This window comes from Phocoena phocoena, chromosome 13, assembly GCF_963924675.1.
Source record: "Phocoena phocoena chromosome 13, mPhoPho1.1, whole genome shotgun sequence".
NCBI classification, from domain to species: domain Eukaryota; kingdom Metazoa; phylum Chordata; class Mammalia; order Artiodactyla; family Phocoenidae; genus Phocoena; species Phocoena phocoena.
This window is the reverse complement of record NC_089231.1, coordinates 14,162,761-14,306,939: the sequence shown is the minus strand read 5'-3', so window position 1 is coordinate 14,306,939 and position 144,179 is coordinate 14,162,761. Positions and strand designations below refer to the sequence as shown.

At 40.1% G+C, this 144,179-nt stretch overlaps 1 protein-coding gene across 1 annotated transcript; it reads left to right on the top strand.

Moving 5' to 3' along the window:
* The first annotated feature begins 64,979 nt into the window (after positions 1–64,979).
* Positions 64,980–125,780, top strand: CDH20 (cadherin 20). Its single transcript, XM_065889972.1, has 11 exons — positions 64,980–65,225; positions 71,725–72,019; positions 72,542–72,661; positions 75,144–75,311; positions 79,803–79,990; positions 95,923–96,176; positions 108,805–108,941; positions 111,147–111,268; positions 115,793–115,910; positions 120,714–120,965; positions 125,090–125,780. Exons 1-11 carry the CDS (start codon positions 64,980–64,982, stop codon positions 125,593–125,595), a joined length of 2,406 nt encoding a protein of 801 aa, XP_065746044.1. The 3' UTR covers positions 125,596–125,780.
* The last annotated feature ends 18,399 nt before the right edge of the window (positions 125,781–144,179 follow it).

Here is a 144,179-nt window from a genome sequence, read left to right as displayed (position 1 = left end):
AAATTTCAAAGGGAACATATAAAACACTTTTCCTGTGTCACAGTTCATTATGCAAACGCTACACATCTTAGTATAATGTGGTATACTTCAGAAAATTAGTTTATCAGAAAACTTGTGCATAATAAAACTAAGTGGATCAAGAGAAACTTAATTTTGATGTAGACATGGCTTTATCTCTCCCTCAGCTCTTTTGCTCCCATGCTTCCTGATCTTAATCAAAATTATCTTTATTTGAATTCTTATAAATGAGTTTTCTTGTGGACTTTATAGCCCCTCTATCAAATTTCAGAAATCAAACTCTAAAGTATTATCAGATAAAGGTGTGAATGGCAATATGGATAATATGGGATGAAATTAAACCAGTGGGAAACCAGACAAGTAAGGAACAGATGCAAAGTTTGGACTCCAGTGGGTCTTGGATATGGAATACTCAAGTGTAAGAAGAGCTCAGAATCTTGCTACATGCAGCTTGACTCAGAAACTGGAGAAGCACAAAAGAAGCTACTCACCAAAATCAATTCATCTCAGTCATATATATATATGTATCCGTCTCCTATGACTCTCACATTGTGCAAAACAATAGCCCCAAAAGAATCATAGCAATTAGGGTACTTAAACATTTGCTAGCTTAATTTGATGTTAATTATAGAAAGATATAGATAGATATTAAGTGAAAATAGTATAATACTGTGTGCTTAAATTGATATGGGCTCCATTGTATAAAAGTGTCAAAATGAAGTGAGTTAGGATTCTATATGCTGTATCTGCTCTCTTATATGCATATTCATATAGTTCAATATCCATATAATAGTAATTCTGTCCTAAAACATGTAGAACACCCCACCCAAAATAAAGGCACGAGTAAGAATGAAACCAGCCACTAATTAAAGCATTCTATTGAAAACAATTTGAGTTTTAATTTGCCAGAGAAGAAGAGGTAAGAAATTTTTTTAATTTTTAACTTGTGGTAAAATATAAATAAATATAATATTGACCATTCTAGCCATTTGTAAATGTACAGTTTGGCAACATTAAGTACATTCACATGGTTGGGCTAACATCACCACCATTCATGTCCAGAATTTTTTCATCTTCCCAAACTGAAATTCCACACTCATTAAACAATAACTATTCATAGTAAAAAATTTTAAATATAGGAAAAATATCAACAAATGTACAAAAACATCATTTAGTAAGTCAAACTTAGATTAAAGAAAATAGATTTCAATGTGATGTTTCCCAAATGTAAAAACTCTTTTGTGATTTTTTTGCTATATTCTAGCACATTTATTAACTAGTATTTTTATTAACTTCATATTTATTACCTGATTAGCTAGCTATTTCTGCTTAACCCCCAGTACACTGGAAAAAACACTCATCACTGTTTATCATCTAAGCCCAATGGACCCTTTTTATTTTTTTAATGTGTTAAAGTCATTTTACAAATAAATTACAGAAGAATAAAGAGAAAATTTTTTAACTATTTAAAATTTCACAAGAATTTAAACATAAAAAACCTCGTTTGATCACGTAAATTTTGATGCGCAAACATCATAAAAGATGAAATAGTACTGTCATACATACTTTTTGTGAGTCTTGTCACAAAATATAGGCATATTGAAGTCCTTCCTAGTTGAACAACAAACTAGATGAGAATGACCTATTTTGTGTCCTTAGAAATAAATTGTTCACTCAATGGTTTTTAAATTTGGGAAAATACAAGCTAGACAGCTCCATCTGAAAACTAATAATCTCAAATTTTGTTTGTATGATCAATTTATGATCTGCCTCTTTGCATTTATCATTTGATTCATCCTATAATTTTGAACCAGTTTCCGCTATTTCTTCCCTTTGCCATTTTGAGCAGCAATGTAAAATTCTGAATTCTCAACCTTTTCAATGAAAACTAAAAGCAGACCACAAAGATGATGTCTTCAGTATTATACCATTCTTGAAATATGATACAATACTTTGGGCAACATAATAAGAAGGCTGAAGAATGATTTATTTTACTATTATATCATTTTCGGAGGACTTCAAATTTAGGGGATTCTATCATTCTTATTGATGAGTAATGATGAGATAATTCCTAAGATGATAAACTAGCACAATGTTCCAAGATATGGAAAGTAATGATAATAATAAGATCACTAAGATCTCATATCTTAGATTTACAGAAGTGTTTAATGGACCCATACAGAAATTGCAAAATTGAATGAGGTTTTTTCCTATTTAAAAGATATGGCAAATTTTCTCTTTGTTCTTTGGAAGACTTTGAAGAAAGAATGAAAGTCATGAAGTACCAATCCTTACAAATAGCTAAACCTGTTCAAAAAATACACTCCAAAACTAAAATTGGATCCAATGGATCCCAATGAAATAGATTACTGTAGAAGTAAACTGTGTATCACTAACATAATTAGAAAACCAATAATATTGATACGTGCTGCATCTGTTAGTACTGTGTTCCTTTATATACCCACTTAAACTAACAGATAAATCTCTCATGAAAAAGCAGTCAAGAGGTAGCTATGGTAGTGCCTTGGTTATCAGAGATCAGTATCCTTCTTATTCTTCTGCTTTGTCTTTCTTAGCATGAGTCCTTTGTTCTCAAGATTGTTTCATGATCTAATTCAACTGCTGTTGCTCCAGCCATCTCATCTATATGAGAAGCAGAAAAGAAGAATGGGGCTGGGGTAGAAAGTGTGCATCTCTCAGATGAATCAGCTCTCCTTAAGCATCCTTCCTGGATGTCACACATGGCATTTCTGCTCATCTCACTAGCCAGAACTAAGACACATGACCACACCTAGCTGCAAGGAAGGCTAGGATTATAGTCTTTCAGCTGGATATATTGCCACTACCAATAACAAAGAGCCTCCTTTAATAAAGAAGAAGGTAGTAATGAAAATAGGGTAGGTAACCAATATTTTGTGCCACAACTACCAAAACCCAGAAGGTAATCACAACCCACACAAGAAAAAATAATATTATAGATAGATAGATAGATATTATTGATAGCTGGAGTCCAAAGCCCAAAAGCTTCTCTCACTTGGTTAAAAAGGGAAAATATCAAGTACTAGAAAAATGTTAGCGATTTTCTCCTTGACTTCAATCAATACTGAAAAGGGCAATAACAATTTCCCACCAATGATTTGATTTAGTGATTCAGTATGATTAATGACACATTTATGTAACACTTAAAATCACCTCCTGAATGACCAGTAGTGTGCCTCCCACACTTTGGAAAAGTAAAAAACTGGTTGCTAGGTCAAGGAATTCTAAATTAGAATTCTGGAATTTATACCTCAACAGGTACTTAGACATTATCTACCCACAGAATCATAAACTCACAAAATTTAAAATTATTTTAGAAGTAATCTTTTCCCATTGAATAGGATGATTATTTTAAAAACATCTTTGGAGGCTAGTTATCTAAAACGCTGTTTCAACTCTTGGAAGGGCTGAACCATTGGAATGAAGATAGAGCCAATAATTGGCAACCAATTCCATTTTAAAATCTTTCTAATCCTAAAAAATGCTTCCTTATACAAAATTAAAATGAGCCTTCTAATATAACTTACCCTGTTTCCTCTCTGGAACTATATAGAAAAAGGAATTTAACCACTTTTCCATGTATAAATCCTCTAAAATTTTATTTATCTACTTTTATTCATTTATAACTTCCACTTATTCTTATTTAAAAGACCACTTGAATACATTTTTATGTAAAAATTAAAATTTATACAAATAAAGAGCCCCTTGACCCTCCCTGAATCCCACAGAGGGAATCATTATTATCAGCTAATTATGAATTATTACAGATCTTTATCTCTTTATGCACATAGGGAAATGTATTGTTTTGTGGGGGTTTCCCATAAACTATAATACACACATATTATATACAACATTTTTTTCACTTAATAAACCTTCATGATATTTTGCATGTCAGAATTTATGGATCTGCCTCCTTAATTTTAACCACTGCATGGTATTTCATTGTTGTGTCAAGGGTATAGCCTGTGATAAATCCTTTTTTGAGGCAATTAACAAAACTGTTAGAGTAAAGAGGCTTGTAAATTTATTTGTATATGTACCTTTGTGCATATGTACTTGTGTACAAAATTTCTCTGAATCATCTACAAATGTGCATTTTTAAAAACTATACATTTTTAAATGTGCATTTTTCAAAAATTGAGCATGCCAAGTTGGCATGCAACATAACTATACCATCTCAGACCCTAACAGATTATGAGAGTCTCCATTTCCTCACATTCTCACCAACACTGGATACGATCAGTATCTGTGCCTTTTCCTGATCCAAAACAACCACTTTTTTTTAAGTCATTTGCAATATTTCTAAAATCTTTTCTTTCCAAGCCTAGCCCTCCAGTTCCTTCAATCCTACCTTTATAGGTTCTGGTTTTTACACCCTTCACTTATCCTAGCTTGCCCCCTGGAGATGCTTCAGTTTATCACATCACTGTAGCTCTTCAAATGTATTTCCAAGAACTGATTATAATGGTATACAACTGTACTTTGACCTGACCTGTATACAAAATAGGACTGTTACCTATCTTCTTTTGAACTGGTAGATCTTAATATTTTGTGAGTCACTGTTCTCATTAAGAATCCAATAAAAGGTATGAACCTTTTCTCCTAAAAAAAAAAAAAAAGGTACACATACATGCAATATGCATACAATGTCAGAGGTTTCATGAAGATCCAAAGTTAACCATTTATTAATGCAGCTCCAAATCACATTTATATTTTAGTAGCCATATCACGTTATTGTTGATTCACATTGAGTTTGCAGTCAACTAAATCTCAAGTCTAATTTACATTATATATTTAACTACTGGAAAATTACATCTTTGTCAGCCTATATTTTTTATACTTTTTGAATTTAAGTGCTGAGCATTTGCATTATTCTTTTAATGTTTCATCTTTTCACTTTCTAGCTGTTCTATCAGCCCACTGAGCTCTTTGTGAACTGTTTTAAGTCTGCTAATTTATGAATGTCTTCATTCATCTCAATGAAAAAGATTTAAGTAGGAGCACAACATGCCATACAGCTTCTCTCCAGAAGTTTTCAGGTTTTTTCAACAAATATTTTTTGAGTGACCACTGTGGTCCAGCCTCTGACGTAACTAAGCTGTGACCTAACACCTACCTGTCTCCCCCGCGAAAGATCCTAGTACAAATTCATCAATGTCTTGCTGAAATCCAGGTATAGTTTATGCATAGTATCACGCAGTCTACCAAATGAGTAACTTTAGGAACTGATATTAGCTAGCATTGCCCTGATTTGTTCGTATATTCTTTCAAAAGATTTTTTGACCATATTCTAGGTGAGAGGTGCTGCCCCTGAGCTGGAATTACAATGGTGCACATGACAAAATGATGCCTCTCCTGCAGAGCTTAGAGTCTGGTGAGGGATCACTGTGCTCATACTGGCTCCAAATCCGCCACACCTCTTCCTGAGTGTTCCAAAGCTTCTATCGAATAATCCATTCTAAAAGTATGCCCACTATGAAAACAATGGGTCAGGGACTTACTTAATCTTTCCAAAAGTAAATAGCTAACTCATGATTAAGTTTGGCATTATTTGATCAACAGTAAGAGTGGTGAGTTACGAAAATGGTGTCTAAAAAAAATTCAAGAATTTTTTTGTAAGTAAATGAAGTGGAAAAGGACAACAGAGGACAGCAAGGAGATTACAACAAACTCAGAACACTGAACAGTAGTGTAATATAATCTATTGAACTTGAAGATAAATTTCATTTAATGAAATTCATTGTATTCTCTCTTATTATCTTTGCAAATTCACTGTCACCAGAGGCACATCCCCTACTTGCATATTCCAAAAAGGAAGTCCAGGATCTAAGTCTCTGAGTCTCTGGCAACCAAGCTTAAAGATTTCACTGTTTAATCATGTAGTCCACATCTATGAAAATGCCCAGCTCTATTCCTAGATTTGTGGGTCTCAAATGTCTCAAAATGTAACTATCATAAGTATTGCTTCTTCAGGAGGGCACATGGTAACACAGAATTAACAATTCCACTGGAAAAGTTGAATTTGGTTTGTTTAGTGTCAATGAGCTTTTTTAAAGCAGTTTTCATCTGAATAGTCACAAATTCCATTTTCAATAAAGTCCATATCATAAAACGAGCTCCTTTTCTAAGCTGCTTTTTAAAAATCTATATAATACCACACTTACTGTGCTTAATATCTAAAATAACAAAAGAAGCATATTGATTGGGGATTAATATGGTTTTAAGACCATGTATTCATGACCTGAATCTGGACGTAAAATAAAAAAAAAAAAAAATTTCATGAAGTGCATTGTTAAATTAACATCAGTAGTTCTTGAGCTCCACGGGATGGAAAAGTGATTCCCTACATAAGCTTAAAGCCATAATTAAACATATATTTCATTTCTCTTTCAAGAATATTCTTTTGAGCACATCTGATAACAGCTGCAGGGAAAGCAATTGGCAGTTTCCAGTCAAAAGGAAAACTACTGGTTCTTTATAAGCTACTTTATGGCTTTTCAAATTCTCTTTTTGTCTCTCCACCTCATGTTCCAGTGCTTGATGTTATTTGTTGAATCAGAAATCAGTGTTTTACTGGAAAAAATGATGTTGCTACAAGTGAAAAAAAATTAAACAGCCAAATTAATGAGAATTTCTTTAATTGCTTTCTAGTTAACCAGGCATTTCTGTTGACCCTTGCTCTGTGTCTTTGAGGAAAGCTGTTATTAGAAGAAAACTACATAGTAATAACTGCAAATTACATTTTTTAAAAACCCAAACTATTTCTATATCTCAGAGAAATATTACTACTCAGCATGGGAGCCAGGATTCTGAAAAAGATCATCACACTGTGAGCTTCTGATTACATGAGCTTTAACAGAAATTATTCATAGACTACACTATAAATAAGAATGAAAATATATATTTGTTAAATGTTATATTTCTATGAATATGTAGTAAATATATAAATACATACATATTTATAAACATATGTCAAATATATGAATATATTTCTAAATATATGTATTTTTACAAATAGCCATATTTCATAGGTATAACTAGTAAGTGTAAAAGGGCCTATAATTCATAAATAAAACTGCCCATGACTCATCTATTTAACATAAACTTACTCTATGAAACACTAGGGAAATATGTTCCAATGACTATATTTTGCTCTTGACTGTTCTTCTGCACAGACAGCAATGTGTTTTTCTATTGTTCTTGCTTACTTAGTGTCCTGAGTCTATAAACATTAACAATTAGCAAAGGAGGAAATATTTTCTGTGAATTTAAAACATTTGCAACTCTTCTTTCCCTTCTAGGCAAGTTAACTTTCTCTGAAGCAGCAGGAGAGAAGAGAGGAAAAAATTAAATTGTTAATTTTGTAACTTAGGGTAAGGCTTGTGAATGAGCAACCAGCTTACCCACTACCTAAAAACACAACTTTATAATTATCAACTGGTTTTATTGCTTCCTGTCCTTTCCCTTTAACCAACATCACAATAAGCATTAGCTGCTACACATAATGGTTACCCACAGCATCCATCCTAAGCAAAATTATGAAACTGACAATCATGTTTTTACTTTAGAAAACATGTGAGTGAGCCAAAGCTTAGTAAGCTAGTCAGCTGTTAAAACTAAATCGTCAAGCATGGAGGAAACGCCATGGCTTTGTCCAATGGGAGAAGTAGGAACTTGGGCAAATCCTGAGCAGGTCAAGAATCACATGAAGAGTGGGCCACGAAAGATGCAGTCAACAGACTCAGGCCAGCACCAAAGAAGTAGAGAATGAGTATTTAGAGCACAGGGAGAATAATTTTTGGAGGGGGCTATATCTCCTTAGTGGCCCCCTTGTCAGCCCTGCCAGGGCAGAATCAATGACAGTGTTAATCATTAGATTCCAGAGCTTCTAAAATATCTCCCATTACTCAACAGTCCCTTTCCCTTTCTCTCTCTCTCCCTCCCCCTCTCTCCTTCCCTCCCGAAAACATCTTCCTGAAAATGCAAGAGAAAACCGAGGATTATGTTTCTGAGAGGAAAGCCAAAATCCTCGAGATGCTCATGTCAGACTGCAGGGTCTGTATTTACAATTTCCTCACCTTTTTTATTCAGATTTGTTCTCAGGCAGAGAAAGATGAACAGAAAGTGGTGGGAAGGTCCAGGAAAGATGCTGTCATTGCCCCATAGAGTAGAAAGTGTACGCCTCTACTCTCAGATAAGAGGAAGCTCGAAGGAAGGAGACAGAGAACAAGGAAGAAGGGGGTGCGGGACAGCTGAGGGGCAGCGGAATGAGGGGCACCCCGTGCCTCCCTCACTGCCCCTCAGGCGGTGCTGAGCAGGTGACCCCAGCAAGGCCTGCCCCGCCCGGAGCATGTTCACCCTGCCACTCACTGCACCGTTCTGTGGCCCAACTTAAAATGGGAATAAAGAGAAACTACTTCCTAGGGTGGCTGTCAGGATCAAATGAGTTAACATACAGAAAGCTCTTAGAAAAGGGCCTGGCACACAGTAAGCCCTCACTAAATCATTCTGTAAGAAACACAGCATGGCATACAAGAGGTCTAAAGACATAAAACTTCGAAAGGGTTTGAAGATGGTTTTTCAAAGCCTGGGCAAAGGAGAGGAATTATATGAGGAAAATGGCATTCTTTATCTTCTCGAAATACAGTATTTTTAATAGACCTAGAAAATGGGCAAGGGAGCAGTTTTTGTTTGTTTGTTTGCTTGTTTTGTTTTTTTGACCAAACATAAGTAAGACTCTCTAACTCCAGTCTCATAAGTAAGTCAGCTCCTTTGTATGGGCAGAGTGTGAGGAGAATTAAAACATCTTGTCCACTGCCTCGCACTGTTCTTTCCATGACAGGCCAATACCACTTGCCCCACAAGGACCGGCTTAATGGCCTGCACCAGCAGCATACTGTGAGATCCACTTTCTTTGCAGGAGAGTCAGCCATCATTTTCATAGGCATCTGCAGTCACTGCTCATCTCTGCTGCGGTGCTCCTGTGACACATCCTCGCTGTTCAGCTAAGCAGCAGTCTTAACGAAAGACTGCCAGGACGTCAGCCAGCCCCGCTGACCTCTGGGATGACTCAAGTAGGGAAAAAGCCCCGAACACAGGAGAGCAATGATTTGGTCTGTGGTCAGTTAGGCAGGGACCTGACGGAACCACAATGATGAAACATGTTTTAAGAATAAACAGTGTGAAACAGGCACAGGCAAATTGGGGGTCAGAGCAGAGTGAGAGGAGAGCATCAAGAATTAGGAGAACAGGGCTTCCCTGGTGGCGCAGTGGTTGAGAGTCCACCTGCTGATGCAGGGGACACGGGTTCGTGCCCTGGTCCGGGAAGATCCCACATGACGTGGAGCGGCTGGGCCCGTGAGCCATGGCCGCTGAGCCTGCGCGTCCGGAGCCTGTGCTCCGCAACGGGAGAGGCCACAACAGGGAGAGGCCCGCGTACCCCGCCCCCCACACACAAAAAAAAAGAATTAGGAGGATAGTATTACTGTTGGTATGAGGAGACTTGGGAAAAAGAGGAAACAGTGAGAAAGAAGAATCTGTTGAGATGTATGGGGATCTAGATCTCTCTGAGTAGCCATGTAACCTCAGGCAACTCTCTTCACTTCTGAGTCTGTTTTTCATCTGTACAAATAATAATGAGTATAACATTTACTATGTGGCAGGCCTTGTTCTAACTACCTTATATGTGTCAACTCATTCTATCATCACAACAATCCGATGAGGTAGGTACTAAAAATTTTGTTATTATCCTGACCCATTCTACAGAAGAGGAAACTGGAGGAACAAAGATTAAGTAATTTGCCCAAAGTCACCCCCCTAGAAAGCAGAGGACCCAGAATTCCCACCCAGGTAGCCTAGCTCCAGGGCCCATGCACTCAAACACTATGCTACACTGCCTCTCTGAAGAGGTAGAGAACTGAACTACAAATGTGTCTCCAACTTTTCTTTGAAATGGACAAAAAGACAGACTTCTTTGTTTCTTTCATTTTCAACCCTTCATAAACCACTACTATTGTAATAGTAAAGTATTAGAAAAATGAGCACAGGATTGGATGTTCTTGCAATGTCAAATTACTATAAAAGTTTCTAAATGCACTCTATTTCTGTACTTTTATCACAGACCAGTTACAAATGGTTCCCAGACAAGCCTCAGTCCATCAACCATGCTACGTGCAGCACTAAACTGATGATCTCTAAATTCCAGCTCCGTGGTTCTAAAGGGCAAATTTTGAAACACTGTCCATGTTTCCCTCTTCTCTACAAAAACTCAATCCCAACAAAGGTTAAAATCAAACCTAAATAAGGCACCTAAAACAGTGCCCACTTTAGGTTAGAATCTTCCCTTCATTGACAAGTATTTGCTGAGTACCCGCTTCATTTCTGGTGTTGTATCAGGTGTCACAGACAGAAAGATAAAGATAGAGCCCCTTCTACAAACTCAGACTCTAGAAGGGAAGACAAAAACTACATTTGGTGCTACAAGATTGCCACAAGTGCTGATGACATTTAAAGCTGTAAGAGCAAAAAGAGGGCTTCCCAGGTGGCACAGTGGTTGAGAGTCCGCCTGCCGATGCAGGGGACGCAGATTCGTGCCCCGGTCCGGGAAGATCCCACATGCCACGAAGCGGCTGGGCCCGTGAGCCATGGCTGCTGAGGCTGCGCTCCGCAACGGGAGAGGCCACAACAGTGAGAGGCCCGCGTACCACAAAAAAAGAGCAAAAAGAAGAGGTGTTCTTTCCTCTCTCACTTCAGCCCCTTTTGAGAAATAAATGGAATGAAAACTGTGATTCCCAAGCCATCCATTCTACCAGCTGAGTATAGGGTGGGGAGGTGTCAGGGTGGCATAAAAATGGAATCTCCAGTCAAGTCACAGCATCAGTTGGGCTTTGGCCTTACCCATGCTACAGCAACCCTGGCCCTCTTCCTCCTTAATATTTCTACCAACGAGGTCTGGGTGCCCGCAAGATGTCTCATGTATACTCCATAACTACTCCCCTTGATGCCCATGGGACATCATGGCTGTTTTCCTCCTACTTTGAGCCGGTTCACTGTGGTGATGTCTTGTCCTATGTATGTAGGTAAGTGATAGCTCAGCCACTGATGGCCACTAGAGTCTCCTGTGCTCAATAAGGAAGGTCCCGCTATCTGGTCAAGTTTTCCATTTCCTATCACCATTGAAGAACTCCATCAATGTCTCCATATCACAACTCTCCTAGAGTTTGTTTGTTGTTCCACTGTGCTTGCCTCATTTCTCTTGTACGGAACTGAAGTCTCAGTTCAGTTCACAGGGTCGGGGTTGAAAGGACACCGATGGACTCTAGGTAGAATCACGCCTCTCAGACACTAGTGCAAGGCTCTCTGAGATGTGCACTTCACCTCTCCCTCTGAGATGAAATCATCCCAGTCCCCTTAGTTCTTTCAAGTAAAATGGACCCACCAGTCCTCAGACAGGCCTGATACAGGCTTAAGCTAGAACACCTGTTCAAGATTATGCCTGCAGCTTGACAATACATCCCCTCTCCTTTCATTTTTAATGATCACCATTTGTCTATACGCCACGGTGATTCCAGGCCTCAATAAGCCTCCACAACACTACACCCAGTAATCTATTTAGTGCAGGCAGCAGTGATCATGTTATACGGGAATCTGGGGGGTGATGGGGCTTTTATCTGAATCTCTGGGCAATGTGGAGGTGTGCAGAGAATCACAAGCCTGTGACTTCTTTGCTATACACAGCAAACAAGGGAACTTTTTGGACAATCATAATGTGCTAGATTTTTAAATGCTAATTCACATATCTTTTGACATTTGTTTCTCCATTATTCTCCTTCCAAACACATACCACTGCACTGGGTGTTGATTCTGGAAGTTTTACAGAATACCTCCTACATCTTAGAGTCATATTTCCTCTCTCAGCTGTTCTAACTTACATAAAACTTGACTTTCAGATAAGATATGTTTTTTGTCTTGCCCTTTCAATTGTATATAACCTCCAAATAATCACCATTATTATGTTTGTCGTTCGAATAAATAGTAAGCCAATTCTATACATCCGGTGACTTCTGCTCTAAAGGGAAATCCCGGTTTTCAAATGCAGCCACACCTTAATTTTTTTTTACCTTTTTTTCCGAATTTGACTTATCTTCTCCAAACCACCTGAAAGAAGCACAGGGCACTCTTCCCTCCTCTTCTCTCCAGCACACCTGTGCGGCCTCTCCTCCCCTGATTCTCTCTAGCACAAAAGAGTTAAACCACCACGGCTATTCTTTCAAAGTCAGCAACGTGCCTATCACATCAAGAGCAGACAGAAGCTCTGGGGAGTTCATTATGAGAAGTAATTCTTCACTAAGCCCTTCTCAAATACACAGTGATGATTTACAATTATTATTTCTTGTTTCAAATTATAGCTACGCTTCTCTCCCTTACTTCAGACTTATGTTCCTTTGTAGTTGATACTTTGAAAAAAAAGACTCTAGAATCATTACACTTCAGCCCCCAAGTTTGTGTCACATATCATATGTGTAACTGTGAGGATGCTGTAACTTCATAGGTGACCCACACTGGTGTGACAGCACAGGGCACCTGGAAGGATTCAATAATGACAGCAGAATTTTTGGCTCCCAATTTTGTCCCCTTATCCTAGGTATCTTTTTTTTTTTTTTTTTTTTTTTTTTGCTTGCTCGTTTTTTAGGAAAATGCCTGAGTTGTTTTTACAGGTTAGTCATACTTACAAGCATAAATTTCACAGTACCTAGATTGTAAACTCTCTGGGAATAGCAGTATTCTTTTTTCTTTTTCTTTCTTTCAAACAGTGATGGGTATAAAAAGAGTTCTCAACAACTACCAGTCAGTTGTTTTCAAGATAAACCATGAACAATTCTCTTGGAAAATGTCAAGAAAACAGGTCTGATAAAGAACTGAATTTGTTGCATTCACCCATTAAATGTTTTGTATCGCCTTTACCATCAGCTACAGGTCCCCAGGCAAGCTTTGATCAGAAGTGTTGCCTCTCACGTGAGTATGGGGTGAAATGAAGGTGACTGAGTCTGAATCTATGAGCTGCCTCCCAGTTCTACTGCTCTCCTCCCCACTAGGGAATCTGCTTCTGCTTTTCTTGCCTTTGTCCCTTTTGATTGGAGACTGGACTATTTGACCCTTTGACCAGTTGATACTTTTAAGGCTTCCAACACATTTTACTTAACTGCCTTCCACAAAGGAAGTGTACCAACACTCCCACCAACAGTGCAAGAGTGCCAATCTTCCAGCATTCTCACCAAAACTGAGCATAAGGCAATGAACGGCAGGTGGTAGAAATTTCTCACTGTTGGAATGAGAGGTTATAGATAAGCAAAGTGAGAAGTTAGACTGAACCATGCAAGAACTGGATGAGAATCAGAGACATAAGAATAGCTCATATTTAGCTTAATACAGACACAGATGGATACAGACAGAGAAATAATTATAGATATATTCATATACACTAATTCATATACACTAATTATATACACTAATTAACATATACATATTAGTGTATATTCATATACACTAATTAACATATACATATATTTTTCCTGGCTCTGTCCCCTGGGAGGGCCAGAAGTAATACCCCAGTAGCATCGAGCACACCTAGGGCCCATATCTTGGTTTCTAATACCATTCTCCAATAAAGTAACCTAAAGTATGAGATAAATATCCATGAGTCCATACTAATAAAAATTAATGATTAAATAAATAATTTAAGAGGGAGAAGAGACAAACCTCCATGCAGAAGAATTCCAAATAATTTATGTAAATACTCCACCCTCAGCATGGTGGAGCGTAACTTCCCATTCCTTAATTGTGGGTTGCATACTAAGTTCCTTTCAAAGAGTACGGAAGGGGGGAAAAGAGTCATTTATAGTGGAGAAGCCTGAAATATTACCTCAGCCAGGTGACCAAGGTTAACATCAACAGTGATAAGCTATGTTGATAGTACGTATCCTGAATATGATGTGAGGAGAATGACACTTTACCTATGCGATATTCTTCCCCCAAAACACATAATCCCTGTCTAACTATGAGGAAAACATTAGACAAATTGACGGATATTCTACAAAATACCTGACCAGTACTTCTTGAAACCCAAGGTCATCAGAAACAATGAAGTCTGAGAAACTAAGGGTACACGACGATTAAACATAATGTGATAGCCTGGATGGAATACAAGGACAGAAAGAGGACATTAGGTAAAAATTAAGAAAAGCCAAATAAAACCTGAACTTTAGTTAATAATAATGTATCAATATTGATTCATTAGTTGTGACAAATGTACCACAGTAATATAACAGGAAACTGAGTACAGGTGAGACCATGCACCTCAGATTGGGACTTAAACCCATGTGGCCGGGACTCGAACCCAGCCAAATCCCACAGTCTTCCAACTGGAATCACACACCTGGTTTCAGGACTTAATGAAGCTCAGGTTCTTGATGTCTCATCGCAGAAAGAATTCAGTGAGAGACAAAGTGATAGGTAAGAAGTGGATTTATTTAGAGAGAAACACACTCCACAGACAGAGTGTGGGCCATCTCAGAAGGTTGTCGGTTTTTATAGGAGTGGGTAATTTCATAGGCTAATTCCAGCTATTTCAGGAAGGGGCAGGGATTTCCAGGAATTGGGCCACCTCCCACTTTTTGATCATTATGGTCAGTCTTGGAACTGTTGTGGTGCCTGTGGGTGTGTCATTTAGCTTGCTGATGTGTTACAGTGAGTGTCTTGAGGCTCAAGGTCTAGTGGAAGTCAACTTGTCCACCATCTCGGACCCATTTGGTTCTAATCCGTTTATGTCATGTCCCCGGGCTATGTCATCCTTTCAAAGGCTGTGCCCTGCCTCCTTCCACGTGTTTCACAGGGTATATGGTAACTCTCTGTAATATTCTTGCAATTTTTCTGTTAACCTAAAACTATTCTAAAATTAAAAGTTTATTACATGTTCTTTTTTAAAAGGCCTAGAAATTGCCTGGCATATATAAGCATTCAACATATGGTAGCTTCATTATTTTTTAAATGATTTTTGCCATTTTGAAAAGTAAAAGGAAACATTTTGTTGGTTTAATTTTAATTTCTTTGATTACTAATGAGGCTGGACTTTTTTTAAAGTTTTTCTTTTCTTTTTATATCCATGTCCTTTATCTGGTTCTGTAGGTTCTTGATTCTGCTGTTTATCTGGATTCTCTAGGGTGATCAAACTTCCCAGTTTATCAGGGACAGTCTTAATATATGTCTGCTGTCCCAGTTAATGATTAACATGATCCCCCTTCATTTAGAAAGATAAATTATATGGTCACCAACTATGTCCTGCTGCTGCCCTCATGTATTTTGTGTGTTCTCCCACATAACTGTACTACCATTCCAGATGCTAATCCTTACTCTGTCTCTTTCCACTGCCAGTGCCCAAAACATACCTTGACAATTAAACAGGGTAAAATTATTTGTAGCTAATAGTCTTCTGCCAAAATAACTCAAAATATTTTGCTAAATGACTATGCTTTGTAGAAGATAAGGTCTTCAATATAAATTACAACTCAGTTCAGTACTACAATACTCAATTTTCCACAGCTGGAAAGAACACAGTGTTCTAAACGTGTAGGAGTCTCTTCCCTAAACCCTTGTGTTCTGAAGGACATTTTCCTCTGCTCCTGTCCTCTGTGCTGGACTGCATTCAGTGCCATCCCCAAGAGGAGGCATGATGGTACAGAGCTGTATACACACACCACCTTACAGCCAACTTAGGAAGACAGCCTTCTTTCTCTCCCTTCCTTCCTCTCTTCCTCCCCCCCTTCCCTCCCCTTTTTCTTCCTTTCTTTTCTTATCTTACTTTCCCTTCATCTTTCCTTTCTCCCTTCACCTCATGCTTTAATATGGAGGTTGTTTATGGTTCAATTTACTTCCCTCCTTTATTTATTATGCAAATAAACTCATTGAGGAAAATTAGAAAATACAGATAAGCCGAAAGAAAAGAATTCCACACCCACAGGTAACAATTATTGACATTTTCATGTATCTTTCCCTATATCTGTTAGGGGCAGTGTACCAATGTACAGAGCACTGTTGGAGTCAAGAGTTTCCTGGCTCTCACACATACTGGCTGTGTGACTGTGAACAAGTTGCTTAACCTTTCTAAGTCTCAGTTTTCACATGTGTAAAATGGGGATAAATGATATATATTGTTAAAATATACCGTATCATTATTTACATTAGGATTAAACAAGATGATATATGTAAATCACTTAGGACAGTGTCAAGAACAGAACAGATGCTCAGTGAATGGTAGGTGTTGCTAATAACACCTATTTTTTCCAACACGAGATCACACCCACATTCTAAATCTGGTACCTGGTGTTTTGTTCAACAAAATACAAAACTCTTTATGATTAAATATAGATCTGCATGGTCATTTTTGATAGTTCTTTGTGTTGCATTTTTATTTTGAAATATAATGATGGAAAGTATATGTTAAAAAATAATTAATGAACATCATATATTACCACTACTTTAGAAACTCCCTGAGGATTATAATTTCCTTCTGAATTATCACCATTCTCACACACAAAAACAGGGCCACTAAAAGTAAAAAGTCTGGGCCAATGATGTCTTTGGTAGCCCCTTGCTCTTATGAGCTCCAGATCCTCAGACCCAGATGCACCATCAGGGCCCGGGACTAAGCAAGAGGCTTAATGAGCTCCAAGGAACAACCCAAGCTAAATATAGTATGGCTCAACAAAGTATGAATTTTGGCTAGTGTTTTTGTAATTGTATTTGAGTCATTGCCTCTTTGGGGGGTTTATTATTCTATTTGGGGGACTGTTGTTTGCTTGTCATTGTTGTTTGTGTTGTTCAAGAGCAAGGATTCAGCTTGTATTGGCTTTCATAGTTGAGAAATAAGAAAGCAGAAAGCATAATTTCTGTTTACTCTTAGAAAACAGAACCTTAGAAACTACTTCAGGGGTAGAATCAATACAACACAAAGAATAAGTATTGAGTTCTCAAGTATTTGACTAGATTTTCCCTGGAGAAAAGTCTGGGAGGGCTAAATCTGGGGGGACACACATAGGCATATGTACTCTTTTAGAGCTCCAATATGATAGCAGTAAGAGCCCTTTGCACTATGACATATGATATATTTCATAAGCAGTCCATATGTTTCTGAATACATTTTCATATAGCATTCTGTAAAAAACAAATAAACATAATGTATACGAATCAATTTAAGGAGGCTTGATGATATATAAATCTTCCTGTCAGTTAACTGGTCCATTTCATCTATTAGAAGTCCCTGACAAGGACAGGTAGTACAGTCCCTGGCATTTCAGGTAATGATAAATACCTGTTGAACTGATTTTGAGGTAAACAGCTATAAAATATGGTATGGAACGCTGAGTTTGGTTTATTGGTTACATGGAGAGTGTCTTCAAAGTATCCTTCAGCTTAAAGCACATTTATTAAGGGCTTACTAAGCATGAGACACTGTAATAAGTGTTTCACACACTGACCTCACTTCTCTGACAGACAGGAAAACTGAGGCCTTCAGAGGTCAATCACCTACCGAGGGCCCACAGAGCTAATAGGAGGCAGAGTGAGATTGACACACGAGCCCCACTTCTCTCCTTTGTGGTACTTGTCCTGGAGCCATCTATGGGCAGTGACACCAGGACCAAGTCCAGGCACCAGAATCAAACCCTCCTGAAGCTCATCAATGATTAAGCTAAGACTGATGAAAAGAATTAATATAACACAAATCAAAGTCATAATGTATGTGGGCATTTTGATCCATAAAGTGAATAGTAATTGAACTTATTCCAATTTTTGTACAATTACGGTTCTTCCAGAATACTTTCTCTCAGGTGTCCGAGATAAGGACTGAGAGAGAAAACACAGTACAGTTCCTATGTTTAGCCTTTTACTGTGATAGTGTCTGAGGACAGGACTCAAAGTCAAAATAATAATATAAAAACAAAGCATTTTCACCATATTCCAGACAACTTTATATGCATTCTCATTATATCTTCACAATTCTTAGAAGTAAGTATTTCTATCCTTTTTCTACAGATCAGAAAATTAAGAAGCTTGCAGGAGAAAGATAGTTATGCAGGCCACCAAGTTGGGTTCACAGCCTGGCACCATCACTTCCTCTCTCTGTGACCTTGAGCAAAGCTGACATTCTGCCCATTATAGTATACTGCCTCCTGTGGTGCCACTATATACTACAAACAGGCCAACCTCAGACAAAACTGTGACACAGGCAGGATGCCCTCAGTACCTCCCGTTATCCCATACCCTGCTCTTTTCCCTCCTTTCAATGCACCCATTTCTCTCAGGTTCCCAAGAGTCTCATCCTGTCCAGATTCTCCTTAGCAAAGAACACACAGTTCAGCCAGGGAAAGCAGGAGGGATGCCGTTACCCGAGAACAAGAAAATAGGTAAAAATATGTTTTTTTAAATATATGTAACAGGTTTATAGAGATATAATTTGCATGTCATATAATTCACCCGTTTAAAGTGGGTAGTCCAACGGTTTTTAACATATTCACAAGAGTAGTGCAACCATCGACACAATCAATTTTAGAACATTTTAAACACTCCCAAAAGAAATCCTGCACACGTTACCCTCTCCATTTCCACATACCTCCTACACCAGCCCTAAGCAACTACTAATCTGCCTTCTGTACTTATAGATTTGCCTATTCTGGAGATTTTAAATAAATGGAATAATATAACATGTGGTGTTTTGTAGCACAGTGTTTTCAAGATTCATCCATGTTGTAGCACATATCAGTACTTCATTCCTTCTTACTACTGAATAACATTCCATTGTATGGATATACCACACTTTGTTCTTCCAGTCATCAGTTGACCAACATTTGGGTTGTTTCCACCTTTTGACTATTATGAATAACACTGTTATGAACATTCATGTAAAAGTTTTTGTGAGGAAATATGTTTTAAATTCTACTGAGAATATGCCTAGTAGTGGAACTGTTGAGTTAAATCTTTTGAGGAAATGACATGCTCTTTCTAAAGAAGCTGTACTATTTTCCATTCCCACCGGCAATGTACGAGGGCTCCAATTTCTCCATATTCTCATCAACACTTGTTATTGTCTGTCTTTTTTTCTAGCCATCCTAGGGAGTGTGAAGTGCAACCTATCTCATTGTGATTTTTATTTGCATGTCCCAATGACTAATGAAGTTCAGTTTTAGACACCCTGAATTTGAGATGCCTGTGAAACATCTAGAAAGCTTCTAAAAATGCAGCTTTAAGTTTAGTAGAAATTCTGAACTGGGGGTAGCTGCTGTATTTACACTTGGAAGTCATCAGTGTAATGAACTAAAAGAAAGCACTTCTACTTGTGGGATTTAGGCACTACAGCATTAAGTGGAAATTATTTGGAACATGGGATTCTCCCAAGAATTACAAATTGCATCACATGAGTAACTACTAACTCTATTCACACCCAAGACTAGCCTTCGCTAAGGAAATTATAATCAGGCTCTTCCTGTTTTGTGTTATGTCTAGGGACTTTCTGATGGTGTGGAGGCTGTATAGCTAGGAATTAAACACCCTGCCTGTGGGTTTAAATCCTGGCTTACATACTACATGCTGCTTGACTTGGGGACATTTTACTTACTCTGTTTCCTTTGCTGTAAATGAAGAGTAAACATGTATATCCACATCCTAAGGTTATTGTGAGGAATATAAAAGAAATAGAATGGGGCCTGGCACATAGTAGGCACTCAATAAATGAAGGCTGAATGACCGATTGAATGAATGAATTCATTCATTAATAGAAATCAATGAATGAACACGTGACTAAAAAGTATCTAGCACAGTGTCCTGCACTCAGTAAGTGTTCAACAGTTACTATTCATACTCAATACATGCAAGCAGTAAAAATTAATGTGCAGCAAGGGCAAACATTCCATTGCTACCAACATCCTCTGAGCAGAACAAAATGTAAATGGTAGATGTCTTCATATGTTCCGCCCCATTGGCAGGTGGCTCCCTGTGGGCCTGTCAGACAGGAAGAATTCATGTCCACAGTCACTCAGTTCTTTCAGCTGAGGAAACATGATTTGTGAGCCGCCGTGCTCATCATCCTCTTCCATCAGGCCATTTATGGCCCTTACAATTCCACTCTTGATGAGAATGCATAAAATATTATTGGCCCTGTGTGCTTACTGTATAATATACGGAACTTACAACAGACATTATTAAATATTGTTAAATAAAGGGCTGAAGAGGCGCACTAAAATGACTGCATGTTGAAAGGATTCGTTAACCCCACTGATGCCATAGCAGGTAACTGTCACATTTCCCTGATTTCTCCTTGCACAAAAATCATTGTTAAATGGTCCAAAGGGGCCATGCAGAAAGGAAGTTCTAGGTTAAGAGCATTGACCTCGGGGTCAGAAGCCTGGGTTCAGATATTGGCTCTGGCATTCACATTACCTGGAGCAAGTCACTGTACTTCTCTGGACATCAGTTTCAACTATAAAATGAGAGTTTGGACAATATAATGTCCAGGTTCCTTCCCAGCTTTGGCATTCTCTGAATCCATAAAAATATTCAGTGTAGAATTTACTTCTACTACTCTTTGTTTCCCCTCAGTGAATTCTCTATTCATTTTATCTGCACAGTGCTTCCAGATTGGGCTGGATGAAACATCAAACACAAAGAATCTCAAGGCAGAATTGCCTAAATTGATTTTATTTGGCTCAGATACCCCAACCAAGTGTAGAAGACTTGGGCAGTAGAGTGAAGTGCTGTGGATGACCACGAATAAATATTTTGAAGCTAGAAAGTGGGATCAATGGTATCTCAACAGGTGTACTTCAGCTCAGAAGACGGGTCACTACTGTTTCTACATTCAAACCCACTTATGTCTCTATTTCCACCCACTCCTTGTGCACTGTTCTCCCGCACTAGCTCTCTACCCTTTATTGCACTTCTGCCTGTTTCTCTTGCTTTCTTTCCCCTCAACTCCTCTGACATTGATTGGTCCCAAGGGACAGAATAGATTTCTTCCCTGGCATCATATGTGATGAAGTGTGTGGACAGGGGCAGGAAAAAGAGAGGGACTGATTCAGAGACGACAGAAGAGGTGGAGAATGGTTCTGGAGAGGGCCCTGACTCTCTCCCAAGCATATGTGCTCCTGCCACAGGTACCCCAACATATTTGACACAGGAAGACGGACAGAGGTCTATCTTTTGGGCAAACCAGCCAAAAACACAGAGTACTTCAGTTTTTTCAATATGTTATTTCAAATCAATTTTTTCTGATAAATGGTTATAGACACTGCATACTGGTATATGTTCATTTTTAACAAAGAAAAATGATTTCTGACTGTCACACTTCCTAAATAATAAAGTGGCAGCATGCAAGGTAAGACCTATCAATGAAAGAAGCAATGGTAACAGTCAACCACAAAAAGCAAAGTCTAGATTCTGAAACTCTCATAGAAGAGTGCAACACGCCATATATAATAGGGTGTTTAGAGCATTTTTCTGTGCAGTCTGTTATATACAAGAGAGAATCCTGCATTTCTATAGTAGCATTCATTTATTCTTGTTTCATTGTTTCAATTCATTTTACAGTTCAATCTAAAAGGCATCTGAATAATTACAGTGCATATTAGCCTGCACCCATATATATGACTTTTTGCTGGCTTCACAATTTCTCAGAGCAGAAGAAAGATATTTTCCTATTTTTACAACACTGTAAACCCAAGGAAACTTAAAAGTGGAGTAGATAAAATTATAAAACCAAGAGAAGGAGAAATATCACATAACCCCCAACTGTACTGAACATAAAGAGAAACTAATAGGTGAGTTTATCAAGAAAAATGAAAATATTTTTCACATATTCCTATTCCAGATAATTTGTTTCCAAAAAAAAAAACAATTCTACAGTCACACTAGTATATTAACTGTCACCTGTCTTTAATAGGTTATTTTAGCTTTTACTGGGGCAAACTCTTTATTGCATTAATGAGTTTCATCAAGTATTTCAGAAAACAGTTTCCCCATTTTGCCTTCTGAATAATTCTCCCTGTGGTCAATTATTGTTCCTAATTCTTCATTTCTTTCCTATAATAAGATTACACATCACTTCCTTTGCCATGTGACTTCACAGAGCCCAGCAGTATCAGTAAACTAAACTGCCACACTGACTTCTGGCTTAGCTATGTGACTTCCTCTACCCAACAGAATGTTAGTGGGCATGATACAAACAAAGACTTTAAATTTGCTTGCATAAGTTGGCTTGACTCTTGTGTTTCTGCAATCTGTCATGAGGGAATCATGTCCTGGATAGCCCCTGATCACAGAATGATAGATACACCAAAGAGTCCTAAACCCTACCATCAGCCTGAAACAGATATGAGGGAAATAAAAAAGAAAAGTAAGTATTGTAAACCACTAAGATTTGGGAGTTGTTCATTATATGGCTTTACTGCAGCCAAAGCTGATTGATACACTCCCTCTGTATCAGTTACCTATTGCTACAGTCATGCTGTGTAACAAAGCAACAAAAAAATATATGACTAACAACCACTCGTTGTTACCAGTAACACTAAAATCATCTGGACAGTTCTGGTCTCAGCTGAGTTTGATGAAACTTACTCATGCCTCTCTGGTCAGCTTCAAGCCAGCTAGGAACGTTTTCTGATCTTGGCTAGACTCTTCAACATATCTGAGAGCTTGGCTGAGACAGATGGGCTTATTCAGCTCTGCCTCACAAGGTCTCTCATCCTCTAAAAGACTAGGCTTGTTCTGAGCACACAAGGTATCCTGAGGCCTAGACTTTGAACTTCTGCTTGAGGCCACTGTCACTTCTGCTGCATTCTACTGACCAAAGCAGGTCACAAGGCAACCCAGATTCAAAGTAGAGGAAGCCGACTCCACCTCTTAAGGAAAGAGCTACAGTCACATTGCAGACAGTATAGATACAGGGAAGGTAGAACTTAAGAAAGAACCAAATTAAAGGCTGGAGCTCATCCAGGAACTGTCTTTTCTTTTTATTAGGTGAACCAAATAAGCAATAAATATAAACTTTGCACACAGAGGTATTCCATATATTGCATTGAAGATGGTGAAACAAAGAAACACTGAACGATTTTTGTGCCCATAAAATACAGTCATGCTGATAGCAATGGGACCTAGTACCTTTGGCAAAGCCACCTTCCTTTAAGCATTTAATAGTACCCAACTTTGATTCCTCATTTATTGTGTGTCCCTTCAACATTCCCATATTCTGTTTATTCTGTAGAATATTTTACATTTTAATGGGACTGCTTTATTGTTCATTTATACACTTATATTCCCAAAGGTATATGATCTAGATTGATTATAATGTGATTTTGAAGTCTTTTACGTACACAACTCCACATTCTCTATTAAGCCATCTCCAATGAGGGTTCCTGTTTGTGTGGAGTTTACAAACTGTACTGTTTTTGTGTTCTCCCATCCACCATGCCTTGCTTAAAATTCTAAACTCAGCTGGCTTTAGATTGAGGAAGAGGTGACTCTCCACCCATTTTTCCTCCCATTCCTCTCATCTCAGGAGCCATAAAATCTTATAATATTTTGTATCAAGTAAACAAATAAAAATGAAGAAAATGCAAACAAAACTCAGGAAGCACCAAGCAAAGTGCTGGTCATGGGGATTTGCCAGGTAGAGCATCTATCTTAGAACATCACAGTGGTTTTCCAGAACTTTACCCATGTCTGGCTAAATAAGGGCTACCCAAAATCAAGTGGTATGCAACACAAATACTCACTGATAATCTTTAATTTTAATTAATATATTTCATAAAGCACAGGAAGATATATTCAAGGCTTTAAACTGATGAAAAAATAGCATCAAGAAATCTGACTGAAACTAGAGACTATTGTGTGCTTTCAGAGACGTCAGATCAAACACGATTTTGTAAAATTTGTAAGGATTAGAGGGAGCAATGAAACGAGAATCTTTGTAATAAGAAGATCGCTGAACCATTAGAAAACCAAAAGGCACTTTCTAAAGCAGCACTTTGATATAACCTCCTCTCTTGAGAAGGTTAGTAGTAATTCATCTCTGAGCAGTTAGCAATGGTACACAGGGCTGGCCTCTGAGACACCCTCTTACCCCTTGCCGATTTGCCCTCAGGTCTGTGTATCTAATGGCTCCCCAGGTTCCAAGAAAAACAGTGCTTAACAGATTGGAACTGTGACTTTGCTGTGCATGAAAGAACATATGCATATCACCTTTTCTCTCCCAATCTCGACACTGAGCAGGCTCAGTGCAATAAATTCTGAGTAATTTTATGATGGAGAGGGTAAAAGAGAAGATGAATGGATGGAAGAATAAAGAAAGGAAGAGGAGGGGCATTCTTAATCACACTCCAACCTAGTTCTTCTCCCTGCCAGGACTGAGCTATAATCATGACTGTTTCAGTGACCCCACCCCATGATTCTTCGGGGTTATGAAATCAAACGCCTCTAGGGAGTGGTAGACAACATAAATACACGAAGTGGGTTAAACGGGCCCACTGGGCTCCTTGAAGGTCCATGCCCTATATAAAAGAGACAGTCACTTCTCAGTTCCATCTGACTGTTGCCATGTAAGAATGTGGAACCCCCAAGACATCTGATGATGAAGGGACACAAAATAAAGGCGTGATTAAGAGGTTTTAGAAATAGGAAATTTTATCTGAAATCTTTCCATTTTAAAAATGTTGAAAACAGTGGCAGGCCAAAGGAAAAAAAATTATATATATATATATATATATATATATATATATATATATATATATATATATCTGCAGGACAGATGTAGCCACTTGGACCCCCAATTTGCAATATTCACTTTAGAACTGTGCTTCTCAAAGTGTGGCTCACAGATTGGCACCTGTTCACAAATTATTTGTTCCAATCTCCAGCAAGATAGGAAGCCAACACTAAACACTGTTTAGTTCAGCTGACATCTTTTCCATAGTGAGATTTTCCTTACAAAAGACACAGGGCACTGATTTATATTCTGGCACAAGTTCCTTACCTCATTGTGGATGAAATTTTGAGGAGCACTACTCTAGAAAGGAACTTTCAGGGGCCCTTCTCATGATGCTATCTCAGAATTGAGAACCAGTACCTTGGCTCCTTGAAGCCCAGTACCCTGTGAGGGATGGGAAGGGGAAAGGAGGTAGAACTCCAGTAGGGTCTGGAAAATTGCTTGCGGAAGGCCCCAGACTAAGCCAGGGCATTAGGACCTGCCTGTACTCCAGTGGCTCCGAGTATACAATATGGGCAAGCAGCCCGTCAGCCATCCAGAACCATTACTCTTTTCCTTCTCCCAGCATGCCCCAAACCTGTGCTCTCCCAGGCACCTAAGAGTTTGGGGCTCATAGTTGGGCAAGATATATTGCATGTTATGGATGTTCTTTCTAGTAGACTTGTTCACTTGTTTATTGTCTATCTCCTCATTACTGCCACCCCCGCCCCAGCCTCACCGTAGATTACAAGCTCCAGAAGGATAGGGTGTCTAGACCAGTGCCTAGTGCATAGCTGATTAACCTGTCTGAGGAAGTTCAGGAGAGATTCAGCCCAAAGGTAGAGGACTAGTGAATGACCTCAAGTCCTGTGCAAGCCTACGTGTGTGGCTAATGTTAGAGCAGAGAACAGAGCTATGACCATGAGTTTGTTGAATGACTGAGATTTAAATCTCCCTCTTCTTTACTAAAATTCCTAAAACTAAGCCTGCTTATCAATCATACTACTTTTCTTTCAGCCTCTTGATCTCCCTTGTTCTCTCATAATTTCAGATCCATTATGTTGGAGTTTTGTGGCCTTTTCTAATATTTAGAAACTGATTATTTTTCCAATCTCCTTAGCCTATTTCCTCCTATTCTCAGTACTAGTAGAAGAAAGGGGTCACTCTAAATGCTTTTTGTAAGTGTTTATTCTACTCTCATCATTCAAAAGTTCCTTCTTTTGAAACATATCAATTATTAATATCAACCTTCCCAAAACTTCATCACCATCTTCTACTAGAACCTTCCTCCAACTGCCTCAAAGGCTTTGATGCTTGGCTCAGAATTTTCTGGTCTGCCCAACTCCTGCCTGTAGCCAAAAAAATTTCAGAGCTATAATAGTCATTATTATATTTATAATTATGATGTTTTCTATTTATTGAGCGCCTACCATGTGCTAGTCACTATGTTGTTTCTAATCTGTCTTATAGACACTGGTTCCAATCTATAACAACCCTACAAGGTAGGTTTCATCCTCCATTTACACAAGAAGGATGCATGATTCAGAGAAGTTATATTACTTGCCCAAAATCATACAGTTAGCAACAGAACCAGAAGGTAAACACAAATATAACTGACTTCAAAGCCCAAGCTCCTTCCAAGCTTCCCTAACAATAACAAGGATGGCTACCATTTTCTGAATGACTATTACATAACAGCCATTGGCTTTATACCAATTATTTCTAAATCACAAAACAACCCTCGAGGTCTAAATCGTTCTCACTTTAAAGATAGGAAAAGTGAGCCTCAGAAACGTTAAGTAACCTATTCCAAGTCACATTGGTGGTCAAAAATTTGAATTCAGATCACTCAAAGTGAAACATCTCTGTTGACTGCCTTGCTAAAACTCTATTCCAGTTTTCTTGCACTGCATATAAACCACCCAGATTTAATGGCATAAAACAATATTAATCATGTATTTTCCTCTCAAATCTGCAAGTTAGGCAGGGCTCAGCAGGGAAGGCTCCTCTCTGCTACATGTGACATCAGCTGGGGTAGTTCAACCAAAGGTTTGAGGATCTGCTTCCCAATGGTTCACTTCCAGGACTGCCAAGTAGGTGCTGGATTTTGACTGGGAGCTCAGCCTGGGCTGAGGGTCATAGGCCTAGTTGCCTCTCCATGTGGATCTCTCCACATGGCCTATGCTTCCTCAAAACATAGTAGCTGTGTTCCAAAGACAGGCATCCCACAAGAGAGCCAGACAGAAGTTGTACCACCTTTGATGACCTAGTCCCAGAAGCCACATAGCATCATTTCACTACATTTTGTTTGTGAGAAGTCACAAAGCCTGGCTCATATTTAAGAGGAAGGGTATTAGACCACATCTCAAGGGAAGAATATCAAATAATCTGCAAAAATGTTAAAAACTACCACACACACTTCTCCCACAATTTCTCACCAGTTTCACCTCCATTCTGCTAACCTACCCATGAAAATAAAAACACGTCAACTTACTCAGTATCACCGAAGAAAATATCAAACGCAAGATTTTGCCTCTCTGGTGCTCACCTTCTTTAACACTGTCCTGCTCTCACCTCTCTCACTACCTTGCTCCTGAACTTGACCTTCTCCATCAAAAACTCTAATCTGGGACTTCCCTGGTGGCACAGTGGTTAAGAATCCGCCTGCCAATGCAGGGGACATGGGTTCGAGCCCTGGTCCAGGAAGATCCCACATGCCGTGGAGCAACTAAGCCCGTGCACCACAACTCCTGAAGCCTGCACTCTAGAGCCCGTGCGCCACAACTACTGAAGCCTGCACGCCTGGAGCCCGTGCTCCACAACAAGAGAAGCCACTGCAATGAGAAGCACGCGCACCGCAATGAAGAGTAGCCCCCGCTCGCCACAACTAGAGAAAGCCCGCACGCAGCAACGAAGACCCAACACAGCCGAAAATAAATAAATAAATAAGTTAAAGGGAAAAAAAACTCTAATCCCTTTCTCCATATTCTTCAAGTCCTTCATCTCTCGGTTTGGGTTCCATGGTCGTATGAATTTCACTGCTGCCTTTTCTAGCACCTTCACACTCTCTTCATTATCTATTCCCTTTTTATCACTTGTAGCCTGTCTTTCCCACAATTCCTCTCAAATTATTTACTCAGAAATTACCAAGTACCTCCTAATCATTACCTATTCTCATTTCTCACTCTCATTTCTGCATGATTATATATGGTTGCCTATTCTGACTTTCTTTAAATTTCTCCCATTTTTATATCCTGGGATATATTTGTTCTTGCCTCAATTCACTTCACCTTAACACAGTAGCCTGAAACAAACTGACAGGAAGCCCAGTCCTAAAAGCAGATCAGAGTGTAAGCTATATGATGAGTGATAGCACAGCAAAGCAAGTTGCCAAATATGTAGACCAAATAATCATGTTATCCCCACAAGGAGCAAGAGATTGAGATAAGAAGTCTCGCAATGGCCAACATTTCTGTCTGCACACCAGTATCCGCCCCAACCACCGGGATCATGATTCACAGGAAAGCATTTTATCTTAGGAAGAATGTGCAGTAGTTCCAAACTTTTCTTGGGCCATGGAAATTTTGAAGTATCTAATGAAAGCTCTAGACCCTCCCTTTGGAATAAAAATGGTTACAGAGAGACACAAATGTTTGAATACGGGGGCTAAGTTGCAGCATATTAGACTTATTGAATTTGAGGTGCCTCAGGGACTCCAAAGTAGAGTTTGCTAGAAGAGAGTTGAACATAAAGTTATTATGCTCAGAAGAGAAATTTAAAATGAACTAGAGATTGTGGAGGCAATACATATAGGTTAGCGAACACCATCGGATGGAGTTTATAGCCCCTAGGATATAAGTATGGTAGACTGCCATATATGTTAAGGGTAGATTCTTGAGAAACCCTGGGAAGTCAAAGAGAAAGTAAAGTACATAAAGAGATTAATGAGGAGCAGCCAGTGAGTCGGAAGGAAAACCTGGATGGTGTGGTTGCATAGACGTCAGAGAATTTCAAGAGGAAAGAAAGGGGTTTGTAACATTTAATAAAATCATTAATTGCTTTTGTATTATGGATTGAGAATACAGCAATGAAAGAAGTGAGCAAAATCCATGGAGTGAAGAGACAATTAGTCATTATGAGTGTGATGAGTTAAACCAACAATTCTCTTTGGAAAGAGAAGTTTAAATCTAAGTTCACGTCGTGACTTCAGTTTACTGTTCTCTGCTTTCCTCCAAAGCCAGTCTGAAGCCATTTTACTGACTCTCTCACATACATGAGTACTCTTTGAGTCCCAATGTGTTCATCCCAGTAACATTCTACCATCTGCACTTATACTTCACTCCTGTCACTGCAACAGATGCCCTGAGCCACCAATTTCTGCCCCTGGAAGCGCTCCTCTCAGCTGTCCTCTGTTATGCTATACTGGACAAGGGCTCAAGGCTGGTTTAAATCCAAGCTCCACCACTTACGAGCTACATAACCCTGGACAAGTACTTCACCACTATGAATTTCAATTTTCTCAACTACAAAATGAAAGTGATGCTACCTCCCTTCTATTGATATTGTGGGGCATTAAATCAGACAACAGTTAAAGCACAGAACACAATGCTTCACCTAATGCTCATTAAATATCAAAAGGAAAAGGAAAAGAAGACTAGATACGTGTTTAGGACAATTCAACCTCCCTTGATTTAGAAGGGAGGCTATAGAAAGCCCAGCCCTCACCCTATGACACCAGTTAAGGGAACAATGGGGAACTGTGTATTTCAGAATAATTGTAAGAACCTCCTCCTCTCTCAAATACAGCAGAGAGGTCAAATAAGAAGCCTGAAGTGTCCGTGGACTGGGCAAGAACACCTTGGGTGAGCTTCAAAAGCCTTTCCAATCGATCAGAGAAGCCAAAGCCAGCCATCACTAGGTTGCAGGGAACGGGAAGTGAGAAAGCGAAAATGACATAAAGTTCCCTTTCGGGAAGTGTGCCTCTGGCAGGAAGTAGAACGAGGCACTATTTAATTATAATTAGCTTGTGCTCCTCTACAATCACCTGAACTTTCCCTGAGTAGAGCTGAATTAGTCTTCTTGGCCTTATTTGAACAAAACCTCATTTATTTTCTCTCAGATATAGAATGTGTTAAGGTTGTTTTAAATATCCATCCTGGGGACTTCCCTGGTGGCGGAGGAAGTAGAACGAGGCACTATTTAATTATAATTAGCTTGTGCTCCTCTACAATCACCTGAACTTTCCTTGAGTAGAGCTGAATTGGTCTTCTTGGCCTTATTTGAACAAAACCTCATTTATTTTCTCTCAGATATAGAATGTGTTACGGTTGTTTTAAATATTCATCCTGGGGACCTCCCTGGTGGCGCAGTGGTTGGGAGTCCACCTGCCGATGCAGGGGACACGGGTTCGAGCCCTGGTCCGGGGGGATCCCACATGCCGCGGAGCAACTGAGCCTGTGTGCCACAACTACTGAGCCTGCGCTCTGGAGCCCGTGAGCCACAGCTACTCAGCCCACATGCCAAACTACTGAAGCCCATGCACCTAGAACCTGTACTCCACAGTGGGAGAGGCCACAGCAATAAGAAGTCTGTGCACCACAGCAAAGAGTGGCCCCTGCTCGCCGCAACCAGAGAAAGCCTGCCCATAGCAACAAAGACCCAATGCAGCCATAAATAAATAAATTTATTTAAAATAATAATAGTAAATAAATAAATATTCATCCTGTTCTAATCACCAGCTTTCTCTCTATCCTGCCAATTTGATGACATTTATGTATCAGGAGGAGTGGCTAAATCTCTTTCTGGGGGTGTTTAAGAAGTGGACAGGGTTTCCCTGGTGGCGCAGTGGTTGAGAGTCCGCCTGCTGATGCAGGGGACACGGGTTCTTGCCCCGGTCCAGGAAGATCCCACATGCCGCGGAGCGGCTGGGCCTGTGAGCCATGGCCACTGAGCCTGCGCGTCCGGAGCCTGTGCTCCACAACGGGAGAGGCCACAGCAGTGGGAGGCCCGCGTACTACCAAAAAAAAAAAAAAAAAAAAAAAGAAGTGGACAGACATTATTCTTGAAAGGATTAAACTTTGGTTTAAACTATATGACCTCTGAAGTCCCTTTCTCAATAGCAGAAGTTAATGCGCTTTGAGTTCCTCTATCTAAAATCAATTCTAAGTGCTCATACCAATCTCTTGACTGAGAAAGGACCCATATGTTCTTGCATACATTCCCTATCTGATATCAGATGTACACTCTGACTCCAGATACTTAGGGAGGCTACTGATGGCTTTCAACTTCATTGCCCCATTTATACTTTGCTTTCAGTGCCAAAGAAGTCAAGAGAACCATATTCACACAGCACTTTCCTCATCAAAGCCAAACATGAGCCTGAACCCCCCTCACACATCTTTAGCACTCAAACCAATAACGACCTCATTTAATTCCAGCACAGAACAATGTCTTTCACTTAAAACTAGTATCTTGTCCACATAAAATTGAAATACAGAATGCAGCCTTCCTGATGATAAGTAGAAAGTATAAAGGTGACTTTTAAGGAGATAAATTTATTCTGTCAGGGAAGGAATAAAAACCTTTTGCTATTCACCTATGACTTGAACACTCCTAAGCAATGAGTTCTTCCCTTATTTGTAACTAAATATGAGGTGTCACTCAGCCTTCCTTTGCTGTCATGTGTTAAATTAAAATATATCATTAACACATACATCATTTCTGACCCTCACATGGTTAATGGCTCTGTACTAGAAGACCAGGCAGTGTGTTGACATCTGATAGGCATGCACACAGAATAATATACTATACAAATGGATAGGTGGTAGGAACGTGGCACTTTAAATTATTTAAAATAGCATAATTGTATCGCCTCCATTTACAGAGAATATCAAGTGAGGCAGTACAAATTATTTTGAGTTAATGGAATAATAAAGAATTACAATGATCCAGTAGAGATGTCTGGAAATAAAATTATATACAAATATTTGTGTTGTTTAATATGACAGTCCAGATTTTGAAATAGGAACATATATTGGATAATTGAACAGAGAAAGGGTATTTTCTTCAATGAATCAAAATCAAGAGTCTTGCATTCAATCTTCTATTATCTAGTTACCAGATATGACATGAGATAAATAAATTACATTGGCTATTCTCTCGAAGAAAAAGTATTCAGGCTGTGTTTTTGTTACATTACTTCCAACGTAGATGCAACTAGCATTTGGTGAATACTTACTAGGTGTGAGTATTTCATTTAAGTATTTAATTTAATCCCCACAACAAACCTTCCAGGTGTATTTTAGCATCATTGTCATCATCATCATCCCATTCTGCAGATAATGAGAATAATCAAAACTTGTTAAATACCAGGCACACATTTTAATTCATTTAATACAATGACTCTATGAGGTAGGTACAACTATTACCATCATCTCCATTATTACCATCATTCCCCCAGACAGAGAAACTAAACGACAGAACATTTAAGTAATTGGCTCAAAGTCACCAGTGAGTAAAGAATACAGTCTATCCTGCCTCTGAGAAAGGACAATGAGGCTCAGAGCGGAAAGTTATCTCAATCAAGGTCACACAGCTAAAGAGAAATGAAACCGAAATTCAAACCTCTCTTTTTTTAACTTTACTTTTAATTATGGGATTTTTCAAATAGATACTCAACTATAAAGAATGGTACTATGAACTCCAAACAAGACTTTTAGTCCAAAGTCTAAAGTCTTTTTTCTAGAACATTTCATTTATGAGATGGATGTATTTATCTGGATGTATTTATCACAACACTTTTTAAAGGAAAGGGTTTCAGTGTTAATTTTTTTTTTTTTTTTTGCGGTACGCGGGCCTCTCACTGTTGTGGCCTCTCCCGTTGCGGAACACAGACTCCAGATGCGCAGGCCCAGCGGCCATGGCCCACGGGCCCAGCCGCTCCGCGGCACGTGGGATCCTCCCGGAGTAGGGCACAAACCCGTGTCCCCTGCATCGGCAGGCGAACTCTCAACCACTGCGCCACCAGGGAAGCCCTACACATTTTTAAAACCTGATGATTTTTGCTCTTAAAATGTACCATGAACATATTTCCAGTACAATGGACACTGATCTATAGCGTCATTCTTTTTTTTTCTTTTAGATTGCTTTTTCCTTTTGTTTATTTAGATTAGTCTATTTCTCTCTATATTTACCTCATGGACTTTTGTCATTATAGCTTCATTCTTTATGTTTATGTTCACTCCATTATATCAATGAACCATCATTTACTTAACCAATCCCTTGTTGATGAACATTTATGTTTTTTCAATGCTTTGTTACCATAAACACATTGTGGCAAATCTCCTATCTTACAGATCTTTATATGCTTGTAAAATTAATTCTTAGAAGTTCCTGTAACATAATAGGTACTCAATAAATGTGTTGAATTAATGGATGAATGAAAAGTGAAATGGCTTGATCAAAGAATTGGTAAATCTTATATTTTGTAATGTATTGCTAAATTGCCCTCCAGAAAGGTAATTAATCCACTTTCTGTTTCTGCATCTTATTTTTAAACTTTGTTTACAGTCTAAATATTTTAGTTTCAAATATTTTACTTTGTGGTCCTGTCTTAGAGACAGTAATATGTAGGATTAAGAGCCCAACAACGTCTGAAAGTCAACTGCCAAATTTTCAGGAATTTTGAGAATCAGTTGTAAAATGTAGCCATTATTTAAAAATTACATAAACTTACAATAAATTATATTTAAAACAAAAGCAATAAATACTCAAAGCACACTAATTCCTAGTTACTTTACTAAATGTTACTATTATCTATGCTTTTGAAGTCAGTTATGACTATCATATGCAGATAGTGGAAATACCATATAGTGGTGTGCTACCCCACATCTCTTCCCAACTCCACATTTAGTTACATTGGTAGCTTAAAATTGGTCATGATAGGAGTATTTACACCATGGAAATCAGCAAGTGCTATAAATCAGGGCTTGATTTAATGATGAAACTGAGTTTTTAGTTTAATAATTTATATGGGGGTGAGAAGAAGTTTAATAAGCCACATATCAGATTTAATGACAATGCATTTATTGAGAAAAGAGCTGACTGAGATGCAATTCCATTTGCCAATTCATGGCTGAATACTGACTACAAATTCAAAATCAGACAAAAAATCAAAAAAAGCATTCTGAAAAAAAAATCAATTGGCTATACAGAATAACATTTATTTACAATAAAGAGTATCATGGATTTTTAGTTTTTAAATTGTATGCTATGCATCCTCTAGATTAGTAAAATATATAATATTTATCTACATATATGTATATATATTTGCATACATTTTTTTCAGAGAGCTGATTGTTAAACATTTAATGGTACACTACTGTTTAGGGTTTGTATTTTGAGAAACATTCTCTTTATAAAAGCTGAAATACCACATGTATTGTATTCTAAGTTCCTGTGTGTAGTCGGCTATTTCTGAAATTTGTGTTCTGTTTCATTGATCTTTCTGTGTTATGGCCTTAGTACCATAAAGATTGAATTATTATAGTTTTAAAATGCATTTAGTATCTAAAAGGGCAAATACTACTCACCTCTTCTCTCACTCCACCCAGCTACACCAGATGAACTTACAAAAATCTCTTTCAACCTCCCTTTCAACCACATGGTATTCCAGTAACATCTCCTCCTTTCATTCAGCTCTTATTTTATATTCATTGTTAGAATCTTATCATTGTCTTCATATTTACACTACACATTTTTAGTCTTCAAAACTCTACATACTTTATATTATTGTTTTTATGTACCTTCTCTATGGGATTTTTTATATATTCTTTTTTTTAAATTATTATTTATCACAGATATTTTACCACTACTTAGAATTATAGCAAAACTCTTCCACCAAAAACCAAGTTAAAAAGAATAGTTGCAAACCATTTCCAACAAGAATGATGGCTAGATCATTGTTCAATATCACAAAAGACAAAGAAGACCCAGGAAACTGTCACAGATTGAAGGAGATTAAAGAGACATGACAATTAAATGCAGTGTGGGATACTGGATTGAATCCTGGAATAGAAGATGGACATTAATGGAAAAATTGGAAAAATCTAAATAAAGTCTGTAGTTTAGTTAATTGAAAAGTATGATTGATGGGTAAAAGTTTTAATGGGACAGTTGGTAAGATAAAGGTTCTGGAGCCATTAATGAAATTATTTTTTGGAGAAGAGGTCAACTCTTCTTTTCAAATATGAATATGCATAGTTAAATCGTCTTGTGATGACATGGTTTTTGAGTAACTTATTCCATGTTTTGAGTGTCTTCAATATGGCTAATAATAAAACCACTGGAAGTTCATATTGTTCTCTTAATAATGTTTTCTGACCACACTGTCATCTTCTAAGAGATTCCACAAGCATACAGTTATTTGCCAAATGTGGGAATGTGAAGATATTATGAGAACGTGAGTTAGACAAGCAAACAAAAAAACATAATTTACCATAAAGAACAACCACCATACAATTCTGTGCTAAATCGCATTGAAAAAATGACTCTTTAATTTTACTTCAAATTAATATTTGTTATATAAATTGAACAGTTAACATTATCTCCATGATGAGCACCCCTTTTAGAAAGAATTTTTAATAAGTTACTGAAAATGTTTTAACAAAGGCATATAAGTTTAAATTCTGCACCCAGCTTCACTATAGAATTTCTCCTACAGAGTTCTAAAAAAATAAACTCCCATGACTCTATCACTTAATAAGCTCACAGACTCGCAACTTACCATTCCACAGTAAGTTGCTAACCTCAATCCTCTAACCTATAGTTTGGGTAGCCCCATTCCTCTTATTTGCTCCTAGGTAGGTATGAGATCCAAGGGGTTACTAAATAATAAATTTTAGCACAGTTGATGGTAACAGGCTCAAATTTTTTCCTTCCTTCTTTCAGGTCATCAAATACAAAACATGACCCGGCCTAGGTATTCTATGTTCTCCACATGGTTTGGTAGACACACGATAAGATCTAGCTATTTGGGTAGGAATTGAGTGCCTTCTAGAGTCAAACCAAACCAACACTGAAAACAGAGGAAGCTGAGGATTCTCCAGCCTCCTTGCCCCTCCCCCTTTTCTGTCCAGTCAGGCCTGGAGACTCCACTGCCATGACAATCCACTGCCATTTCCCGATCAGCGTCACAATGCTGCTGCCCCTCTTCTGTATGATATATCTGATTTTAAAATGCAGATTCTCCAGTGAACAATCTGGGTCCTCAATTGACTCCTTTTACGAGCAAAGGAACTAGACTTCCTTCAAACACTTAAAACACACAGAGCATATCCCAAGTGTTTAAACACAAGTGTCTTTCTGCTCTGCTATTTCCTCTGCCTCTGCATCTACTCCATGACTACTTCTCCTTCCTTCTGTCTGCCTTGTTGTTGGTATGAGACCCTCTCTGTCTGGTGCCTTCTCTCTTCTATAACCTCCTTTGCTCCTCCATCCTCTTTTAGTTTACCCTAAGTGGTTACTATATTGAACCAATATTTACTCTATCTCAGAAGAGGGTTTTCCTTGGTTAAGGAGAATAGTGGAATATTCTAAATACCCATTTCCAAAAAGAAAGCCAAAATACCTTAAATTTTTCATGATTTATTTAGCCCTCAATCACAGTTTATTAGGCCCATTCCTGCACTAGTTGGGGAAGGAGGGTCAGGAAGATAGCCTGTCAAAGAGACATCTTGGAAAGTATCTCTTCTCCCATGAGGCCCATCACATCCCCCTCCCTTTCAGAGCCAGGCAGCTGGGTCCGAGCTCTGCCAGACGATAGGCAAGAAATTGTTCCCCTCAAACCTCTTTGATTCTGCATACATCAATATAGCCTCCCATCAGGCTGAAAGGCTCATAATGTGTGTATCCTGTGATTCCTTTAGGATCTGAACAGAAGCTAAAGGGCCCGTATGCAGTAACTTAACTTGAAGGTAGACTGTGCTTAAGCATCTGAGAGCAGAAGTCAGCCCTGCAATTGTATGTGAATTAATGAATGCAAATTAGCCCAGGATTTGTGTTTGTTGTGTGGGAAGGTGATGACAGAGTAAATCTTCTAAATTTAAGTATATTTTATGTTAATTGCATAAAGTAGCATAGATTTGTTGCTTTAACTCTCATCCGTGGGAAGCTAGAACTGGGCTTGTTGATTTCTTGTATTATCCACTAAAAAGACTGCAGTCCTTGTTTGTATTTACTTGAGAAGCACAGATCTATTTCTGAATAGCTTTACAACTTTAAGTGTTTTAAGAAACTTCTTTTTAATACCATCTAGTTAATTGTACCATGATAGCTCCTAAGTGTAACATTATATCTATCAGTCTTAAGTGCCACTGGGGATATAATAGCTTGGGTCATATTATTATAATCTCTATAATTTAGAGCACTTGGAAACCTGAAAATTAAATATGCCTCAATCTGTTATCATTCTGACTATTACTTACCTTAATGCTAAGTAAATACTAAAGAAACTATCACCTCTGGTAAAATTAAATTCTGAATTCTTTGATGGTAGAATATAGGTTCAATGTAGATACAAATCTTTCCTTGTTTGCCCTCTCTCTACTCCGTTAAAAATGGCTTCTCTGTAATAGCAAGCTTCTGTGTGCACTGATTTTTGAACTCTCAATTAGTGCACTTAGTGGGGAAAGAAATGGAATCAAGGGAAAGGTAAATGGTGAGATTATCTCCATGTGTGGGAGACATTACTCAATGCTAAATCCTATATGCACTCAACATATATCAAGCCCAGAAATGGTTACAGGGGAGAGACTGAGCCAAGAAAGTGAGTCTGAAGCTAGATACTTCCAAAGTGGGCCACCCCTTGCCCCTCTAGATGTGGTTTACCAACTAGCAGCTCTTTACACCAACTAGGAGCTTTTTAGAAATGCAAAAGCTCAGACCCCACCCCAGGCTGACCTAATAAAATCTGCACAGTAACAAGACCCTCAGAGGATTCCTATGCACTTTCAAGTCGGAGACGCCCTGTGTCTATAACTCTCCCAGAGCCTCCACTGGGAAGATGGGAAAGTCCGCCTTGATTAACCTCAGGAATTAAGTAGGAATACTCTAGTCACTCCCCTTAGCAGAGAATGGTGCTATAGAGATAATGGAAAGTAAAAGGTTGTAAGTTTTTAAAAATTCAAATCGACCATTGAGATCTGGTTGTAGGAGAGGCAGAGATAGGGAAGACAGAAAGTGTCACACCCTTAATTCCAACCAACGGTTGAAACAAAAAGCTCTTGTTGGAAATATTTTACCCTCTTCACTGTGTGATGTTATTGGATGTGATTTCCTTTCTTCTAAAGAAGGACACATTGGGGGAAAAATGACCTAAATTCAGTATTCCATCCAGATGCTTTCAATTTGGCAGGCGGGAAGCAAGTTTTACATAGAGACTGAGCTCACTGAAAAGAATTAAGAATTTTGAGCTGGAAATTCCAAAGGCATTTTAAAGTCAAGAAACTGCTCAGGAAAAAATAAATATAAGTGACCTTGATGTAATTCTGCAATAATATTCACATCTCAGAGCCATTTCTGAGGTTCCTCTGGATACATATGTAACCAGTCTTCCTGGCGTTGAGTTCAAAACAACAGACTTTAGGCAAATGACAAGAAGTGGGAGGTGTAGTAGGATCCAAACCACATCCAATTTAAGTGGAGGAGCTAATCACAGAAACCTCATGCAGGACAAGGGAGTCCTAACATAAACGGGCAACTACCACCGCAAAGGCCGCGCATACACGGCTAACGGCGTCTCAGAATCGGCTGCTCTCTTTGCACTTTAACAGTCCTGGACCTCCCGCTCAGGAAAGACATCCATGGGAGTGAATGGCAGGTCCCCCATCCTTTCCTGAAGGTACTTCTCAGGATCAGGCTGACTCTGGTCTCAAAATAAATCTGAGATTTTTGACATCCCTTGACCATATGTTGTATTTATTACATAAGCTGTTTTGCAGTTTCCTTTTTCCTTAGCCAGCTGTGTTTTCCTTATGGTTTTGCCATTTTGTTTTCAATAAGTAGAAATCCTAGACATCAGTAGCTACTAATGTCAAACACTAATTCAATACTTTTTTCATTTATTTTTAAATAATTTACTGATTTAAGATTAAATATATCTTTCAGTATTTTTGAATCAGAATCTTATTTAGACTATCTCAGGTAGTAAGTGCTAATGAATCATATCGCATTGTTATTTATATCTTTTTATAAGATAATATAAAAGCGATTTTGGCATTTTGTGAAAAGGTAAATTTGAACCATAGTATATACAGATTACATAAAAATTATACAAGCGGCCTATACAGGTAGGGGATGTGAATTTAGTATTAATTCAGAAAATGTTTTAGTTTCTTTATAATGACCATTCCATCTCAAACAGGAGTATACAAAACTAGTGAATTCAAAATTGGATCAAAATGATAACTAACTATAGAAAAATAGCTAAGCATGGTATATTAGTTTCCTAGGCTGCCATAACAAAGTACTGTAAACTAGGTGGCTTAGAACAACAAAAATTTATTGTCTTACAGTTCTGGAAACTATAGTCCAAAGTCAGGATTTCGGCAGGGCCATGCTCCCTCCAAGCCTTCAGGGGAGGATCCTTCCTTGCCTTCCAGCTTCTGGCAGCCCCAGGAGCTCCTTGGCTTTGGGGCAGGATCACTCCAACGTCCATCGTCTCTTGACCACCCTCCTACTGCGTCTCTGTCTTCCCCTCTTCTTATTAGGATATCAGTCATACTGGATTAGGACTCACCCTAATGGCCTGATCTTAACTTGATTATATCTGCAAAGACTCTATTTCCAAATAAGGCCACTTTCATAGGTACCAGGGGCTAGGTTTTCAACATATCTTTTTTGGAGGGCACACAATTCAACCTATAACACGTGTCTAGCATTTTCTCAGTGATGGAATATAACCTGTAACATTACCAAAATGATAGTATTATTCTCTCTCTGATACAGAAATTATCATTTCTTTTTACCTGCCTTCTTCACAAAACAAAGGAACAGTTAGAAACCAAGCAACAGTTATTAATGTAAGGTGCCCAACAAGTATTTGATAGAGGTTCTCTTAGAAAAGAGGAAAGGGCATCTAGGGCATGTCAATGATAGTTGCTAATAATAGGACCTAATACCTCAAGATCCTTGAGATTTTCAAGTAAACCATCTACTTGGGTGGCTTATGGTTCAAGAAAACAAAGTAATAAGTTCAAAAGATTCATCCAAGGGAAGAGATAGAAGCCTGCCTAAAATAATTTACTCCATAAATATCATAAGCAACTTAGCATGACAATTCTTTGATACCAGCTGAATGTTTAGAAAACATAATTCACACTAAGTTATGTACCATTCGTGATTTAACATATTGTAGTAAACAACTCTTTTTTTTGTTACAATTCTGTGCCTGTATTTAAATACATCATTTTCTTCCCAGACTTACAACTTTCCCACCTTCTCCTTGGAGTACCACTTCAAGGACCCTTTCCATTGTCTCTTTCCTGTCCTCCTGTCTGGGCTCCTTTTCTCTTCCTCTCAGGCACCCATAGGCACCTTCACGGGCATCCTCAGCACCACTCTCCTGGTTCTTGGCTTCCTCTAACCTCAACCCCGACTCCCCACTCCTATCCTAGTAGCCTCAGTATACACCCATGCTCCTCAAACTTCAGTGTGGGAGCTTGCAAAAATGCAGATTCAATTTAGTACATCTGGGGTGGGGTCTGCAATCCTGCATTTCTAACAAGCCCCTGGGTGATGCCCATGTGCTGTCCATGGACCACACTGCAAGTCTGTACACCCTGACTGACTGTCCTCCAAGGCCTTCACTACAAATAATCCCCAACACCTTCTCCCGTTGGGCCTCCCAAGGTCCCTTACTTCAAAATGATCTCTTACACTACCACCTGTCCATCTTCTCTCATCAGCTCCTGCTTCCTTAGGCATATCTCAGGTAAGCAAATGAATAAAATAACCCTAATAAAGAATAAATGGCTGATACACTCTCCTAACCCACCCTCCCCATCCTCCCAGAGGTTTTCTTTAGTGGTTTGTGTGAATCTCTAAATCAAGCAGTCTTCACTTGAAGTGTAAATATTGGTACATTTTTCTGAGGAGTGGAGTCAAGATTGTTATCAGACTTTCAAAGAATTTCCTAATCCCAAAAGATAAAAAGCCATAGTCTAAATAGTAAAAAGGTCAGGCACTATCAATAAACATGTTTTGAAGGGCATGAGAGGGGTAAAGGCCGAGAGGTCTCCTCTCAAAGCACAAGCCTTGCCTATCTTCCTCTCCCTTTGTGTGGCTGTTCATGAGGGAGGGGGAGGGAGCAGAGCTGGGGCTACAGCAGGGTTCCTACTCATATTCCCTCAAACTAAAGGAGGAGTTGCTTTGGGTTCTGCTTCCTTGTATTCAAACAAACTTCTGATCTGGAAGCTGGATCAGAAGAAGGCTGCCAGGTCAACTCCCAGCCCTTAGTAAAACTTGAAGGTAAGATCAATCAGATACCAAGGGGACAAGCTGTGTCCTCACTGTGTCCAAGTGTGGCTAAGATTCCAGGGCCCAGGAAGTCCACACACCCAAACCTGGGAGAGGGCAAAGGTCCCCAAACCATCAGGAAAATGTGTGCCCCTGCCAAAGAAAAGAGAATCCTGGGTCTTCCAAAGGGCCTGGAAGTGTAACTTCTCCCTCCTTCACCCACATTGGACCCTGGAAATGCCTTGTTTAGCTACACATTAAATGAGGTAACATATGTAAAGCACCCAGCGTGGAGCCCAGCAGATATTAGGGAAACAATAAATATTAGTTCCCTTCCCTATTAAAAGTAACATCAGCTACCCTGTTTATGTGATTTGCTTGCTGTTATTACCATATAGCACAGTAAGAAGTGTGTGTGTAATTAAATATGTACCACTATGGTAATTCTGTTTTTAAATTTTATTGATAACATCATTATACGCTTTATGTAAGCTCAGAGTTTTTCTGCTTATGCAGCATGGTCATTGGTACCTAACTTTCAAAAAAAAAAAATGCAAGAGAACATGTGAGGGAAGAACAGTTTAGGGGTTTAACAAGGTAAAAAAAAAAAAAGCTCACGTTCTGCAGCATGAGCTATCACTTCCCTCATTGTTCATCCTGCTCTAACCCATTGGCACCCCTCAACTCTGATGCTGCTCACCAACCTCCCTCCTCTCACCTCCACACAACACTCCCTCCGTTTTCCCTTGTTAACACTGCTAGCAAAGACCAGGCAATCTCCAGGAATATCCCCTTCCATCTGTTTCTGGAGGCTTTGAACTCACACACTGTTCAACCCAAGCAGTCTAGGTACACCAGCCATGGCAGGGTGTGCTACAGGAGCTGACAGTTGCCTGTCAAAACTATCCTCACCACAGAACCCCTGATCAAAACACTGGCTGGGAATGAATGTGGGCTGTGACTTGATGCCACAAGGGAGCTGAAAGCAACCACACCCATTGATCAATATCTGGGATTAGAAGGAAACATTAGCATCAGGGTGAAAAATAGACCTCTCCAACTTGAAAGCAGATATTAATGAACCAAGCACGGAGCTGAAGTTAAAGTTGAGGTTGTGGTGAAATCAGTTGGAACCCTGTCTTGTTCTGGACATGAAAATTCTTACTAAAAAAAATCTATGGGGCTTCCCTGGTGGCGCAGTGGTTGAGAGTCCGCCTGCCGATGCAGAAGACGCGGGTTCGTGCCCCGGTCTGGGAAGATCCCACATGCCGCGGAGCGGCTGGCCCCGAGAGCCATGACCGCTGAGCCTGCGCATCCGGAGCCTGTGCTCCGCAGCGGGAGAGGCCACAACAGTGAGAGGCCCGCCTACCGCAAAAAAAAAAAAAAAAAAAAAAAAAATCTATGGAGCCATTGAACATATTGGGGAAATCCTCAACGGTATTTATCACTGTATAACAACATCTTGATTTATCACTAACTTCAGGAAATGACAATATCCACAAATGGAATCAATCATTTCAAAATAAGCCTTTTAAGAGCAAACAACTTCAACTCCCAAGTAAATCCTTGAAAATATTTCAAACGTGATCAACACAGAGCTCATTGGAAAGAAACTAGTTGGCCTGGTTGCCCACGAATATCCTCTGATATATTCTTTTTAAGTGAAATTGAAAATAGGGTCAGTGTCAACAGGCACTGGCACTCTTTACTTTCTACATGTGTATTCCTACAGCTACTAAAAAGAACAGCACCACATCTATTAACTCTAGTCATCCTCTGGCCCCCTGGCCTCTGTCAATCATAACTTTGCATCCAGTGATTACAACTGCCATTTCTTACAAAGAATGGTCCCATTGCCATCTTCTAACTGTATGGATCTTTTGCTAGTAACATACGTATTTCCCATCACATTGAAAAAAATAAAACAGAACTGGCAATAAGAATCCTGAAGTTGGTCAGAGTTGCCAGGTTTGCAAAAATAAATTGACATTTGATTTCTAAAACATTTAAAAACTTTCATATTTTGGAAATAAAATGATTCTTAATTTTCAGGATGAATTAATGGTCTGGAATTTTTGTATCAAACCAGGTGAATTTTAATAACTCATTTTAAAAATTAACATTGAAATGAAACAAGAAGGTTGAACAGCATAGCAGACCAAAGCATCCAGAAAACAGAAGTGGATACTTGTGAGGGCAAAGAAAAACTATCCTCATTCTAATTCTACAGAAAACCTTAGGAACCCACTCAGATTCAGGGATCTGCCCTGGGAAGCAGGTGTACTTGTTACCTAAACAATATAAAGCTGAATGAAGCCATATGCCTGAGGAGAAGCAAACAACTTCTTTTCACTGTTTGAAACGCAGTCCATCACTTTTTGAAATAAATACAAATGCAGGATTTACAATAGATAAGTAATTCTGAGCGTGATTCTCTACCACCTTCTTACAAAACAAGAAAGAATTCTACCTTAGTTATCCACAAATGTTCAAAGTTTATTTTCTAACATTTACAATAGACACTTACTATTTCACTTAAATGCTGTTATCACAGAGAACTTCCTTAAAAATTAGTACTCATAAATCTTCCCATGACATGACGTTCCAGTCACAGAACGTTACAGAATATGCAGCTCATGACATTACCGCCATTTCTTCCAAGGCCATTCTTGTTATGACTCTACCTTCTGCAGTTCACCTTATTAATAAAGGTGTCTGAAACAATCTAGGGGTCAGGAGAGAGGAATAACTGTGAAAATCCTGAAACGATTTTTCCCTGAATCCACAACTTGAAGCCAGTCTTCCATGACGTAGATATGACTCCTGCTGGTAAAGTTTTGGTCCAAGGGAACCAAAATTCCCTCAAGCTAGTTTTAAGAAAAAGAGAGAAATCAGTGCAGTTACACTGGTATCTCACAGAATACGAGGGCAGGAAGCTCAGCTTAGTTTCTCGAGGGACAAAGGACAGGAGCTGGGGGGAAGAGCCTCTCTACCCCTGCCCTCCTTAGGTGTCTCTCCATCCGACCTCCTCTGCACTGCCTCTGCAGGACGGAGCACCCCAGCCATCCTTGCACATCCCAAGTCCGCACTGCCAGAAAACAGAACCTGCCTGGCCCAGCCTGACGCAGCTGGCTCCGCCTCTACTCCAGGCAGTGTTGGCCTAAGGGAGAGGCAGAGTCCTCTGTTACAAATAAGGCTGTGGGGACCCATCCTTTGGGGGAGGGGGCATGTCGCAGACAAGACAGAAATATACTGCACAGGTGCCCCAAAACAAGTCTGGGACAGTTTCTAATAATATGCTACATACATAATGGATGAGTCTGCCATTGGGGAGACATGATGCTAAGATATCCCCAGTCATATTTTATCATTAAAATTATTTGCAAATTATTTTATTGGAAAATATGTTTCATATTTTTTTTCTATATTTGGAAAGACTTATGCAGCATAATTTTCCTTCCCCTCCTCTTGAGAATCTGACAATTTCCACATAATCACAATGAAGAAGCATGTTTGCAGCATTTCAGTCCATTTATCCCCCCAGATATGTCAAGAATAGTGTCCTTTTAACAAACCAGGAGGAATTTTACATCCTTTTACTAGCAAGCTTCCATTTCCCACTATCCACCAAACATAGGGTTTGCAACTTCAACATCTTCAGGGAAATCACCACTGCTGGTCAATAGTTGCTGTGAAATCCCAAGCTGCAAAGGTTCATTCCCCCTCAGAAATGAAGGAAAACATCCAAATGATTATGAGAAAAGGCTAACATTACAGTTTACACCATAGGTGTATTGTTTCTTCTACTTTGGGAAAGAATTCAACTTTTAATGAGCACCTATTATGTTCCCCACACTATGCTCTGCCTGCTGTGTACATGAGATGATTTCATCCTTAGAGCAACAATGCAACTCTGTGGATTGGGGAAAAAACTCTCAGAGCCTCAGAGAGATTAAATAATTTGTACCAAAAAAAAAAAAAGGCACAGAAGTAGGATCTAAACCTGATTCTGCTTTGATCCCATGTCCCATGGTGTTCCTCTCACTAGTGTTAATAGCTAGTATTTATGGAGCACCGACAGTGGGCCGAGGCCCAGTTCCCAGCGCTTCATGTATACTGACTATGCAGTACATGTATTAACCAGCTACTATCAGCTCCATTTCCCAGATGTGAAAAGGGAAGCACAAAGAAGTTCAGTTTAAGCCTATAAACAGTAGCGCTAAGTTTAGGACCCAGGCAATCCAGCTGCACGGCAGGTCAGGTTGCCTGCACTTGATTCTGTAGACGGCACAGGGCCTCTTTGGTGACTGCTCTCATTATTGAGTCAATATGCCTCAACTGCAGATATCTGTGAGAGCAGCCATGATTCCATCACAAGGTCAAAGTGAAATCAGGTTAAAATTGCGTAGCTCGTCTTTTCACTACATGTGTGGAGAACGGAAATGATAATCTTGGTAGCCAGGATTCTCAAATCCTTATTTCATCCTAAAAAAGCTCTTCCTCCCTATATCCCCTAAAGATTCAAGACATCAAGATATGCTAAGGATGTTATAAGTGAGGGAAATCTCTTCATATCTAGTGTAGGTCTGTGAGTGTGTTTGGGGAGACGAAGGGCACAATATTAAAGAATAATGGTAGCTCTCTTCTAAGAATCTTCCTTTCCTTTCCTCTCCTTTTAAACATAAGCATATTTAGTCTCTCTCTGCTAGGAGACCTTTAATGGTCTGCATAACTCTAGTATCTTTTTTCCCCTGCTTGCTCCATTAAAAGTCTTCCAATTTCAAACCGCTACAGCACGACTGGCTTAGATAATGTAGTGTCATCCATTCCTCATACATTGTGTCCAGGGGACTCTCCTTACAGTAAGCGTCACTTCAATTGCAGTGAGCTGGCCACAGGCCATGACCTGTGGGGGCCCTTGTGGCCATTTATTGTAAACTACAGCTTGTGGGTGATGCTAATAAAGTTCTTCAAGAAGCCACATTTTCATGACTTCATATTTTGCTGTGTCTCCTTTAAAATTGCTAATAAAAGACGCGTTCTTTATTATGCAGTTCTTCCTCCATTTTCTTCATCCCTTTCTGTTCAGGGGAAACCATTTCCATTCCTCCCACTACAACATATCCCTTCACGTCCACCAACACCCAAACACCTCCCCCCAACAAACTGCAAAAAACCTAATGTGGTAACTGCCTCCAAATTTGGAGCTTTATATGCAACTGTTTATGACATTCACAAAACTGGAAAAGAACTGCAATAGCACTGTGCTTCTGGAAAGATGAAGCCAATCTCAGAATCCAGTTTTCAAAAGGAAATGCCATGTTTGTTTCATGTCAGCCTCTGCTTCAGATCAGAATGAAAAAAAAGGAAAAAAAGCCAAACAAAGCAAAAACCGTTGGTCTGGCTGGTTATTTCCCAGCAAAGCAGAGGGCAGATGGAAAGGCATTCAGTTGGCTGTAGCGCTGTCTCGTCTAACCTCTAGTTGCTTTGGAAGCAGCTGAGCAAAGCTTAACCCCTGCTGAATGAGAATTCACACACACACACACACACACACACACACACACACACACACTTCCAAATGTTTATTTAAATAATATTATTTTGAAAATATAGGCTGGGCTGTCGCATGAACAGGTGGTCTGGCTGCTCTAGCAGTACTGATACACCAGGCCGGCAGCCCAGTTTGTCGAACCATGCCTCCCGACCGCCCTGTAGCGACAACACAGTACACAGCCATGACTGTACATGTAACCCAACACGATCTCTCATTAAGATGGAAGGATTTCTGGAAGTGAGCCTGTGGCATTTTGTAGATTTAGAATTAACCTGTGGAGTGTGAATATATACAAAAGAGAGAAAATCACCTCTGCTATTGCAACTGTTTGCATTTACATATGTACATTATAGTTTCCAGCTGCCTACATGCATGTGGTATTAATGATTAATAAAAACCTATAGTCACATATAGATGTAAATATACAACAAACACAGAGGGGGATCTAGATGCGCTGCCAATGGCATATATGAAATATGTCAAATGACTCACAGAGATTCTGATTTTAAAAAAGTGTGTAGGAAAAAAATGTAATTGATTTTTAAATGGCTTTCTTTCCCCTGTATTCAGCTTTCTTACCAAAGACCATTTTTCTCATTGCTCTCTGGTGAAAACAATTTGAGTATTGCTTCTGCTGGTCTTCACCAGATGCAAAAAGAACACATGTGCCAAACAGTCACATGTATGTGTGCTCACCTCTGCTGGCTGCCTGTGCTGCTGGCTACCTGTGTGTAAGTTCCACTAATCCCCCTGCTAACTGCTGTATATGCAGACAGTGTACACCGGGATCCTCAGGCGTGTGGGGAGAATAAGGCTCGGTTAGCCTGGTGATCGTGATCGTGCGGGCACATCTCATCATCCCTGTACACGATGTATCCCATGATTGTCGTCTGCAACACGACTGGGTACTGGCTGTATCCAATCTATTTCTACACTATATTGTCATTGGTCAAAAATGGCCTTGTTCTCCCATTCCCTCCATTTTCCAACTGAAAAAGAAAGGAACCAGTAAGCCTGAGCTCAATTTGTTCTGGCACTTACTGCAAAGTTCCTACTGTGAGGGAGCCCCTGCCCATTGGTGCGGAATGACACGCAGCCATCCAGGGTCCAGACAAAAGGAGACCCTGCTTTTCTCCAAGTGTATTCAGCCATGTATAGACATATTGGCCGAGATGCCTGCCCATTCACATCTTAATGGGAAAAAGAGAGAGAGAAGAACCCAATTTTTAAAAAAAGGAGAATGAAAGATTACCAAGTGACACAGACAACAAAACGTGAACTTGGTTAAGAAGGAAGAAAGGAAACTATTTTGACCACAAGACAGTAAATCACTGATATAATGTAGATACATATGTTTTACTGCTATCCAGCTAAATTACACTTTTATTACAGACAAAGGTTACTATAATGATACTGAAATATGAAACTGAAGAAAGTTATGCTTGGAGGTTGGACTCTTCTATCTTCTACTTCCTCTCTCTCTCTCTTCCCTTCACTAAGGGACACGTGCACATTAATTCGACCAAATGAAACTCTTAAGATGAAACACCACCAAGATGCATTCTAAAGCGTAATTTTTCTGAAACAAGTATGTAACTTTACTAAAAAACCAAAGTACCAGTCAAAAGGTGAAAAAATATATTACATTATGATGAAAAAGAGGTCATTTAAGAAAAGGCTGAAATGGCACTTCTATTTGAAATGGCATATGGAGGCTTTTATAACACTGAAAAAAAAAGTGACTTTTTCTTAATATTTGTCCTTATTCTCTGCTCATGGATAGAAGGAAAATGTTTGAAGATAAGGTCACTTTAAATTCTGGGCCATGGCACATGTTCCTCTCTGGGGCCAAAAGCCCTCATCTTTTCCCTTTTCGACTATATCAAATGATAATTGTTCTACCGTCCAACACTCCTGTCTACTAGGAAAAGTTGACAAGCAATAATGTCAGAGTTACGTCTATGACATACCAGAAATCATTTCTCCAGCAAGTCACACAACTCAAAGAATAAGTAATGAAATGAACAGGAGAAAATCAAGCTAATTTTAAAATCTGTTATTAGTTGCTTCTCTTTACTCATAATGGAAGACAAGGGTAAAAATTACAGATTCAATAACAACAGGCACTTTTTCCATTACGAAGGATGGCTAATTCAATGGATGAATCATTAGAGAATGATCCCTCTGGCCTTATGGAACTCCAGACAAAGAAACCCAAAAGAAAAGGTTAAGATATAAAATATACCATAAAATTGTTGGGAAAAGTGAACTACAATCCCCAATGAAATGACCTCTCATGGCAATTAAGAGCCCGATTGTTAGAGCATTAACAGCCTCAGGCAAACTCAACAAACCCATTCCTGGCTGCCGGTAATGACAGATTTCCTAGGGAGTATTATTTAATTAACAATAATTTGAAAGAGCAGCTCAGCTGAGATACTGCATTTACTTACTGGAAACACTAAGCAATGGTAAGTGGAAAAGACGTGCAATTTGTTAGCCTTCCAATTATCTTCTGTTTCTGAAATACATAAGTAGCTAATAGGTATTTGCCACCAGATATTTTCAGCTGTCTGTGAGGCCAACATGTCCAAAGAACTTTAGCTCTTACTGTTCAAGGCTGCTAACAGTCTTTTGCCGTTTGATTCTGTTAAGAAATCCCCCAGGGCCTCAAATATTCAGGGAGAGCATTCTTTGTCCTTCCCCCATCTAGACAAGGGAAACTGCCAGCCCCCCTTTCTTGTAAACGCCAGACTCTCTCCCACCCCCATACATCATTTGCCGCTAATCACCTAACATAAGTGACGCCTTTTGTTCTCACTCCCTTCCCAAGTAGCTTTGGGTTGCATCAGCAATTTGGTAGCTGGCTGGTCTTATCTCCCCCCAGAGATGGACTCAGACCCTGTGGCACTGGCAGAGGGGGATGAAAAGCCCTAGCCATGTGTAGCCTTCTCCCCTCAAAGTTACTGGACTAAATTCCCTACATCCGATGGCCTCCTTTAGAGCGGATTATAATTTAATGACCAATTTCAAACTGGCAAAGGGAGGACCACTTTAAGTTGTTCTGACATACAGTGGGAGCTGGCAGCATGAAGTGAACTCCACAACTAAAGTGACAAGCTCAGGAAAATGCAAAAATAGTGCACTCCGTGGATGAAGGAGAAAAGTAAGTTATAAAACTTTTCATGTGGGCTGTTATTTCTATGACATATCGTCACAAATTTTGGTTTAAAATTGGTCTGTGGCATAGAAAGATTGTCTTGGGAAATGAATGTGTAGATTTAGCTCCTGTGGGAGCCAAACAAAGCTAGCTAAGACGGTAATTCTAAATTATTATTGGGTGGCTGTTACTTGTAGTCACTTGTGTCCACTAAAATTCCTGCCAACAGAAAACCTTTATCTTGACTTGATTTCTGATAAGCTTAGAAATGAACACTATGTGTGGAACATGGTTACTAAGCAAAACAAATTTCTGTTCATGACTTCTGAAAAGACAAATCTGAAATCGCAGCCAGTCAGCTCATGCTTATGTTTGGGAGTAGGTTAGGATGGGGTGTATACAGAGCACAAGCGTCCACAATGGATTAAGGTTGATTGCAGGAGCTAAAGATTTTTCTCTTTGAGTCTTTTGAATCCAAAGTAGCTTTTGCTCAAATAATATCAAAGGCATCTGGTTAAACACATCTCCCAGGACTTTATTGCAGGGCATGCTTTACTTTGTATAATCAGATTGATAAAATATGGCATCAGCCAGTGAATGCCTTGTTTTGAAACAACTTGTGGAAATAGATTTTTATCTCTTTCTTTAATCCTAATTTGATGCTATTAACAAATTCCATTATTTAAATCGACTATTAAGATTGGAATCAGTTTGATTTATCAGAATGAGTTTCCCATTAATAAGGCTTTCTTGCTACTCTCTATCTTTAGCTTTCATTTACTTTTAGTACTTTGAAGAAAAACATTTGCAAAATCTGCTTCCTTAACATGGATTAAAGCATATGCATTGTTTCCCGTTAAACTATTCTTAGCCTTAAAGTGTAAGAACAAAAACTTGTAGAGTTTATATGGGTTTCTTTCAATGATTCTCTACTGTATAGGAAAGACGAAAGGGATTATAGGAGAAAAATAATAAATTAAATTTTACAAAGATACATAAGAGCATTTTCCATTCCAAAGAAACCCAATTCCTTTACTGACATAGAAAAAGAATATACAGGAATTTTAACTGCTAATGCAGTTTCCACTGGTAACATCTGAACATCTTTGTGGCACTCCTATATGGTATTTAAATATCAGAAAGGGGGGAGAGTGTCAGCATAAAAGCAAAGGAGGCACACAATTTCTCCAGACAGAAGAGCTAACAATCCTATCTTGCCACAAATGTTGCCTGAGATCAATCAGCAGGTCATTTTAAAAAATTCTTTTCTTTACTGATATTTTAGAGCAAGTAAAAGGAGAAATGGCTAGAATCAAGCATCATCATCGATTGATTGCTCTCTAGAGAAGGACCACAAATTCTTTTCACGGTATGCTTATAAATTCAACATTTCTCCTACGCAAAAATGAGTGAAATGTTCTTACTATGATGTAAAGTCAGCATTTGAAAATATCATTGACTTAAAGGACTTGTAAAAGACTTTATGGCCCTTCGATTCCATCCCCAACTTTCGGCAGACCTAAACTTAAGTCAGTGGGAAACTTCTCCCCTGCAGTCTCCTGCCCCTATCTGCTCTCCACTGCCCCCCACCCAAAAAAGGGCAGATTTCTTAATCTCCATAAACACTGTCCCAGTTTAAACTTCACTGTCAGAAAAACTCTGTCTTTGTTTAAATCTCTTCTGCTACTCAGGCCATGCTCCCTGCTCCTGATTCCTAGGAGATGCCTATCTTCAGTGAAGATGAATTTTTAAAATTTGGATATCGTTATCGAGCTGAACCGTGGCTTTTCCTCCTCCAGCCTTAAAGATTTCTTTCCTCGGATACTGTAGGTTTCATCTTTAGGGTCTTGATGACTCCTCTGTACCTGCTTCAAGCTCCCATCTCACTCCCCAATCCTCTTTGGGTTGTAGCTCTTGGAAACTGACAAAGCTCTGGGGAAGATCCCAGTCCCACCTGGTGGTTCCTGGGGATCCTACTCTGTTAATATTGCCATACAAGTGCCAAGATTCTTTTTGAAATGAGAATGTTATATTGCTGAATCGTTGTTCACTTTTTATTTAATTCTATTCCATGTTTTATTATATTCCTGTTTGGTGCCGACACTGCTAATTCTGAAGATACAGAAGTGACAGTCACTACCCTCAGAGAATTCACAGGCTAGGGGGGAAAGCAGACCATGGGGGCTGTGCTGGCAGAATGGACAGAGTGGCATGAGGGCACAAAAGGCAGGTCTGGTAATTAATAAATGCTCCCTGGAAGAGAGATTGCTAAGCAAGGAAGGGCCTGGGAAAGGCATTCATGTCTGAGCAGAAGCATGACAGTGTTCAAACAAACATACAGTCTGTAGTTTATTTTGATGGACAAAAAAGTGAGGGGAGCAGGGACAGGAGATGAGCCTAGAATGGTAGTAGGAGTCAGATCATGTAGGCCCTTAAGTGCCTGTCAAGGAGTTCAGTTAAGAAATGAGGACCTATCAGAGACCTTTTAACAGGTGAGTGGCCTGGTAAGATCCCTCTGGCTGATAAGAGAACAGATTAGAACAGGGACACCAGTTATGAGGCTGCCACAGTGGTGAAAATATGAAATTTAAAACACTAGAATTATGGCAAGTACAGCAGGAATGGAGCAGAAAGATGGATTTGAGAAAGACTTAGAAGGTAGAATTGGTAGAATTGGACAGGTCTAAGTAACCAGGTATGGGGGGTTGGGGACAGAAGGAATCTGACTTCTGAGTTTCTACTTGGATAGCTAGAAGTGCCATTCGTTCTCCAGGTTAGAAAAAAACAGAACAGACTCAACAAAGAAAAAAGTTAGGAGTCATACTGGGAGGAAATACCTACAATGACCCACCAATCTTTTTTTTTTTTTTTTGCGGTACGTGGGCCTCTCACTGTTGTGGCCTCTCCCGTTGCGGAGCACAGGCTCCAGATGCTCAGGCTCAGTGGCCATGACTCACGGGCCTAGCCACTCCGCGGCATGTGGGATCTTCCTGGACCGGGGCACAAACCCATGTCCCCTGCATCGGCAGGCGGACTCTCAACCACTGCACCACCAGGGAAGCCCAGACCCACCAATCTTATGTTTGTTCAAGAGTTCTCATTTCCAGATGTTACTAGATTTTATTGTATTCATCATTGCTCTGTTTATATTCTAACACCTCTCCAAAAGAGCCACGTGTTGAAAGCCAAGCCACATCCTTTATTACCATCATTTTCACTTGTTCACTTCGGTTAAATCTCAGTACTCAGTGACCATGACTTTAGATATCCTTAAATTATGAATGAATATTAAACACTTGATACAGAACTTACTCCTATATAATAGCACTTGTCAATGCACTAAAGTTCAGAATGATCCACTGATAACAATTCTCCAGACACTCAGTACTGAACAGTCAGAACCATACCTTTTCATCTGTTATGCCTGGGTAAGACATAATCAAACGTTTTGTATGTACAGCTCACATAGAGCTCCCTCCTTTAGATGCACCCATCTCTGTACAACATATTCCATTCCTAAATGGAAATTAGGTCATTTGGACAGAATATGTTCTATATATGTTTTTTAAACCAAAGAATAATTATCCCCACCACCACCAATCCCCTTCTAAATACAAAAACTTGCCTTTGCTATTCTGAGATTACAAAAGTTCTCCCACTCTGAACTCAATGGCCCTGAATGGCCTAATGACAATCCAGGTGTAGCAGATTGCATTTCCTAAAAACGGCCACAATAATAGCTCCCATCCCACGGGCTCTTCTGGAGCTTTGCCGCTCCCCCATTAAGAGGCGGAGTCTAATTCCCTTCCCTTTGTGTGTGTGGACTTGCTAGTGGCTCGTAACCAACAGAATGCAGCAGAAGTGAAGCTGAGAGGATTTCGAGGCTGGGTCATGAAAGGGGAAGTGGCTTCTCCTTTAAGAATGGGAGCAGTAGCACCCATGTGGGAGCCCTGGCCTGAGAAACGCCACACCAGACCAACCCAGCCAACACACATCCAAAGTCCTGACCCACAGAAACCACAAAAGCTAATAAAATGCTGTTTTAAACTACCCCGTTTTGAGGTGATTTGTTTCATAGCAATAGCTAGCCAGAAATCAGGAAGTAGTGCCAAAATAATCCAGTCCAACGTCAGATGATTGAAGATCAGAGGATCGGATTCCCCCTTTCCTCACTGAATGAGACATTTGTGCCTCTTGATCCAGGTCTGAGCCTAGCTAGCTAATGACCTTCATGCCAAAACTAGACTGGATTCTGATGAGCCTGAAGGGACTGAGAAGATCCTGGATGCAAAACAATTCTCCCTCCTGAGAATGCTAGTCACTTCAGGATGACCCGACTTTGCTTGGAAGGACCTAGTTTTAGACCAGTTTGTCTTGGGCCATTTGGGAATCTTTTTTTATACATCACTTGTTGACATGGTAGAACTCCATAAAGAAAAATACAAACTCAGGTATATATTCAACAATCCTAACAGAGGCTAATGGGACTAGACTTTCGGGAGGCAGGGGGCCTCTGTTCAGAGTCCAAATGAAGACCACCTCACACACTTGCTTGAAAGGTGATTCCAGTTACTGAGCTACAGAACACTACTGAAGAGCAATCAGGGAATAAAAATAGCCCAGAAAAAGGAGGACACTTAACCAATCTCTGCCCCATGATTGTATTACTATTATATAATTAGAGACAGGTTGCTGCTGCAACCTACAGATCAAATAACCACTCTTATCATATGTGTATGCCCACCCGGTCATGGTCTGTTGGGGAGATCCAAGATACAAGTGGTACCAAGGTGGAGAAGAGAATATTGAATCTCAGGCTTAGGGACAATGCTTTCTACAATTACCTTCTCAAAAGTTCATTGAGATCTATAGATAGTGGAAAGCATCAGCCTAGGATCGGCTAATTCTAACATAACTTGACTTACTGTATTAGTTCATTTGAGGTATTTCTAGAGTAGATTTCTTCCTTTCTGAGAAAACTGTGAAGTGGCTAAATTTTGTTTCTCCAATTGAAGGGTGTGTGGCAACATGTGTTAAGAAGTTGATAATAAATGGTGTTTTTCAGGACAGCTTTTAAACCAATTCTTGATCTTCTTTCAAAGGCAGAGTTACATAGTGTCCCTTTGCATGGGATATCATAATTTTTTAAATCATGTTGTTGGAAATCAAGATTAGTCTAGTTTTTGCTATAATAAAAATACTATAATAAATATAAATGCATTTAAATTCAAATAAAATATATACAATAATTCTTTCCTTAGGATCAATTGCACGTTCATTTTAAAGACATGACACATTGCAAAATTGCTTTCAAGAAAACTGTTGTCAGCCTACAATCCTGTCTGAAGTATACGAGAATGTGCAGTTCCCCACATTCTCAGAAACATTGCCAGCTTATTTTTTAATGTTTTTCAACTTAATCGGTTGAAAATGGCTTGTATTCTTCAGCTAATTGTGAAAGTAAAATGTTTATCATATATTACAGGTCATGTTATTTCCTCTTTTATGAATTTCTCTTATTGTCATTTGATAATATTCTATTGGAATAACTCATTTTTAACACTGAACATGAAGATTCCTTAATTTGCTAAGGATAATAAGCCTTTGTTTTCTCACTCATGCTGCCTAATACTTATACATAAAAATATAACAATTTCTAACAATTATTTAGTTCAACCTATCAACATTTTCCTTCACTACCTTTGATAATACTTGGGGAAGGTATTGTAAAAACAATATTCACCTACATCTTCTCTTAGTATCTTTTGTTTTGTTTTTCTGTGTGTTCTACTAACTTTCAAGGTTTATTTTTTCCCATTTGACTCTTCAATGAATGAAGAGCGGATGGGGAACGGTGAAGGAACAGGTGGAAGTTGACCCTGAAAAGAATTAGAGAAAAAAGACCGCATATCAGCCCCTTCCCCCCCCGCCCCCGAAATTAAGGAAGTAAAAAGCTAAACCACCAGAGATAACTTCATGGTCCTATCCCTTTAAGTAAACAACTAAAAAATATTACATAATTTTAGGCCACTGTAATTTTTCAAATCCCAATTCCCTCATAAGGTTTCCAAGCATCTCTACAAAGGATTCTTTACATTACAACAAGTGATGCCAAGGTCTACCGCACTTATGACATGGAAAGGTTTATTACATTTGGTGTCTACAGCACTTATGACATGGAAAGGTTTATTACATTTGGTGTCCAAAAATATCATTTGTAAAATCTCACTGTTTCCTTGACTTCTGTTGCCTTTATACTAATTACACACCACTTAATACACCACTGGTAAGAATAGATATTAAAATCAGCATGGAAAAATATTAACTCAAAATAAAAGCCTGAAGACCTAGAAAGAATAATATCAAGCTGTAAAATACTTTTTATAGCTTAAAAATACATTTGCACTCAGTTAATGTTTATTAAGCACCTAGTATGTGCCAAATAGTACACTGGGTATCAAGGATACATGGATAAAAGACATTCTCTGGGTCTTCAAGGAGCTGACACTATGGGGAAGAGAGAGACAAGTAAATAATTACAATACTGAATAATGTAAAGCCAAGACAGGAAATGCACAGGGTGCTTTGAGTAAAAGATAGACAAAAAGGGAAACATATAGGAAGTAAAACAGATAAAAAAAAACAGAACTTAATCTATAGCGATAGGTATGATAATCTGCGATACTCCTTTAAATAAGATTATCATCCTCATATTTGAGACTCAGAAAGGTTAAGGAGACACCCATGTGCCACATATCGAATGGCAGAGCTGGAAAGAGTCTTACCAAGGTGTCCTGATTCCAATTATGCACCATTCCTTCAAAGAGAGATTTTGTTTCTGAAAGCATGTACTAGAAGACAAGTTTCTCTTTTCCTTTAACAGAATAAATAATAAATATCAATGAGACTTTTGCTTCGTTTTGTTTTGTTTTCCAGGGGTTTCTCTTTTCCTTTAACAGATTATCCAGTTGTCATCTTTGTGTTCATCCTTTATGCATTAGAAGAATGAAAGATAAAATACCCACGACTCCAATATGAGAGCCAGTATTGTGTAAAAGGAATAACATGTGGGGACTGACAGGTCAAAAAAGTCGCTAGTTAAGGTGAAGTTCAAGTCGGCCTCAGGAAGCCACTTACAGCAGGCCCAGCCCCCAGCCCGCCCCCCCCCCCCCAACTCATCCGGCGAGCCTGGATTCAGCATGCGGGCTTGGGGAGTGGCGATAATTGCTCCAAGGGAGAGGCAGGAGCTCACATTCTTTATGCCCAAAGCTGCTTTGAAGTTTTGGACTAAAAAGAGAAGGGAAGTTCTTGCCTCTTTAAATAATAAGGCATAGAAGAATGAATTTTTTATCCCTAAGTCTAAAATCAAATTTATTACCTTGCCTCTAACTAATGCCTCCTCTCAACTTCCTGCCATCACCTAAGCATGGAAGTTTCCTTGTCGTTTTTTTCCCGCGCCCAACTTCTTTCATATCTAGTCAGTTTGCAAGTGTTGGGACTCTGCCTCAGGAGTTCAGATGTCTCACCGACTTTCTCCACCCCCATCCCTGGTTGAAGGTCTCCTTACCAGCTTCCCTGGACTCTCAACTGAGTCCCTCATCCCTCTCCACTCCCCTCCAGCAACACAGCTAAACAGAGATTTGAACAAGTACATTGACATGCTTAAAACCCTTTAATTGCTCACTATGGACAATTAAATAGATATATACCAAACACTCCAGTCCAGCAATATTCAAAGCTCCTAGCTACTGGGTTTTGCCTGTATTTCCTGTCTTACCTCTCATTACCCTCCCGAATCGACCTCATTCTCTAAGCAAATTAAATTATTTTTCTCCCCCAGACAGGCCCTTTCCATCCTGCATCCACATCTCTGCACTTGCATTTTCTTTCACTTGGATGCCCTCCTTTCTATCCTGCAAGGCCAAGTTCATATGCTACCTTAAACATTTTCCTCGCTGATAGAAATCATTTCTCCCTCTTCCGACCTGGTGTAGCATTTTGTTTTTATGGGTCTTAGGGCCCTTATCACAAACAGACCCATGTTATAGTTAGTCATGTACAAAGCACGTGCTACAGAGTCACTCCTGAGGAAGAATTCCAGTTCATCCCATGACTCGCTATGTGGCATTTGTCAATGGCTGTGGTGCAAATATTCATACCATGGTTGGTTTCAAGGAGTTGGAAAGATACGTGCAAACCGGCTTTAGTGATAGCCGGAAGGAGCTGATCCCAGCACACCAGTATTCGTTTCTTTGTAAAATGGGAAAAGAATACCCTTCCATGGAATTCTTGTAAAGATTAAATGACAAAGAAAATGTATGTTACTTAACACAGCCTGGCGCGGAGTAAACACTCCATATGCTAGTTCTTCTGCTGTGATTGCTCCCGTCACTCCCGCTGCTGCTCCAGCACGATCGTCACCACTGCTAGTAAGGGTGCTATGCCTGAGCCTACTCCTACTACTATTTCCACGCTCGGATTAATGGTAGTATCTGCCCCACTAAACTGCAAACTCCTTGAAGCAGGGAAGCACCTACTCACTATGTTTCAAGCGCAGGGCTTTACCAAACACCGTGCTAAGAGCTTCATATATATTTTCTCCCTTAATTCTGACCATCACCCCATGACAGTCTATAATTATCTCCAGTTTCTAGATGGTGAAATGAGACTGAAAGAGCTTAAGTCACTTGCTCAAGAGCGCACAGATGAGAAGTGGTAGGGCTAAAATTGAAACGAAGTTTTGTATGGCTTCACGAACCGTTCTTTGATTAAACATATTTGATGCTCAAGTATTTATCAAATTAATAAATTTCCTTAATTTCAGATAGCAAACTTAACTTGTTCCCCCAAATTCTTCCTCCTGTGGATTAATCTTTATGGTCCAGGGAAGACTACAGAATTGTCCTACCTGCCTAAAGTTCTGTACAAAGTCAAAGCTATAAGAGAAAACGCTGAGTAGTGATTATGTCTAACTCCTTTTTTTTTTTAACTTTTTATTTTGTATTGAAGTATAGTTGATTAACAACGCTGTGATAGTTTCAGGTGTACATGTAACTTCTTATCAAAGAAGAATTTTAGCCAAAGAATTACATTTAAAACACATGCTTTTTTGTAATAAACAAGCACAAATTCAATATAATTATAAATGTCGCATAAGACTAGAAATTAATGAGCATGTGAGACAACTCTGAAAAATCAAAATTGATCATTCTTGTCTAAGTGTAGTCAAAGAAAGTGCCCATGGACTGAAATGTAGTTTCATTAGCTTGATTAAAAGTGAAAACTGGAGGAAGGGTAAAGTAGGTCAAAAACCTCCTGACTCCTTTAGGATTAAAACATTTACTAGATACTAAGTATGTGTGAAAGGATCAGTAAGAATCTATTTGCCATTCTTGGAGGATATGGAAAGAAAGACAGGACACCCTCAACTGGAAAAATTGATTATAAACAGAATGAAAAACAAAGAATTGGGCATGAACTCTAGCAAAAGGATTTCTAAAGTGGAAATTCCTTTATTCGTGACCCAAGCTAGGGAATTTATATCTAGAGGGTCAGTGTATATACAGAATACACAAAGCAGGTTTTATTATGGGACTGATCAGGTTTTCAAAGCCAGCTCTTAATTACATAAAATTCAAGCTTTCTATCATTTTTTGTTATATTCCTCTCACCCACATGTGGAAACACACACACTCACACACCTCTAGCCTTATATAAGACCATATATTGTTCCTAAAATCTTCATTTGAGCTACCCTATACCTCCTCCTCAGCCACATCAACCCCACAGTTCCATTTTTCAATGTCTTAAAACAGCACTCCCTCTCTCCTAAACTAGTTTTGTGGTGGGAAGGAGAAGGAGAGCAAAAAGAACAAGTGGTGAGAAAGGGAGGATTTCAGAGACTGATCACAGCTTGAATGAACACCATAAGAGCTGAACCTTTAGGCTCAGGGTTTCCACAGTTTTTGAGGAACTTGGAGGAGCAGGAACCCATAGAATAATAAATAATCAAAATTAGAATAAACAAGAGTGATGACTACCTTTTCTAAGAACTCTTCATGGAAATTAAGTATTCTGTTCTTCTTCTGTTTGATTTTTTTTCAAAAACAAAAAGGTAATAGCATAATTCTTCAATTCTAGACACACCATCAATTTATTAACAGCTTCTTTGAGGGATGGGAGAGGAATTATGACCATATTAAATCTACATAATGATTTTATGATATATCCCATTTCAGAAAGGTTAACTTTGGAGTTTGGGGCAGTGTCATGAGGCAGGTAAGGTGTGGAGTAGGTGAAAGGAAGTGAGAGCACAGCCCAAATCCAGGAAATCTGGTACCTGGACAACCTCTTCTGGTTCTGTTGAGAGTTGGTCACCTCCACAGATGGCTAGCTTTGGGTAGACTGGTGAGTTGATGGCCACAAAAGAGGATTGGAGCTTCTACTCACTTAATGACTATCCAGTTGAAAAGTGAGATGGAACACCTATAGTAAATGAAAAAGACTTCAGGTCAGGGAACTATCTCATCTCCCAGCACACAAAACCATACTATACACCATTTCCAAAACAGAGCCCCACTGGTAAGCTTTCGTCAGTAGCACAGACATACACATACAGATCCAGGAATGTTGAAAGTTTGTTTACAGAAGCACTGAAAATATTTTCTTCATGGGATTCCACAATGGGAATCTTGTTGTTTGTGAACTGTACATAGTCAAAAACACCATCAGCATATGAATTTTTCACTCCAATTTATACCTGGGATCACCTGTTCTCTGTGGATTCTATACTCCAATCTGAAGGATTTGACTCTGAAGTAAAATGTGTTTATTCATGTTTCTCAAGAGAGACCCTTGATTGGGAGGTGAGATAATGTTGTGGCACTGAGCTGTGTTCTGACTGAATGTTGATGCACCTCAGGTACACAGTCATATCTCACTTTAATACCTAGGATCTTCACAAAGTTTTGTCTTTCTTTTTAAGTACATTTTTGAAACTCTTTTTATAAGTAAAAGTAAAAGTGATGGCATAAGAAGTTTAGCTGCCTAAAACCACAGCACCACAGCCTCCATTTACCTCTGTAAAGGTGTGAGTCAACAACAGAAAATTAAAACACCCCACTGTTCACAGGGGGAGTCACTAGCAGAGGCGACTGACTTTCTCCTTCTGTAGAGATGTCATTTGAGCTTTACTACTCAGTAAAGCTCAAATGACATCTTCCATTGACCATGGAAAGCTCAGGAAAACTGGAATAATGAAGAAAGAAATCAGAGGGAGACCATAAAAGCCCAGTTCATTTCAAGGAGAAAGCAGTAACCGTCCCTTCCCCCTACATTTTAAATATCACAACAAATCTAAGTAAAGAAATAAACAATTCACTGAGAGCACATTTTATGTACAGCTTTAATTTCTTCCTACTGTGTTCATTACCAAGCTGTTTACTTTCTTCAGGCAGGATGGGGGTAAAAAACTTTTAAAAGACTCATTTAACACAGAAGTCAATTTCCACTAATGTAGTCTTCGTGTGGCATATGTGGTCTTCCAAAGCAGACCTATATACACATGTATACATATATTAGCCTCTTCCTTAATAAGAACAACAGCAATTAGCCTACCTTCAAACACATCATCGCTATTCTTATCCCATAGGAAAAAAAATGAATATGAGAACCATTTTATTTACAATAATTGCAGACTGGTTAGTATTTTTGACAGAACTGATTTTCCCCTCACTTGTATAAACAGCTCTAATTGTGAAAAGAATAATGTAACTATTGAATGACCCAGATTTTACTTCCTGAAAAGTTTGGCAGGGGGTATTTTCCATGCATTCTGCCATGAGAAAGCAGGAATAAAGTGCTTTCTAATCAACTGTAGCTATCATGTTATTTAACACAGAAGAGAGTTTATAGGCACGTCAGGCTTTGAAGTTTCAGGTGTGTCAGGGGGAATGTGAAAGGGGCACATGGACCACCAGAGCTTTCACAGGATCACCAAGGACTCCACAGGTCCTAGACATCCAAAAGCCACTTTTGTACGTGTCCCATGAAAGGGAAGAATGTGAGGGCTTTGCACTGGTGTACAGGAGGCCAAAGTGAGCAGGAAAGCGAGATGAAAGCTGAGGCAACTGAACGGCCTACAAAATATTCATCACAAAGATTCCATAGAATGCCTTCTTTTTTCCTGAGCTCTTCAGATCACACTTATAGGTAAAGATAGGAGGTTTGAATTGGCAAGAATGCATGTCTAGTTTGTAAGAGATGGGGGAATATAAGGGACAGTCTTAAAAGTCCTCAAAATTTCCTCAAATCTCATTCTTTCCAGAAAATTTACCCAGTGGAAACAGGAGAGGAGACATTTGCACCCCCTCCACACACACAACACACACATGCACCTGCTCACTTAGAACCCAAAAACAAGATGCCAAAAGTAGACAGAGAAAATCATCAAAAATAATGCTTAGACAAAATGTCCACATACGAAACACAGACATTAAAGGAAATACATTAGAGTATATATATTTGAGTTCTATCTTTGATAAGTATGACCCAAAAAGAGAATTTTCTCTATTCTACAGAGTTTTCGAAGAGATAGTCCTTTGATGTTTCCTCATACAAAAAAAAAAAAAAAGTTTGGTTATTACAGAATTGGGCTGGGCCAGATTTACTACCCAATAGTATTTATCATTGATGCAGAGATCTGTAAACTAATATATGTACATTAGGCTCTTTCAGAATTTTGGTCCAAAAAGTGCCCACAAGATGTTTCAGGCTCAGCTTCATCATTTTTACACATGACCCAGGTAATTGCTCCTTATGTAGCTGTTCAAATGTCCGTTGACACCTTAAGCCATTTACGGAATACTTTCACTTACGTTATCCCAACAGATCCTCACGGTCATCCCGTGAAGTACGTGGGAGAACTACCATTCACTGCCTAACAGATGAGGAACAAAAATTCATAGAAGTGAACAAGTCAGAGGTGATGAACGCAGAACCAGGAGCCAAACTGGCTAGTGACCCTTTGTCTAGTGAACTCTGGGGAAACTACAGATAGGTCTGTGTCTCACAACATATGGAACATTCCCACTGTGTTTACCAATCCCAGTATTCATTCTGGCGATACCTTTTTTTTTTTTTTTTTTTGGTAATGCCCTCTAGTCCATCTTCTAGGTCCCTAAAACAGCATAGCTAACTCTCACCAATCTTTTTCATTAATTCATCTCTGGGGTTAAGGTTCCTTTTTCCAGAATGTCTCCCCTTAGACAGGGATCAGAGACACATGAGCTGGGTGTCTGTCGATCATTCTAAAGAGAAAGGGAACAGCTAATACTTGGTGACCCCCCTTCTAGCAAACCATTGTTCTTTATTAACAAACACATCACCCCAAATAAGGCACAGGTGGCTTGCTTTTACTTGACAATCAATCTGCCTTTAGAGCTCTAACTGATAAGAGGCACAGCCTCCCATTCTGTTAAAGAAATTCTATAGCTTTTTCCTCTTTATCAGCTCTCACTGAAGTGACTTCTTATACAGAAATGAAATGGCATACTGTATGAAATGATTATATCTTTTTAATTCTTTTGTTCATTTTAATAGTATTTGAGAGGAAGCTAAAATGAGTTCTGATGATGACAGGTGGAAGGTGGTAATTGAGTTAGCAGCAATGCATTCATTTTAAACCACTTGTAGAAATGGAGCATTGCTTAGTTGCATAGGTCTGAAATCCCCAAATAAACACATTTGTTATGAGAAGATGACAGCAGTTCTCCACATTAACAGTGAAAGTATTAAGCCCACAGAAGACATTCTAGTTGTTTTGACAGAGTGGCTTGAGTGCTATGCCACCTCATTAAATCCAGCCAAAGTAAAGGAAGAAAAGGTTGATGAGGTCATAGCCCAGGAGTGAGGTCACCAGCTAATCTGACCTCATAGCAACAAAAGAAGTTTGATGAAAAAGTGTCCCTAGGGTAGAAGTCAGCATCCCTTTGCCTAAATGAGTCTTTCAGCTCAGAAAAAAAAATTGTTGGCTAGACTCTCTTAGCGTGCCCAGGGTAGCATGTGACTAATAGCACTTTAAAGTCTATTGTAAATGATATAATGATTAACTGACCTTTCAAATCCTAGAAAGGTTACATTAGCAGCCACTATCAGTGCTTCAGAGCTGAAGCAGTAGAGTGTGAAACTCGAATTCCACCATGAGCTCAGAGAATGATTAAAGTCAGAAGTGATCCATGGCTGCTTATAAATGAAGTCCAAGAGTCCCAACATTATCAATAACATGGAGCAGACAAAGTATAATTGTGGGTGGCAAAAAAAATAGTTAGATTTTGCTTTTAGTTTTCTAATGAAAGCAGTTGGGCTAATGAAAACATTAGTTATTAGCTATAAATTCTGGAAATGAATACTATTTTTAAGAATGTAGGAGACTGTCTTATAAATATTTCAAAGAGCACACTATTAATTCAAGCCAATCAATAATACAGCATAGCCCTCTAGTTACCAGTGAGAAGAAATTTATTCACTAGTTTTCTTTCTTTCTGAAATCCATATTTAAAGGTTTGGGATTGACTATGTCAACATAAGTTGTCTTCTTTTTATCAACATATTATTTATTACTCAAACATTTCTAAAGCAGTGTTATGACTCTTTAATTTGTTGAGTAGAAAAAATGAATATTTACTAACATTTCTTGAAAACTTGCTATAAGCCCACAAGAAAGAATGTGACATCATCACACTGTGTTTTCCTTAACTTGACAGGAAGTCAACGTCAAGTAGACTGACTTGAATCAGGACCTCATTTGGGAAGTATAAGTGTTCAATAAACTGCATTACTTTTTTATTTGGAAGATACTCAAGTTCAGTGCCATCATCATCCTGAACTTTACTTTCTGAAAACCTGGCAATCCCATGTGGACTTCTGGTAGAATGAGCAATGCAAAGAGCTGGCTTGGACTTGGCATGTCCTTGTACTTCTGGGGATTGATGGACCTTACAACCACTGTTCTCTCGGGCACACCAACACCGCCAGGCAAATTAGAAGCGTTCCTGTCAGACAAGCCACAGTCACACTCTCGGACAAAGAGGAGCTGGGTTTGGAACCAATTTTTTGTTCTGGAAGAATACACTGGAACTGACCCTTTGTATGTCGGCAAGGTAAGAACTGCCAAAGAGAAAGATAAATGATCAGAATATTGAATATTGACATTGAATAAGAATATGAATTGACTATGAAAGCTCGTATAGTCTAAGGCCTGAGAACAATTTTAACTAGACGTATGTTACTTGACAGCTAGTTGAAATCTAATTTTTGCTGTGTCAGATACCGATCAGAAAGGAAAGATTTCTCTCCTTGTTCTTGCCTCTGTTCTGAGTGGGCAATATTAGGAATTGGATTTTTGCAGGAAAAGCCTTGGACCCTGTAAGAACCATTCAAGTCCCCCCAGAGGCAGCAGCAGACTCAGGAATAACAGGATGGGGAAGAAATAAACTGGGAAATGCAAAGGGAGGAGTAGAGGGTTTTTTGCCTTTTTTTTTTTCAAAGCATTTCCACAGGTATTGCCTGAGGCCTAAATTTAATGGAAATAAAAAGAATAAAACATTCATTTCAGAAGATCCTAGCTTGTGCTTCAGGATAGTTTGAGACAATCAATGTCTATATTTATAAACTTTATACTCAAATTCCCTTGATTTATCTGTCGTCATTTCATTTTTAATCCGGGCTTTCTCCTGTGTTTACTTATTTTGGATGTTAATCAGAGACCACTTTGCAAAAGCAACCAAATGAGAGAAAATGGGAAACAAGGAACTAATTAGGAAATAAATAATTCATTCAAATAACAAACACTTGTTTAGCACAGAGGCTAAGAGTGTGGGTTTCAGAGTCAAACATATGTGGGTTCAAAACCCAGCTCCGCCAACTGCTTCCAGAGTGACTTTGGAGAACTACGTAATAAGAGAACCACAACTTCTCAAGAGCTGTCTACGTAAGCTCTTTCCTCAACTCCCACCCACTTCTCAACCCAGTTATCTGACTTCCGCCCTCACTGGGCACTAAAGTTGTCTTTTCAATGCTCCTAAGGACCTCCCCACCACCAGACCCAATGGTTTCATTTTATGGAACCACCCAACAGCAGCCTTGGACACTGCTGCCCAGTCCCTCCTTCTCAACTCACATTCTTCTCTCAGCTTCATGACCTTCACAATCCCATTTTTCCTCCTTCCTTCTCAGCCTCTTTGCTGGTCCTCTCCCTCTGCCTGACCCCAACCACTGGTGGTCCTGTAAGCTTTGCCCTGGGTCTCTTCCCTATCCACACTCATTCCCTGGGTGGATTCGTCATCCCTATGTTTTAACCATCCGTTAAACCGTCCCCAGCTTAAAAGCCTTTTCCATCATGAATACATCTCCCACCTATTCAGAGTCCAAAGATCTCTAGCAACTTGATATTTGTAAAACATTTCTTCCAACTAGACACACATAGCTACCGGTAAAATAGGTTTAAGAAAATGTTTTTGTATTCGGTAATTGTATTGTGTATTTGTACAGTTCAGAGCCCTCCTCCCTCCTCCCAAAGATAGAAACTGAGATGCCATCCCTGGCCTTCCCTACATTTCCCTAACACTGAGTACCCAGCACAGAACTGGACATACAAAAATGCAGAAAGACAAGAGTATCTAACAAGTTTCTGGGCTACCACAGTACCGTGTGTCAGTCATATTCTCATAAAGCAGATCACTTAACCATCATAACAAGGTTACGAGGTAAGTATAATTCACTACCTTTTGATAATTAGAGTAGGGAACAAGGCTCAGAGAGGTTACCTTCCTTGCCCAAAGTTACACAGAAGGCAACAGGAAATCTGAAACCGAAGCCATGGGCTTTTTTTTACACTGCCCTGCACACGGCCATGACTTTAGACCTAGCCCTGAAAGATACACAGAAGCATCAATGGTGTCGGTGAAACCAGGAATGTAAACAAGCCTGTTTCCTGAAGGTGGGAGCACACAGCTGTGTAGTACCCTCTAGTACTCATGATTAGTGCTCACCCTTTCCTAATCACCCCAACCCAGGACACAGGATACCTCCGCATCTCCACAGTCATCCTGTCCAACCAACACTCCAGCAAACAATGAAAGTTTTTACCCTGAATTGGGTATGTCACCTCCACATGAAGAAGATAATTATGTATTCACTTACCCAGGCACTTTTCCCCTTTACTTTCTTTTGAAAGAGAATCCAACCACCTTTCATTCCCTCTTTTCCAGGGGCATTTCAGCTTGTCACCTTGAGCTCTGGAAGATGTCTGTTTAGAGAGCTGGCCTGAGTATTTGCTTATTTCAGAAAGGAGTGTGGTAACAATTATCAGCTGTAATTGGTATGGCCTTATAAAATCCACACTGGGCTTTCGAGGGACAAGGCAGGGTCGAGTTAAAGCTAGATTATATTGACATATGCAAAGAGGGGGATGCAGAGAGCTTGTGCTTGTGCACGAACCTGTGGTCCCAAGTCATGCTGAGGTTAACAACCACATGGAAGCTGTCTAACCACAAACTGTAAGCACTTGCTGCATTCCTGAAACTATACGAGGCACCATGAAAGACAGCAAAAGGAGTGAAAGTCACCCTTGTGTTTAACATTTTTTCATGATCTTCATGTACTTCCCATTATTCACTACTCCTTTGGCTCAAGATCTTTAGACTAAAGAATTGTTAGGTTAAGTAGAATATCCACCTGCCTGTCTAGTATAAGTACACAACACGTGCTGCCAACTCCACTCCAACAGCTCCTTACCTTCCTCCAAAGAGCTGGTGCTCAGTCAGCGTTAGTTGAATTAAGTATGGATAAACATAAAACACATTTTTATTGCAGTGCCAATTTGCTGAGTGACTTAGAGAAAAGCTGTTAATACCTCTTCTTTTCAATTTTCACAACCAAATGTGTATTCTATGGCTGGTAAACCTAATATTAAATGCACAGTACTGTGCTGGTTATTAAGCTAGTGTCTCAGCTCTGTATTCACCTTTCCGTACTCCACTTCGTGATGCTGGGGCTGGAACTCTGCAAACCACAGTTTCTCCTTTTCCAACCAGCTCCCACTGGGTTCTGAGAGTAGAATGCACTAGAGGGAGAACCAGAGGCAGGAGGAGGGAGAAGAGACTTGTTCCTTTTACCTGCAGCAGTTGATTCCAGTTTCTGGATTCTTTCCACACTCCCAGCCCCAGCCTCATCACACCCGCTGAGAAATATCAGCACCACTGGATGGCGTCGCCTTCTCAGAAGTCTGAGTCTCAGTTCCGTGGGAGGTGGGCGCTGGGGGGCACCTCTTCTAAACTCCTGAAGCTCCAGCCTGACGGGGCAGCGCTCCCTTCTCAGAGGTCTCTGGCCCAGCCTCCTCCAAACGCCCAGATTCCAAGAGCCCCAACTTCTGCCCTCTGCTCCCCCAGCCAGAGGGACACTAGCTGTTTCCTGGAGTTATTATCTCTCCTATGATACCTCAATGTTCCCTTTCTGCCTTTTCAATCCTTCATATTAAATTCTCTCTGCTAAAATGACTGGTGTGGGCTCTGTTCCCTGACTAGGTCCTGAACTGATACAATTTCAGGTGACCCTTGAGCAACATGGGGGTTAGGGGCACCACCCGACCGCACCCTGGAAAATACATTTTTAACTTTAGAGTCGGCCCTCTGTCTATATCCATGCTTCCTCCATAATCACCGTTTACTCTGTATCCGTGGTTCTGCATCCAGATTCATGTGTAATACTGTTTGCAGCATATACTATTGAAAAAATCCACATATAAGTGCACCCTCGTGGTTCAAACCCATGTAGTTCAAGGGTCAACTGTATAGTCCCCAGAAACTAGTTCTGTGTAAGCAGATCCTGGCCCTTTACATAGCTGGTACTCCTCCTGTTCATAGGAGGCCCTCCTGCTTCTCTGTGGATGTCCTCCCCCCTCCCTTCCCCCCTCCTCTCCCCCTTTCTTGCCCATAAGCACACACACACAAAGAAGGTACCTGAAAGGTGCTTGCCAGCTCTTTTAAGGCAAAGGTAACGTGGCTTCACTAAAAGCTTTAACCCTACTACACCCTACACCACTCATTCAATAAAATTTTATTGAGCATTTGCTACACGTGAGGACTCACACTAAGATGAAAGCCACGTGGTTCCTGACTTCAAGGAACTCACAGTCTAGAGAGTTCCTCCAATTCTTCTCTCAATACAAACAAAAACAAAGATAACAGATCCAACGTTCAGCCCAGACTCCACTGACATCAGCCAGCCGAGGAGCTCCTGAGGAACCAGAACCTTCTCTACAGCAGCAAAAATTTCTAGCCTCCTGTTACTTATTAAGTACTCTCCATAGGCAGAGCACTTAAACTTGGCCTATGATGATCACAAGTATGCCTAACTTTCTTAAGGTTCATAGGACAAAACTTTTTAGATGACAAATAGAACCTCAAAACAATCCTGGGTATTTTCTTTAACGTCAGCTTCTATTCCTTCTTTTTCCCCTGGATAATCTGCCATGCCCTGAATTAACCTATTTCATCCTAAGTGAAAGTTCTATGCCACATGCCTTAAAACTACACGTATTTATATGTATATTTATATTTATATAGACATATATATGTAAACACACACAAATATATACTTTTTTTTTTTTTTTAATCCTTAGATCCCAGTCCTCCTCCTCCCAATTCCATTCCTCTGCCTGGGAACACAGTTCCAGATGGAATGGATTTTCATTTCTTTGTGGCTGGGTCCAAATAAAATGGCTTTCTACTCTACACAGTAAGAGCTAGGCACCTCTGCCTTTTTAACTGCATAAACACAAGATGTGGATTGCGATAAAAAAATAATAATACTGTCTATGGAATGAGGAAATGGGAGAACTTTATAAAAAATAATATTACTGTATATGGAATGAGAAAATGGGAGAACTTTATATTCTAAATAGAATTCTTTAAGTAGAAAAAAATCCACAGCTATTTTTTCGGTCAATTTTGTTCTCTTACTTCCCTTCTGTAGATAAGACACAGCTGAATTCCTCTAGGCAGCAAAATTGCTGCCTGTGTGATTTGGCCGTGAGTCAATTTGAGATTCAGCTCAAAACCAGGCACAACCTGCAAACCCATCCTTGTCTGAGGATGCTGTGAATACACTTTCAGGTGTCTTCTTGGTGTCCGTGCCATTTAATCCTCAGACTAACACTGTCCCAGCAATGCTTCAGGCAGCCTTCTCCAGCTTCTACCATTGGGCTATGCATAACAAAAAGGCCAACAGGTTGTTTTTTTGCCGTCTCTGCTACACTCCTGAAGGTTTGAAGGGAGTACAGAAGAGCTGGGCATGTTAATACCCTTCTCTCTATGCACGTATATCATCATGGTAATTGGCCCCATTTATAGCTTTCCTATTATGGGAAAGACACTGTACTAGGTGCTTTACATACATTAATCTCTAATGAGCCCAACAAACCTTCACAGTAAGAATTAACATTGTCCTCTACATTTTTAATATGAGGAACTTGAGAGTTATAAGTGTTAAATAATTTGTCAAGGGCACTCAATTTATAACTGATACAGACAGTGTTCAGGCCAGATATACTTGCCTCTCTGGCCTAACCCTAACGCTGGCTGTCTGTTTTATAAACTATATCTCATGGACTTCATCACTGAGCTATGCAAAGTGCTAACTACCCCAGCAACAGCAGAGCTGGTGGTAGCTAAGTGTAACTAATTTTCTGTTGCCCCCTTAGAGAAGGACTATTATAAGATAGCACAGAATTCCAGGGTTCTTGCCATCTATATACATTGTCTATAATTAGGGGTGCAGGAGTTTATTTCTAGGCTTAATATGAAAACAGTGCCCCTGGACTCATTTCGAGAGTCGTTACAAAGTAATTTGGGAGGAAATATAGCTGGATGGACAGATAAAAGCATGTCCCTAACAGAACCTTCCACGTATAGATTTGAGTGATTCAGTTATGAGGCCAAGAACTGGTCCCACCAAAAGGACAGATACACTGATACAAAGAATAATAACCAGCAGTAAAATTCCATTTTGATGCCTGAAACATAAACAAGCATAGTCCCACTGAGTGAAACTACGGAATTCAGAGAATTTCAAGAGCCCCTGGAAGTCATTTTGTATTTCCAGTATGGTGGCCACTGGTCTATTTATTAGCTATTTCATCAGCTTCTCAGCCAACTCGAATTGTCATAAAGTTTCTGAAATTCCAAAACTTAATTTATATCAACACTTGTACAATTTTTAAATGTTTAGCTTGTCCTTTTCTTAAAAAAAAAAATTAAACAGAAAGGCTGGACTCCTTCTTATTAGACTTGCTCCTATTGTACACGTTGGGACCTACACTTTCCAGAACTCCTGTTTTCTATACTTCTCAGGGAAAGGAACTTCAAAAACAGTACTAAGTTAAGGATACTGAACGGAATGTGGAGAAACTTTACTTATTCATCAACTTATATTTGCTCTTTGATATAATCATGTTCAATGCGTATTAGTTCTCTGTAGACATTTTAAACATCTGAGTGAAAAAAAGTCTTTCTGTTTGAAAGGAAATCATAAATTTAGACCATATTGAAAAATCTATTTATTTCTGACACCTGTTCATATGTCGGTGCTTTTTTTCCTCAGCTTCATTCAGACATGGACCGGGGGGATGGATCCATCAAATACATCCTCTCTGGAGAAGGTGCAGGTGTCGTGTTTACCATCGACGACACCACTGGAGACATCCATGCCATTCAGAGGCTTGACCGAGAGGAAAGGGCCCAGTACACTTTAAGGGCTCAAGCCCTGGACAGGCGGACGGGCAGGCCAATGGAGCCAGAGTCAGAGTTCATCATTAAAATCCAAGACATCAATGACAATGAGCCCAAGTTCCTGGATGGACCTTATGTCGCCACTGTACCAGAAATGTCACCAGTGGGTAAGGTGGAGATTCACTGATTCTCACAAACAGCGGTTCCACTATAGAAGATCCTCCTGTCTAAACGTGGAGAAGGACAGAACGTGCACAACAGTTCACAAATCATAAAACTCTACCAAGCTACTTAGACAATGAAGACAGCCATAGTATAAAATAGTAGTAATACTAAGCTTAGTATTGTTATTCAGTTCCAGTTCTTAAAAAGCAAAACAAAATATAGATGAGAGATAGATAATATTTGATTCATAAGGGAGAAGCATTTTGGTACTATCAAAAAGAAGAATGAAGGGCCCAAAGACTGTGTTGTCCTTACGAGTTACTAAGAATTTAAAACACAAGTAACTCCCATCCCCACTGAAGAGGTACTTCTGTACTAAGCAGTTATGGAAACTTGACCTAGAAAGAGGCCCTCCCAAGGAAGCAGACATAACATTTGCAAATGCTTTAAAACTGCCCATTCAGGATTGCATTCAGCCTTTAGCAATTCAACTTGAATAGGTTTCCACCATCTCTCTCCCTCAGGAACTTCTGTTATCCAGGTGACAGCCACAGATGCTGATGACCCAACCTATGGCAACAGTGCCCGGGTAATGTACAGCATCCTCCAGGGCCAGCCATATTTTTCTGTGGACTCCAAAACAGGTATGTGATGTAATACTTGAGTCAGAGGTGTTGATTTTATTCTCTAATGATTTGTAACTGCTATTTATGACAGACCCAACTCTCCTTTTCAAGAACTCTCCAGGGAATGTATTAACTAGAGAGGATTGTTACAAGCTTTGGGATTAAGAGACCAAACTAGCACTGCCCTGGTGGGTAAGAGCAGCACAATGCATAGACAGTGGATAAAGTCTGATTGGAGAGGCCCAAAGAACTGCCTACACAAAAGTATGCCTCCTCACTAACCTGCAAAAATACTATGGTTGTATTTATTCCCAGGGAGTAAGGTCTTTTATAACGCCAAGAAGATCCAAGAGGATTGGCATATTAACCTGGGCTCACTACAGAACTAGAATAATTGATTTTGAAACTAGGAAGAACCTTAGGGGAACAATCCAGTCCATCACTCTTCACTTAAAGGATAAGGAAATTGGGAACGGAGACCTAACAAAGTACTTCTGGTTGTAGAGATGTCCCCTGACATGTGGTCTGACGTTCTTCCCACTGAGCCACCCCGTACTAAGCAGAGAGCAAGGCCAGAATGAGTGGATGAATGTGATGAGGGCGGAGAGAGCACAGAGCATGGAATGTGGCCCCCCAAAAAGGAGGTGCTAAGTGGGACACTCTAACAGGGAGGACAGCATAGAGAACTGGGTGGGTAAGGAGGTAAGGAGCAATGTGCTACAAAAGAACAGGTCAACAATCAACAAATCAATTTGGCTTTGGGATTTTTGTTTTGTTTTGTTTTCAGTTTTACCCAAGAGCTTTGACTACAGAATTTATGTTTTATCTATGAAGGACTCCCTTTAATACTTTCAAGTTGGGCAGAGCAATTATTATGATTATTATCTTGCACTTGTGCCAGACTTTCTCTCTTTTAAAATACATTCATAAATATTACCATATTTGAGCCTCCCAATAATCTTGCGAACTAGTGAATTATATGGAAGTGTTGTTACTCCCATTTCACATACAGGAAAATTGAGGACGGAAGAGTAATTAACACAAAACTTGAGTAAAGAAACTTACAGCCACAGAGGTAAAGTCAATGACAAACACTCAAAGTCATCCCTTTACAGGAAATAGAAAAAACACATTTCTATTAGCAACCTGATGTAATTTTTTTCCAGAAGTCCTCAGGGGAACCAGGCATTTGGAAAACTGTATCATAAAAGTAGAAAGTGAGGGAGTATACATTAGTAGGAGGAAAGAAAAAAGGTTGCTGTTAGGGACTTCCATAAAACAGTAACTTTAACCATTCTACAGATGGAGGGAGGGAGAGTGAGGGGGTGCCCACAGGGAGGAAAAATACAGACAGGAAGTCGGTAATGTGTCCTTTACATCCCAAGAGGAAACTTACATTATTTTGACAGCTCCCAGGGAGCATCTATAGTGTTAAGGTCAAAAATACATGAAAAGATCGTTATTGCCATGCCCATAGGCCATTTAAAAAAAGAAAATGCTAAATATTTCACTTTAGAATGTTGTTATTATAATGCAATATATATACATTATAGGAGTAAAATGGGGACAGGTTTGTGGTTCCCAGTTCCTTCCCTTGGCATGCAAAAGGTCTGCTTAGCCAAGGGTCATGTTGTAAACTTGAAGTAAACAAGCCTTTAATCTTTGCCTAGAGAGCACAGAAGTCAACTTTTCTAAGTTGAAGTGTTCAAAGGAATATAAAACATTACCACACATCCTTGGCAGGATCAAAACAACGCATTTCACAGGATTTTGACTTAGACCCCTCTTCCTAACTGAAACCATATCATCATACGGCAGTGCTCCTACCTACGGTCTGGGGGAGATCATCCTGTATGTCTGTTAAAAATAAACAACTCACATAGCATCTTTCATGTCTTAGCTCACGGAATGCACTGAAGCACAGAGGTAAGCAGAACCTAACAAAACAGAATGAACATATAACAAAAGGAAAGGCAAATCTGAATTCCAACCCTGCTTACAATTACTGTGGAGGCAGGAGAAAGCAGACTAGGAACGAGTTGCCTAAAGAAGAGTCATTCACACTACAAGGGCTCTAGGGGCTGAAAGAAAAAGCTAAAGGAGAATAATCTAAAATCACAGATTTGCAGGCATATGAGGCTTTATTTTCCGGACCCGAAGCCCGTTTTGTCTGGTGAGACAGAGCAGACTGAAACTGTCTCAGACTGCCAGTCCCCCAGCCTGTTAGAGAAGCACTGCTGCCACCTCCTGTTCTTTCTCAGTAATGTTGCCAAAGGAAATGGGCCCACGAAGCTCTGCCGGCTAGAATAGTTATTTATTCACCCTTTGTTTAAGCACAGCATTTTTTTGACGCTGGGATTCTGACCTCAAGTTTAATAAAAGATGTGACTTGCATCTCAACTCTAGCCATTAACAATGCACAAGGAGAAGCCTAGAACCCAATCTTTAAAATGGAACTTGTGGTTTTGTTTTTAAAAACAAAGTCATTTCTATCCTGCAGGTGTAATTAGGACAGCACTCATGAACATGGACCGAGAAGCCAAAGAATACTATGAAGTGATTATCCAAGCCAAGGACATGGGAGGGCAGCTTGGCGGATTAGCTGGGACCACAACGGTCAACATCACCCTCTCAGATGTCAATGATAACCCACCCCGCTTTCCCCAGAGTAAGTACCTAACCAGTGAGAGTATAGGTCTCAAGCCAGAGGGATGCAGCTGTGACAGAGGTGAAAGAGAAAGGCCTGTCTGAGTCCCTCTTTGAGTTCAATTTTTCATGGATTCCTTTCTGACATTTATCATGCAATTCTCACATAATTATTTCCCGCCCAGATACTAACTTCCCATAGCACTAAACCAGTGTTTAAACTCTTTTTTTCTTGATTGCCATGCCCTGACCACTCCCCACAAAATTAAATATTAAGCAGTAAGACTTTGTTGGGTAGGGTTGAACTTTAGAGAGCCACAAACCATTGTAATATATAATAAGTATCTAAGATTTTTTCACCTCTCCCCAACAAGAATCGATTTTTGCCCCCTAGGGGGCAATATTGCCCTTGTAGAGAATGCATGCAGGGAAAGTAAGCCACAGCTGGAGGTGAACATAGTGACCCATCTGACCACCTTCACCAATCAATTCACAAGCAGGTACCAAGCACTTGCTTTGTAAGGGCCCCGGGCATGAGGGGCACAAGATGACTGAAACCCAGTCTCTGCCCCTGTGAAGCTTAAAGTCCACTTGGGGAGTACATGCTCAATATTCATCAAAAGTTAACCAGGAAGCAGCATTTGCTGTGCCACTTGGTTAGTGTAGAATGAAGCCTTCACAAGAAACCAAGATGAGTAAAGGCTTAATAAAAGGATGAGAGCTCAGCAGGGGATTGAAGAATATAAAGGATTCAAATAGGAAGAAAAGAAAACATTCCAGAAGGGGGAAGCTATTCATTCAAAAAATATTTGCTTTGGGCAACATTCTAGATATGGGATATAAAGACCTAGAAATAAAGCTGCAAATGTAATTTTATGTTCAAAGATCCCTAAAATGAAGACCTGCTCTTCAGTGTTTCAAATTTGTTGTATTTCTAACGGAAGTCAACTGCAAAGTTTTTGAGCAAGTGAGAGACCTAAAGGCAGGCTAATTTGATAGCCGTGTACAGCAATGGTTGCTAGGGGTGGAGACTAGAAGCAGGAGAGTCTGTTAGGAGGCTTTTAGAGTGGTCCAGATTTGAACTGATAAGGATGTAAGGAAACAGCAGAAGGGGTGGAATGGGGCAAATAAGAAAACTTGGATTTCTGTCTCTTGATTTCTTGGCTAAGGGAAGATGGAATCAAAGATGACAGTGATGTTCTAAGTCTGGGTGACAGGGAGAAGAATTGTACTACTGATAGAAATAGAGGATACATAATGGAACTAGTGGCAGGGAAGGAGGAAGACAAATTCCAATTTGAATATGAAGTGACAGCAGGACAATCAGATTGAAGGTCCTTAAGGAAGGTGGAATATAGAGCTATGACTGTGGAATGGAGCCCAGGAACAGAGATGTGAATTTGAGAAGGAGATGCCTAAAAGGGAGCAGTTGGAGAAGTGAGAGCAGCAGACACAACTCCAGGTGAAAGACTTAACCAGGGGGAATCAGGTTAAACAACAACAACTAAACTAAAAACCAGACCATCAGCTGAATAGCTACATTTTGAGTCAGTCAAACCAAGTAAGCCATCTATTTTATCTATGTAAACAGAGGAAGAGAACTCAAATATTTACATACAACTGGTATCCATAAAGTCCCCATGAGATTTCATGAAACTAAAAGACAGTATATTAAATATTTCACAAGTGGTACAAATAAGCAGGTTACTAAGTTGATTGGTTCTACAATTCAGAATAGTAGTGCATCATGAAAACAGTTTATGAAATGCCATATGGATTGGCTTCTTAATTGCTTTGCTGACCCTGTGGGTTCTATCTTTATTACTTCATGAATGGCTCACACTGTGCACACTGTAGACTACAGATTCTTGAACATCCTTGATCCTATTTGGCTTTGTAATTTGACACTAGACAGTATCTCTGAGGCATAAAGGGAAGAACGAAGTTATTACACAGCTCACAGTATGTAGATCTGGACATATTGCAGGTAAGTTGTATTGTTACCTACCAGGGCTCTTGGCCTCCTTAATCAATAGAAATTGATCAGAGGCCAGGCAAGAAATTCACGCAAGGCTTTACTGGGGACCCCGCTGCAGCAGCGACGAGTGAGCACAACCGTTTCCCTTGCTTGCTCCCTGCGCAGGGGCGAGCTCACTCCTTATATGGGTTGAGGGTAGGGGTGTGTCCAGGGGTCGGGACAGAGGGGTGGCTGGGGAGGTCTGCCCACCACTTAGGTGGTGTTGTGTGCAGGGGGCAGGCACAGTACCCTGCTTTTGCTCTGGGCCCTTCAAAAGTGGCAGTGGGTTTTTTGGTCTCTTTGTATCTTTTGTCCAGCATTTGCCCCAACTGTGCACGCACCCAGTTATTTTTAGTCTCATATAGCTTCTCTGTCTTTTGTTGCTGGAGGAGAGGTGTGTCCAGGTGCAAGCACTGCAGCCCTGCAGCAAAGGGGCCCAGGTACTAGCCTGTCTCAATATCACCCCAAACACGGCAGCTTCACAGAAGCATAACACAACACAGTGATAACTGGGGGTTTTAGTCCTGCCCCACGAGGCAACATCTTAACACCATTCTAAAGCACACATTTTGAGTTGTCATTTTTTTTAAATAATGAAGAACCTAGAATAAAGTGGAAACACAGACTATGTTGCACAGAAGACAAAATGGAAATGTATAAAAGTAATCTCTGTGTCTCTAAACATTGTTCACACATTATCTCTGCTTCCTCTAAAATAGTCATTATTGGGCTTCCCTGGTGGCACAGTGGTTGAGAGTCTGCCTGCCGATGCAGGGTACATGGGTTCGGGCCCCGGTCTGGGAAGATCCCACATGCCGTGGAGCGGCTGGGCCCGTGAGCCATGGCCGCTGAGCCTGCTCGTCCGGAGCCTGTGCTCCGCGATGGGAGAGGCCACAACAGTGAGAGGCCCGCATACCGCAAAAAAAAAAAAAAAGTAAAATAGTCATTATTTTTGGACTTATAAAAAATTTTCTTTATCTCACCATTAATTATTTCTCTTATTTGCTAAAACTAAGTTTAAATGATCTCATTATTCCATAACCTACCGTGGATAAACTCTTAGGCATTATTAATCTTCTGATTCTTCATTCTAGGAATCCCACTTTCCTTCTTTTTCACAAATATTATCATAACTGATTAGGTGTCAACACAATGACACACCTACTATTTTATACTGAACAAGCTCAGTCACCTTTAATTGAACAAAATATAAGGGAATGTCAAAACCTCAGACTATTTATTTCTAATATAATGCATTATGTGTAGAAATTATATGTTTGTTTCAGCACAGAACATACAGCTTTCCTGGAGAAAATTATTTGTTTTTCCCAAACGTGTTCTGCAATAGAAAAGTCTAATCCATCAACAACTTTGGAAGTGAATGTAAAGAGATCATGAAATCCAAGTGCCTCCAGTTTAGTACAGACATTAGCAATTTCCTGGCTCACACTGGCAAAGAACAGTCATCATTTCTCCTCCTGTGCAGGGGAGGGTGCTGTGAGCTGGCTGGGTGCTGTCAGCCTCCCCAAATCTTTGTGAGACTCAAGCCGTCACATCCCAGACTTCCCAGGTTCACATCCCCACAGATTGCAATGCATATTAGAATCAGAGAGGCCATGTACATATTGAAAATGTGATTGTTTGATTTAATATTTAGTCATTCACATTATGACTGACAAAATAATGAAGAATGTCAAAAAGTTTAGCCCCAGAGAAGGTAAGTTAATGAAAATACTACTTCATGGAGACAAAAATGAACTGAATTAGTGAATTCAGGATATCAAGTTGAAAAGGAGAACATTACTGGCTCTGAGTTTCTTACATATGTGAGAACTCTGGGGCATTCTATTCTGGGAAAGAGAACAAGAAGCATCAGAGATCTGTCCATGAAGAAGCTGCCAATGGGCAGTCCCAGGTGCATGGACAGACTGAAGCTGGTGGAGTTTGTTCTCCATGGCTGGTCCTCCTTTGTAGATCACTGGTCTCCATTAAATTTGGGCAGGTGGTCATAGAGACAGGCATTCAGCATGATGGCCAGGCTACAAAGGAAAATGTGGGCATTTGAGACGTGAACAGAGTAAATACATACTTTGTGACCACAATGTTTTTTCTATTTTTCTCAGAAGTTATTAACATTTGGGGAAATGGTTCATTAGGAAGAAAAGATTGGAAAGCAAGGTATTGATACTTCCTACCACTCTGAAGGTAGATTCACTGAGATGAGAAATATTTTTGCTTTTGTCCTGTCCTACTCCTAGGATTATGATCAAGGTATTCTGGCACCTACTTATCAAACATCCAGTACAGGCTATGACCCAATAACATTTACTCAGACTCTCTGGATCTCAGTTTTTTCACCTGTAAAACTCAAGTTTTAACTTTTGGACCATGAAAAAGATGTTTTGCACAGCATGGTGGACATGATGTGATACTGAAGAGGCTTTTTTTTGGTAGTAACAGATTACAAAATATGCATGTTCTAACTCTTCTTCACAGAACATTATCAGATGAGTGTGTTGGAATCAGCTCCGGTTAGCTCTACTGTGGGAAGGGTGTTTGCCAAGGACTTGGATGAAGGAATTAATGCAGAGATGAAGTACACTATTGTGGATGGAGATGGTGCAGATGCATTCGACATTAACACAGATCCCCATTTCCAAGTCGGCATCATAACTGTGAAGAAGGTAATCCAACTCCTTTTTCCAAATCATTTCAATGGAGGCTTTGAATGTGTATGAAATATTAGTAAGGACTGTTATATTATTGATATGTATTGCTTCAAATCCTCTGATATACTTTCCTATCATTAAGAAAAAAGCCTCTTACTCCTTTTGTTTACATGTAAACACTGGCTGTGTCATCATTTTACAGAAAGGGTACCAAGTCATGATAAAAATGTATTATAAATATGTCACTTCTCCTAGCTAACTACTTAGCCACTTTAAAAAACTGCTGTAGCTTAATTCCCTAATGATGTTAATGACTTAACCAATATCTGCATTTGAATAACCTCATTTTTACCACAGTATACCATAAACAACAATAAAGCAAGCTATACTATTATTATTAATCAATAAATAACACGCAGGGATTTTTAAATTGTTACTTAAAGACCTAAAGATGCTAATCAGACTTGGAAAGGCTTTATCAAACACACCTGCTGAGTGATGTTACCACTTGGAACTCCTTCATAGTAAGGAGTTATAATAAGTTAATAAGTTTTCATAGTAAGTTAATAAGTTTTCTGAATGTAAGCTATCGATTCTGTGGCATAAAGCACACATGGACATACTCAGCTGAAAGATAAAACCTAAAAATAATTGAAGTTTTAACATCCTAATAAATATATCTGATAAAATACATTAATTTTAAAAAGTATTGATTTCATCTTCCTTCTCCTCTATTTCAAATACAACTTAAAACCCAAGATATCTTAAACTATTTCTTCAACAAAGATTTGTTGAGTGCCTACCTATGTGCCAGGCATTGTTCTAGGCATTTAATGTAGAGTAAGTAAAACAACTGAAAACCTCTTCCCTCTTGAAGTTTACATTCTAGTAAGGGGAAGAAGACAATCAAAAATAGCAAGTAGGGCTTCCCTGGTGGCGCAGTGGTTGAGAGTCCGCCTGCCGATGCAGGGGACACGGGTTCGTGCCCCGGTTCGGGAAGATCCCACATGCCGCGGAGCAGCTAGGCCCGTGAGCCATGGCCGCTGAGCCTGCGCGTCCGGAGCCTGTGCTCCACAACGGGAGAAGCCACAACAGTGACAGGCTCGCGTATCGCAGAAAAAAAAAAAAAAAAAGCAAGTAAGTCAATAAAGTTGTATATTAGAAAGTGATAAGTGCTATGTGGGAGGGGGTGTAAAATAGAACAAAGCAAGATCAGAAGAGCCAACATGACTTCAAATTTCATTGCATGCTTGTGACTGGCCTCACACAGAAGTCACATTTATGCAAAGACTTGAAGTGGGCAGAGTCAGCACAGAGTTGGGCAGGCTGACAATGCACAACCCTCGGAGGAGCCCTATCAATTACTTTCAGTGAGAACCATAAATGGCAGCCCTGTAAACAAGGGAATGGACTGGAAATACTGAGGAAAGTGTTCCAGACAAAGGAACAGCCAGTGCAACGACCCTGAGGTGGGACTCTGCCTGGCTTGTTTCAAGAACAGCAAGGGGGTTTATAAGGCTGGAGAGGGAGACCAGAAGGAGATGAGGTCAGAAAAGTAACAAGGGAGACAGATTGTGTTAGGACCTTGTAGGCAGATTATGGACTTTGGGTTTTAATCTGACTAAAGTGGAGAACTGAAGGATTTTAACAGATGTGTGACATCACTGGACTTTTATTATGAAATAATTACTGTGTAAGCTGTGTTGAGAAAAGGCCATAAGGGGGCAAGAATGGAAACAAGGAGACCAGCTGAGAGGCTATTGCAATAATCAGGGTAAGAGATGATGATGGCTTGGTCTACGGTATTGGGAATGGATGTGGTGAGAACTGGTCAGAATCTGAATATATTTTGAAAGTAGAACCAACAGGATTTCCTAACAGATTGGATGAAGATATAAAAGAAAAAGAGGAGTCGGTTGAGCAACAAAAAGAATAGAGATGGCACTAAGTGATATGGGGAAATACTGGCATTCAGTTCTGAGCATGTTACGTTTGCAATGTCTATCAGACACCCAAGTGGAGATGTATAGTAGTTGTTGGTTATAGGAGTCTGGAATTTGGAGAAGAGTTCTGGACTGAAAATTTGAGAGTCATAAATGGTACTTAAAGCAAATAAAAAATAATAATATTCCAAGGGATCCAGCACAGATGGAGAAGAGGGCAGTGAAATAAATCCTGTGGCAGCCCAACATGACGAGGTCAGGGAGAGCAAAAACAAGCAAGGAGACTGAGGAGGAGAGCCCAGGGAGGCAGAAGGAAGATCAGGAGAGTGTGGTGTCCTGGAAGGTGTAAAGAAACTGTTTCCAAGAGAAGAGAGTGACAGCTGTAAGTGCTGCTGTGATAAGTGCTGCTAAAGGTCATATTAAAACACTGAAAATTGGGGCTTCCCTGGTGGCGCAGTGGTTGAGAGTCCGCCTGCCGATGCAGGGGACACGGGTTCGTGCCCCGGTCTGGGAGGATCCCACATGCCGTGGAGCGGCTGGCTGCGTGAGCCACGGCCGCTGAGCCTGCGCGTCCGGAGCCTGTGCTCCGCAACGGGAGAGGCCACAACAGTGAGAGGCCCGCGTAACGCAAAAAAAAAAAAAAAAAAAAAACACTGAAAATTAATCACAGATTTTAAGAACAGGGAGGTCATTGATGACCTTGACAAAAGCAACAAAGTCATAACTTAGAATGTGGCACAAGTTAATGTGTCAATAATAACTTTATTCTATGCTGTTCCATAGAGCTGAATTAACACTGCTTTAGAAAGGAGGAAGGGAAGAGTTCACGTTTGTCCTTATTTATTTAAGGTGCAATCACGTACAGCAAAAGAACAGATATATCCAGCATTCCTCCAACCAGAAATCTTTATAACCAGCACACAATGACCTCAAAACAGTGCAAAATGCTGACATTGGCTTTGGAACCATCATATAAATCTGGATGTAATTTAAATATTGCAGTTTATTTTACTCATATTCTTTGAGAACTAATAATACTTTATAAAAGGTGACTAGAATAATAATACCAAGTTGTTGTATGACATAAGATTAAGAACACTCCCCTATTACGTGGCATGCCTCAAGCTAAAAATTAATAATACATTGTCTACCATGACTGGTAACTATAAACGAGGTAAAAGCTCAGAGTTTGGGATAATTATTATCTCTTTAATGCAAAAATTATCTTTAAAGAATTAAGTAATCAGAAGAAGAGCTTTTGAGGTTCTCAATATATTTTAAATTTTATTTTATATCTTAAATAGTATATAATTCTAAATAATAAAATAATATTAATTTATGTCAAATTATTAGAATATATCTTAGACCTTACTATAAGCCATTAATTTAAAAAATATTAACTATTATAATTTTGTATATGATGAGATTGGTTAGGGTGGTATGGCCATAGACTGTATCTGAAAGGAACCTCAAAATGTCGTTTCTCCAGCTCCCTTACCAGGAAAAAAGATTAAGCCTCGTAAGACAGAACACTGTCTTTCACTGTCATTGCTAAAACTATATCCATGTTTAATCAAAACATGTATCAACTTTGCCAAGGTCATTTGGATTTCTCTTCTGAACCTATGAGGTGCCAGAAAATGGAATTAAAAGAGAGGTCAATAAGTTGAGTAGATGGACAAGTCAAATACAATAAATACTTTAGAGGCTATTGACTGCTCAGTCTATACCTTTGGAACAACATTCACTCAGATGCTTGATCCACACCCATCCTCCTACTTTGTCATTAATAATGTCATGTAAAATTGATAGAAATGTTCTGCTTTTGATTTATTTCCCTTAGGCCTATTATTTGTCTAAAAAAGCACACACTTTTTCAAAAAGAGAAATCAAGTTGAATTGATAGAATTAGGTCTTCATAAAACCACACTGATTACTACCCAGTACTTTGGGTCTTTTTTGGCTTTTAAGTAATCAATCAACTGATTTTCAGTCTCTTAATTTAAGTGCTTTTCAAAGATAACTTGAAACATACAATTTTCAGAATGTTCTTTATTCTATATGAGCATGATCTTACGTCTTCAGCATGTCTTCCATCTTCCAGCATACCATAAACAATTGTTTCAAGTCCACTCTCCCCTTAGGCAGGCCACAAAGCAGAAAACTTTTGAATTTCATCAAACCTAAGGTGCCATGAATTCTCATCACTGTTTTATTTTTAATTTTTTTAACATCTTTATTGGAGTATAATTGCTTTGCAATGGTGTATTAGTTTCTGCTATATAACAAAGTGAATAGGCTATATGTATACATATATCCCCATATACCCTCCCTCTTGCGTCTCCCTCCCAATCTCCCTATCCCACCCCTCTAGGTGGTCACAATGCACCCAGCTGATCTCCCTGTGCTATGCGGCTGCTTCCCACTAGCTATCTATTTTACATTTGGTAGTGTATGTATGTCCATGCCCCTCTCTCACTTCGTCCCAACTTACCCTTCCCCCTCCCAATGTCCCCAAGTCCATTCTCCACGTCTGCATCTTCATTCCTCTCTTGCCCCTAGGTTCTTCAGAACCACTTGGGTTTTTTTGTAGATTCCATGTGTACCTGTTAGCATATGGTATTTGTTTTTCTCTTTCTGACTTTCTTCACTCTGTGTGAAAGACTCTAGGTCCAGCCACCTCACTACAAATAACTCAATTTCATTTCTTTTTTATGGCAAAGTAATAGTCCATTGTATATACATGCCACATCTTCTTTATCCATTCATCTGTCGATGGACACTTAGGTTGCTTCCATCTCCTGGTTATTGTAAATAGTGCTGCAATGAACACTGTGGTACATGGCTCTTTTTGAATTGTGCTTTTCTCCAGGTATATTCCCAGTAGTAAGATTGCTGGGTCGTATGGTAGTTCTATTTTTAGTTTTTTAAGGAAGCACCATACTGTTCTCCATAGTGGCTGTATCCATTTACATTCCCACCAACAGTGCAAGAGGGTTCCCATTTCTCCACACCCTCTCCAGGATTTATTGTTTGTAGATTTTTTGATGATGGCCATTCTGACTGGTATGAGGTGATACCTCACTGTAGTTTTGATTTGCATTTCTCTAATGATTAGTCATGTTGAGCATCCTTTCATGTGTTTGCTGGAAATCTGTTTATCTTCTTTGAACAAATGTCTATTTAGGTCTTCTGCTCATTTTTGGATTGGGTTGTTTTCTTTGATATTGAGCTGCATGAGCTGCTTGTATATTTTGGAGATTAATCCTTTGTCAGTTGCTTCATTTGCAAATATTTTCTCCCATTCTAAGGGTTCTCTTTTTGTCTTGTTTATGCTTTCCTTTGCTTTTAAGTTTAAGCTTTTAAGTTTCATTAGGTCCTATTTATTTTTACTTATATTTTTACTTTTATTTCCATTTCTCTAGGAGGTGGGTCAAAAAGGATCTTGCTGTAATCTATGTCATGGAGTGTTCTGCCTATGTTTTCCTCTAAGAGTTTTATAGTGTCTGGCCTTACATACAGGTCTTTAATCCACTTTGAGTTTAGTTTTGTGTATGGTGTTACGGAGTGTTCTAATTTCATTCTTTTACATGTAGCTGTCCTGTTTTCCCAGCACCACTTATTGAAGAGGCTGTCTTTTCTCCATTGTATATTCTTGCCTCCTTTATCAAAGGTAAGGTGACCATATGTGTGTGGGTTTATCTCTGGGCTTTCTATCCTGTTCCACTGATCTATATTTCTGTTTTTGTGCCAGTAACATACTGTCTTGATTACTGTAACTTTGTAGTATAGTCTGAATTCCAGGAGTCTGATTCCTCCAGCTCCATTTTTCTTTCTCAAGATTGCTTTGGCTATTAGGAGTCTTTTGTGTTTCCATACAAATTGTAAAATTTATTGTTCCAGTTCTGTGAAAAATGCCACTGGTAGTTTGATACGGATTGCATTGAATATGTAGATTGCTTTGGGTAATATAGTTATTTTCACAGTGCTGATTCTTCCAATCAAAGAACATGGTATATCTCTCCATCTTTCTGTATCATCTTTAATTTCCTTCATCAGTATCTTATAGTTTTCTGCATACAGGAATTTTGTCTCCTTAGGTAGGCTTATTCCTAGGTGTTTTATTCTTTTTGTTGCAGTGGTAAATGGGAGTGTTTCCTTAATTTCTCTTTCAGATTTTTCATCATTAGTGTATAGGAATGCAAGAGAATTCTGTGCATTAATTTTGTATCCTGCAACTTTACCAAATTCACTTATTAGCTCTAGTAGTTTTCTGGTAGCATCTTTAGGATCCTCTATGTATAGTATCACATCATCTGCAAACAGTGACAGCTTTATTTCTTCTTTTCTGATTTGGATTCCTTTTATTTCTTTTTCTTCTCTGATTGCTGTGGCTAAAACCTCCAAAACTATGTTGAATAACAGCGGTGAGAGTGGGCAACCTTGTCTTGTTCCTGATTTTAGTGGAAATGGTTTCAGTTTTTCACCATTGAGAATGATGTTGGCTGTGGGTTTGTCATATATGGTCTTTATTATGTTGAAGTAAGTTTCTGCTATGCCTACTTTCTGGAGGGATTTTTATCATAAATGAGTGTTGAATTTTGTCAAAAGCTTTTTCTGCATCTATTGAGATGATCATATGGTTTTTTTTTTTTTTTTTTTTTTTTGCGTTACATGGGCCTCTCACTGTTGTGGCCTCTCCCGTTGCGGAGCACAGGCTCCAGACACACAGGCTCAGCAGCCATGGCTCACGGGCCCAGCTGCTCCGCGGCACGTGGGATCTTCCCAGACTGGGGCACGAACCCGTGTCCCCTGCATCGGCAGGCGGACTCTCAACCGCTGCGCCACCAGGGAAGCCCGATCATATGGTTTTTATTCTTCAATTTGTTAATATAGTGCATTACACTGACTGATTTGCATATACTGTAGAATCCTTGCATTCCTGGGATAAAGCCCACTTGATCATGGTGTATGATCCTTTTAATGTGCTGTTGGATTCTGTTTGCTAGTATTTTGCTGAGAATTTTTGCATCTATGTTCATCAGTGGTATGGGCCAGTTTTCTTTTTTTGTGACATCTTTCTCTGGTTTTGGTATCAGGGTGATGGTGGCCTCATAGAATGAGTTTGGGAGTGTTCCTCCCTCTACTATATTTTGGAGGAGTTTGAGAAGGATAGATGTTAGCTCTTCTCTAAATGTTTGATAGAATCTGTTCGTGAAGCCATCTGGTCCTGGGCTTTTTTTGTTGGAAGATTTTTAATCACAGTTTCAATTTCAGTGCTTGTGATTGGTCTGTTTATATTTTCTATTTCTTCCTGGTTCAGTCTCAGACGGTTGTGCTTTTCTAAGAATTTGTCCTTTCTTCCAGGTTGTCCATTTTATTGTCATATAGTTGCTTGTAGAAATCTCTCATGTTCCTTTGTATTTCTGCAGTGTCAGTTGTTACTTCTTCTGTTTCATTCTATTGATTTGAGTCTTTTCCCTTTTTCCTTGATGAGTCTGGCTAACGGTTTATCAATTTTGTTTACCTTCTCAAAGAACCAGCTTTTTAGTTTTATTGTTGCTATCATTTCCTCCATTTCCTTTTCATTTATTTCTGTTCTGATCTTTATGATTTCTTTCCTTCTGCTAACTTTGGGGTTTTTTTGTACTTCTTCAATTGCTTTAGGTGTCAGTTTAGGTTGTTTATTTGAGCTTTTTTCTTATTTCTTGAGATAGGATTGTATTGCTATGAACTTCCATCTTAGAACTGCTTTTTCTGCGTCCCATAAGTTTGGGGTCATTGTGTTTTCATGGTCATTTGTTTCTAGGTATTTTTTGATTTCCTCTTTGATTTCTTCAGTGATCTCTTGGTTATTCAGTAGTGTACTGTTTAGCCTCCAATGTGTTTGCATGTTTTACACTTTTTTTTCCTGTAATTGATATCTCCTCTTATAGCGTTGCAGTAAGAAAAGATACTTGATATGATTTCAATTTTCTTAAATTTACCAAGGCTTGATTTGTGAACCAAGATATGATCTACCCTGGAGAACATCCCATGAGTACTTGAGAAGAAAGTGTATTCTGTTGTTTTTGGATGAAATGTCCTATAAATATCAATTAAATCCATCTTGTTTAATGTGTAATTTAAAGCTTATGTTTCCTTATTTATTTTCATTTTGGATGATCTGTCCGTTGGTGAAAGTGGGGTGTTAAAATCCTGTACTATGACTGTATTACTGTCAATTTCCCCTTTTATGGCTGGTACCATTTGCCTTATGTATTGAGGTGCTCCTATGTAGGGTGCATAAATATATACAGTTGTTATATCTTCTTCTTGGATTGATCCCTTGATCATTATGTGATGTCCTGCTTTGTCTCTCGTAACAAACAATTTTTATTTTAAAGACTCTTTTGTCTGATATGAGAATTGCTACTCCAGCTTTCTTTTTATTTCCATTTGCATGGGATATCTTTTTCTAACTCCTCACTTTCAGTCTGTATGTGTCCCTGGCTCTGAAGTGGGTCTCTTGTAGACAGCATATATACAGGTCTTGTTTTTGTATCCATTCATCCAGTCTGTGTCTTTTGGTTGGAGCATTTAATCCATTTACATTTAAGGTAATTATCAATATGTATGTTCCTATTACCATTTTCTTAATTGTTTTGGGTTTGTTATTGTAGGTCTTTTCCTTCTCTTGTGTTTCCTTCCCAGAGAAGTTCCTTTAGCATTTGTTGTAAAGCTGGTTTGGTGGTGCTGAATTCTCTTTGTCTGTAAAGCTTTTAATTTTTCCGTCGAATCTGAATGAGATCCTTGCTGGGTAGAGTAATCTTGGTTGTAGGTTTTTCCCTTTCATCACTTTAAATATGTCCTGCCACTCCTTTCTGGCTTGCAGAGTTTCTGCTGGAAGATCAGCTGTTAACTTCATGGGGATTCCCTTGTATGTTACTTGTTGCTTTTCCCTTGCTTTTAATATTTTTTCTTTGTATTTAATTTCTGATAGTTTGATTAATATGTGTCTTGGCGTGGTTCTCCTTGGATTTATCCTTTATGGGACTCTGCACTTCCTGGACTTGACTGACTATTTCCTTTCCCATATTAGGGAAGTTTTCAACTATAATCTCTTCAAATATTTTCTCAGTCCCTTTCTTTTTCTCTTCTTCTGGACCACTATAATTCAAATGTTGGTGCATTTAATGTTGTCCCAGAGGTCTCTGAGATTGTCCTCAATTCTCTTCATTTGTTTTTCTTTACTCTGCTCTGTGGTAGTTATTTCCACTATCATTTTTTTTTTTTTTTTTTGCGGTATGCTGGCCTCTCACTGCTGTGGCCTCCCCCGTTGCGGAGCACAGGCTCCGGACGCGCAGGCCCAGAGGCCATGGCTCACGGGCCCAGCCGCTCTGTGGCATGTGGGATCCTCCTGGACCGGGGCATGAACCCGTGTCCCCTGCACTGGCAGGCGGACTCTCAACCACTGCACCACCAGGGAAGCCCTCCACTATCTTATCTTCCAGGTCACTTATCCGTCCTTCTGCCTCAGTTATTCTGCTACTGATTCCTTCTAGAAAATTTTTAATTTCATTTATTGTGTTGTTCATCAGTTTGTTTGCTCTTTAGTTCTTCTAGGTCCTTGTTAAACATTTCTTGTATTTTCTCCATTCTATTTCCAAGATTTTGGATCATCTTTACTATCATTACTCTGAATTCTTTTTCAAGTAGACTGCCTATTTCCTTTTCATTTTTTTGGTCTGGTGGGTTTTCACCTTGCTCCTTCATCTGCTGTGTATTTCTCTGTCTTCTCATTTTGCTTAACTTACTGTCTTTGGGGTCTCTTTTTCACAGGCTGCAGGTTTGTAGTTCCCGTTGTTTTGGGTTCTGCCCCCAGTGGGTATGGTTGTTTCACTGGGTTGTGTAGGCTTCCTGGTGGAGGGGACTGGTGCCTGTGTTCTGATGGATGAGGCTGAATCTTGTCTTTCTGGTGGGCAGGACCATATCTGGTGGTATGTTTTGGGGTGTCTGTGAACTTACTATGATTTTAGGCAGCCTCTCTGATAATGGGTGGGGTTGTATTCCTCTCTTGCTAGTTGTTTGGCATAGGATGTCCAGCACTGGAGCTTGCTGGTCACTGAGTGGAGCTGGGTCTTAGCATTGAGATGGAGATCTCTAGGAGAGCTCTCACCGAGTGATATTATATGGGGCCAGTAGGTCTCTGGTGAACCAATGTCCTGAACTCAGTTCTCCCACCTCACAGGCTCAGGCCTGACACCTGGCCAGAGCACCAAGACCCTGTCTGCCACACAGCTCAGAAGAAAGGGAGAAAAGAAAAAAATAATAAAGAAAGAAAAATAATTAACATAAAAAAATTTTAAATACATATTATTAAAATAAAATGTAATTAAAAAAAAAAGAAGAGAGCAACCAAAACAATAAACAAATCCACCAATGATAACAAGCACTAAAAACTATGCTAATAAAAAACAGACAGATAGAACCCTAGGACAAATGGTAAAAGTAAACCTATACAGACAAAATCACACAAAGAAGTATACACATACACAGTCCCAAAAAGAGAAAAAGGGAAAAAAATATATATATATATAAAAAAAGGAAGAGAGCCACCAAATCAATAAATAAATCTACCAGTGATAATAAGCTCTAAATACTAAACTAAGGTAAACATAAAACTAGAAACAAATTAGACGCAGAAAGCAAACCCCAAGTCTACAGTTGCTCCCAAAGTCCACCGCCTCAGTTTTGGGAGGATTCGTTGTCTATTCAGATATTCCACAGATACAGGGTACATCAAGTTGACTGTGGAGGTTTAATGCACTGCTCGTGAGGCTGCACAGAGAGATTTCCCTTTCTCATCTTTGTTCCCACAGCTCCTGGGGTTCAACTTTGGATTTGGCACCACCTCTGCACGTAGGTCACCCTCTGGCATCTGTTCTTCACCCAGACAGGAGGGAGTTAAAGGAGTAGCTGATTCAGGGGCTCTGGCTCACTCAGGCCAGGGGGAGGGAGAGGTATGGAATGCGGGGCGAGCCTGCAGCGGCAGAAGCCAAAATGTTGCAACAGCCTGAGGAACACCACATGTTCTCGTGGGGAAGTTGTCCCTGGATCATGGGACCCTGGCAGTGGCAGGCTGCACAGGCTCCCAGGAGGGGAGGTGTGGAGAGTGACCTGTGCTTGCACACAGGATTCTTGGTGGCTGCAGCAGCAGCCTTAGCATTCCATGCCCGTCTCTGGGGTCCAAGCTGATAGCCGTGGCTCGCACCCATCTCTGGAGCTCATTTAGGCGGTGCTCTGAATCCCCTCTCCTCACGCACCCCAAAACAATGGTCTCTTGCCTCTTCAGCAGGTCCAGACTTTTTCCCAGACTCCTCCCGGCTAGCTGTGGTGCACTAGCCCCCTTCAGGCTGTGTTCACGCAGCCAACCCCAGTACTGTCCCTGGGATCTGACCTCTGAAGCCTGAGCCTCAGCTCCCAGCCCCCACCCGCCCTGGCAGGTGAGGAGACAAGCCTCTCAGGCTGGTGAGTGTTGGTCAGCATTGATCCTCTGTGCAGGAATCTCTCCGCTTTGCTCTCTGCACCCCTATTGCTGCACTCTCCTCCGTGGCTCCAAAGCTTCCCTCCACACCCACCCCCCATCTCCGCCAGTGAAGGAGCTTCCTAGTGTGTGCAGACTTTTCCTCCTTCACAGCTCCCTCCCCGATGTGCAGGTCCCATCCCTATTCTTTGGTCTCTGTTTTTCCTTTCTTCTTTTGCCCTACCAAGGTACATGGGGAGTTTCTTGCCTTTTGGGAAGTCTGAGGTTTTCTGCCAGCATTCAGCAGGTGTTCTGTAGGAGTTGTTCCACATGTAGATATATTTTTGATGTATTTGTGGGGAGGAAAGTGATCTCCACGTCTTACTCCTCTGCCATCTTGAAGGTCCTCCCTGACACATCCCTCATCACTGTTTTATATATCACTTAAAACACACACACACACACACACACACACACACAAAAACCTCCTGCTAATTTGAATGATACAATGCTTTCTCATTCCTTTGTTTGTAGTTACTGGAAAAGCCCTTGCAGACACAGACATATTTGTTTCACTAATATCAGATTTATTCCCTGCTATTGTTTCCATACCATTTTACCTACACAGCAACTTTTGTTTCAATGTTGAATCATAATACAATCTTTCTGAAGACATTTTAGAAGGCAGTAAAGTTCAACACATGTATTACCAACAAGTGCAGAACACAACCGAAGTACATGAATGACTTTGACCAGGTTTGGCTAGCACAAATGGTGACAACTACATCCTACCTCTCGTTGGGCCTGCAGCAATTATAAGATGCTATCAATTGGAGAAGCAACCCTATTTCCAAAATGTCAAAATACAAAAAAATGTGTATCTTTAAATCATTGAAATATGGCAATGTAAAGTCTGTATATATCATCACTCAACTAGTATCAGTACATGTTAATACACTGAAAAACTTTTGCACTGCTCAATGTAACAACATTTTTGGGTTTTAGGCCCTCCCTAGGGACTAGGGAATAAAAATCTGACTAAATCATAATCTTTGCCCTTTACTATCATGAAGGCAACCAACACAGAAAGAAATATTTATAATACAAAATAAGAAGAGCCATAACGGAAGTAAGACAAAGTGCTATGGGAAAAGAAGAGGGAATGATTAATGCTGCTTAGGGGAACTGCATTACTATTTTGTAACATAATCTTCATTACTCAATTTTCAAGGATATAATAACTTCATTTTTACGTGCTCCAACTCTAGGAAATGTCTTGAATTTAACTTGGGTTCTCAGACATTACTACTCTTTGATTTACTATTTAAATATGTAAAAACAAGTACAAAAACTTTTCTAGACAGAAATGTCGAACTCATATCAATTATGGGCAATTTAAAGTTTAGGGTATTTAAGGCAATGTTTTCTTTAAATTTTAAATAATAAAATTATTTAAGGGAGACAATAATCTTAAATAATATAAAAATCACTGAGTAACTTATTTAAAAAGAAATTTTAACAATAATTAAAAACTCGCTCTAGCCTTTCAACAGTGCTAGAAAAATTGTATGTCTGTATACACAAAAAAAAATAATGAAGAACCTTGATTCATAGCTACAAAAATAAACCCAAAATAGATGATTTACCTAAATGTGAAAAACTAAAACTATAAAATTTCTAGAAGAAAACAGAGAAGAAAGTCTTTGTGACCCTGATTAGGTAATTTTTTTAGATATGACACCAAAATCCCAATCTACAAAATAAAATGTGATAAATGAGACTTTAAGAGTTTCTTTTCTTCACTGATAAAAGAGTAAAAAAATAAATCACAGATTGGGAGAAAATATTTGCAAATCACCTGTCTGATAAAAGACTTTAATATAAAATATAGAAAGAACTCTTTAAGAAGATATAAAGATGCTCAACATCATTAGGCATTAGGAAAATGCAAATCAAAACCACAATGAGAAACCATTTCACACCCAGTAGGATGCTAAAACCAGAAAAACTGACAAAACCAAATAATGACTAGGATGTGGAGCAACCAGAACTCTCATACATTCCTGGTGGGAATGTAAAATGGTACAGCCACTTTGAAAATTGGTTTGGAAGTTTCTTATAACATTTAAAATATGCTCACCAAATAATCCTATGATCCCACTCCTAGGTATTTACCCAAGTGAAATGAAAACCTATGTTCCCACAAAAACCTGTATACAAATGTTCATAGTAGCTTTATTCATAACCATCAGAAATTGAAAACAACTCAAATGTACCTTCAGTGGAGGATGGATAAACAAACTGTGGTACATCCATACAATGGAATACTACTTGACAATAAAAGGGACAAACTCCACATTCACAACGACATGAATGAATTTCAAATGCATATGTTAAGTGAAAGAAACCAGACTCAAAAGACTACCTACTGAATGACTGCATTTATATGACATTCTTGTAAAAGGGACACAAAATAGATCAATGGGTGCCAGGGGGGTGGGACCTGACCACAAAGAGGTACTGATCAGGGCATAATGGGGTGATGGAACTGTTCTATATCTTAATTATCATAGGAGACACATACATAATTGTATACATTTGTCAAAACCTACAAAAATTTACACTAAAAAAGATGAATTTTAATGTATGTAAGTTACATCTTAATTTTTACAAAATTCATACCAAATTAGAAAAATGACTTAAAATTAAAGGAACAACATATTTTGCCTAGCTCAAACCTAACATAAACAATCAGTGTCCACTCTGGGTTACTTCTACATAAGGAAAGAATTCTAAAAGAATACAGTGTAATTTACCAGGAAAGATAAATGTCTAGACTTAAAAGAGTAGTATAAATAAAATAAACTGGTAAACCTATTCCTTCAAATTTATTGAAACCTGAGTGGCAGATTTCCCTGTTTATGAAAACCCTGCCTTTTGACTAAGAACTACGGACACAGGGCGGCTGGTGGAAATGGCCACTTCATTCAAACGGGAACGATGGACTCCATGAAACGAAGAGTACAAAGTATGGTGCTAAGTAAATACAGGACCAGTGGTAAACCAACAACAGCAACAAAACAAACAAACAACTTTTTGTTAGAATTTGAAAATAACAAATTCAGTTAAAGCAATTCCTACTGCTGTTTGTTTCTCAAAACCAAACCAGTTGCTTAGACACATGCCTCTATCTAACATGAAATGTGCTGATATTCAGCACATTTTATGAAAAAGGGACAAATGAATGAAATGTTTAGCTAGAAAAACTTGTCATCACCAAGTTGACATGTGACTTTTAAGCTTTAGTAACTGCTTCACTATCCTCTGTAATTATAGAATTGAGTTTCCATCATTTTTTAAATTATTAATGATATTTTGAGGTAAGTGTTGCTTTAAACTTTTATACATTTTTGTCAGTTAAAAAAAAGAAACACAAATGGATTATTCTTGAGATAGCATTCAAGTCCACTTTCTGCCCTAAAGTGCTATATTTATTTTGACATAAAACATTCTGAAGGTAGAGATAGATCCAAAAAAGGAAACACCAAAAAAGTTATATTTTATGACAGGGGGTTTTATTAGACAAAGTTAAACTTTTGGGGGTGAGCCTTGAATGAGGAATTTACAGATCAAGAGCAGCATTTCTACTCTGACACAGCGTAACCACATCAGCTTAGGCCAGTCTGCTAGCTTGCTGAGTCTCAGTTTCTTTCATTGTAAAATGAGGTATTGGATTAGGTTTTTAAAAAAGATTGTCTATGATAAACTAAACACACAAATATTGATCTGACACAGTGCTTTGAGAACCCTTGTGAGGTGTTTATTGATAGTTTATTGGAATAAAATCACTATTGCCTTTGTACTCAAGAACTGGGTTTTTTCAAAGAAAACAGAAAAGCCTAGGCCTCAGTTGTATGGATATGCTGAAACAGAACTCAAACTCTCTCTTAATTATCATGACACCTTTTCAAATGAACAAGCATTTCTAAAGATGACCATGCTGATTAAAGAGTAGACAAGTTAAGTCAGCCCTGCCCAGGGTTCAGTGGCTTTCTTCATCAGCAAAATGGCTTCCTTTAGCATCCTCCTTACTTTCTTTACCCAAATTGCTGAAAGTGACATTAAGACCAAGAACCATGGAACAGGGCTTCCCTGGTGATGCAGTGGTTGAGAGTCCACCTGCCGATGCAGGGGACACGGGTTCGTGCCCCGGTCCAGGAAGATCCCACATGCCGCGGAGCGGCTGGGCCCGTGAGCCATGGCCGCTGAGCCTGCGCGTCCGGAGCCTGTGCTCCGCAACGGGAGAGGCCACAACAGTGAGAGGCCCGCGTTCCGAGAACCATGGAACAAAAGAAAAAATTCCCTTATTTTTCCTCTTGCCTCTTTTCCACCATTTTAATGCATTTGAGAATCTACGCACTAGCCAGCAGTATCATCCATCCTTTAGAACCCTGATGTATATGCTCCTAACTAATCTATTTTCCTGTCATTACTTTCAGCCCCTGAGTTTTGAAACCAAGAAAAGCTACACCTTAAAAGTGGAGGGAGCCAATCCTCACCTAGAGATGCGTTTTCTGAACCTAGGCCCATTTCAGGACACAACCACAGTGCACATCAGTGTGGAAGATGTGGATGAGCCCCCTGTGTTTGAACCTGGCTCTTATTTTGTGGAGGTACCTGAAGATGTGTCAATTGGAACAACCATACAGATCATTTCTGCCAAGGATCCAGATGTGACCAACAACTCAATCAGGTTTTTCTACACATTTCACCTTATCCTTATATCCTGGAATCTTCCCTAATATCTAATTTTCTAGCACTTTTTCTCTGCTTCTTCCACCTCTGGACACTCCTATTTCTTTAAATTCTTTTTTCTTAAATAACATGGACTTTTCATGTTATTTAGAAATGAAGTGCCATTATGTCTACAACTCACTGTCAGCTGGTTCAGCAACACACATACACACACCTCTCAGTTCTCAATTGTGGCCTTATTGACATTTGGGGGTGGATAATTCTTTGTTGAGGGGGCTGCCTGTTCAATGTATTGTACAATGTTTAGCAGCATCTCTAGCCTCTACCTACAAAATGCTAGTAGCACCCCCTGAGTGGTAACAATCTAAAAAGTCCCCAGATATTGCCAAATAGACAGATACATAGATGTCAAAACATTAAAAGTCGTTGAATCTTAGTGGTGAATATAAAGGTGATTACTGTACTTTCTTTTAATTTTTATGAACCTTTGACTTTTTTACTTTAAAAAATGGAAAACACATATATAAACACATATTTCCATATACTGTACAAAGAACAGACACAGAAACTACTACTGTTGTCAACAGCTTTGATGCCAGGTAGACTGGCTTTCTATTGCAAGCCCACATAACAACCTCTCCAAAGTATGTTTTGAACATCAAGATTCCAACCTAGATGCTTCGCCCTCAGGAGGGGTAGAGAGCTGCTCTTATAGCCATGGCCATCTCCTGTTGACTATAGAACCAAAGTGCAAACCGCTGGTGGACAGATTGACACTTCAACCTTCCAGAGCAACTGCCAAGCCTCTGAAGCTTGACACAAAAGATCAGGATTCCAAGGCTGTTTGAGGCCATCTGTCACATTAATTGTTGAAAGCTACACAAATGGATCTAGGGCTTTAGTGCAGATAGCACATTTTAAACACACCCTGATTCATCAAAGGCCTTTTCTGTCAGCCGGTTACTTTCCTCACTTGGTGCCATTTTGTATTTAATGAAAATGCGCTTTTGCCGTCTAATAAAGATGGGTCTCTCCTGAGTTTAACTATACTGGGGGAAATCTGCTTCCTCTAACCAATTAGCAAACTTTTTACATTTTCAGGCATTAAAATGGCTAAAATTATTTTGCTTGAATTCTGATATTTGATTTTTAGAAGAAAACTAATCTTTATGATCTGTAACAATTTTATAGAAGTGATATTTCAACCTTAAGCTTTCTAAATGTATAATAGAAGTTAGTGGAATATTATCCCCAAAACAACAACACAAATGAAACCAATTCTATTATAAATTTATATTTGTAATATAAATATTATAGTTATGTCAGAAGCCAAGAAAATATATCTATCTTCTGATTAATCTATTCATATCAGAGACACTACTGTGGGAAAAAACTCTAGACAATAAAACTTTATGGAGGGAAAGTGTTTGAAATAAAACAAGCACAGTTTGAAAAAAATCAGATCTCATTTCTAAAAGAGTCAATGAGAATATCCAGTGGATGCTTCCACATCTTCTTTCCAGATTCTGATTCTGGACTCCTACATGGTAAACACTGGAAAAATGATTTTGTCAGGAGTCACACTACTAAATGACAAGAAACAAGGAAATTCACACACACACACACACACACACACACACACACACACACCCCTAGAGCGAATGTGCACTATTCAGGACTAAAGTCGTTATCTCAACACATATCTAGGAAGGAAGGAGAAACACCAGAAGGCCTAGATCCACTGCTGGCATGGAGCAAAATGAGGATACAAAATGAGGGAATCCTGTCTGGCTAACCGAAAATGCTGCTTCAGATGATAAGCCACTGAAAACTGTCAGTTGGCTGGCATGGCACTGATGCAATTAACATCAGGGAGGTCTAGAATTAGGGTGCCTGTGTAGTCCAATACATCCCAGTCAGGAGGAATCCAAGAGTGAATAGGCGGGAGGCATAGAGCAGGGTCCACTGGGCTTATTCTAGGGCAGGGTTCTAGGTCTTGAAAGAGAAACTGGCAAGAACAAGGCAACAGCCACAGGCCTGGAGGTAACACGATAAGCATTCAGGCACAGGGGATAAAGCAGAATTCCACTTATCATAACTAGAGATAATCGTCCCTCTGCATTTCGGCTGGAAAGAAGGAACAGAATTCATATTGTGAGATAGAGTCTCTGACCCTTTGTACTGTCCCACAGGAACAAAGAATGGTCTCTGGAGCCAAGCAGAACACCAGGGGTCCTGGATTCTGAGAAGGAAAAGCACCTAGAAGTCAAATCTCTGGCTATTACTTAATAAACCCATTTGGAAAGTACTTTCCTACATTATCTTTCACCAAATTGCTTGTTTTCTCCTTATTTATACTATAAAAGTTATTTTCTTTTAAAAATAATTTGAATATGCCATATGCCACTTGTCTATCTTGTGCATTTTTGTTACAAATAAATGAGGTTCACATTCCTAAAAAGAAAATTCATATTAAATCACCCAAAAAACAACATACCACCTGAGGTTCAAATGCTATGGATAAAAGGTCACTGAACTTTTTAAAAAGATTATCAGGACTTTTATAATCTCATTTCTAGAAAGTTTATGGTGTGTTCAGGCATATAAGCTGGTCATCATTTATTAGCAAAGCCCAAAACTAAGTCTCCAGATTTAGTTATATGTACATGAAAATTACAATGTTTGGATCACCTAAATTTTTAATAAATGCTCAAGGAATTTCTAGCAAGCAGGAAACGGAACCATTAGGCAACTGAAATAGGCTCCTGCTCATATGGAAACAGCCTGTCCCCCTGTGCCTTCCAAGAGTGTGTATGGATTTAGGGAGCCTGTCCATGACACCCTACCTCCAAAATCACTCCTAAATTCAGAGAATGTCCTCAGCCAAGTAAACAAGCAGGGAGCTCAACGAACACCAGCTATTGTTGGCTGAAGGCAGTTTTGTATGTGTATGTTATGCCTATACATACAGAATATTATGATTAGAGAAAGGAAAACCACCTACATAATTCACTAGTGTGTCCCAATTTCCTCATTTTCTATCTGTATCTATGCCTTTAAATTTGTTCTCCTGAGTCCTGAAAATTGGCCCAGCGTCCCATTCAGAGTAATGAATGCTATCATTGCCTCAATTCAGGCCCCGCTTGGGAAATGGAAGAGGAATTCCACTTGAGGGAGGCTTCTCTGAGGCAGGCCTGCAGCGTTTCCTCTCAGTGTGTCAGCGGCAGTACTGTCATGGGTTCTGTCAGTTATTTCCATCATTCCATCTCCCCTACCATCTGTGACATTTGCTATGGCCTTGTAGGTTTGAATGCAGGAAGCTGGTTCATCATAGGCTGCCTCTCCCCTCAGCATTATGCCTACAACTTGGAGAGCTGCCATCAGGGTTACAGCTCTGTGGGCTGAATGGCTGGCTTTTCTCCTGCTTGGGGAGCTGAAAGAAAAGACTGTCAGGAGCCAACCAGTATTTTTTTTCTAAGATAAATTCAAATCTTAAAATAGCCAGTAAACTTTAAAACTAAATCACTAATTATACCTAAAAAAAAAAAACGCTCCAGTTAATTTTAAATTAACTTTGTAGGCATGTGTTTATTCTTTATTAAATAGTCAACTGTCGGCTATCATGGCTTAATCTATCTTCAAAAAAGAGTTAAGGCTTTGTTTCCTTAAGCAATCTCATACATTCCATATGCCTAGGTTTGATTCCCAGCCATGCAACCTTGGGCAAATGTCTTAATCTTTCCATGCTCCAGTTTCTCACCTGTAAAATGGGGATGATAAATAGTACCTACCTCATAGGTTTATTGTGGGTGTTATATGAGTCAATACAGGTAAGATGTTTAGAGCAGTGCCTGGCTACAGTAACAGGGTTAGAAGCAGAGAGAAGCATTACTTTACTTATTTAAATTTCCCAACACTTGGAGAGTTAGAACTGAAATGTTTCCAACTTCTCCAGCCTTTAGTGGTAAACTTTCCCTTTAATTCCTAATTCTCTGAACAGTCATCCTGAATCTCTCCAGGAAAAAATAAATACTCAAAACAAAATACTTTACCAAATAATACATATACTGGTATATACTCTGTGTGTGTGTGTGTGTGTGTGTGTGTTATTTATTTATTTATTTATATTGAAACAAAAATTTTACCATCAATATTTACCCTTACTGGAATACAGTCTGGCATACATATACATGTTCTTTCTACACTAGTCACAACCCACCATATTTATTTCAGATTGAAAAACAATGCACTAAAGTAAAGAAACTACTTACTCCCATCAAATGGGCAGCATTTCCCAGTTTCAACAACTTTAAGATAGAGACTGCAATTGCTGGCAACTTTTTTTTTTTGGCCATGCTGCGCAGCTTGTGGGATCTTAGTTCCCTGATCAGGGATTGAACCTGGGCCCCCGGCAGTGAAAGCCCAGAGTCCTAACCACTGGACCACCAGGGAATTCCGCTGGCAACTTTTTTAAAATTAATTTTTACTAGATTATAGTTGATTTACAATGTTGTGTTAGTTTCAGGTTTACAGCAAAATGAATCAGTTATACATATACATATATCCACTCTTTTAGATTCTATTCCCATATAGGTCATTAAAGAGTATTGCATAGAGTTCCCTGTGCTATAGAGTAGGTTCTTATTAGTTATCTATTTTATATATAGTAGTGTGTATATGTCAATCCCAATCTCCCAATGTATCCCTCCCTCCCCCCTCGCTTCGTCCTTGATAACTGTAAGTTTGTTTTCTACATCTGTGACTCTATTTCTGTTTTGAAAATAGGTTTGTTTGCAACCGCTGGCAACTTTAAATGGAATTTAGAACCCAATATGTTACAATAGCTTATATATATATAATATATAAGAAACAGAATCATTTATATATAATTTACTGTATATTATATATACAATAGTTTATATATAAATACATGTATGTTTCAAATCTTACTGTTAGCTGCAAATTATTAGCTGTGTAACTGTATGAAAGTGACTTAACTTCTCTAAGTCCTAGTTTCCTGTTAGGTGAGATAATACCTACATCCTAGAGATCCTGTAGAATTTAAAAAGAAGCTATAGATAAATACAGCCCATCCTGAACTCTCCACAGACTGGCCTGTAACTTGCAACATTGTGCCTTCTAGAATTGCAGTTTCTCTGCTATTTACCAGTAAACTCAAGTTCAGAAACCCCATTAAAGACTCTGGCCTAGAGTTTCCTCTTGCTCCTGTCTTTGCCACCCAACCAAAACCTGGACCTTCCTCTGTGGCCCTGCATGGCATGCAGTGACTCCCCTCTGAGATCTAACAAATTTATGTGATTACAAGTTTAAACCCAAGAGGACCTTCAAGATGGCTGAGGGTAAGACATGGAGATCACCTTCCTCCCCACAAATACATCAAAATACATCTACATGTGGAAAAACTTCTACAGAACACCTACTGAACACTGACAGAAGACCTCAGACTTCCCAAAAGGCAAGAAACTCCGCACATACCTGGCTGTGTGGCTGACAGGGTCCTGGTGCTCTGGCCAGGTGTCAGGCCTGAGCCTCGGAGGTGGGAGAACCGAGTTCAGGATACTGGGCCACCAGAAACCATCCAGCCCCATGTAATATCAATCAGCGATGGCAAGAGCTCTCCCAGAGACCTCCGTCTCAATGCTAAGACCCAGCTCCACTCCACAACCAGCAAGCTCCAGTGCTGGATACCCTATGCCAAACAACTAGCAAGACAAGAACACAACCCCACCCATTAGCACAGAGGCTGTCTAAAATCATAGTAAGTTCACAGACACCCCAAAACACACCACTGGACACGGTCCTGCCGACCAGAAAGACAAGACCCAGCCTCATCCACCAGAACACAGGCACCAGTCCCCTCCACCAGGAAGCCTACACAACCACTGAACCAACCTGACCCAATGGGGGCAGACACCAAAAAAACGGGAACTACAAACCTGGAGACCCCAAACACAGTAAGTTAAGCAAAACGAGAAGGCAGAGAAATACATAGCAGATGAAGGAGCAAAGTAAAAACTCACCAGACAAAACAAATGAAGAGGAAATAGGCAGTATACCTGAAAAAGAATTCAGAGTAATGACAGTAAAGGTGATCCAAAATCGTGGAAACAGAATGGACAATATAAAAGAAATGTTTAACAAGGACCTAGAAGAACTACAGAGCAAACACACAATGATGAATGACACAATAAATGAAATTTAAAACTCTCCAGAAGGAATCAATAGCAGAATAACTGAGGCAGAAGAACAGATAAGTGAACTGAAGATAAAATAGTAGAAATAACTATTGCAGAGCAGAATAAAGAAAAAAGAATGAAAAGAATTGAGGACAGTCTCAGAGACCTCTGGGACAACATTAAACACACCAACATTCGAATTATAGGGATCCCAGAAGAAAAAGAGAAAAAGAAAGGGACTGAGAAAATATTTGAAGAGATTATAGTTGAAAATTTCCCTAAGATGGGAAAGGAAATAGTCAATCAAGTCCAAGAAGCACAGAGAGTCCCATACAGGATAAATCCAAGGAGAACCACGCCAAGACACATATTAATCAAACTATCAAACATTAAATACAAAGAAAAAATATTAAAAGCAGCAAGGGAAAAGCAACAAATAACATACAAAAGAATCCCCATGAGGTTAACAGCTGATCTTCCAGCAGAAACTCTGCGAGCCAGAATGGAGTGGCAGGACATATTTAAAGTGATGAAAGGGAAGAACCTACAACCAAGATTACTCTACCCAGCAAGGATCTCATTCAGATTTGATGGAGAAATTAAAAGCTTTACAGACAAGCAAAAGCTAAGAGAATTCTGCGCCACCAAACCAGCTTTACAACAAATGCTAAAGGAACTTTTCTAGGCAGGAAACACAAGAGAAGGAAAAGACCTACAATTAAGAATTAAGAAAATGGTAATAGGAACATACATATCGATAATTACCTTGAATGTAAATGGATTAAATGCTCCAACCAAAAGACACAGACTGGATGAATGGATACAAAAACAAGACCCGTATATATGCTGTCTACAAGAGACCCACTTCAGAGCCAGGGACACATACAGACTGAAAGTGAGGAGTTAGAAAAAGATATCCCATGCAAATGGAAATAAAAAGAAAGCTGGAGTAGCAATTCTCATATCAGACAAAAGAGTCTTTAAAATAAAAATTGTTTGTTACAAGAGACAAAGCAGGACATCACATAATGATCAAGGGATCAATCCAAGAAGAAGATATAACAACTGTATATATTTATGCACCCTACATAGGAGCACCTCAATACATAAGGCAAATGGTACCAGCCATAAAAGGGGAAATTGACAGTAATACAGTCATAGTACAGGATTTTAACACCCCACTTTCACCAACGGACAGATCATCCAAAATGAAAATAAATAAGGAAACATAAGCTTTAAATTACACATTAAACAAGATGGATTTAATTGATATTTATAGGACATTTCATCCAAAAACAACAGAATACACTTTCTTCTCAAGTACTCATGGGATGTTCTCCAGGGTAGATCATATCTTGGTTCACAAATCAAGCCTTGGTAAATTTAAGAAAATTGAAATCATATCAAGTATCTTTTCTTACCACAACGCTAGAAGAGGAGATATCAATTACAGGAAAAAAAGTGTAAAACATGCAAACACACTGGAGGCTAAACAGTACACTACTAAATAACCAAGAGCTCACTGAAGAAATCAAAGAGGAAATCAAAAAGTACCTAGAAACAAATGACCATGAAAACACGATGACCCAAAACCTATGGGAGGCAGAAAAAGAAGTTCTAAGATGGAAGTTCATAGCAATACAATCCTATCTCAAGAAACAAGAAAAAACTCAAATAAACAACCTAAACTGACACCTAAAGCAACTGGAGAAAGAAGAACAAAAAAAACCCAAAGTTAGCAGAAGGAAAGAAACCATAAAGATCAGATCAGAAATAAATGAAAAGGAAATGGAGGAAATGATAGCAAAGAACAATAAAACTAAAAGCTGGTTCTTTGAGAAGGCAAACAAAATTGATAAACCGTTAGCCAGACTCATCAAGGAAAAAGGGAAAAGACTCAAATCAACAGAATGAAACAGAAGAAGTAACAACTGACACTGCAGAAATACAAAGAAACATGAGAGATTTCTACAAGCAACTATATGACAATAAAATGGACAACCTAGAAGAAAAGGACAAATTCTTAGAAAAGTACAACCATCTGAGACTGAACCAGGAAGAAATAGAAAATATAAACAGACCAATCACAAGCACTGAAATTGAAACTGTGATTAAAAATCTTCCAACAAAAGCCCAGAACCAGATGGCTTCCCAGGCAAATTCTATCAAACATTTAGAGAAGAGCTAACACCTATCTTTCCCAAACTCTTCCAAAATATAGCAGAGGGAGGAACACTCCCAAACTCATTCTACGAGGCCACCATCACCTGATACTGAAACCAGACAAGGATGTCACAAAAAAGGAAAACTACAGGCCAATATTACTGATGAACACAGATGCAAAAATCCTCAACAAAATACTAGCAAACAGAATCCAACAGCACATTAAAAGGATCATACACATGAACAAGTGGGGTTTATCCCAGGAATGCAAGGATTCTTCTGTATATGCAAATCAGTCAGTGTGATACACCATATTAACAAACTAAAGGATAAAAACCATATGATCATCTCAATAGATGGAGAAAAAGCTTTCGACAAAATTCAACACCCATTTATGATAAAAACCCTCCAGAAAGTAGGCAAAGAGGGAACTTACCTCAACATAATAAAGGCCATATGTGACAAACCCATGCCAACATCATTCTCAATGGTGAAAAACTGAAACCATTTCCACTAAGATCAGGAATAAGACAAGGTTGCCCCTCCCATCACGATTATTCAACATAGTTCTGGAATTTTTAACCATAGCAATCAGAGAAGAAAACGAAATAAGAAAAATCCAAATCGGAAAAGAAGCAGTAAAACTGTCACTGTTTGCAGATGACATGATACTATACATAGAGAACCCTAAAGATGCTACCAGAAAACTACTAGAGCTAATCAATGAATTTGGTAAAGTAGCAGGATGCAAAATTAATGCACAGAAAGTCTCTTGCATTCCTATACACTAATGATGAAAAATCTGAAAGAGAAATGGGAGTGTTTCCCATTTACCACTGCAACAAAAAGAATAAAATACCTAGGAATAAACCTACCTAAGGAGACAAAAGACCTGTATGCAGAAAGTATAAGACACTGATGAAAGAAAGTAAAGATGATACAGACATACCATGTTCTTGGACTGGAAGAATCAACATTGTGAAAACGACTATACTACCCAAAGCAATCTACAGATTCAATGCAATCCCTATCAAACCACCAATGGCATTTATCACAGAACTAGAACAAAAAATTGCACAATTTGTATGGAAACACAGAAGACCCCGAATAGCCAAAGCAATTTTGAGAAAGAAAAACAGAGCTGGAGGAATCAGACTCCTGTACTTCAGACTGTACTACAAAGCTACAGTAATCAAGACAGTATGGCACTGGCACAAAAACAGAAATATAGATCAACGGAACAGGATAGAAAGCCCAGAGATAAACCCACATACATATGGTCCCCTTATCTTTGATAAAGGATGCAAGAATATACAATGGAGAAAAGACAGCCTCTTCAATAAGTGGTGCTGGGAAAACAGGACAGCTACATGTAAAAGAATGAAATTAGAACACTCCCTAACACCATACACAAAAATAAACTCAATATGGATTAAAGATCTAAATGTAAGGCCAGATACTATAAAACTCTTTAGAGGAAAACAAAGGCAGAACACTCTATGGCATAAATCACAGCAAGATCCTTTTTGACCCACCTCCTAGAGAAATGGAAATAAAAACAAAAATAAACAAATGGGACCTAACGAAACTTAAAAGCTTTTGCACATCAAAGGAAAGCATAAACGAAAAGACAACCCTCTGAATGGGAGAAAATATTTGCAAATGAAGCAACTGACAAAGGATTAATCTCCAAAATATACAAGCAGCTCATGCAGCTCAATATCAAAAACACAAACAACCCAATCCAAAAATGGGCAGAACACCTAAATAGACAGTTGTCCAAAGAAGATATACAGATTGCCAACAAACACATGAAAGGATGCTCAACATCACTAATCATTAGAGAAATGCAAATCAAAATTACAATGAGGTATCAACTCACACCAGTCAGAATGGCCAGCATCAAAAAATCTACAAACAATAAATGCTGGAGAGGGTGTGGAGAAAAGGGAACCCTCTTGCACTGTTGGTGGGAATGTAAATTGATATAGCCACTCTCACAGCATGGAGGTTCCTTAAAAACTAAAAATAGAACTACCGTATGGCCCATTAATCCCACTACTGGGCATATACCCTGAGAAAACCATAATTCAAAAAGAGACATGTACCACAATGTTCACTGCAGCACTATTTACAATAACCAGGACATGGAAGCAACCTAAGTGTCCATCGACAGATGAATGGATAAAGAAAATGTGATACATATATACAATGGAATAGTACTCAGCCATAGAAAGCAACAAAATTGAGTTATCTGTAGTGAGGTGGATGGACCTAGAGTCTGTCACACAGAGTGAAGTAAGTCAGAAAGAGAAAAACAAATACCATACACTAACACATATACATGGAATCTAAAAAAAAAAAAAAAAATGGTTCTAAAGAACCTAGGAGCAGGACAGGAATAAAGATGCAGACATAGAGAATGGACTTGAGGACATGGGGAGGTAGAAGGGGAAGCTGGGACGAAGTGAGAGAGTGACATGGACATATACACAATACCAAATGTAAAATAGATAGCTAGTGGGAAGCAGCCGCAGAGCACAGGGAGATCAGCTCGGTGCTTTGTGACCACCTAGAGGGGTGGGATAGGGAGGGTGGGAGGGAGGGAGACGCAAGAGGGAAGAGATATGGGAACGTATGTATATGTATAGCTGATTCACTTTGTTATAAAGCAGAAACTAACACACCATTGTAAAGTAATTATACTCCAATAAAGATGTAAAAAAAAAGAGGGAGGGGATATGGGGATATGTGTATGCATATGGCTGATTCACTTTGTTGTACAGCAGAGGCTGGCACAGCATTGTGAAGCAACTGTACTCCAATAAAGATGTTAAAAATATATGTATGTTTTTTAAAAAGAAGCTATAAAATGCCTGGTATTCAATAAACAGCAGCGATCATAACTACTGGCCATTACCAAGGACTACATAAGATTCTAAAGGATGGTTCTCAATCATGGCTACACATCAAAATCCCTTATGAAGGTTTTTAAACATACAGATGCCTGAGACTCCCTCCATACTTAGTGAATCTCCTAATATGGACACCAGGTAAGACAACTTAGGTGAGATAATACAAAGGGTCAGACTGCCAAATCAGATTCAACAGGAGTTACAGGTCTTACACAGTATCAAGGTAAATAAGGACTCAAAGGATATAAACAACAGCAAAATATGAGCTAAGCATTCTTTCCCTAGATAGGTCTGAAACTGTCAGGTGTAGGTGCCTGTAACTATACTTCTTTTTCCTGTATAAGGATGCATGTTGGTCCACACTGAATACGAAAGTGTAAGCAAAGGATGAAGTGCAATGCTTGAACAGAAGGAGCCATTTTGATTACGGAACATCTGCTTTTTATACCCCATTAATTACATAGCTCACATGACATTTTCCAGCACGCTGCGCCCAATAAATTCATAAATTCCAAGCTTCTTTACAATAAGCAACCTAGACAGACCTGATCCATCTTGCTAGTAACATTCCATAGGTAAGGACATCCCATCTAGCAAATACCGTTAGTGTGTTTGACAGCAGGTCATTAGTATCTTTACAAAAGACCTGATTCAAATCTTTCCTTCTCAATAGGTGATACAACTTATAGGAACCAGAACCACATAACTATACCTTTTCCAGTTCCAATTTATCGTTTCTGGACTTATTTGAATAAAATTTTTTTGGAACAAAGATATGTAGGGGCGGACATTCAGAGTATCCCAAAAGTCTTAGGGCAGTTTTAAGCTTTAAATAGCTGAAATTGACCTTTAAAAAGCGTAAAACTACCCTAACTCTTTGGTACCCTGTTTTATTTCATGTTATTTTTGTTTGTTTGTTTGTTTGTTTGTTTTGCGGTACGCGGGCCTCACCGCCGTGGCCTCTCCCGCCGCGGAGCAGACACGCAGGCCCAGCGGCCATGGCTCACGGGCCCAGCTGCTCCGCTGCACGTGGGATCCTCCCAGACTGGGGCACGAACCTGCGTCCCCCGCATTGGCAGGCGGACTCCCAGCCACTGCACCACCAGGGAAGCCCTTCATTTTATGAATGAGGAAATTAAAGCAGTAATAGTTTGTTGTTGTTTTGTGTTTGGGGATTTCTTTTGGGGGGGGCGGGGAGGGGTTTTGGACAGATAAAACAGCAATGCAGTCTTCCAAGTGCCCATAACTGAGAACTATCCTGTTTCACATGGCATGCACTCAGTTCTCTTATGGATTATGCCACAGAATGCTTATCCAAATAAAACGATGTGTGTAATCTCTGTTTTTGCAGATATTCCATTGACAGAAGCAGTGACCCTGGAAGGTTCTTCTATGTTGACATTACAACAGGTGCCCTAATGACTGCGAGACCCCTTGACCGAGAAGAGTTTTCTTGGCATAATATCACTGTCCTTGCTATGGAAATGAGTAAGTAAAACAAAAAAACTGCTCTCCATATAGTGACAAAATAGAAGCACTGGAGAAAGTGGAAGTTTCTAGAGCTTGTCGAAACAAAAATTATCTTCTTTATGGAAAGGAATGGAAATCCTGGTTTACGCAAGTGGATGAATGTATTAATTGAAATACTTATTGAGGATCTTCTATATACCTAATCCTGTGCTACAGATAAAAACACACAAATAAAACATGCAAAAGCAGCACAAAAAATAGCATCCTTAAATCAAAGAGCTAGACCTCTATATGAAGAAAAGGGAAAACTCCTGAGAACTCTAGGAGGCCTTCAATCTTTAATAAGATTAGGAATGCACAAATAGTATAAAATATTATTACTGGATGAAAGGAAACATTTATAACATATCACCCTTATTACACACATACATATACACATACATGCATTTAAGAATTTCAGACATCTTACAACAAAAGACAGATTTATTAACATAAACTTAAAAATGAAAACTAACAAAAACTAAATTAACATATTTATTATAATCTCAACACAAATTAGGTTATATACGACTACACTGCATATTTTTCATAACACCTAGTGATGAGAAAGATTAAGGGAAATGACAAATACTAACATATTGGCAAAAGTATGTACAGCCATTCATGAGAGCAGTTTGGTAACTAATCTTTGTATTAGGATCCCCCAATATATTCATACTTTTTCTCAAGAATTCTCCTTTAATAATTATCTTAAGGAAATAATCATAAATATTAACAAAGATTTATGTACCCAAATGTCCACTGCATTGTCATTTTAAAATAGGGGGGAATTACCTAAATGTCTAATAATAGGAGTTTGATTAAATAAATTATGGTACAGCCACACAGTAAAATGAGACTATCATGTTGATATTAATACCCATGCTTTCAAAGTATATTTCAATGATACAGGATAATCTTGCCCTAAAATATTAAAGCTCTAAATTCAACATTTTATTTTCTCTAATTTCAGTGCATGTGTGTGTATGTATGTGTGTGTGTGTGTATTGGAGAGTTTGGACACATGTAATATAATACATAACGTATAAGGGAGCTCGCTGGTGGTAGGACTATGGATCACATTTATTCTTACGTTTTCCTGAATTTTTCATTATTCCTTGTATAAACAAGCAACACCAAGTTACAATTAAAAAAATGTAAATATGGCAGCACTTTTGGTAACCAAGCAATAGAAATATTCAGGGGAAAAACACAGAATAGACATTCTTGAGAGAGAAGAAAAACAATGAACCAAAAGAACAGGGCATTCTGAGGTTTAATGCAATTATTTACTATGCATAATTTCTGTGTCTTATGATTTCTATTTTGTCTTCTTGGGATGGTGGCCAAAACAGAAAAAGGCAGGAGGGGCACTAGCGGGGCTGTGAAATTATCTTTGTGTGGTAACGCCAAGCAAAAGACAGACCAAAAGGACATATTTCCCCATAAGTGACTACGAGTAACTTCTCCTACCCCAGACAAAGATACAGATTTGGTGTGTCCTATACTATCTCCCTTAGTCCATAGGTGGAAATAAATGTGCAGTGTTATCTGTAATCCCATGAATAACTTGAAACCTTCTGAAACAGTAATTCAAAGAACTGATTACAGGTTTTCCCACTATCCAAAAGTAAAGTGTTCCTATGAAACCTTTTGTAAGCCAAAATGTTGTAAAACGAAGAAGCAATTACATTAGGACACATCTTGCTAACGGATGAGCAAAAAAAAGCACAAATGCTCACAGACACAGTTCAAAGATATGGCAGCTGGGTGCCGAGTATAGTTCCTGGGGAAAGAGCTTGTTGGTGCCACTCTCACAGCTCAGGGTGCGACCTGCCTTCAATTCTAGAATCTGAAGCATGAGCCAAGTGAGAGATTCAAAACCTCTTTTTAAGATTCATTTTGCGATCCCTGCTCCCCCCGACCCCGAGTCTCATCCCTCCCCTCAACCTCCTGATATCACACACACTCTCCAACACAAAACTCGTCCTGCCCATGCTTATGTTCTGGCCACACTCTTAATAGGCAACCCTTGCATCATTGTGTTGCTATTTCCATGTACTTTATCCATTCCTTTAAAAACCAGAATGAGGAGGTAAATACCTATTCCAACAAAGAGCTGCTTTCTTGCATTTCTGAACCCTCCTCACCTTTGGTATTTGTTTGTTTTGTGTGTGCTTTTAGACAATCCTTCCCAGGTTGGAAGCGTTCCTGTCACAATCAAAGTCTTAGATGTGAATGACAATGCTCCAAAGTTCCCCAGATTCTATGAAGCTTTTGTCTGTGAGAATGCCAAAGCAGGGCAGGTAAGGCAGCCTGTGAGGGGGCACCTTGGTTAACCCCCAACATGTGGAAACGACTGTTTCAGATAACCAGATTTGTCAACAAAGAAATGTAAGACTCCAGAAACTAAGTTTACAAAAGAGAGTCCCCAACTTCTGTATATCATGTTGCAAGTTTATTTGTTAAGACAACTATTTCGAGCCTCCATTACATTTTATAATCTAAACAAGGTTGTGAATCAAGGTGGCTTACTCACCTGTGAAGCCAGATAGTCACCCACCTTGTAACTGAACTGTATGGAACCAATTGCAGTAACATGTGCTCTGGGTCCTGGAAATGAGGGACCATGGAGATGAAGATCAGGAGAAAAAAGGAGAGTCTTTTTCTCATTTTAGCGGTCATCCTTGAAAGTGTTTGTAGTAAGGAAAGTTTAGTTTTTATATCTTCCTACCTCCCTTCCTTCTGGCAGCAAGTTTACAGACTGCCTGCCCTATTCTCAGAACATCGCGTTACCCAGAATTACCTAGGTAATTCTACTCTCCCCTCCCTCAATTAAAACATCCATTTTCTTAGTACCACTCATGTCATGTAAAGTTTTGAGAGGAAAGGCATCTGAAGGAACAAATTTCTACTTATTTGAAACAGCTTTAGTTTCATAATCTTCAGATATATTTGTGTATTTTTTTTAAGTCTTCTTTTAAACCTAAATGAATACTGGGTTGACTAAATCCCAAGTGGTGTAACTGAAAAACATCCAAACGGTGCTTGGAATGGCCACGTTATTAATGTATGTGTCAGGCTGCTGCCCACCCTGTGCCCAGCCTTCCATACCTCAGATCACAGGCAATCTCTCCTCTTCTGCTCCTGCTTTTGTAAGACTCTTCAGTCCTCCCTAATGTATTTCCCCCGAGCATATTTTGTGGTCCTGTGGATTCCGGTTTGGGGACGTTGGGTGCACATGGCAAGGAAAGACGCTTTGGTAATTCAGGCTTTACGACTGTAACACAGCTTTTGCTTCCACTTCTCTCACTCTCCTGCAACATCCCACTGCACAGACTCTCTATACAACCAAAACTTTTATTAGCTTCCTGAACTCACCAAAGATTGACTCAACACATCTTCACCATTCTACTCAAAGGAAAAGTGACTCCCTTGTTCCAGGGGGGAAAAAAATGTGTCCTGTAGTCCTTCTCATCTAAATTATCTCATCCATTGATTCTTGAAACCCAGTGCAATGGTCTATAGCATGCCTAAATTTTTTTTCAACAAGTCTAAGATAATTCTACTTCCATATCTATTGAATTTCTAATCTAGAAAGACCTGAAATATTATGCAGCTAATAAAGTTACAAAGAAGACTTTCCAGCATAAGAAATGATCCTGTGTTATTATAAGAAAGGAGGTATAGAAACTACATGTACATGCTTGAAGTTATGTAAAACTGTATCTGCATGTGAACAAAAATTGGGAGGCAGGATGCAAAAATAGCAATAGTTACTGTGCTAAGGTAGTTGAGATTTGAGTGAAGGGATTTGGGACTTTAATGATTTTTTTATTGTAACATGACAATTTACTATTATAGAAACACCATACATAATTTTTTGTTTTATATTATATAAGATTATCATTATGACAAACATAATACCTTATATTTTAATATGACAAGAAACTAATTTTTAATCTGTAATGTAAAGAGTAATAGTAGCACAATAAATTAAACCCCTCATTCCCCAAAGTGAAACATTTCTTTTCTTAACAGGCTTCAGAATAGAAGGACAGGGTTTTTTTATATATATAAATTTATTTATTTATTCATTTATTTATTTTTGGCTGCGTTCGGTCTTCATTGCTGTGTGTGGGCTTTCACTAGTTGCGGTGAGTGGGGGCTACTCTTCGTTGCGGTGCGCGGGCTTCTCATTGCAGAGGCTTCTCTTGTTGCGGAGCATGGGTTCTAGGCGCGCGGGCTTCACTAGTTATGGCACATGGGCTCAGTGGTTGTGGCTCGTGGGCTCTAGAGTGCCGGCTCGGTAGTTGTGGCGCACGGGCTTCGTTGCTCCGCAGCATGTGGGATCTTCCTGGACCAGGGCTCGAACCCGTGTCCCCTGCACTGGCAAGAGGATTGTTAACCACTGCACCACCAGGGAAGTCCAGAAGGACAGGTTAATAGCATGTTACCACCTCTCTTGTTTTTGCGGCACACAAGCACACCTCCCATTTCTACATTTATCTTCTAATTGTCTATTTATTATACAGTCCTTTGAAGCATGGTTTATCTGTGACTTCAAGTTCAGACTGTGAGCCACAAGTCTATCATAGTCTGTCATATTTGTCATCTTTAGCCCAAGATACGTAAACCCTACTCTTTGATTTTGGCTCTGGAACATGTTTTGAAGATTTTCAAAAGCACACAGCTCAGTAGGTATGTCTGGTTTATGAAGAATCAGGCCTCCTTGTGTTAGATTTGTCAGACACTGTCAATAGCTTTGTATCTGCCAAGTTGGGATGTGTGCTTTCCTCTTAGGGAGAAACGAAGCCCAGAAAGAAATCAGACGACGTCTTTGGTGCAGGCTGAGGGCGGCGTGACACCTGCTGAGCAGAATCTTGAATGGCAAGTAGGGCTGAGGATGAAATTGGACCTGCCAGGAGAGGGGAGGCCAGGAGAGCAGGCTCTGGTGCTCCCGACCTGTATCATCGCTCACCCATTCTTTAAAGCCCTGTAACCAACCCATCATATGCCTCAGGTCCCCACCTCACCAATATACATATATACAGTTTCATAGGTCAGATGTTCTGAAATGACTTTCTGTTTCCCAAGTTATACATAATCACCTATTTATAACATTCATGAAGAAACATGTCATCACGTGTTTGGCACCATGCGCAAGACGGAATGTACAGGATGTGTCTCGGCAGGAATGGGGCAGTGGGGTGACCCTCGTGTATGAGCAGCATTGACGCCAGGCTGGACTGTGGGGCAGATTTATCTTCAGTGCTCTCCTGATCCCTCTCCTTTATTGCAACTCCATCCCCCCGACCTTTAGATTCAACAGAGCCCCGCTGCCAGCTGGGTTCACCAGGAGGCATAAATGAGATGGAGTTCTGGTCTAAGATGTTTATTAAGGCATGCCCTTGGGGCCAATGCCCTTGGAAGGGAAGAACTTCTGCAAGACTGGGCAAAAGGAGAAGTCCAGCTGCAGTGCAGACCCACTAACAGCCCTGGATGACTTCAAAGAGTTCTAGGACTAGGGTTCTCCTGAGTTGAAATGGGATGGCCAGGCTTTATACTATCGCATCAGTCACAGGATATGGATTGTCCTGGAAGAATGTGGTGACTGTGGGTAGGTGGCTCTCAGCAACTGAGGCAACCGCCAAAGAGACTGACAGGTGAAGGTATAAAGTCCTTCACTGAAGGGGGTCTGAGCAACACCATGTTTACCAGCAGGCCCCTCGCTGGAAGCTTTCCCCTCTGTTATTTAATCTTCCGCATACTGTGAGGGTAGCATTACCTCCTTAATTTACAGATGAAGAAAGAAAGACCAAGCAAGCCCACCTCAGCCCTCCAGCTGACCCTGAATGTTCCATTTTCCACCCTGTTAATAGCCAGCTTTTGACAGCAGGAGTGTGGTGTCTACAGGGCCAGGCCTGAGAGGGGTGGGGGGAGTCTGTGCCGTTGGTTGGCGAGAGAGCAAACACACAGGAAGGAGACCACCCCTTCGACACCTGTTCTATATCCCCCCAGTCTGCCTGCCAGTGTTTCAACTGTGTTATTTCTCACTGCTTTCTTTAGGAACTTTTCCATCCTGATCTTCATAACCTTCATGGTAACTTATGACTTTGAAAAACACATGGAAAAGGCAAAATTTTGGCCAAAGAGCTCAAGAGGAAGCCACTCTACCTCTTCCTCTCCTTAGCCCCAAGCCTTGCTTCTGATTCCAGTCTGTTCTATAAAGCCCACCCTGGGGGTCTTGTGCTCTACACTTTGTCTAGCTCCCCTTCCTGCCAACAAAGAGTGACTGCTCTGCGACCCATCCCCTCACATCTGTTTTCCATTAAGCTGACACAATCAATGTAGTGCCTGCTTACTTCCCACTAGGTACTGGTCATTTTTAAATAGAGGCCTCTCAAACACAGCAATCTGACCATGAAATATTAACCCAAATGTGAGGCTAAGAAGGTGAGGCGAGGGGACAAAAAAAATGGGAAACAGGCAGGACCTTGTGGCATCCCAGAATTATTTCACTCAAAGTCTTCTGTTTCAACTGCCTAAAAGGGGCCAGACCTGGGGTGAGAATAGTGTGTTATGTCCATGTCTTAACATCTGAGGCATTTAGGTATCATCTACCGTGTGCCTGTTAACACACTCAGGCCCAACAATAAACCAAAATTCAATTCTGCACTGTGTGATGGCACAGAGACTGCCGAGGGAAGTTTCAGGATGTCCTCATTAGGTAAAACAATCTACTACTGGATTTCAGGGTTTGGGATCCCCCCTGCCCTTGAAGCTTTTCTTTTGACTCTGACTCACCTGATTTCACGTCCCTCCCTCAGCTGATCCAGACAGTGAGCGCAGTGGACCAAGATGACCCACGCAATGGCCAGCACTTCTACTACAGCTTGGCTCCTGAGGCTGCTAACAACCCCAACTTCACCGTAAGGGACAACCAAGGTAATCAGCTGGCTACCGATGCTTTTCTACAGCGTGGGCTGGAAACTCTGGGTTACTATACCATGCAAACAGTGTCAGAGGTCACCTGCTCTTTAATAGCACGAAAGACATTAATGTTAATTTGTATGGTCTTTTAAAGTTTTGTTTCAGAACATCAAAGACAAAGAACGTCCTCTGCTGATTCTGAAACTTTTACTCAGTCAGTCAGTTCACTCAAACATTTGAGCACAGGCTCTGGGCCAGACACTGTGTGAGGCACACAGGCTTCCTTCATCCCCACAGAGAGCAGCCATGTTTGTATGTTCTTTAACTACAGGAAGAATCTGAGAAAGCTGATAGAAAGAGGCCCAAGGAGAAAATCCTGATTGAACACTTCTAAGCACGGATCAAAGGGGGAAACAGTGAAAGCTCCCAGAACAAAAGGGAGACAAAGGCTAAGTAACTTTTGAGTTACTTAAGAGCAAAGGACAAATACAGGAACACAACCAGTACTTCTGGCACTGAAACCACTTTATTATTTTGGAATGATTCAGAAAGAAGAGTCAGGTGGGGTTCCCTATTCCAGAAAGTGCTTCCCTCTACATCTTTGCTAGAATGGAATTATAGACCCCTCTATTCCAAAAAGCATTCAGACCAGCTAAGGAGTTCACAGACCTAGCATACTCTTCATTGGGCACAGATGGGGAAAGGAGGGGCTTCTGTACTCTGGCCAGAAGATTTTCAGAGAAAGGTCAGAGCAGGTGAAAAAATAATTTAAATCTGTCAAGTGAACCCCTTATGTTGCTAACTCTGCTACCAACTAGCTGTCTGACCTTGGAGAGGGAGGGCATCACTTCTCTGGGCTGTGGTGGCCTCATTTTTATTCCAATTCTAAAGTTCTGTCACTTCAGAACAATCTAAACAAAGGGTAACAAAAAGTCATGATTTAGGCATACCTAGTCTTAGTCCAAAAATCAATTGTTTGGGACTTAAAGTATTAAATCCACCCCACACGATATTCTGCTATTAAAACTAGAGAATATCAAACCTGTTTTCTTCTAAATGGAAAGCATTTAGTCATCTGTTTAATCATCTACATCAAATCACTATGATAATTCTGAAAGGAAGAGTAATATAAATTATAACAACAGAAGTGCTACAATTAAATATCCTGATATTTTTTACTGGGTCAAATTTTGAATTATTCATTTATCTGCTTCACTTGGAAACCCTTCCTGCAAAACGTTGTTTCAGACCCTTCAGGATAGGTTTTTTTTTTTTGGCCGTGCCACAAGGCTTGCAGGATCTTAGTTCCCAGACCAGGGATCAAACCCAGGGCCCCTGCCCCTGCAGTGGAAGCATGGAGTCCTAACCATTGGACCACCAAGGAATTCCCTAGGATAGGTTTCATAGTAGAAATCCTGGGGAAAAAAATAATACATTATACTGTTTCTTCAAATTTTCAGCCAAGTGTCACTCTATTCCTCCACTCTGATATTTGTCTGAACCAATACACAGCAAAATGCTGCAAATTTCTTTTTTTTTTTTTTTTTTTTTTTTTGCAAATTTCTTAACAATGACTTTGGGCACCAATTCATGGGGCCAATACCTTAAAAATATGGGCCCCTGGAACCTGATGACTATAAAAAGAAATGGCTCATCTCTTGGAAGGTTTTTTTCAAAACGGAAGTTGGAACATCTTCAATAGAAAGAACGAACTCTTAATCTCATGACAATTTATCCCTCGAGTATCCTTTACTGAGGCTCATTAAAAAACTGACCAGGGGCTTCCCTGGTGGCGCAGTTGGTGAGAGTCCGCCTGCCGATGCAGGGGACACGGGTTCATGCCCCGGTCCGGGAAGATCCCACATGCCGCGGAGCGGCTGGGCCTGTGAGCCATGGCTGCTGAGCCTGCGCGTCCGGAGCCTGTGCTCCACAATGGGAGAGGCCACAACAGTGAGAGGCCCGTGTACCGGTAAAAAAAAAACTGACCGGGCTTCCCCGGTGGCGCAGTGGTTGAGAGTCCGCCTGCCGACGCAGGGGACACAGGTTCGTGCCCCGGTCCAGGAAGATGCCACATTCCACGGAGCGGCTGGGCCCGTGAGCCATGGCTGCTGAGCCTGCGCGTCCGGAGCCTGTGTTCCGCAACGGGAGAGGCCACAACAGTGAGAGGCCCGTGTACCGGGAAAAAAAAAAAAAAAAAACCTGACCAACATCTGATGTGGTGGATCTACTGTCAAGCCCTCCAACTCCCGTGCCCAAAACATGATATTCATTTATGAACACAACAGTGCACTATTTCAAGTAAAGCCTTTCTTAATCCCCAAAGCATTGTGAAAAGGATTGTCCATATACTTCACAGTTTCACACGCATTTTCCCATACTTCGCTTTATTTGATATTTATAATAATCCTTTAAGGTCTTAAGAAAGTTACTAATGCCTCTGATGATTCTCATTGTCTCATCTGATAGATAAGGAAAGAAAGTAAATGGCCCATGGAATAGAGAGTAAGTATTAAAATTGGGACTGAAAGTTGAGACCTCCTGTTTTAGCCACACACACACACACACACACAAAATTTTTGTGTCACCCTGGATACTATATCCAAATGGGTTATTCAAGCTCCAGTTATAATATTCAACAGAATTTTGCAAGTGGCTACATTTTGCAGCTCCTTTGTAGGACTAGCCTCAGCAACGTGATGCTCTGATCTTTTTTTCTTAATCTTAAATAATTCTGAGATCAAGAAATCTATGATGCATAGTAGGCATAATGTAATACTTATATGAAATTCAGCTCTTCTCCAGCTTTCTCAAAGTCTGATGAACTGCCCTTGATTAAAATGAAAAATAAAAAAGATTTCTGTTCGAGAAAAACTTTACTTCTGACAAAAACAAAATGAAACTGAAACTGTGAAGCAAAATTACTAGTACTTAGCTATTAAATCTGGAAAACAGCAAAGAAGATGGATTGTGTGGTAGGTGGAAATATGAATATAATCTTCAGGTTGGTAACCAACTGCTATCTTTCTCCACTGAGAAGGAAGTAAGAGGGAAAAGGCCTGTACCAAAGCAGGAAGAGATTTCAATTAGCTGAATAATTTTCAACATTAACGTTACAAAACTAAGTAAGCGGTTACACAGCACAATGGAAGGAGTGTGTATTTGGAGTCAAGAGACCAGAGTTCAAATCCCAGCTCTTCTACTAAATTAGTGACTTTGAACCAATTACATAATCTCTCTAGGCCTTAACTCTCACTGTAAAAGGGTGAGATTATCACTATCTCACCAAATGGTGGTAAAGATTAAATGAGATACTGCATGTAAAGTCTAAATACCTTGCACATAAGCACTCAAAAAACAACTGCTCTCATGATAAAACAGGGGGAGGAGGAGGTGGAAAAGTTAATTAAGGAATTATGTATTAGTCAGAATAGGCTAGGTTAGGCTGCAGGAAAAAACAACACCAAAATCTCAGTGGCTTAACGCAACTAAAGTTAATTTCTTGCTCACATAAAGCTGACTGTGGGTCTGGCGACCAAGGACAGCTGTCCAGGTGTAGGCTGCCTGGCTCTCCATCTCTAATGTTCTTTCATATATTACAACAAGGCAAGAGAGCACAAGAATAACATACCAGCTATTATTGATACATGCTGCTGTCCGGAATTGACACGAATCAGTTTTGCTCATTTCCATCATCTAAAGCAAATGATACAGACATGCCCAAATTCAAGAGGGTAGAAAAGTATAGTCCTTTATTATGTCCAGAAATATTGATATTGGTCTGAATAATGTTTACTTTGGCTAGACTCTCAGAATTTTTTGTGAAGTTCTAGACTCTTCCCTGTGAAATGTGAAACACATCCAGAGGACCTTCCATACTGATGACGTTAGCTTTGTCACTGATTATACGTCCTACCACATCTCTCAAACTTTCCCTCTGCTGAAAAAGATACCAGCTTTCCAGAAAATATATCTGATTTATAAGTCAAACCCACTCAAGAAAACTTGAGAACATAGATTTAAAAAGATCCCAAAACATTACACTAGGCAAATATAAATACAGACACACACACACACACACATCAGCTTTGTGGAAACATACCAAACAATTTTGCTAATCCCCTTTAAAACTGGGGGAAAAAACGAGTATTGAATGTTCACCAAATTCATATTAATTGCTTAAACTTAGACCACCAATTAGCGGGAAACAGCAGGGTGTGTCATGATTAGGGGATTTCAGATAAGCTTCTGCTAAACGAGCAGGTTCATCAGAAAGCACAGGAGTTGGTGACTGCATTTCAGAGGCATAAAAGAAAATAGCAGAAGACTTGAACTCCAGCCAAAGTGGCAAAAATAAGCAATGTGCCACAGCCGCGTGGGCTCCTCAGCATTCTTTTCCCGGGGGCACAAAGCAGCACAGGGCCTTGGAAAGCTGCTGAGCCAGAACAAACAGGGACCACAAGTCGCCAGCGACTGTTCATTTCTGTCAAGTTTCCCCAGGGACATTTCAGTTAGATCTGAAGTCTGACAGTTTGCCCTGGACACTTTGTCACAAAGGGTAAGACAGACTATTAAAAAAGGCCTCAGGGTTTTCCCTAGAAGCAAGCAAAAATCTTGGTTTCTGAATCCAACTGCTGATCCCAAAAAACCCAACGGTGGCTGTAGCTAACCGCCTCCAGGTCATGCTGTCCCTTCTCTCTCCTTCCCCACCCAGTTCCTGCCCCCTTGCTTTCCTCAATCCAAAAAATTAATTCTCTTGCCGGTTCTTTCATTTTCCTCTTCTCTCTCATTTTTTGATCCCGGAACCCCTGTCTTCTTCAGATAACACTGCCCGGATTCTAACTAGGAGGTCTGGCTTCCGGCAGCAGGAGCAGAGTGTCTTTTACCTGCCCGTCCTGATATCGGACAATGGGCAGCCGGTGCTGAGCAGCACGGGCACGCTGACTATCCAGGTGTGCAGCTGTGACGACAACAGCCACGTCCTGTCCTGCAGCCCCGAGGCCTACATGCTCCCAGTCAGACTGAGCCGCGGCGCCCTCATTGCCATCCTGGCCTGCATCTTTGTCCTCTTAGGTGAGTAAGTGGCTCCTCTCCATTCTGTGGGGTCCTGCAAGTGCTTACTTAGATGCCATTCCGTTATCACACTGACACAGCTGGCCAGAACTGGTTTTCCACACCGTGCTTATTGAAAAGGTGGGAGAGTAAAGCTGGGAAAAAGTAAAGAACTTGGAGACAGTCCCCTCCTTCAAGGAACTCATGGCCTCTGTGGCCAAATGAAAGCACATATATCAACCATCTACTGTAGGCCAGGCTGCCTTTCTAGGTGCTGGGATTAATAAGACAGAAATGCCCCAGCCTTCACAGAGCTTAATTCAAAATAAAGCAAGTTCATTTTGACATCATAGAACCTATATAATAATTTTGGACAGGCTATGATGATCACCTCTTCTAACCCCCTCATTTCAGATAAGTAGTAGCTAAATCACAAAGAGGTAGTGGCGGGCCCAAGGCCAAATCTCAGTTGCAGAGCCAGGGCTGAAACACAGGCAGGCCCCGCATTGCACATCCCTGCATCTGAGCAGTACGGCCTTTCCCCCAAATGTTCATCCCCAGATTCAGGATGTGGTAAGTGTTACAGAGAAGGGAAGAGGGACAGGGAGTCCTGAGAGGACAGGAGACAGGGGCGGGTGCCAGTTTAACTAGGGTGGTCAGGGAGGACCTCACTGATAAGACGACCTCTGAGCAGAGATCTGAAAAGTGGCAGAGTGAACCACATGGATATCTGGGAGGGTAAGCTGTTTGGGGGCGTTAGCACCCCCCCTCCCTGGGTACCGTGGCCTCTAACCAGGGTCAGTTTGCCTCTACTTGTGAAATAAAGATGTGATGACAGGCCAGTGGGAGAGCACTACTGGGATAGGGGATCCTTTCCTCTTCATCTAAAGTCATACTGCAAAGCAGCTCCCAACTCCCTTGTACTAAGGCCATTCATGCTATTATCCTCAAAATCCACACTCAAAACAAACAGTAAAACATCTAAACCAATTCCTGAAACCAAAAAACTATCTGTACATATCTGCCAACTCTTCTGACTGAAATAATTCACAGCATACTTATTTTGCTTAGAGAAAAGCAGACTTAGTAGATAGTAATATTATTCAATATGGAAGAAATCCTAGTAAGGGAAAAGATTTGAGGATTAAAATTAGAATTTAAGCCCTGATCCCAGGTTTACCTCCAAACCAAGAGACTGAGTCAGACCAAAGAAAGAAGGTCTAACTAAAATGTCAGTTGCTTGGTTGAATTTCTAGTAGGTCTGTGGAATATGCTTCATGTAGTTCAGTGCTACATGAAGGGAAAAACAGTATAAAGAAGTAACCTTTCAAAGTCCTTGGATCCCTGGATCAGAGAGGATTGTTACGGCTTCTGGTCCCTTTCTGTACTGACAAATAAAACCCTCTTGCAATTCCCTGAGTATCCATAAGGTGGCACTGGGAGTCCTTGAGTGCATAACAGGACACCCTGAAAGAGGCCTTTGAAGAAACTTGCTCCTAGGAGAAACTTCCAGTCTGGCTGTCCTTACTTCTATCTTTGGAAATGTCTACATTATGAGTTCACCCTAGCCCACAAACAGTAGAAGGAGCCACCACTTCAGGGGGACTGATTTAAAGAGGCTGGCACAAAGAGGCTCTCAAGTTAGAAGCGGTGTGCAAGGGGCGATTTATTTTGTGCCTCCCAAACCCATTATGTCTTGCCTTTGGAATTGCGCAGAATAAACAGTTTTCAGCACCTAAACCGAGCAAAGCTGTCATAAAATCCTCAGAGTTTTAGGCACTTTCACTTCTAACAGTGTACATCCCACATTAAATATAATTCATAAAACTGAGTAAGACTGAACTGCAGTTGATTTGTCAAAGAAATACTACATTTTGTGGATAATTATATTAACACATTAATTTTGACTATGGATTTTTTTCCATGTTTCAAATATGTATCTAGTTCCTAGAAAATCTCATAGGCCCTATGCACTGTGCCTATAGATACTAAAGAATAAACATCCCTAGAACTGATTCTCTTCTGTCAGGGAAGCCCTTCAGCTGAATAGGATCATTTTTCCCAAAATTTGATTTTCAGGGGGTTATATAATACTTGATATTTAAATAAGATTACCTAAAAATAAGATACATAGCAATCTTCATTTTTTTCAGAGTTCTATAAACTGCCTAATTCTATATCATCAGAATTCTTTCCAGTACAAACTCAAAGACTTTTCTAATATTGCTTCCCAGCATTTTCTGAAATACCACACCTAGCACTCCAGTGTCACCTGTGTGGAGGTTTTCTCAGGTCCCCAGGAAGAATAAACTGGCCCTACTTCTGTATTCTCTGCAAAACTCTTGCAGCTCTATGATAGTCCTATCACCACCTGTTTGATATTAATCATGAATGTCTATTATCTCCTTCGATTGCATGCTTGTAAAAACAGAAATCATGTCATATTCTACTTTGTTTCCGTTTTGCTTCAGATAATGTCTAAAAAATGTTTGAGTTTAGTAACTCCTTACTGAATCCCACAAACACAGCAAGTTCACTCAGAATCCCATTTCTCCACCCTGCATCCATCCAAATCACACCCCAACCTCCAATGCCCAGTTCAAGCCCCAACTTCATCAAAGTCCTATTAGTCCACTTCTCTGAAATCCCATAGTCCTCTAGCCTATGAGTTACATTTTTGCACAGAGATAAAATACAAGAGTATATAACTGTTTCCTGTGTGTGCATTTTGTCACCCGAGCTATTCAGGAAAATATCATGTATTAACATCATTCACTGCAATTTACAAAAAGCACATTCCACATTCAAGTTTAAAAAACCATTACTGTTAAAAAAAAAAAAAAAAACCATTACTGTTATTTTTTTAAGTTAGTCCATAATCTTACTGGGCATATGACTGTACTCCATTCCCCCCCACCCACCCCTTGGATAAACTGGGCTCTTATTTTGCAGTGTTGTCTAGCTGTCACCGTTCACCAGCTGTAACAAAGCATGCTAGAAAAAAAAAAAAGTTCTACAGCCAAAATCTCAACACACTTCCTGGAAAACATTTTTACTCACAGAGATAAATGGTTCAATGGGATTACCTCCATCTCTCCTTTAAACCCCAGTGAACACATCCTGGGGGGAAAAAAAAAAAAAAAAAAACGTTGGGATAAACTTTCATCCAAACCTGCAAGGGCACATCTAACAGTGTGGTGTGTCTTTGATAACATGATGAATATATATAAAATGTCACTGTTCATTCCCTCTCTTCCATGAACATCCTTAGATCTAGAAAGTCACAACCTCCTCTCTAATGGAAGGTTTTTCTGAGGAATCTGAGTTAACTGGACAAAGATGGTCATTTATGCTCTCTTATTTTTTGGAGAAAACATAGAAAGACTAAGACTTTGGCTCATATTTAACACATGTGTCTATACTCATTTAATTAATATATGATCACAATTGACCCTTGAACAATGGTGGGGTGGGGTTAGGGGCTTAGACCTGCCCTGAAGTTGTGAATAACTTATAGTCGGCCCTCAGTATCCATGGTTCAGCATTTGCAGCAACCAACTGCAGTAGTCCTGCAGTGTATATTTATTTTTAAAAATCCACAGCTAAGTGGACCCCAGTAATTCAAACCCATGTTGTTCCAGGGTCCACTGTATATTTACAAACTAGGATCCTATTGAGAGGCTAATGTAAAAAAGCAGGATTCCACCTATACAGTAAGGTTTTCACATTATAATGGAAAAACACGTATTCGTCCTTACGCAGTCAGAAAACATGATCTGATCCCTAGCATATACTCCACGGGGCCACAGGGCTTCATGCTCTGTTAATTAGATGTTACACTGGGTGGCTCGGTGTACAAACGCACACACATTTCAAAGCGATAAGGTGTGTGCAGAGCCTCTACATGCAACTTCTACTTAAACCACATGGAATCATGTCACGTAGCGTTCACTCGCCCACAGACTCTCCAACAGTGCAGGAAGAGTGAGAACAGGGTAGACCCTGTGAGGTCACATATCCAAACACTGCCCCTGCTCTCCCCTCCCAGACAGCCCTTCCCCTACCTGTGTTACTCAAGAGCTCTGGTCTCGGCCCACACGGCCGGGGCTCTTCCGCCAACACCCGGTCCTCTGTGTTTCCGGCAGTGCTGGTGCTGCTCATCCTGTCCATGAGGAGGCACCGGAAGCAGCCATACATCATCGACGACGAGGAGAACATCCACGAGAACATCGTGCGCTACGACGACGAGGGCGGTGGCGAGGAGGACACCGAGGCCTTCGACATCGCAGCCATGTGGAACCCACGGGAGGCGCAGGCGGGCGGCGCCTCCAAGACGCGGCAGGACATGCTGCCCGAGATCGAGAGCCTCTCCCGCTACGTGCCTCAGACGTGCGCCGTCAACAGCACCGTCCACAGCTACGTCCTGGCCAAACTCTACGAGGCCGACATGGACCTGTGGGCCGCGCCCTTCGACTCCCTGCAAACGTACATGTTCGAGGGGGACGGCTCGGTCGCCGGGTCTCTAAGCTCCCTGCAGTCCGCCACTTCCGACTCGGAGCAGAGCTTCGACTTCCTGACGGACTGGGGACCCCGCTTCCGGAAGCTGGCGGAGCTCTACGGGGCGTCGGAGGGGCCCGCGCCCCTGTGGTGACGGAAGCCGGGAGGCCGGCGCGCGGCCAAACCCGGCCGTTCTGGGGCGGAGGCTTCGCGGAAGAGGCGCCGCCAACCGCAAGAGCAAGACTGCTGGAGAGTGAGTTTGCCGGGGGGAGCGGGCGAGCGGAGCTCTCTCTGAATCAGCTTTACTTGGTTAGATTAAGTTAAATAATCAAAAGGAAACACAGGAAGAGGGGGGCAGAATCTCCAATGACCTTTTCTTCTTTTTTAGTTTTTGTGATATTGTATTCAAAGGCGTGGAGTCCAAGGTTAAGTATGGCGGGCTTGACTTTTCTCCGCCTTTCACTTGGTCATTTTGCCACCTCAGATAGGCTGTGCTTTTCATTGCAGAGGTGGCAGTTGAAAGCAAATAGAAAGTTCTACTCTCCTATCCGTTTTTTGTTTTTATTTTTAATAATGTTTTTTTCTCCATTTAAAAGTTTTGCTGGCTCATCACATTGCACAAACCAACCCCCATAAAAGAACACTGAAAAATTATTCCTTGGTGAAATTAACCTACTTGTTCTGGGATGGATGGAATTTCTTTTAATACTTTTAAGACAAGGTTAAGGCCTAATTGACCTTGCATGGGGGGTGGGGCAGGGGGGTGGGAGAAGGAAGAGGCATTGACTTTAAGCTCAAGTTTAATGGCTGAACCAAGAGTTGTTGGCATTACAACAAATCCACCTCCATGGAGTAAGAGTGCTCTTGTTCTCTCAGCTCTTTAACTGTGCCCCTGCAAAATTATTCAGAAGGAAACCAGAAAATCTGCCTCTTTTGCACTGTAGATGTCTCTTCCATGTGCCAAATGTGAAGATTAGATTCTACAAATGAAAGCCAAAAAAAAGAAGTATCTGATAAAAGCATGGGTTAGAGGGCTTTCCTAATCTGTGTGAGGTCAATTCAAGGGATGTTTACATACTGTAGATAACCTACTTGAACACAAATCAGTATTATAGAGAATGGATGTAAGAAAATTACATGTATAAGTTTTGTATATTTGTTAATAATTTTGGTAATAAATATGATGTACTGCATCTCAGTACCTTAGCATCTCTTTTAATAAAAGTTAAATAGAAGGGAAGGTCTATTGCACATGTGTTTAATTGCTGAGCAGGTAAGGTTTTGTGATCCTGACCTAGTCTCAGGTTCTTGGGGCTGGGGCTCATTGATAAAACAAAGACAACAGCACAGAAGTATGAGGCTGTGCATTCTATTTCGGTCACTGATCAGATGAATGTATGGTTTAAACTGTAAAGCTGTAAAGCTTTTCATGAATATTTTTCATTTCCCCATCCCTTAAAAGAGCAAAGGATGGTTTGATAACACCAGCAATACAATAGTGAGTTTAGCCCATATTTTTTTTGTTTTGTGAGAGTGTGTTGCACACAGCCACCAATGAAGCAGGCCACTGTGCTACTTCCATCTCTGTTCTGTTGGCAAATCAAATATGTACCAAAAATATGTACAAATATGTACATCTTGTCAATACTGGATGAGCTCACAGAACACTGGGGCCATATTTTATTCATGTTTCATTTCCCCACGGTAGCTAAGAGTGGGTACTTAATAAGTGCTTAATGGGTACATGATGGAAGGGATCTCTTTCTTTGACGTCGTATTATTAAAGGATATTTTACACAGTTATCCTCACCATTGGGAACAAATTGTGAACAAAATAGTTTTCTGAGTGTCTCAGTTAAAGGTTCTCAAATTTTAATGTGTGTCAGAATCACTTGGAACAGAATCACTTGTTAAACTATAGCTTGTTGGGCCTTTACCCACAAAGTTTCTAATTCAGTTGATCTGGGGCGATTTGCATTTTTAACAAGTCCCTGGGTGATGCTGATGCTGCTGGTCCAGGGACCACACTTTGAGAACCTTTGGTATATGGTCACGCTTTCTCAAATATAGAAAGATTAGAGTGCACTGGGGCCTACCCCATCAGTAGAATAGTATTGTGAACCTCTTTTCCAGTAAAAAGGAGAGTTTGGCAGAAACATGTGAGAAGGCTAATGGATGTCTGGGAACCAGCAGGATGTGCTTCACGCTTTATTACGTGGTACACTAATAGCTAGGCAAGTTCTCATCTTCAACCTTCAGCATACTAACCCTTTCCTCCATGAAAGGCAGCTCTCATACATGCTCTTTGAGGGTAAAGTATGATGTAAAAATAAATAAACTTAGCAAAGAAAAAGAAAAAACATGAACTTGAGTCCAAGCTAGGATTTACAACATACCAGTTATGTGAATGTGGGCAAATTGACCATTATAACATTCTTTTCTGGCTCTAGCCCTGAGGATAATTTTTTGACTAGCTCACTCCGTGTTGCTTGTTTTAAAAACTGGGAACAGCTGTTATCCTAACCACAGGGGATTATCATTGCCCCACATCCTGCAAATGTGGCCCCCCATGATACTGGGCATGAAGTGATTAAGCAGAAGCTCCTGGAGCTTCTGGTCCCTGGGAAGACGTTTAATGGTGTGATACAGGAAGTGTGAGAGAAGCACAGAATAGGAGATCCATTTCAACTCACACTCTAAGCTAATAGAGACTCTTCCCTCCAGATGAGTTTTAGAATTCCCTTTCCACTGCCACAGTTTACCACAGATGCTGGTTCATCTGAAAATAAAACATCATTGCCACCAGACAGAATGCAGTGTGATCAGGTTAAAAAAGAGAGCTGTAAAATTATCCAGCCATTTATTTAAAGGCAGCTAGCCTTTAATTTATGTTAGAGGGAAAAGGAACATCTGTGGAAATCAATTGGTAAGACTTTGTCTGGAACTGTATTCTGAACAAGAACACAAGCAAAGATAAAGATTAGCAATGAATTTTCTAAATCATAAAAGCAGAATATCCCAACATGGCAGATAGCAAAGGCAAAGAAGGGAGTAGTTTGCACAAGAAAGAATCTATAAATCCTGAAAACGAATTCAAACAAGCCAAAATCAGTACAGGCACATTGACTATGCATTGTTACTAGTTTACTAGTGATCGAGAACTAAACCTTGATGTCAAAATCCCCAGTATTTCCTTTCTAGCGCTGGAAATACATGAGCACAGGATACACTTTGCAAGCAGTTCTTTTCGCAGATGGACTCATTCTCAAATCCATTTGTCATCTTCATAATAAAGAACTTTCAAGATATTTTTATGTGTAAATACCTGGATTTGGGAGGCTTCTGCTTGACCCTGAGGGTCAAGGTTCTGGTACAGGGAATGGACAAAATTAGATCAAGGAATCTTCTTTTTAAAATGACCTACTAATGAGACATATCTGTATCTTGTGATTCATGTTGTGCAAAAAACGTGAGTACTAATTTATAGTATGTGTAATTAACTACAACATCAACCAAAAACACAATTTTTCTTAAATCTTTCCTCCTGGGACGGGAAGCTGGCAAATCCTACCCCATGTGTTTGTCCATACTTTTGGTTTGTAAGGATTCCATATGACTGATGACGGAGCTGTTTCTTCCACTCCAACATTTTAGCCGCTGAGGCCACCTTCCTGGTACCCATGATGACAAGGGCTACTTTCCATCCCAGAAAACCTTAGACCACTTCTCTGAGACGACACACTTCCAAAAGCTAGTAAAACTACCTATGAGTCTTTTCTTATTTTTCAGGAAGTTTGGATACTAGCTTTTCTTTTATTATTTCCACTTCTTCCCCTTCTTCATATCAACTGTTTTACCACCATTGCTGCATAAAAAGACACTAAACTTAGTGGTGTAAAACGACAATCTTTTTTTTATTTTTCTGTTTTTGTTTTGTCTGCTTTGGGTCTTCATTGTTGCACGCAGGCTTTCTCTAGTTGTGGCGAGCAGGGGCTGCTCTTCGTTGCGGTGCACGGGCTTCTCACTATGGTGGCTTCTCTTGTTGCGGAGCACGGGCTGTTGGTGCACGGGCTTCAGTAGTTGTGGTGCGTGGGCTCAGTAGTTGTGGCTCGCGGGCTCTAGAGCACAGGCTCAGTAGTTGTCGCGCACAGGGTTAGTTGCTCTGCGGCATGTGGGATCTTCCTGGACCAGGGCTCAAACCCGTGTCCCCTGCATTGGCGGGTGGATTCTTAACCACTGCGCCACCAGGGAAGTCCCCAATCAGCTATATTGTCTTTCCCTTTTTTCTACTCTGCCTCCTTCCTCTATTCCAGGAATCACTTTGGATTCCATTCACCATTTCTTTTCTCTCTTCCATTCCCCCTCCTCTCTATAGAATACATTCTTGTTTTATAGGTATATTATTCTCCAAAATTCAGTTTTATCCCTACCATGCACTACTTTCAGAAATAAATGAGTATTTCATGAAAATACTTAGCAAAATATCTGATATATAAAAGGCATACAACATATTTTTATTGAAGTATAATTAATATGTAATAAACTGCAGGTAAAGCATATTATTTAATGTTTTGACATATGTATACAAGCCATCACCCCATTCAAGATAGTAAATATATCTGTTACCTTCAAGAGTTTTCTCATACCCTACTGTAATACCTCTCTCCCATCCCTGCCAACCACCTCCCCCAACTGCAAGCAACCCCCAGTGTGCCTTCTATCACTGTAGATTTATTTACATTTTCTAGAGTTTTATATAAATGTAATCATACAGAGTATACTCCTTCTTGTGTGTGGAGGATGGGGGAGGGGGTCTGGCTTCTTTCACTCAGCATTATTAGTTTGAGTATCATACATGCCACTGTGTATATCAACAGTTCATTGCTTTTTGTTGATAAGCAGTATTCCATGTGTAGATAAACCACAATTTGTTTATTCATTCACGTATTAGTTTGCTTATGCTGCCAAAATAAAATACCATTTATTGGGCAGCTTAAATAACAGAAATTTATTTTCTCTTAGTTCTGGAAGCTGGAAGCCCAAGATCAGGATACCAGTATGGTCAGATTCCAGTGAGGACTTGCTTCCTGGTTTTCAAATGGCCACTTTCTCATTGTATCCCCACATGGTGGCAGGAGCAAGTGAGCTCTCTGGTGTCCGTTCTTATAAGGACACTAATCATATCAGATTAGTGCCCCAGCCATGTAACCTCATTTAACCTTAGTTAATTACTTCCTTACTCCAAATACAGTCACATTAGAGGTTAGGGCTTCAGCATATAAATTTGGGGCATGGAGGGGGACACAATTCAGTCCATAGCAATTCATATGTTGATGGACATTTTGATTGTTTGCAGCTTTTGGCTGTTACAAGTTAGGCTGCTAAGAACACTTGCATGTGAGTCTTTGTATGGACATATATTTTCTCTTCTCTTGAATAAATGCTTAGGAGTGGAATGGCTGGAGTCATATGGTAGGTATATGTTTTCAGTTCTTGTTTTGGTTTTTTTAAACTGCCAAACTATTTTCCAAAGTCTTTTTACCATTTCAAATTCCCACCGGCAGTATATGAGGGTTCCATTCCCTCTTCACCTTCACCAATACTTGGTATGGGCTGTTTTTTTTTTTCATTTTTGTCATTGTAATAGAAATGTTGTAGTATCTCACTGTGGTTTTAGTTTGTAATATCCTAATGACTAATAATGCTGAGCATCTCTTCACATGTTTATTTGCTATCCAAATGTCTTCTTTGGTGGAGTACCCAGAGGTATTTGCCCATTTTTAATTGTTTCATTATTGTTGAGTTTTGAGATTTCTTTTTATTTCCTGGATATGAGTCTTTATCAGGTACAGACTTTGTAAAGATTTTTATTCCAGTCTGTGGCTTGTCTTTTCATTCCCTTGACAATGTCTTTTGAAGGGCAGGAGTTTTTTTATTTTGATGAAATCCCAATTCATCAATTTGTTCTCTTGTATTGTGCTTTCAGTGTCATTTCTAAAAAAATCTTTGCCTACCCAAGGTCACAAATATTTTCTTCCATGTTTTTTTTCTAGAACTTTTGTGGTTTTAGATTTTACATTAGGTCTATAATTCATTTGGGATTTACTTTTGTAGATTTTTAGGTATGAACTGAAGCTCTGTTTTTCTTTTCTCTTTTGGCATATGGATATCCAATTGTTCTAGAACCATTTATTGAAAAAGGCTATCAATTTTTTTACTGCATTGCCTTTGTTGTGAGTTGAATTGTGTCTGCCACAAAGATATGTTCAGGTCCTAACCCCCAGTACCTGTGAATGTGACCTTATTTGGAAATAGGATCTTTGTTTACAGATGTAATCAAATGGACTTGAGGTCATACTGGACCAATGATTGGTGTCTTTATAAGAGAGAAATTTAGACACAGAAGCAGAGACACAGAGTGGAGAATGCCATGTGACAACTGAGGCAGACAATCGAAGAGATGCATCTACGAGCCAAGGGGTATTAAGGATTGTCAGCGACCACCAAAAGTTAGGGAGAGGCATGGGACAAATTCTCCCTCTAGAAGGAACCAACCCTGCCCACACTTTGAGTTCAGACTTCTAGCCTCCAGAAGTGTGAGAGAATACCTTTCTGTTGTTTTAAACCACCCAATTTGTTCTGGCTGCCCTAGGAAACCAATAGAAGCCTTATATAATACATTTTTTAAGATCTATTTTAACATAAAAAGTAACTCAGTATGAACCCTTTACATGTCCTTGTCACTTTGGCTGGATCTACAACACATCCACACACCAGGTTGCTTATTAATTAATTAACTAACTAATTAGTGTGTTCGTTTTGCAGGATCTTTTTTTATTTCGACTCAGCCTTTGCACATGGTTGGAGTGTATGGAGAGGGCTCTGAAGATGCCCTGCTCTCTGGCAGGTCTCAGGCAGCAGCAGAACTCTCCAGCTGACTTGGCAGCCTGCAAGCAGCTCTCACAGTTGCAGGCAAGGGGGAGGAAGGAATGAATCACCAGATGGCTGAGAAGAGACACTTCCATTCATATGACCCCACTGATGTGGGCGGTGCAGAGAGGTTACAGAGAAAGCAGAGAAGGCAGGAGCTGCTGAAAACGGCGCTAAGTGCCCATTGGTCCTCAGGCAGCCCAGCAAAAGGACAGCATTCAGAGAGGTGTCCCCCACTCGCCCGCCATACGGAGCATATGTACCCTTGGCATGACTCTGCAAGTGAAGAGCTGCACAGCAGAGTGAAAGAATTAACCTTCAAAGAGCAGGCTGCGTGGTTTCCTTCTGTCTCTTGTACTTGATATTCCCCTGCTGCCCCGGGGAAACAGGTACAATCCTCTGTGTTTCCCTGCCAGGCCCTTATGCAGTGAAATTCACTCATCCTAATTGCTAGTCTTCACTAGCCTACTGGGGGAGGGCGGGGCACCAACAGTCTGCCCCCGTGTTTACCTCCAGGACTGGCCTCATCAACCTCAAATTTTTACATTTGCCAATGACTTCTTGGGACTGTGGCTATTGGACTATATGATGGTCGGTGTGAGATGAGATTCTTAAATGCAGGGCATTACCTGAGGATGAATATTAGTTACACCCAAGAGGGGACTCAGGGCCTCATCAGCATGCTCCAGGCAGACGTCACTGCTGCTGAGCTGAAGCAAAGGGAAGGAGAAGGTCGTGGCCAACTATTGAGCACCTACTGTATGCCGGCACAGCGCCAGGTGCTTTTACACTAATGATCATGTTGAAAACATGAGCAGAGCACAGACCTAAAACCAGAAAAGAACACAGAGCCATTTGTGAAACACTCACCTCAGATGTTGATACCATTGGTTCCTCTGGGAGCTATAACGTGTAAGGAGCTCTGCATACATCCTTCACCATTGATTGTTGACATCCCATCTACATTAAACCCTAGAGAACTGAATACTGGCCTTCAAGTGGGCAGTGAAACCAGGTAAGGACAGCTGACAAGCATCATCTGAGAAACAGGGAGTGATCATGCTTTTGAAATTAAGTCCTATGTTCTTTCCAGAAAGTATGTGTATTTCACTATTATGTGAAGATTTTTAAAAAATAGATATCATTGGAGAGGACTTCATTATCAGGAACCTTACATAACCCAGGTTAATCTCCTCTCAAAGGAGCGGGAGGCTATTTCTGGAGAACACTGGCACACTGCCATATTTACAGTGTGTCCCTTACCTACAAACTGGGTACAAATTCTCTGTAAACTCCAAGCCACTTATCACATCCAGATTCCCACATGGATCTAAGCATATGCCATGTACACCTCAGGCACAATGGGCAAACAGATTATTTATGGGACTTGGCAGAGATGTCTTGATCAGAGTTTTTAGTCACAGTCTCGGTGACAGCATCCACTGTGACAGTGAGCAGGTAAAGTGAATAATAATATATCCATCTTGGAAGGTCAGTTCCTGCTCATACTTCTAATTATTAAGTACATTATTGAGAGCCTTTCCATAGCTTAGTTTCCTACTGTGAAGGTAGGCTGTTCATTATTCAAAGTTGTTCTTTTGTTGCAGATGTAGAACAGAAAAAGTGGAAATTGCTCCAGTGCAATCCTTTTATTTTGAAGAAAAAAAAAAAAAGGCACAGATTTTTGACTTCTTGAAATGTAAGGCTAGAGCTTATTTTTCTCTTTCCATTTCAGTGCCATCCTCACTGAGTCCATCAGTAAATCTTCAAACTCCATTAAAATATAACTTGATTAGGGATCATCCTTTAGCATCATCCTAGTTGGTTTGTTTCCCTCCTGACTAAACACTTTCCTTTGAAGGAAAAGGAAATGATGGAACCTTCTCATTTTATCTCAAAGAGAAAAAGCAAAAAGACACTTGAAGCTGCAGAAATAGGAACTTAACAGCATAGACAGAAATCTCTTCTATAGGGTCCCTCTAGCCAAAAGTAAACTAGATTAAAAAATGCCAACACAGGAGAAATGTGATCATCTAAATGAGGTTCACATTAATTCTATTACTTGGTCATCCTTGGCCAAGTTTTCTAATAAAGCCTAAATAGATAAACTAGATAAATAGCAAGTTTAGTAGGTAGATTATTTTTATAACTTCTATATTAACTAGCACACTTGGGAGCCTAAATTATTGAATACTGGTCATAAGACTATTCAAGGGATGACCATACATCCTGTATCGTTCTGTTCTAAGTCTTTGCTTATGAATGGCATTATTACACATGGCCGCGTTCTAAGAGTTTGCTCAGCATTGTATTCAGTTGTTTGGCCAAAGTTCCATCCTGCAGGGGAGAATTCACCCTCTCCCAAACTGAAAAGAATGGTAATATCAACGGGTAATAACTCTGGAGCTGAAGAAATGTGCATCTCAATGTGGTAGACATTGGGGCAGGTCACAAATATTCCAATTACCCTCCGTCTAGGTACACATGGGTCTGAACTTCTCCATCAGGTTACGGTTGTATCTGACCACGTGACTGCACTGAGCTAAGGAAACATAAGCAGGAGTAACAGCCAGTGTGGGATTTGCCGGTTCCTTGCCCCTTCCTGCTGCAGTGATCTTTGAAGTCTGTGCCAAATGGAACCTCTTTCTGCCTAGGTGTGAGTGACCGTATTAAGTAGGGTCCTCCTGCTGGCCTGTAGCCTGAGCTGAAATGAGAGCTGTCACAGGACAGACACACCAACTTTCACACTGTTAAGTCACTGAGATTTTGGAGTTACTTATTACCACAGTATAATTTTGCCTATCCAGACTAACATGACAATGACAAAAACTGTTAACTTCCCTTAAGAAGAGGAATTAACCAACTGGTATGACTGGTATGCATGATGACTACCAATGCCTCCTCCAAAATACATGTGCCCTGGTTGTTTCTTACCATGAGTAAGAGTGGATTTTGTTGACCAATTCATCTTTTTTCCATTTCTTCTCAAAATTAACAGCACACATTTTCAAGATTAAAGAATAAAACAGCACTGTGCCCATAGATGGACACGCACAGAGGGAATGTAGCCATGTGACAACAGATGCAGAGATCGGATCACACAGCTACAGGCCAAGGAACGCCAAGTGATGTCGGCAACTCCTGGAAGCTGGGAGATGAGCACAAGCAGATACTGCCTCTGGACCCCCAAGAAGGAACCAGCCCTGCTGCCACCTTGATTTGGGACTTCCGGCCTCCAGAACTATGAAAGATTAAAGTCCTGATGTTTTATGTCACCCAGTTTTTGGTACTTTGTTACGGCAACACTAAGAAAATACTACAGTGACTTTTAACTATACTTTCTACCATTCCTCAGCCTGCCTGACATTTCTACCATGTGTCTTTACACGATGACCTGCACATTCCTGCATTTTAAACCTCAGTGCTTTCTGAGACTCTTTCTGAGTTGAATAAAATAGGTACAGGGTCTAAACTCTTCTTTAGAAGATCAGAAGCAATATCTTCTTCATCTTCTCCCTCTCTCTTTTTTTTTTTTCTTATATTCACTTGTTTGTTTTATTTTTTCTATTCCACATATAAGTGAAAATATACAGTATTTGTCCTTCTCTGTCTGACTTACTTCACTAAGCGTAATACCCTCCAGGTCCATCCATGTTGTTGCAAATGGCAAAATTTCATTATTTTTTATGGCTGAGTAATATTCCATTATATATATCACATCTTCTTTATCCATTCAGCTGTTGATGAACACTTAGGTTGCTTTCAGGTCTTGACTATTATAAATAACGCTACTATGAATATTGGGGTGCAGGTATCTTTTCAAATTAGTGTTTTTGTTTTCTTCACATATATACCCAGGAGTGGAATTCCTGTATCCTATGATAGATTTATTTTTAATGTTTTGAGGAAGCTCCATACTGTTCTCCATAGTGGCTGTACCAATTTACATTCCCACCAACAGTGCAAGAGGTTTCCCTTTTCTCCACACCCTCTCCAGCATTTATTGTTTGTAGATTTTTTCATGATGGCCATTCTGACTGGTGTGAGGTGGTACCTCATTGTAGTTTTGATTTGCATTTCTCTAATGACTAGTGATGTTGAGCATCCATTCATGTGTTTGTTGGCAATCTGTATATCTTCCTTGGAGAAATGTCTATTTAGGTTTTCTGCCCATTTCTGGATTGGGTTGTTTGTGTTTTTGATACTGAGATGCATGAGCTGCTTGTATATTTTGGAGATTAATCCTCTGTCAGTTGCTTCGTTTGCAAATATTTTCTCCATTCTGAGGGTTGTCTTTTCATCTTCTTTGTCTTCCTTTGCTGTGCAAAAGCCTTTAAGTTTCATTAGGTCCCATTTGTTTATTTTTGTTTTTATTTCCATTTCTCTAGGAGGTGGGTCAAAAAGGATCTTGCTGTGATTTATGTCATACAGTGTTCTGCATATGTTTTCCTCTAAAAGTTTGATAGTGTCTGGCCTTACATTTAGGTCTTTAATCCATTTTGAGTTTACTTTTGTGTATGGTGTTAGGGAGTGTTCTAATTTCATTCTTTTACATGTAGCTGTCCTGTTTTCCCAGCACCACTTATTGAAGAGGCTGTCTTTTCTCCATTGTATATTCTTGCCTCCTTTACCAAAGATAAGGTGACCATATGAGCATGAGTTTATCACTGGGCTTTCTATCCTGTTTCATTGATCTATACTTCTGTTTTTATGCCAGTACCATACTGTCTTGATTACTGTAGCTTTGTAGTATTGTTTGAAGTCAGGGAGCCTGATTCCTCCAGCTCTGTTTTTTGTTCTCAAGATTGCTTTAACTATTCAGGGTCTTTTGTGTCTCCATACAAATTTTAAGATTTCTGGTTCTAGTTTTGTGAAAAACGCCATCGGTTGTTTGATAGGAATTGCATTGAATCTGTAGATTGCTTTGGGTAGTATAGTCATTTTCACAATGTTGATTCTTCCAATCCAAAGACATGGTATATCTCTCCATCAGTTTGTATCATTTTTAATTTCTTTCAGCAGTGTCTTATAGTTTTCTGCATACAGGTCTTTTGTTTTCTTAGGTAGGTTTATTCCTAGGCATTTTATTCTTTATGTTGCACTGCTAAATGGGAGTGTTTCCTTAATTTCTGTTTCAGATTTTTCATCATTAGTGTACAGGAATGCAAGAGATTTCTGTGCATTAATTTTGTATCCTGCTACTTTACCAAATTCATTGATTAGCTCTAGTAGTTTTCTGGTAGCATCTTTAGGATTCTCTATGCATAGTATCTTGTCATCTGCAAACAGTGACAGTTTTACCGCTTCTTTTCCGATTTGGATTCCTTTTATTTCTTTTTCTTCTCTGACTGCTGTGGCTAAAACTTCCAAAACTATGTTGAATAATAGTGGTGAGAGTTGGCAACCTGGTCTTGTTCCTGATTTTAGTGGAAATGGTTTCAGTTTTTCACCATTGAGAATGATGTTGGCTGTGGGTTTGTCACATATGGCCTTTATTATGTTGAAGTAAGCTTCCCTCTATGCCTACTTTCTGGAGGGTTTTTATCATAAATGGGTGTTGAATTTTGTCAAAAGCTTTTTCTGCATCTATTGAGATGATCATATGGTTTTTTTCCTTTAGTTTGTTAATATGGTGTATCACATTGATTGATTTGTGTATATTGAAGAATCCTTGCATATCTGGGATAAACCCCACTTGATCATGTTGTATGATCCTTTTAATGTGCTGTTGGATTCTGTTTGCTAGTATTTTGTTGAGGATTTTTGCATCTATGTTCATCAGTGATATTGGCCTGTAGTGTTTTTTTATGTGACATCTTTGTCTGGATTTGGTATCAGGGTGATGGTGGCCTCGTAGAATGAGTTTGGGAGTGTTCCTCCCTCTGCTATATTTTGGAAGAGTTTGAGAAAGATAGGTGTTAGTTCTTCTCTAAATGTTTGATAGAATTCGCCTGTGAAGCCATCTGGTCCTGGGCTTTTGTTTGTTGGAAGACCTTTAATCACAGTTTCAATTTCAGTGCTTCTGATTGGTCTGTTTATATTTTCTATTTCTTCCTGGTTCAGTCACGGAAGGTTGACCTTTTCTAAGAATTTGTCCATTTCTTCCAGGTTGTCCATTTTACTGGCATATAGTCGCTTGTAGTAATCTCTCATGACCCTTTGTATTTCTGCAGTGTCAGTTGTTACTTCTCCTTTTTCATTTCTAATTCTGTTGATTTGACTGTTTTCCTTTTTTTCTTAATGAGTCTGGCTAATGGTTTATCAATTTTGTTTATCTTCTCAAACAACCAGCTTTTGGTTTTATTGATCCTTGCTATCGTTTCCTTCATTTCTTTTTCATTTATTTCTGATTTGATTTTTATGATTTCTTTCCTTCTGCTAACTTTGGGGGGTTTTTGTTCTTCTTTCTGTAATTGCTTGCACACAGGCTTCTTGGTGGCTGCAGCAGCAGCCTTAGCATTTCATGCCCGTCTCTGGTGTCTGCGCTGATAGACGCGGCTCACACCCTTCTCTGGAACTCATTTAGGCAGTGCTCTGAATCCCCTCTCCTCGTGCACTCCAGAACAATGGTTTCATGCCTCTTGGGCAGGTCCACACATTTTTCCAGACTCCCTCCCGGCCAGCTGTGGCGCACTAACCCCCTTCAGGCTGTGTTCACGCAGCCAACCCCAGTCCTCTCCCTGGGGTGTGACCTCCGAAGCCCAAGCCTCAGCTCCCAGCCCCGCCTGCCCCGGCGGGTGAGCAGACAAGCCTCTCGGACTGGTGAGTGCTGGTCGGCACCGATCCTCTATGCGGGAATCTCTCCCCTTTGTTCTCTGCACGCCTATTGCTGCGCTCTCCTCCGCGGCTCCGAAGCTTCCCCCTCCCGCCAGCCGCCCCCCCACCCCGTCTCTGCCAGTGAAGGGGCTTCCTAGTGTGTGGAAACCTTTCCTACTTCACAGCTCCCTCCCTGAGGTTAAGGTCCCATCCCTATTCTTTTGTCTCTGTTTTTTCTCTTGCCCTACCCAGGTACGTGGGGAGTTTCTTGCCTTTTGGGAGGTCTGAGGTCTTCTGCCAGCGTTCAGTAGGTGTTCTGTAGGCATTGTTCTACATGTAGATGTATTTCTGATGTATTTGTGGGGAGGAAGGTGATCTCCACGTCTTATTCCTCCGCCACCTTGAAGATCCCCTCTCTTATCTTCTAATCCCTCCTCTGACACCTTCTCAGAACTTGGCACAGCACCTGGCCCACAACAAGGCCTCCACTATATTTGTTTTAAAAAGTATAGGACAAACATTGGATAGTACTCCTTTTCTTTCTGCACCTGTCGTCTCATACTAAGCAGTGATTTAGGAAAACTGAATTACTAAGTCTGTGAGTGTTGGCTCACTTCATGGCCAATTACCTGACAATTAACTGGGTCACTCTGGTAGCCAATCAGACCATCCATACATTGGTGCCAACTATGCCATGGTCCATTAATGTCATTCCCATCGATGATTACATCAGAGCAACCAATGGAACAGTCAACGACCAGAGCCAGACTTGGGGTATTTGAAGTAATAGACCATCATTAATCAATGAGGACAAAACAAGAAACCTAAGACTTAAGAGGCAAAAATAAAAGTTAATCTGCAAAAGTGAGACTCCATGTGCATATAGCTGTGTCATCAATGACTGTGTACATATACCACATCCCTCAACAGAATTTCTATTTATTCATTTGCTATTTACCTCAATGAGTTGGCACCAAGGTAAGGTATCTGCTGGTTTCCACATATACTCGACTTTCTTTCCAAGCATATGGCAAAGCCAATTTGCTCATTTTGTCTGGCAAAAAGTCCTAAGAACTAGCAAGTTTCAATCTAGTGAGGACTAAGTTTCACTGTATTAAAATGCAACCAAAACACATTTCTGTCTCACACACAGAGGAACCCAACTGAAGGTCTTCTCCCAAAATACTTAATGCCTGCGAGGTTCTCCAGTCAACTTTATCATTTGAAATCATATCCCTTACAGACAAATTAATCTTTTAGCATTAATCTTCCCGAGTTGTGGTGTTTGGGGGATGTTTTAATTAGCTCAGCTGGTTTATCATTCCTTTAAGTATCTGAAAGTATCTGTTAGCTTCCTACAGGTCTCAGGAAGATGGCCCCTTCCCTAGAGGTGGCTAGGAAATGTGTATTTGCTTTCAAAGTTCTACGGCTTTCTGAGACGAGCATTTCATCTTATTATTTCCTTTCCACCACTTATCATGAAATGTTGAAGGCCTTAGCTAATTCTGGGCGCCCTAATCCACCATAAATCTGAAACAAGGAAAAATCAACTGAAAGCTAGCCCGTGGATTTTCCTATACCCGGAACAGGAAGAGACTGGTCATAAAGATAAAGTAGTTGACTGTTCACATTGGGTTCCAGAAAAGGTCTCTAACTTCTCAGCATTTCCCCTACAGGTCCTTACTCAAAATGCAAATAACCTGAGGGAGATAAACCCTCTTTATCAAGGCTTTTTTTTTTTTTCCATTGCAGCATTGATGAGGGCACAGAAGTGATGGAAATTTTTGCAGAGCCAGGAAGAAAAGGGCTCTGATGGTGCCTGGGTCTATATATCCAGAATGTAGAGCCAGAGAGCACCCAAAAGAGAGTAAAGATTCCTCAATCTCTGATCAGACAGAACACTGTGCTCCCTATTTCAGAAATAAGACAACTGAGTCCCTTAGAGTTAAGAGCGGTACCCCACTGAACAGCAAGAAAGCACTAGATGCTTGAAAGGTTTTATGAGTAGAGGAAAGAAGAGAACAGAAAAGGGCAGTGAGAGGGTCAACTGTGCCTAGAATCATCTCCACTATGTGAAAATGTTGGTGCCACGGGTGAAGGTGACACACTACGCCACCCCCAATTATGGCTCTGAAGAACTAGGACATGAAAGAGAGGGATTTGGAGAATTCCCTGGTGGTCCACTGGTTAGGACTCTGTGCTTTCACTGTCAAGGGCCCAGGTTCGATCCCTGCTGGGGAACAAAGGTCCCAGAAGCCACTCGGCACAGCCGGAAAAAAAAAAAGAGAGAGAGAGAGGGGTTTGCATGAGGGAGGGCATGCCTGGACCAGGAGGCATAGACACAGGTGAGAACAAGGTAGGGAGTCAGGGCCGTGAGGGGCTCTGGATATCTGGCTGGGAAAGAGCGGAGACAAAGCTCACCTCCCCACTCTTTGGAAGCTGGCTCTCACGCTGATTTTATTTCCGCATTCAGGATAGAGCATTTGAGAGGAGCTGGGGGAGAGAATGGCCAGCAGGAAGTCAAAACAGGGTATAAAGTGAGCAAAGCCAAAGATTATCCATGTAAAATCCAGTGTTCCAAAACCTCTACAGTAATGTTTCAGGTCAGAGATCCACAACTACCCCCTCATCCTGGCCCACATTGTGGTGGATATGGCCATGTGTCATTTAGGAGTCTATGTCCCTAAGTAACAGAAAGGTGTACTAACAGTGACCTAAGCAAAGGTTTCTTTTTCTCACAAATAAGAACTCCCATGTTGCCTCAGTGACTCAGTGCTGCCAAGGTCAATATTGCTACAATTCTCAGGTTGCAAGATGGCAGCAGTAGCTCCAAGGATCAGATCTTGCATTGGTTCAAGGGCAGGAAGCCGAAGACAGGGCTAGGACAGGTTCTCTTCTGCACCTTCCTCTTACCAGGGAGGAAAAACCTTTCCTGAAATGTCCCAGCAGACTTCTTACAGTCTTGTTGATCTATACTAACTACGTGCTTTCCCTTAGACTAAGGCTGTGTCCGGATTACCTAAAGTTAAAGATGCCCATCTGATGTATAGATTTCTCCTGTTCCTTCCTATGGGCATGGAAGATGGGTGCAGTGCCTTTGGAGGCCTCTAGCATCCATTGTTGATGAGATCCAAGGGTAGACCTTGGATCAAGGGTAGAGCTGCTGGATCAGAGCAGAGCCCTCAAGACCAGCACAAGCAGACTGCTGGGACTACAAGTAAAGGGCCTCCACCCCACATAGGCATCCTCTCTAAATTTAGAAGCAAGAACTAGCCTTCCCAGAGGCTCCTTTGAAACTGTTAAGAAATCATAATTAGACTTTGTACCTCTGCTAAGCCTTTCATCCCAGAAGCTTAGGGCACTTCCCTGCATGGTCTCATTAATCTTCACACCATTTGAGGCAGCCAGCCTCTATTGTCATCTTTATTTTCAGGATGAAGGAACTGAAATGTAGGTACAGGTTAATGACTTGCCCGATGTCATATGTTCAATGAGTCACCAGCCCGCTGGGGATAGGACCAAATGTGATGGGGAAAGATAGCTACCCCAACTCACTGAGGACCCTGGGTGAGAACGTGGAGGTCATTTACTTACCCAGATGGCATGAGCCCTGAAAGGTAGCCTGATGAAGAATGTCAGAGCTCTGGGCAGAGAGGCAAGAGGGCCAAGTCTGAGCTGTGACTCACTGTCCAGACAACCTTGGGCAAGTCACTTGCACTTTCTGAACATTTTCCTTATCCAATAATAAGGATTGTACCCTGGTGGTCCAGTGGTTAGGACTCCGTGGTCTCACTGCCGAAGGCCTGGGTTCAATCCCTGGTCCGGGAACCAAGATCCTGCAAGCCACATGGTGCAGCCAATAAATAAATAAAATTTAAAAAAATAAAAATAAGGATAGTCACATTCACCCCATCTAATTCACTCAGCTGTTTCGAAGGCAAAAGGAATGTTTCAAATGAAACCACGTGAGCTAGAACGTTGTGTAAAACTAAGTCCACTGAGGGAGTTGGTAGAACCAACATTTAAAATCAGCCTGTGCTCTTGGCTCACCACGACTGAAAACCCTAACTTGCAATCAGACGATCATACAGGACTCTCCCCAGATAACCAAGAAATTCCTTTCTTCCATTCGATGTGCTACGAGCCTATTTTCAGCACATACTGTATGGAGTATGCAATGCCCCATGCATGCATAACTAGGATGTGACCTGTGTCCTCTAGGAAATACCGTCTGGAAGAGGAGGCAGGCAAATGAACCACTTACTTCATTGAGAGGCAAAATGAAATAACACTTATGACAGACAAGGAGGCGAAACAGGGGAGGGTGGTATCCAGAGAAGGTCTGGGTCAGCCAGTGGGCTGGGAGGAGGTAGAGTGGGGAGAAGGGGGACAAAAGCCGAAACAGGAAAAATCCTTAGCTTTTTCTTTTCCTTCCCCAGCGTCCATCATTCTCCCATCTGAGAAAGAGGAAGTCAAGGTGGTAGAGCAGCAGAGGCTGAAGGTTGGGTTTGCCTCGTTTCCATCCAGAGGAAAGGGCATTTGCAGAGAAAACATTTCCTCCCCGCGCCGTGGGCGCGCCTCTCTCTGCGGGCAGTCTTACTTTCGGCCACAGGAGGGCGCTTCTCCTCCTCCGTGGTCTCTTCACTGCGGTCGGCGCCGCCCCGCCTCCCAGCTACGTCCAGCGGACGCGGGCTGTGCTTCCAACACCTGCAGCCTAGAAGCACTGCACCAGCAGGTGGGGAGCCTGGAAGACGGGGTCACAGCACGCCCAACTTCCAACATTTTATCTCTTTCAGACAAGCCAGGATAGATGTTCAAAAACAATTAGTCTCCCATCAGCAATGCATGCTATGTGGACAATAATGCCTAGAAAATTCTCAGGGAGTATTTTTGGAAGATTTTCTATTGAAGAGACAAAGGCTCAGATTCATCAGGAGGTGGAAATAATGTCTCTGGCCCTGTCAGCAGCGTCTCCCCCATTCCAGGCTTAAAATAGGGTGATAGGGAATTCCCTGGCCGTCCAGTGGTTAGGGCTCCACGCTTTCGCTGGGG

Excerpts from the sequence above, each read along its gene's own strand:
- CDH20 (XM_065889972.1), top strand. The coding sequence starts at position 64,980 with ATGTGGACTTCTGGTAGAATGAGCAATGCAAAGAGCTGGCTTGGACTT. Across the intron at positions 72,020-72,541 it reads ACCAGAAATGTCACCAGTGG|GAACTTCTGTTATCCAGGTG; the intron begins GTAAGGTGGAGA and ends TCTCTCCCTCAG. Across the intron at positions 115,911-120,713 it reads CACCGTAAGGGACAACCAAG|ATAACACTGCCCGGATTCTA; the intron begins GTAATCAGCTGG and ends TGTCTTCTTCAG.